Consider the following 144,179-nt stretch of genomic DNA (forward strand, 5'->3'; position numbering starts at 1 on the left):
GACCCTGGTGCTGTGAGGCAGCAGTGCTAACCACTGAACCACTGTGCCACCCAAAGGGATTCTATGATTCTAGGCCATTGCCTCCCCATCCTCTGTTTGATGCTGAAAACTAGCGGACACTGATCTGCACAAAACCTCATGAAAGATGCAAGTCAAAATGTTCCTCACCTTTCTTGAAATGCTCTCTGTCGGTCTCCCCTCTCCTCATTTCAGACCACTTTCCATTGGTACTCACAGTTCTACATGAGCTCTCAGGCTGTTTATGTTAAAACTTATTTTGTTGATTACGCACCCCTTTCTCCATCAGCCAACGGTGACTCCTCACTCTTGAGGCTTAAGAACAATATCCCAGTGAACATTCCATTGCGTTGCGATGCTAAAACCAAGGTCCACCTGTCAGCTCACTTGGGTGCAAAAGACCCTAATGGGCCATAGAGTCAGACAGTCATAGAGATGTACAACATAGAAGCAAACCTTTCGGTCCTACCCGTCCATGCCGACCAGATATCCAAAGCCAATCTAGTCCCACCTGCCAGCACCTGGCCCATATCCCTCCAAACCCTTCCAATTCATACACCCATCCAAATGCCTCTTAAATGTTGCAATTGTACCAGCCTCCACCACTTCTTCTGGCAGCTCATTCCATACACGTACCACCCTCTGCATGAAAAAGTTGCCCCTTGGGTCTCTTTTATATCTTTCCCCTCTCACCTTAAAACTATGCCCTCTAGTTCTGGACTCCCCGACCCTCGGGAAAAGACTTTGTCTACTTACCCTATCCATGCCCCTCATAATTTTGTAAACCTCTATAAGGTCACCCTTCAGCTTCCGACGCTCCAGGGAAAATAGCCCCAGCCTGTTCAGCCTCTCCCAACAGCTCAAATCCTCCAACCCTGGCAACATTCTTGTAGATCTTTTCTGAACCCTTTCAAGTTTCACAACATCTTTCCAATAGGAAGGAGACCAGAATTGCACACAATATTTCAAGAGTTCTCGGGTACACCTGATCAGGTCCTGGGGATTTATCCATCGTTAACCGTTTCAAGGCATCAAGCACTTCCTCCTCTGTAATATGGACATTTTTCAAGATGTCACCATCTATTTCCCTGCAGTCTGTATCTTCCATATCCTTTTCCAAAATAAATACTGATGCAAAATATTCATTTAGTGTCTCCCCCATTTTCTGTGGCTCCACACAAAGGCCGCCTTTCTGATCTTTGAGGGGCCCTATTCTCTCCCTAGTTACCCTTTTGCCCTTAATGTATTTGTAACAACTCTTTGGATTCTCCCTAATTCTATCTGCCAAAGGTATCACATGTCTCCTTTCTGCCCTCCTGATTTCCCTCTTAAGTATACTCCTACTTCCTTTATACTTTTCTAAGGATTCACTCAATCTATCCTGTCTATACCTTACATATACTTCCTTCTTTTTCTTAACCAAACCCTCAATTTCTTTAGTCATCCAGCATTCCCTATGCCTACCAGCCTTCCCTTTCACCCTGACAGGAATATACTTTCACTGGATTCTTGTTATCTCATTTCTGAAGGCTTCCCATTTTCCAGCCGTCCCTTTATCTGCGAACATCTACCCTTAATCAGCTTTCAAAAGTTCTTGCTTAATACTGTCAAAATTGGCCTTTGTCTAATTTAAAACTTCAGCTTTTAGATCTGGTTTATCCTTTTCCATCATTATTTTAAATCTAATAGAATTATGGTCGCTGGCCCCAAAGTGCTCCCCCACTGACACCTCAGTCACCTGCCTTATTTCCCAAGAGAAGGTCAGGTTTTGCACCTCTCTCCTAGGTATGTTCACATACTGAATCAGAAAATTGTCTTCGACACACTTAACAAATTTCTCTCCATCTAAACCTTTAACACTATGGCAGTCCCAGTCGATATTTGGAAAGTTAAAATCCCCTACCATAACCACCCTATTATTCTTACAGATAGCTGAGATCTCCTTACAAAGTTTGTTTCTCAATTTCCCTCTGACTATTAGGCGGTCTATAATACAATCCCAATAAGGTGATCATCCCTTTCTTACTTCTCAGTTCCACCCAAATAACTTCCCTGGATGTATTTCCAGGAATATCCTCCCTCAGCACAGCTGTAATGCTATCCCTTATCAAAAATGCCACTCCCCCTCCTCTCTTGCCTCCCTTTCTATCCTTCCTGCAGCATTTGTATCCTGGAACATTAAGCTGCCAATCCTGCCCATCCCTGAGCCATGTTTCTGTAATTGCTATGATATCCCAGCCCCATGTTCCTAACCATGCCCTGAGTTTATCTGCTTTCCCTGTTAGGCTCCTTGCATTGAAATAAATGCAGTTTAATTTATTAGTCCTACCTTGCCCCTGCCTGCCCTGACTGTTTGACTCGCTTCTGTTCTCAACTGTACCAGTCTCAGATAGATCTCTTTCCTCACTATCTCCCTGGGTCCCACCTTACTAGTTTAAATCCTCCCAAGCAGTTCTAGCAAATCTCCCTGCCAGTATATTAGTCCCCTTCCAATTTAAGTGCAATCCGTCCTTCTTGTACAGGTCAGTTCTACCCCAAAAGAGATTCCAATGATCCAAAAATGTGAATCCTTCTCCCATACACCAGCTCCTCAGCCATGCATTTATCAAACCCTGAAACCTTGGCAACATCCTTGTAAATCTTTTCTGAACCCTTTAAGGAAGAGCAAGCACGTTCTTACAGATTTTCAATCTGCATCAGACTGTTTGGTCATCTTAACGTGGTTGTTAATGTCAGCATTCTGTGTACAAATTGGTTACTGAAGTTACTACATTCCAATAGTAGATGCACTTCAACGGTACTCATTGGCTATAAACTGTGCTCAAGAAATCCTAAAGAGAAAAAAGGTGCTATATAAACCCTGAGGAAGGGTCACTCAACCCAAAATGTTAACCTTGATTTCTCTCTGCTAATGCTGCCAGACCTGCTGAGATTTTCAGGCAACTTCTGTTTTCGTTTCTGATTTACAGCATTTCGGTTTTTACGGTATAAACATGCATTTCCTTGTCAATACAGGCCTCAGTGACCAGTATCCAACTGGAAGGCACAGGTCTCTCCTCTGCCATTTCTCACAGCAGTGCCGCTGAGTTCTAGAACATTCCAGAACCGACAAGAACTGAAGCTGGCCACTCATGGTCCTTCATTTTACCTGCTGACCCCCGTGTTTGAGCTGCCTTTGTAGTTCTTTTCCTCTGCCGTTATCTGGGATTTCCCAATTCAACATCCCTGCCACACTTCCCCAGTCAGTTAGGAAGTCTGATCTTCCTACTATGACATCACAGCACCAGGCCGAGTTCAATTCTCACTTCAGGTGACTGTCTGTATGGAGTTTGCACGTTCTCCTCCTGTCTGTGCGGGTTTCTTCCGGGTGCTCCAGTTTACTCCCACAGTCCAAAGATGTGCAGGTTAGGGTGGATTGGCCATGCTAAATTGCCCCATTGTGTTCAGGAATGTGTAGGTAAGGGTGGATTAGTCAGAGAGAAATGTCGAGGAATGGGTAATGGGTTTGGGTGGGATACTCTTCGGAGGGTTGGTGTGAACCTGTTGGGCCAAATGGCCTGTTTCCACACCGTAGGGAGTCTAAGATTCCAAGTGAAGCAGGAAAGTGCAGAGTTTGTGTTTGAAGTCGCCAGCAGCCCGAAACAACCCCCCACCCCCCAAAAAAAATCTTTGCTGAGATCTTTAACAGAACAGGCCTTGCCTGTGTGATGTTTCTTTTCAAATCAGTAAGATATTTTGGCTCTGAGAGGTACCTCAGTTACCAGGATAATTTCTATAAGGTCCACAGGGAATGACTAATTAATCTCCTCATGTAGCTCATTGAGTCTGATTATCCCAGTAACAGACAATGGCCTGGCCCACTAGAACTCAACACCTGAGCCCTTTATAATGCAGACCCAGATTGGACTATTGTTGCATAGTGGTAGTGTCCCTACCTCTGGACTAAGAGACCCACATTCAACTCCCACCTGCTCCAGAGGTGTATAATAATGTTGCTGAACAGGTTGATTAGAAAAGTAGGTCAAACGTTTCTTAAAGTTAAAAACCAACCCTAGGTTTTGGGATTTCAGCCCAGGGGCAAGGGGGAGTGTGTGGGATGGAGACCTACATCTTTGGCAGAACAAGGCAGGAGAATATTTGGTACAAACTGAATTTGCCTTTCTCTAATTTCTCTGCTTTACGAACAGCGAAGAGGTTTTCTCTATGTCTCCAGTCCCAGGACATTAAAAGGCGAGGACTTACCAAACAAAAAGCGGACCCAGGAGACACTGTGGTGCAGTGGTAGCGTCCCTGCCCCTGGAACAAGAGGCCTGGGTTCAAGTCCCACCCAATTCCGAACATCTCTGAACAGGTTGCTTAGGGGAAATAATATAGCAGATCCAGGTGACTTGCCATAGAATCCCTACAGCATTCGGCCCATCGAGTCCACACCAAACCTCTCAGGAGCATCACACCCAGACCCAACACCTTCGCTATGCATGTAATCCTGCATTTCCCATGGCTAATCCATCTAAGATAGATATCCCAGGACACAGTGGACAATTTAGCATGGCCAATCCACCTAAGCTTTGGACTGTGGGAGGAAACCAGAGCACCTGGAGGAAACCCACGCAGACACGGGGAGAATGTGCAAACTCCACACAGACTGTCACCCGAGAGTGGAATTGAACCTGGGTCCCTGGCACTGTGAGGCAGCATTGCTAACCAATGAGCCACCACATCTTTCCACTCTCCCTTTCCCTCCCTGCCTTTTGAAGATGTGTTTTGCTCTTAATGGGCTTTGCATGTGAATAGTAATTGGCTGCATGGGTGTTTTAATGGTGGTGGTGGTAGTTAAGAACCAAAACAAAAGTCACGGTGGGCCATTTGGTGTGTGAGATAACATAGAATATAGAACATTACAGCGCAGTACAGATCCTTCAGCCCTCGATGTTGCACCGACCTGTGAAGCCAATCTGAAGCCCATTTAACCTTCACTGTTCCATTACGATCCATATGTTTATCCAATGACTGTTTACATGTCCCTAAAGGTTTCAGACATAAGGAAAAGAAAACCGACCCAGGGATCAGCTTGTCCCAGTTGGGACTAGGTTATGTAACACCATGAGTAGTGACTCCATTTTGATTAGATTAGATTCCCTACTGTGTGGAAACAGGCCCTTCGGCCCAACCAGTCAACACCGACCCTCCGAAGAGTAACCCACCCATTTCCTCCTGACCAATGCACCTAGCACTACGGGCAATTTAGCATGGCCAGTTCACCTGACCCTGCACATCTTTGGACTGTGGGAGGAAACCGGAGCACTTGGAAGAAACCCAGACAGACACGGGGAGAATGTGCAAACTCCTCACAGAGAGCGTTGCCCAAGGCTGGAATCGGTATTTTGGAATTTTGGTGTAAATGATATTTCTTTCCAGTTGGGTTTCCTGAGTTGTTACATTCTCAAAGTTTAAAAAAACAAATCAGACAGAATTCTCAGCCAACAGAAATGATTGCTGACAAAATTCAGATCAGGCAAAATGCTACCACATGCTGTTAGCTTGAACAGGAGAGTTTAATGAATGCTCTTTTACAGAAAATGAAGTGCAAATTTGTGCAAAGGTTACAGCACAGCGGCAATTTACTTTTATCTTTGAGCATTTTGCAAAACACTGTGATGTCGTGTAGAAGATTAGATGAAGATTCGAACCGAATTCTATTTGGATGCGTCACAGCTTGGTACAGTAACTGCCCACCCAGGACCGTAAGGAACTACAGAGAGTGGTGAACACAGTCCAGTCCATCACACAAGCCATTCATTGACTCCATCTACACTTCCCACTGCCTCAGGAAGGCAGTCAATATCATCGAAGACCCTTTCCACCCTGGTTATAGTCTGTCCCACCCTCTTCCATCAGGGAGAAGATACAGAAGCTTAAACACTTGCAGCAACAGATTCAAGAATAGCTTCTTCCCCGCTGTTATTAGACTGCTGAAATGGAACTCTCAAATTTCAAATCTAATGTTGATCTCGGTCTCTGTACATCTTCGCTGCAGCTGTAACATTGTATCCCTCGTTCTGTCCTATTACCCTGATGCACTTTGTATGGTATGATCTGCCCATACTCTGTGCAAAACAAAACTTTTCACTGTACCATGTGAAAGCAATACATTAAATCAAAGAGATCAGAACCTTAGCTGTACAGTCATTACTCAAAAGGAGCCAAAGTAATTGAACACACAGGATTCAAAAGCCAGTTGAGAGTATTTTTAACACTGATGGTGTGCCAGACACTTTAGAACTTTTAAAAGCTGTGTATTAGTCAGCACTTTACAGAAACAGTAACATGACGGTTATTTCTCAACGGGGTGCAAATGATCATCTGAATAAGTGCTAATTCCAGAAAGAAAGAAGATGAGTCAACTGTTTTAATTTGGAAACAAAACCGGAAGTTGCTGGAAAAGCTCAGTAGGTCTGGCAGCATCGCTGGATAGAAATCAAAGTTAATGTTTCGGGTCCGATGACCCTTCCTCAGAACACCAGGCCCCCCCCCAGAACTCAGGTCACCGGACCCGAAACATTAACACTGATTTGTCTTCACAAATGCTGTCAGACACGCTGAGCTCTTCCAGCAACTTCTGATTTTTTAGATTAGACTCTCTACAGTGTGGAAACGGGCCCTTCGGCCCAACAAGTCCACACCAACCCTCCGCAAAGTCACCCATCCAGACCCATTCCCCAACCCAATATTTGCCCCTGACTAATGCACCTAACATTATGGGCAATTTTGTTTTGTATTTACTGCACCCATATTTCTTTTGGTTTTTATTTAATGTTACAACTTGGGTGTGGCTCAGAAAAGGTACAAGCATAGACAGCGCCTGGCAGTGAGGCTGATTGCAGAACATAATGCATGACAATACTGCAAAGTGAGTACCGCAAACAGTGTAAATGATGATTTGGAGATGCCGGTGTTGGACTGGGGTGTACAAAGTTAAAAATCACACAACACCAGGTTATAGTCCAACAGGTTTAATTGGAAGCACTAGCTTTCAGAGCACTGCTCCTTCATCAGGTGGTTATGGAGTACACAATTGTAAGACACAGAATTTATAGCAAAAGTTTACAGTGTGATTTAACTGAAATTATACATTGAAAAATACCTTGATTGTTTGTTAAGTCTCTCATCTGTTAGAATAACCATGATAGTTTCACTCCTTTCATATGTAAATCACCAAACGTTCTTTAAAAAGTTACATTCTTAGGTTAATTTTAACAATTTGGTGTCAGCTCACATAATGTGTTGAAGGTGTTCACCCCCTGTGTGCTGTTGTCTGTGCCATAATGTTTAGACTGATTCTAACCTAGAATAATGAGTTAAGAGTCTTACATGGATTCAAATGATGGCATTGCAAAGCAGTTGGTAACTTGGGAGAGTGTTAAGAGGTTAGTACTGATCAATTGGTCTGTGCTTTTTGATGTGCAAATCATCCTGTCGCTCCACCAGATTGGAATCTGGGTGGAATTTTCTCTGACTGAGACGGTTTATGAAAGTGGGGGGTAAATGAGGAGGGGCTTCTGCTCAGGGAGTGAGGGAGAGTGATAGGTTTACATGTGCAGTTAAACCACCACCAGCTCATTGCATATTTACGTGTGGGTCAAACACCACAGATACTGGAGACAAGTTGGCTCCGTTAGGGAACCTCTGGGCTCCAGTATCCATGCACCATATCGAGCACGCACCCAGACACCACTTCACTCTCAGCAACCCAGGAGCATCACTCAACCTCTGCTCCCCACTCACACCCACCTCCCGGTTCAGACACTAGACAAGCAAGAACACTGCCACACCTTAGCGATGCCTCTCCAGAGGAGGCCATCCTGGAGAGAAAGAGCATTATTTTCCCAAGGGATGGCCATCCCGACTGCTGAAGACAACTGGGACAGTGGTGACTGCAGGGGTTGAAACTTTATTGCTGGAACAGCACAGCAGGTCAGGCAGCATCCAGGGAACAGGAGATTCGACGTTTCGGGCACAGGCCCTTCTTCAGGAATGAGCAGAGAGTGTGCAGGTGACTGCAGGGGTCAGTGCCTGTGGGCAGCTCAACAGAATCCAGCTCCAGGGTCTAAACAGGATGAATGATTATAGAGTCCCTACAGTGTGAAAACAGGCCATTTGGTCCAACAAGTCCACACCGACCCTCCAAAGAGTATCCCACCCAGACCCATTCCCCTATCCTATTACTTTACATTTCCCCCTGACTAATGCACCTAGCCTACACATCCCTGGACACTTTAGCGTGGCCAATCCACCCTAAACTGCTCATCTTTGGACTGTGGGAGGAAACCGGAGTACTCAGAGGACACCCATGCAGTCATGGGGAGAATGTGCAAACTCCACACAGACAGTCTCCCGAGGCTGAAATCCATAAGACCACAAGACATAGGAGTGGAAGTAAGGCCATTCAGCCCATCGAATCCACTCTGTCATTCAATCATGGCTGATGGGCATTTCAACGCCACTTACCCACACTCTCCCCATAGCCTTTAATTCCTTGTGAGATTAAGAATATATCAATCTAACCCGGTGCCCTGGTGCTGTGAGGCAGCATCTGCGATACTCTGCTAGGATCTTTGCTACTGTTCCCTCAGTGCACCCTGCTCCTGTGTGAGTCAGCATTGAAAGGTTGCTACAGAAAAGATCTATCTCCCAGGGGTCAGGTGCCAGGCATTGTCATCAGATGCATCATGTGTAATCACTGCCTGTCGCTTCATGACAGTTATAAATGCAATGCTGCTGACACCACAGTGATTCTGCCACTCACACATCCACCAGCGTTCATACTGAAAAGCTAGATAACTCTTACCAGACTTACAAACAGACATAGGTGATGGCCTATTGGTAATATCGCTAGACTGTTACCCAGAGGCGTGGATAACATACTGAGGACCTGGGTTCATAATCCTACTATGGCAGATGGTGGCATTTGAATTCAATAAATATCTGGAATTAAGCGTCTAATGATGATCATGAATCCATTGTTGATTGTCAGAAAAACCCATTTGGTTCACTAATGCCCTTTAGGGAAGGAAACTGCTGTCCTTACCTAGTCTGACCTACATGTGACTCCAGACCCACAGCAATGTGGTTGACTCTCAACTGCCCTCTGGGCAATTAGGGATGGGCAATAAATACTGCCTAGCCACTGATGCTCTCATCCTGTGAATGAATAAAGAAAATATACATATAGATAAGAGTTGATCTTTCTCTGTAGGTGTAACACTATATTCTGCATTCTGGTCTATTGCCCTGATGTACTTACATAAGGTATGATTTGTCTGGTTAGCACATAAAACAGTACTTTTCACTGTATCTCGGTACAGATACATCAATAAATCAAATCAGACTAAATTAAATCAGGACGGAGAACACGCAGAAGCTCACACACAATCAGCTCACAATGAGGAGAGGGTTCACATCTGATAGCTTTTCATCAAAGACCTGGAAGAAGAGAATAGTCCTACTGTGATCATAGTGGGACGCTGCACAGCATCTGGAGGAGGAAACAGCAGAGGAAGATCCCAAAGGTTGGCCAGGGTCCAGAGGGGGAAACAGCAGAGGAAGATCCCACAGGCTGGCCAAGGTCCAGAAGGGGAAACAGCAGAGGAAGATCCCACAGGCTGGCCAGTGCCCAGAGGGGGAAACAGCAGAGGAAGATCCCACAGGCTGGCCAGTGCCCAGAGGGGGAAACAGTAGAGGAAGATCCCAGAGGCTGGCCAGTGCCCAGAAGGGGAAACAGCAGAGGAAGATCCCAGGGCTGGCCAGTGCCCAGAGGGGGAAACAGTAGAGGAAGATCCCAGAGGCCGAGTGTTGCTCAGTGCAGCCCCTCATGATAGGCAGCAGGGTGGACATCAATCCTGAGACACCTCCTTTCCACCCCTCATTAGTTAGTCCTCAACGTTGCAGGCATTGTGTAGATTGATAACCTGCCCTGAAATGTTTGACCATACTTTCGGAGAGTGTTTAACTTGAGAGAAGGCAGTACAATGTGCAGCTTCCCTTGATATCACTGCGCTCTGAGGGAGGGTGGAGAAGAACATCTCCCAGCCTTTGGTGGCAGTGTACTACCTTAAAAAATGCTGAAAGACAGAATGAAACATTAGGTGCAGAGGGCTGTTGTCTAGTTCCTCCTCGAATAAGTTAAACAATTCTGATCACAATGTTATGGGTAAACTTTCCCAGATCTCCCATCCACCGCCTCCAACCTCATAGTCCCACAACCCCGCACCTCCCGCTTCTACCTCCTGCCCAAAATCCACAAACCTGACTGCCCCGGCCGACCCATTGTCTCCGCCTGCTCCTGCCCCACCGAACTCATCTCCGCATACCTTGACACCGTCCTGGCCCCCTTAGTCCAAGAACTCCCCACCTACGTTCGGGACACCACCCACGCCCTCCACCTGCTCCATGATTTTCGCTTCCCCGGTCCCCAACGACTTATCTTCATCATGGACATCCAGTCCCTGTACACCTCCATCCCCCATCACGAAGGACTCAAAGCCCTCCGCTTCTTCCTTTCCCGCCGTACCGACCAGTACCCTTCCACTGACACCCTCCTTTGACTGACTGAACTGGTCCTCACCCTGAACAACTTCTCTTTCCAATCCTCCCACTTCCTCCAAACGAAAGGAGTAGCCATGGGCACCCGCATGGGCCCCAGCTATGCCTGCCTCTTCGTAGGATATGTGGAACAATCCATCTTCTGCAACTACACTGGCCCCACCCCCCACCTTTTCCTCCGCTACATCGATGACTGTATCGGCGCCGCCTCGTGCTCCCACGAGGAGGTTGAACAGTTCATCCACTTCACCAACACCTTCCACCCCGACCTCAAATTAACCTGGACAGTCTCAGATTCCTCCCTCCCCTTTCTCGACCTTTCTATTTCTATCTCAGGCGACCGAATCAACACGGACATCTACTACAAACCGACCGACTCCCACAGCTACCTGGATTACACCTCCTCCCACCCTGCACCCTGTAAAAACGCCATCCCATTCTCCCAATTCTTTCGACTCCGCCGCATCAGCTCCCAGGAGTACCAGTTCCAAAAACGCACAACCCAGATGGCCTCCTTCTTCAAGGACCGCAATTTCCCCCCCGACGTGGTCGACGATGCCCTCCACCGCATCTCTTCCACTTCCCGATCCTCCGCCCTTGAACCCCGCCCCTCCAACTGCCACCAGGACAGAATCCCACTGGTCCTCACCTACCACCCGACCAATCTCCATGTACAGCGCATCATCCGCCGTCATTTCCGCTACCTCCAAACGGACCCCACCACCAAGGATATATTTCCCTCCCCTCCCCTATCAGCATTCCGTAAAGACCACTCCCTCCGTGACTCCCTCGTCAGATCCACACCCCCCACCAACCCAACCTCCACTCCTGGCACCTTCCCCTGCAACCGCAGGAGGTGCAAGACTTGCGCCCACACCTCCCCCCTCACCTCCCTCCAAGGCCCCAAAGGAAACTTCCATATCCGCCACAGATTCACGTGCACCTCCACACATATCATCTATTGCATCCTCTGCACCCGATGTGGCCTCCTCTATATTGGGGAGACAGGCCGGCTACTTGCGGAACGTTTCAGAGAACACCTCTGGGACACCCAGACCAACCAACCCAACCACCCTGTAGCTCAACATTTCAATTCCCCCTCCCACTCCACCAAGGATATGCAGGTCTTTGGACTCCTCCATCGTCAGACCACAGCAAAACGACGGTTGGAGGAAGAACGCCTCATCTTCCGGCTAGGAACCCTCCAACCACAAGGGATGAACTCGGATTTCACCAGTTTCCTCATTTCCTCTCCCCCCAGCCTGTCTCAGTCAAATCCATCAAATTCAGCACCGCCTTCCTAACCTGCAATCTTCTTCCCGACCTCTCCGCCCCCACCCCAGTCTGACCAATCACCCTCACCTTGACCTCTTTCCACCTATCACATTTCCGACGCCCCTCCCCCAAGTCCCTCCTCCCTATCTTTTATCTTAGCCTGCTGGACAAACTTTCCTCATTCCTGAAGAAGGGCTAATGCCCGAAACGTCGATTCTCCTGTTCCCTGGATGCTGCCTGACCTGCTGCGCTTTTCCAGCAACACACTTCCACCACAGTAACAGTGGTCAAATCAATACAAACACAAGCCAGTACCAATGAGATATCATCCAAACTTTATTCGGAACAAAGTTACAATAATCTTCAATACGAAAATACGCTCTGATCCTACTTGGCCCCTGAAGGTGACAATACTTCCCCAGTCTCCTGTAGATTTACACAGTCACTCTCTCCGTGGCTCTGTCTCTGGGTCTGTGAAGCTGCTTTCCCCAAACCCCAGATCCCCCCCTTCCCTCTCTACACCCCCCTCTATCCCCTCCCTTCTCAGTCTTCCCCCCTCTCTCAGCCCTCCACCCCCCCCCTCTCTCTCTCCACCCTGTCTCTCTTCATCTCTCTCCCTTCCTCTCTCTCTCTCCCCTCTCTCCCTCCCTCCCTCTCTCTCCCCGTCCCTCTCCTCTCTCTCTCTCCCTCCCTCTATTTCTCTCTCCTCTCTCTCTCCGTCCCCTCCCCCCTCTCCCCCCCGCCCCTCTCCCTCCATCTCTCTGCTCCTCTCCAGCCCCCACCTCTCTCTCTCTCCCTCCCTTTCTCTGGATGGTCAGCTGATCTCTGCGTCTTGCCATTGCTGGTCTCCTTGGAATGCCTCAGACGATTCCAAGAGAGAGGTTTGTAAGTGAACCCTGTTTTTGTACCTTTTTGACAGTTTCCTGGAACTTTCTATAGTTCTGGCCAATCAGGGAGATACACTTAATAGTTTGAAACAGAGTCAATTGTTTGGATGGCCTACTCCTGGCAGTGTCTTTGTGTATCAGGACCTTGTGCTTTTCTGCCTGAGCTCTCCTTTGTTTAGTGGATGAGTTGTTGGGGGTGTCTTTCTAGAATAACTGTTGCCTTTTACATTATGCTAATGTTATTCCCACCTGGCTGCTGTGTTTGCACTGTGTCTGGGTTTTGGGATTTCAGGGATTCACTTGGCCAACATACCCAGCATCCCTTGCTGTTTGGCCAAGTTAGCAAGCTATCTGTGTTTTAACAGCCAGGGCGCTGCTACAACCCATATTCTGACTCACAGCATGGGTGTGGGTCTGGATTATCTTTGCTGGGCATCACTACACACTGCCTTCAGCCTCGGCATTGTGCACGTTAAAGTGCAGCGCCCCACCTACATTGGAGACTGTTAAAGAATCATTGAGGTCTGAAGCTGTCTGCAATCAAGGAGTCAGGTGCTTGGGAAGGATGAACAAGACTTGGTCATTTCAACATGGAACCCCTGAAAAGGCCGTTGATGTCTCAAATTCAGAAAGTCATGGGCAGCATGGTGGCTCGGTGGTTAGCACTGCTACCTCACAGCGGCAGGGACCCAGGTTCGATTCCTCCCTCGGGTGACTGTGTGCGGTTTGCACGTTCTGCCCGTGTCTGCGCTAGTTTCCTCCGGGTGCTCTCATCTCACACAACCCAAAGATGTGCAGGTTAGGGTGAATGGGCCATGCTAAATCACTCATAGGGATGTGTAGATTAGGTGGATTAGCCGTGCGAAGTGTCAGGTGGGTGGGATGCTCTTCGGAGGGTCAGTGTAGACTGGTTGGGTTGAATGGTCTGCTTCCATAGAGATTCTATGATCTACAAAGTCCAAAATGCTTGCTCTAGACACTCACCATTGAACCAACCCAGTGACGATGATAACCTAATGATCTGAACACAGGAGACGAGTACAATGAATCTTTATTTGATCCCACTGTTGTGAAATCGAGTAGGGTGTGTGATTCAATAGACAATAGACAACCGGTGCAGGAGTAGGCCATTTGGCCCTTCAAGCCAGCACCACCATTCATTATGATCATGGCTGATCATCCACAATCTGTATCCTGTTCCTGCCTTATCCCCATAACCCTCAATCCCACTATCTTTAAGAGCTCTATCCATCTCTTTCTTGAAAGTATCCAGAGACTTGGCCTCCATTGCCTTCTAGGGCAGGAATTCTGGATTCTGGAAATTCCAGGGAGGCTGACGATAGCAGAAGGAGCAAAGATAAAGTGGCCAATGGGCAGACCCTGAGCACTGGAAGGTGTGCCAGTGAGCAGTCTGCTTCCACCTTTTGACAGCACTTCACACAGAGGACCTTTATCAATGTGGAAGCTCCATAAAGAGAGATTAAACAGTTTAGGCCTATACCCTCTGGGCGTATAGAAGAGGGTAGAAGAACGAGGGCAGATCAAATTTAGGTATTCAAGATGATAATGGGCATGGAGACAATAGACATTTAGCGGATACTTCCTTTTGTGGGACATTCTGGGATGAGAGGTCATCGTCTTAGGATAAGGGGGCAGCAAATTTAAAACAGAGTTGAGGAGGAACTCCTTCTCCCAAAGGGTTGTGAATCTGTGGAATTCGCTCCCCCCAAAGTGTGATGGATGCTGGGACAGTGAGTACATTTAAGGAGGAGTTAGACAGATTTTTAATTGGTAATGGGATGAAGGGATATGAGGAAAAGGTGGGAAATGGGGGTGAGGAGCATATCACAGTCGAGAGTGTGATGCTGGAAAAGCACAGCAGGTCAGGCAGTAACCGAGGAGCAGGATAATCGACGTTTCTGGCAGAAGCCCTTCAACAGGAAGGAGCATATCAGCCACAATCAAACAGCAGAGCAGACTCGAAGGGCTGATTGGCCTCATTCTGCTCCTCTATCTTAATGAATTCATGACTAGTAGGGCCCGTTGGTTTGGAAGATGCTATCGAAGGAGCTTGCTTGCAGATGGTACACACTGCTGCCACTGAATCACAGAATCTCTACAGTGTGGAAACAGGCCATTCGACCCGACAAGTCCACACCAACCCTCCAAAGAGTAACCCACCCAGACCCAGTCCCCTACTCTATTACTCTACATTTACCCCTGACTAATACACCTAACCTTACACATTCCTGAACACTGTGGACAATTTAACATGGCCAATTTACCTGGCCTGACATCTTTGGACTGTGGGAGGAAACCGGAGCACCCGGAGGAAACCCACGCAGACACGGGGAGAACATGCAAACTCCACACAGTCAGTCGCCCAGAATTGAACCTGGGTCCTTGGCACTGTGGGAAAACAGTGCGAGCGACTGAACCACTATGCCACCTGATCCAGGGGTGGTTGGAGTCCAGTTGGTGGTTAGTAGGAAGAGTCGATGACAAGAATGGAGGAGGAGCTGGGAAGGGAGTCGGGGGATGGGAAGGACGATTATTTGAAATTGGGGGACTCAATGTTGAGTGCTCCGGTCTGTAGGCTGTCCAGGCAGAAGATAAGGTGTTGTTCCTCTAGTTTGCAATGTGGTTCATTGCGGCAATGGAAGAGGTCATGTTGGAAAGGGCATGGGAAGGGGAATTAAAATGGGAGGTGACTGGGAGGTCTGGTCGGCCTCTGCAGGCCTGGCTGAGATGCTCGGCAAAACGTTCCCAAAGTTAACGTTTGGTCTTTCCGATCAGAAGTATGCATCGCAAGAACTGGATGCAGTAAACTAGGTTTGAGGAGAGGTAGGTGGACCTCTGTCTCACCCAGAAGGACTGTTTGGGGCCCTGCATGGAGGTGAGGGGCGTGGTGTGCAGGCAGGTTTTGCATCTTTTCCAGTTGCAGGGGAAGGTACCTGGAGATTCAGGAGTGTTGGGGGGTTGTGTGGTGGGAGAGTGGTACAAACCAAGGATTGGCGAAGGGAACAGTCCTTGTGGAAGGCAGAGAAGGATGGGAAGGGGAATATGTTCTTGGTATTGGATGTGGAGACTAGTAGGGTGTTAGGTGAGGACAAGGGGGCGAATGTGCAAACTCCACACAGACAGTCGCCCGAATCCAGGTCCCTGGCGCTGTGAGGCAGCAGTGCTAACCACTGAGCCACTGTGCCATCCACATGATGAAACATGACCACACGATGAAACAAACACGCTGCATAACATCCCTCAGCTGCTGTCTTCACAACCATCTCATTCCTTATGGCTACAGGTACCTTTTAAACCCACCAAATTTGGACGCACCTTTGATGCTCCATCCTTGCAATGCCTCCAATACCTCTATGAACAATTGTCTCTCCAGATTCTCCACTGGACCTTCTCGGCTGGGCAGAGGCACCTCCATCCCTCCCCCAGCTCAAGGCCTCCCTGTCCCAAACGTGTGGTGGTCCTCCACCACTCTCGATCAAACGCAGGATCCACCAGCTCAACAAACTGTTCTTAGGCCTCATATCTGACATTAAAAAATCAAATGTTTGCAAATCTCTGCTCCACTCACCTCCAGTCAGGGAACTCGCTCACTGTTGGAAATCCACGCCCTGGTTCAAGTCTTCCACCCCAAGCTGCTGCTGCCTCCAGGCTCTGGTTTGGTTTTTTTTAAAAATTACCATTACCTCCAGCACATAGCATGCACTTTATTGTTCCCTCAACCCCAGTGTAACGGTGCCGGATGTGGTCAGACAAGCACAGAATAGGCCATGTTGCACCGAAACCGGTATTCGGAGTGCCAAAATCGCCAAATGTCCCCAACTGTGAATCTTAAAATTCAATTGTGTTATTTAGATTCCCTCAGCAAATATCTAGGTTGTGCAAATTCTCCCACTTCCCCACTGTAAATTCAATGAAAAAGCAGCGATTGCGGGAAAAGCTCAGCAGGTCTGGCAGCAACTGTGGAGAGAAATCAGAGCTAACGTTTTGGGTGGAGTGATCCTTCCTCAGAACCCTGAAACTAGCAGCAAGCGAGGGCTGCAGATGCTGGAAATCAGACTCGAAAAGTGTAGCGTTGGCAAAAGCACAGCAGGTCAGGCAGCATCCGAGGAGCAGGAGGATCGATGTTTCGAGCATTTCCTGATGATGGGCTTATGCCCAAATCATCAACTCTCCTGCTCCTCGGACACTGTCTGACCTGCTGGCATTTTTCCAGCGCCACACTTTTCGACTCAGAAGCCTGAAATGTTAACTTTGCTTTCTCTCCACAGATACTGCCAGACCAGCTGAGCTTTTCCAGCAATTTCTGTCTTTGTTTCCAATTTCCAGCATCCTCAGTTCTTTTGGGTTTTTTTAATTTAGTAAATTCAATGTTAAAGAAACTGCAGAGATGGACCAGATTGGGAGTGTTCATCCAAGATGTGCACTAATCCACTCCTGAAATTATTGTGTTCAAAAAAAGATGTGGCGATGGATCTTACACTATTGTGTGACTAAGCTCTGTCCAATGGACCAGTAACTCTCAGCCTGAAACCTTACTTATTGTTGTGGTTCTGTTCGCCGGGCTGGGAATTTGTGTTGCAGATGTTTCGTCCCCTGTCTAGGTGACATCCTCAGCGCTTGGGAGCCGCCAGTGAAAGGGCTTCAAGGAGACTCCCACGCACTGAGGATGTCACCTAGACAGGGGACGAAACGTCTGCAACACAAGTTCCCAGCTCGGCGAACAGAACCACAACAACGAGCACCCGAGCTACAAATCTTCTCACAGACTTTGAACCTTACTTTATTGACGTTTTAGCCTCTGTAATTATAGAGCTGGTATAATGTATTCTTCATTACTTATTAGACAAACAGTGCTTCTTCATTACACCACAAGACAGAGAAACAAATACTGATCGCACAAAAGCAGTGACTGGAAACAATTTATCACATTAAAAGGTTTTTTAAATAGAGCCGAGTGCTTTTCAAATCCAGACTGATTAATTCTGAACCAGTGCTCTGTGATCCGTATTTCTGTTGCAGAAATAGTGGCTTAGAGTTCCTCCCATTACATTTCTGGGTGTAATTAGACCACCAGCAAGAACATTAAAATGTTTATTGACATTCAATTGTTTAATAGTCCCCACTTCAGATTTTGCTATTCCATTAATTTTGCAGCAGGAACTGTACCCAGTGTCAAAAAGAAATACTTGCACTTGTTTTTCATAATCTCAAGGATGGCAAAGCTAATTAAGCTCTTTCTGAAGTGTTAGTCACTCTTCAAAAGATGACAGCTAATTTGCACACAGGGTCCCACAGCTCAGCTCTGAGATAATCACCAATGATGATTTTGTGAAGTTGGTTAGCGATTAAGTGTTACCCAGGGCAAAAATATCTTTGGAATATTGTCACAAGATCTATAATGTCTATCTAAGAGGACAGATAGGTTTTAAAGTTATTGTGAACCACAGCACCTCCAGTAGCGCAATTTCCCCTCATGGTATGACAACTCTGACAGTGCAGCACCCCCTCAGTGTCACCACGGCCTGAGGGTCTACCTGTCCCCGGTGTTGCAAAGGATGGGACTGGCCTTGTTGCTACGGAATGTTCTGAGCAGTTGAACTGTTCTGTATCACCTGTCCTTCGTGGAAAAATCTGCAAAAAGCAAACTCCTTTGACCACCAGTCCGTCAGAAAGCGATCAGCACGCAGCGTCCTCGAGACCCTGTGGGAAAAGGAGAGGGTGGATCCTTGTCGAGTGGTTCCCAGAGCAGACTGTCAAAGTCATTTGGCAGAGATGCCTCATCACCAGAACTTTCTAATGAGCACTAAGACATCGCTCGGCTGGTGGTGAGAAGGGAAATACCTGGGAGATCCTTCACGTGCGCCCGGGCTTTCCGTGTCACTGCACGCTGCTCTCGAAGTGGTTGTGGGGATTGGGGTTTAGGGTAGAGATGGTCACCCATCTCCTTCTGGAATGTGCCTTTGTAAAGGAAGTCTGAAGAAATGTGAGTGGTTCATGTCGAGGTTCATCCTGAGCAGCTCTGTGACGTGGGACTCTGTGCTCTACGGTCTGTTCCCTGGAAGGCAAACTGAGACCAACATCGACTGTGTCTGGAGGAATGTCAACTCAGTGAGAGATGCTTTTTCTGCTGCCTGAGACTTGTTGGTCTTCCAGAACAAGGAGTTGGCCCTGACTGAGTGTTGCAGACTGGCACATTCCAAGGTCCAGGACTACGTGCTGAACGATGCACTATAGCTTGGGGCAGCTACCGCCAAGGCACAAGGGGGAAAGACGACTGTCTGATGGCTTCCCGCTGAAGGGAAATGGAGGTCTGTTCAGTTATTGGACCCTCCCAGTGCTCCAAATAAATGTGAATATTAAGTATTGTATGTATAAGAGAGGTATTTGGTTTGTTGGATAGAGTCAAAATCCAACTTTTGATGGTTAACTTGATGTGCATCTATATAAAGCTGCATTTGCGACAATGTATGTACACAGAGACTTTTTAATGAATAAAGTATATTTTGAGATTTATAAAATCCAGTCCCTCATGGCACAGCACATCCAACAGTACAGCACCCCCTCATGGTGTCTGCTCTGATTTCTGATCTCAAGTCTCTGGAGCAAGTTGAGACAGGGATATGATTGCTTCTCATTGTGCACACAAAAAGGGTTCTGTTTTGTACTTGGCAAGTAAGAAATGATTATTTATCGATACATAATCACAGCTGAACGCAAATAAAGTCAACTTATTGGGACACCCTTGTTTTGCCCAGACACATTTTATTTCAAATGATCAAACTGCTAATAGTCAATAAAATAGTCACAGCCAGAATTGAACAAGTAATAATGTTTACATCAACTGAAATGCACTAAACTTCAAAACTGCTTGCGACTCATCTTATAAATAAATACACAGCTAGTTTAACAGTAAGAAGTAGATCACTCACAGCGATCAATCGTCAAATATTTAACATTGCAATGATTAACCTGAACAATGCAACCATTAAACAGCCGCAAGAAAAAGACTACAGCTTCAGGACAAACAAAACGCACAGTGCAAAATGATCCACTTCATTCAATGAGTATACGATAGAGAGGAAGTGAGGACTGCAGATGCTGACGAATATATCAGAGTTTAAAAGTGTGGCACTGGAAAAGCACAGCAGGTCAGGCAGCATCCAAGGAGCAGGAGAGTCCACGTTTCAGGCATAAGCCCTTCATCAGGAATGCATGATACAGGCACATCCATTAATTCGGAACGGGACCAGTGAAAACAGAAATACAGATGGGAAATCGGGCATTCACTCTGTGAGCTGCAGAGCAGAGAGTGTGCTGCTGGAAAAACACAGCAGGTCAGGCAATATCCGAGGAGCAGGAGAACTGCAGAGGCAGGACTTCACATTTTCAAGACCTTTTCTTCAAGGTTGTGATAGGTAAAAGATAAAATACTGCAGATGTGGAAAACTGAGTTAAAAACAGAAAGTGCCTGAGAAACTGAGCAAACCTGACAGTGTTAATGGAGTTAACATTTAGAGTTCAATCACTGCTCTCCAGGACTCAAAAAGGATAGTCAGAGGGAGGTTTTACGCCGTTGAGAAAGGGGGAGGAGGGGCGAATGGTGTCTTTCTCTTTTGCTTAGGGCACACTCACAATCTGATACACTTCCTCCCCCTCCCCATCTGTCTACAGCGTAAAACCCACCATGTGACAGCTCCTTTATGTTCTGAAGAAAAGCAATACCATTCCAAACATGCACTTAGAATGGGTTGCAGGTTTCGATTCATTAATGTGTAAATCCCAGAACTTCTTTCAAGTTACTTTCCCAAGATAACTTAAGGTTTTATAAAAAAATCTGACTCAACATTGGGATACAGACATACTAGAACCTCACATCTTTAATGTATTGTCACTTTTTTAAAATAAAAGCTTAAGTTATCTTGGGAATGTGGCTTGAAAGAAGTTCTGAGATTTATGTATTAATCAATCCAAACCTGCATCCCCAATATAAGTGATGAAAGATTTAACAGCAATCTAGGTTTGTTCAATACATCGCATCAGTTGTCTGACACTTGGATCTTTTATTAGAAATAGTGTGTCCTATGATACTGCTCGCTAGCTACCTGACAAAGCGCTCCAAAAGTTTGTACGTCCACGTAAGCCTGTTGGACTATAATCTGGTGTTGTATGATTTTTAACACTGGAAAGATGTCATTCTAAGGGAATACTACAAATTATTTCCCTTGGAGTACTGCGTCCTATTCCACGCAAGAGTGAAGCCACATATCAACAGGTACAGAAGAAATAGTCAACATTTCGATCTGATCAGGTTATGAGAAGCGAGCCTTTCATTTCCAAAAATTGTTTGCTTGATTTTTACTCCCTTACTCCTGCAGGTAACAAGATCCTGGCAAAAGACAACTCCACAAGTGTTGATTGTCCTCACCACCACACACCATCTTTAACGTGTGAATCTGAACAGGCTACTTAGCTGTCAATGATATCTCTGGGCCCAGCTGCATCTCAATCCAAGATCAGTGTACGTGCACTTAATCCCAGGTCAGTAACTAATGAACAACAGCTTGAAATTACAGCATTTTACAGAACATTCTTGAGTTTAACATCAGTGGTCACATTTCTGCTGAAAGAAGAGAGAAATCATGGATAGGCATATTAATAATCTTGAGCTATTATCAGACATAATTATATCAGGTCCTCAGACTGTCCACCCATTATAAGAACTGTGCATTAATTTCAGTGAAAAGGAACATAGGGCAATATTTTAATAACTGGTGAACCACAGATTTACACACATCCAAATTGCAAGTTAAATATCCACCCCACTCTGAGCAAAGCTGAATTCACAGAATCCCTGCAATGTGGAAACAAACCATTTGTCCCATCGAGTCCACATCAACCCTCCGAAGAGCATCCCACCCACTCCCTGTAATCTCTCATTCCCCATGGCTAATCCACCCAACCTGCACAATTTCCCATGGCTAATCCAGCCTAACCTGCATATCTTTGGACTGTGGAAGGAAACCAGAGCAAACCCACACTGAGCAGACACAGTGAGAATGTGCAAACTCCCCACAGACAGTCACCTGAGGCTGGAACTGAACCTGAATCCCTGGTGCTGTGAGGCAGCGGTGCTAACCACTGAGCCACCATGCCACCCCTCTGGCTCCTCTATTTTGCCTTTAACAAACATTTAATAAGCATCTTTTTCTGTTCAGCATAGAAATGTTTGGAAATGTATTTTACTTATTGCCATCACCTTTCTGATGATGTGCTCTGCCTTGACTCAGCCTTCTCCATGTCTAGGCAAAAGTGAGGATTAGACTGGTGCTAAAAAAGCACAGCAGGTCAGACAACATCTGAGGAGCAGGAAAATCCATGTTTTGGGCAAAAGCCTTTCATCAGCCCTTCATGATGTAGGGCTTCGCCATGTCTATCTGTTCCTGCTTTTTAATTGCCAATATCTTCCTTCAATTTTCAAGCAGTCCAGCACAAAAACCTACTCCTTTTTTTTTCTTTACATGTTCCTTGCGTAACATCTTTGTCAGTACTTTTGCTCTTAAAATATGCCCTATCCAGTCTCTCTGCATTTTCATAGCAACATGCAGCATGGAAACAGACCTTTCAATCCAACTCTCTATGCTAACCACAATTCCCAAACTAAGCTAGTTGCCTGCATTTGGCCCACATCTCTCTAAACCTTTCAAATTCATGTACCTATCCAAATGTCTTTCAAATGTTATAACTGTACCTGCATCTACCACTTCCTCTGACAGTGCATTCCATACATGAACCACCCTCTGCCTGGAAACGTTGCCTCTTGGATCCTTTTAAAATCTTTATCCTTTCACCTTAAAAATATGCACCCCGAGTCTTGAACTCATCCACCTCAGATCAAAAGCCTCTGCTATTCATCTTATCTATGCCCCTCATGATTTCATCAATGTGGACAAGGTCACCCCTAACCTCCTAAGCCCCAGTGAACAATATCCCAGCCTATCTCTAAAGCTCAGATGCTCCAGTCCCAGCAACATCTGGTAAATCTTTTCTGAACCCTCTCCAATTTAACAATATCCTTCCTCTGGCAGGGCAACCAGAACTGGACATAGTACTCCAAGCGTGGCCTCACTAAAGTCATGTACAACCGCAATATGACATCCCAACTCATAGCCAGTAGTAATAGCAATGAAGACAAGCATGCTGAACACCTTCTTAACTACCCTGTCTACCTGTGATGCAACTTTGAAGGAACTGTGTATCTGAACTCCTTGGTCTCTCTGTTTGACAACACTCCCCAAGGCCCTACCATTAACTGTGTAAGTTCTGCCTCAGTTTGTTTTACCAAAATGCAAGACCTCGTATTTATTCAAATTAAACTCCATCTGTCACTCCTCAACCCATTGGACCAATTAATCAAGATCCCAGCACAGATCCCTATGGATCGCCACTGGTCACAGATTTCCAGTCAGAAAAACCTCCTTTCTCTCATTATTCTTACATCATTTATGTCTGTCTTCTATGACCAAGCCAGTTCTGTATCCATGTTACCAGCTCACTGTGGTGTTACGAAGTTTTAGAGTCATAGAGATATACAGCATGGAAACAGACCCTTCGATCCAACCGGTCCATGCCGACCAGATGTCCCAACCCAATCTAGTCCCACCTGCCAGTACCCAGCCCATACCCCTCCAAACCCTTCTTATTGATATACCCATCCAAATGCTTCTTAAATGTTGCAATTGTACCAGCCTCCATCACTTCCTCTGGCAGCTCATTCCACACACGTACCACCCTCTGTGTAAAAAAGTTGCCCCTTAGGTCTCGTTTATATCTTTCCCTCTCACCCTAAACCTATGCCTTCTAGTTCTGGATTCCCCAACCCCAGGGAAAAGACTTTGTCTATTTACCCTATCCATGCCCCTCATAATTTTGTAAACCTCTATAATGTCACCCCTCAGCCTCTGATGCTTCAGGGAAAACAGCCCCAGCCTGTTCAGCCTCTTCCTATAGCTCAAATCCTCCAACTCTGGCAACATCCTTGTAAATCTTTTCTGAACCCTTTCAAGTTTCACAACATCTTTCTGATAGGAAGGAGACCAGAGTTGCACACAATATTGCAACAGTGGCCTAACTAATGTCCTGTACAGCCACAACATGCCCTCCCAACTCCTGTATTCAATACTCTGACCTTGAAGGCATGTTCTGTGTTTTTAAGAGAGTGTGAGTGCTTACAAAAGCAGTCTCAGAGCATACTGGAACATTGAAAATATGTAACACTTGGCTGTGAAGTGGATCCCTGAGTTGGTTGCTGTTTTGACAACAATTCAAATGTAACCAATCAGTTTAAATTATGGGCCCCAGGATACTAAAACCTAATCAAGTTTGAACTTTGTTTAGATTAGATTTCCTACAGTATGGAAACAGGCCCTTCATCCCAACAAATCTACACCGACCCTCTGAAGAGTAACCCACCCAGACCCTCTGACTAATGCACTAACACTATGAGCAATTTAGCCTGGCAAATTCACTTGTCCTGCACATTTTGGATTGTGGGAGGAAATGGGAGCACCCAGAGGAAACCCATGCAGATACGGGGAGAATGTGCAAACTCCCCACAAACAGTCGCACGAGGTTTGCCAACATTGAACCAATGAGACGATCCGCTGTTGGGGATACAAGAAAGGCAGGCATTTTGAAAATCAGACAGAGCAACTATCAAAGGTACCTTTTCATATGAAACTTATTCGCACTAAGACAAACCAGGGAGATCTTCAGCCGGAAGTAGACACCCCCCGAAGACAACAGCCGCTGTGTCGTTTTGAAATTAAGTTGATGTAATTTTAATAAGTGTTTTATTGGAATAGTATATTTTTATAGAGTTGGAGGCAGATAATAAGCAGTTAAGAGAAAGGGGGGGGCTTAGAGTTGTGAATAGTTGTTGTTTAATGTCAACTTTTAATGTTAAAGAATGCACTAATATTTTTTTTAAATGGTGTAATTTGGGAGTTCTCTGTCACTCATACTCTAACAGATTACAAGACGAGGTGAGCTTTTCTGGTGCTTATTTAATTAACGGAGGGGTTCATTGCCGTCACGTAACAGTGGATCTCATGTGACTTCACCTTCTGTATGAGCCTTCCATGAGGGACCTTATCAAAGGCCTTGCTAAAGTCCAGGTAGACATCCACTGCCCTGCCCTTATCAAGCATCTTTGCCACTTCCTCAAAAAGCTCAATCAAGTTTGTGAGTCAAGACCTGCCCTGCAGAAAGCCATGGTGCCTATCGCTAATAAATCCATATTTTTTCAAATGCAAACAAATCCTGTCCCTCAGAATCTTCACCAATAATTTCCCTGAAGGTGGGCTCACCAGCCTTTTAAATCCCAGATTATCCTTGCTGCTCTTTTTAAACAAAGGAACATCATTGCCTATCCTCCAGTCCTCAGGGACCTTGCCTGTGACTGAAGAGTTTACAAAGATTTCGTACAAGGGCCCAGGAATCTCCTCCCTCGTCTCCCGCAGAATTCTGGGATAGATCCCATCAGGCCCAAGGATTTGTTGTAGAGTCATAGAGATGTGTAACATGGAAACAGACCCTTCACTCCGTGCCGATCAGATGTCCCAACTTAATCTAGTCCCATTTGCCAGCACTTGGCCCATATCCCTCTAAACCCTTCCTATTCATATACCCATCCATATGCCTTTTCAATCTTGTAATTGTACCAGCCTCCACCACTTCCTCTGGCAACTCATTCCATACACGCAACACCCAAGGGCTCCTCCTTTTTCATATTATCATGCCCTCGAATCTCAATTTACCCCTATCTAGAGTCACTGTCCATCATGTCCTTCTCCTTTGTGAATACTAAGGAGCTCACCCACATCCTATGGTTCCTTGCATACATTTCTGTTTTTGTCCTTTAGTGGACTTAGTCTTTCCCTGGCCAATCTCTTACTCCTTATGTACATATAAAAGGCCTTGGGATTTTCATTAATCCTGTTTGTCAAGGTCATTTCATGGTGCCTTTTATCTCTCCTAACTCCTTGTTTGAATTCTTTCCTGCTTTGTTTGCATTCCTCCAGGGCTCTGTCCATCTTCAGTTTTCTCAACCTTACACATACCTCTTCTTCCTTCCTAACTAAAGCTCACAATTTCTTTGTCATCAAAGGTTCCTGAGTCTTGCCATCCTCATCCTTCACTTTTACAGGAACACGCTGGTCATGAATTCTAATCGATTGGCCTTTAAAAGGTTTCCAAATGCCAGACAAAAAAAATCCAAAGAACTGTGGGTGTTGGAAAGCAGAAACAAAACCGGAAATTGCTGGAAAAAACACAGTAGGTCTGGCAACATCTGTGGAGAGAAAGCACAGTTAATGTTTCAGGTCCAGTGACCCTTCCTCAGAATATGTGGATTTACCCTCAAACAGCTGTCCCTGGTCTACATTCCCCAGTTCCTGACTACTATTGTCATTGTGCGCATTTCCCCAATTCAGTATTTTTATCCAAGCTCTAGTCATCTTTATCTACAGCATGGCTCAGTGGTGAGCACTGCTGCCTCACAGTGCCAGGGACCTGGGTTCAATTCCCGCCTCAGGCGACTGACTGTGTGGAGTTTGCACATTCTCCCTCGTGTCTGCATGGGTTTCCTTTGGGTGCTCTGGCTTCCTCCCACAGTCCAAAGATGGGTCAGTTAGGTAGATTGGCAATTCTAAAAACAAAACGCCCCATACTGTGCAGGTCAGGTGGGTCAGCCATGGTTAAAAACCCTATCTAGGATTACAGGGATTGGGTGAATGATCTTTGCACCAGATATCCTAATCTAGTCCCATTTGGTGCAGACTGAATGGCCTCTTTCTGTGCTGTAGGGATTCTATGATTCCAAGTAATTTAAAGCCTACAGAATTATGGTCACTGTTCCTGAAATGCTCGCCCACTAAAGCTTGGATCACCTGTCTGGGTTCATTCCCCAATGCCAGATCTACCATGGTCCCTTCCTGTGTTGAACTATTTACATATTCCTTCGAGAAGCCCTCATGGACGCACCTAACAAATTCTGTTCCCCACACCCTCATTCAAGCCCCAGCCACTAAGGGAGTCCCAGTCAATACTGAGGACATTAAAATCATCTACTACAATAATCCTGATGTTTTGCCATAATCTGTCCTTATATCGGTTCCTCTATCTCCCTGTGGCTGTTGGGAAGACTGTAGTACAACCCCATCAGAATGACTGTACTCTTCCTATTCCTGAGCTCTATCCTGGCCCTTCAAGGCATCCTCCCTCAGCGCAGCTGTGATACTCTCCCTAATCAGTACCACAACACTCCCAATTCTTTTACATCCCTCTTGACCTCGCCTGAAACAGCTAATCGAAGGCATGTTGATGGGTCAAATTATAAGGTTCTCCATTCCATATCTAACATCTATCCTGCATCCCTCAGATTTCTACCTGACTTCAGGATGCTTCGTGACTTCTATTCTGAGAGTCTCAAATCTTTGGAAGAATATCAAACTCACACAGAATCGAAGTTAAGAGTCATACAGCACGGAAACTGACCCTTTGGCCCAACTAAGTTTCCCAAACTAAATGAGTCCTATTTGCCTGCCTTTGGCTCATATCCCTCAAAACCTTTCCTATCCATGTACCTATCCAAATACCTTTTAAATGTTCCAACTACCACTTTGCTGGGGCAGTTCATTCCACGCGCACACCACCCTCTGTATGAAGAAGTTACCCCTCAGGTCCCTTTTGATTATTTCTCCTCTCATCTTAAAGCTATTCCCCCTAGATTTGAACTCCCCCTGCTCTAGAGAGAAAAACAAAACACCTGCTATTCACCATATCCATGCCCCTCATGACCTTATATGCCTCTATAAGGTCAGCCCTCAGCCTCCGACGCTCCAGGGGGAGAAAACGTCCTAGATTATCCACAATAAGACTGTTAATAAAATCAAAACAAAATACTGGCGGACATTGTAGATCTGAAATAGGAACCAGAAGTGCTGAGACAGCATCTATGGAAAGAGAAACAACCATAAAACATAAGACAAAGGAGCAGAAATTAGGCCATTCAGCCCATTGAGTCTGCTCCGCCATTCAATCAAGGCAGATAAGTTTCACAACCCCACTCTCCCACCTTCTCCCGTACCCCTTGACAATCAAGAACCTAATAAGACCATAGGAAAACCAGATGAAAAGTTTGAAATGTTAACAGAGTCCCTCTCTCCAGTTGCTGAGGGCTTGCAGTGTCTTTATTACAGTGGGAACAATGTGGTTCCATTGTGTTAAGTGGGTGTCACCTATTCAGAGAGCATTCACACTGAGCTCTTACACTCTATCTCTATGCTTTCACAGGTACCAGCCCTTCTGGTGGTGGTCAACTTGACATGAGAGGTGGAACTGCTCTTTGCCACTGTGCCACACAAACGCTCTTGGAAGGTCTTTGTGAAGAACAGGAGAACGAGAGGGTTGACACAGCTGTGAGCATAGCTCAGACAGATACTAACGTGATAGATGTAAAGAAAGAGCAAGGTGGGGGTCACGGAGGTTAGGTTGAGCACCTGCATCACGTGAAAAGGCAACCAACAAACCAGAAAGACACCAATCACCATGAGAACAGTCTTGGTCGCTCTCTTTGCCTGCACGGATTGCTTCCTGCCAACTCTTCGGAGTGATTTAAAGACGTGGAAGAGAGTCATTGAGTAGAAAGTGCTTATAATAATCAGAGGAATGATAAATCCCAGTATGGACTGGTAGAGTGTATACCAGTACATGTCCTTTGCTCCAGAGGGCAGGTCCAGGGCACATATTTCCGAGCCTCCTGTCTGGATCGTCCTGGAATATAGCATGACTGGGATTGTCAGTAACAAGCTGCCAAGCCAAACAAGGACATTTACAAGCACTGTCCGACAGATGGTTCGTTTCTCGGTGGTGGGATGCACAATTGCAATATATCTGTTGAAGAACAAAAGAATTCATTTGTTACGGTTAGAATACAGTGCTGATTTACTACATTATTTGGATCATGACCAGAGAGATATCATGAGCGTTTCACTATTTCTGAGCCCTCTGTCCCTCCCCTGTTCATTTGTAACCCTCCCGCTCACCTCTTCCGGTGCCCTGAATTGGGAAGCACGGACAAAGTGGAATCAAACTGTTTTGTCGGGATCTTCTACAATTTCTTGACTTTTGTAATTAAAGTCTTGATGTACAAAACATTCAGGTTTCAGAATGACTGCAAGCCAACCTTCTATCCACTGACTCCATCTACACTTCCCACTGCCTTGGGAAAGCAGCCAACATCATCAAAGTTGAAAATGTGTTGCTGGAAAAGCGCAGCAGGTCAGGCAGCATCCAAGGAGCAGGAGAATCGATGTTTCGGGCATGACCCTTCTTTAGGAATCATCTCAGCCCCGGCTGACCCATTGTCTCAGCCTGCTCCTGCCCCACTGAACTCATCTCAGCCCCAGCCAACTCATTATCTCAGCCTGCTCTTGCCCCACCGAACTCATCTCAACGTTCTCCAACATCATCAAAGACCCCTCCCACCCCGGTTATAATCTCTCCCACCCTTTTCCGTCAGGCAGAAGATACAGACACACACACCAACAAATTCAAGAGCAGCTTCTTCCCTACTGTTATTGGACTGCTGAATGGACCTCTCAAAATCTAATGGTGATCTCACTCTTCGTGCACCTTCTCTGCAAGTATAACATTGTATCCCTTGCTCTGATCTATTACTCTAATGCACTTTGTATGGTATGATCTGCCTGTACTACGCGCAAAACAAAACTTTTCACTGTATCAAGGTACATGTGACAATAATAAATCAAACCAAATCAAATCAAACCATGGCTGTGTCAGGAAACTGTACACAAACTGGTCATTCATATTATGAAACTGGCTCTGTTTCGTGGGAAAAAAACCCGAAAGAACTGAGGATGCTGTAAATCAGGGACAAGAACAGAAGTTGCTGGAAAAGCTCAGCAGGTCAGACAGTGCCTGGGGAGCAAAAGAGTCGACGTTTCGAGTTGCAGGGTGACCCAAAAGAGGTTTATAAAATCATGAGGGTTTAGTTACAGCGAATGATACAGTACTTTGCCTTGGGTGGGGGAGTTCAAAACCAGGGGCCACATTTTTAAGGCGAGAGGAGAAGGATTTAAAAAGAGCATGAGCTTCACCTTTTTTCCACAGAGAGTGGTTCATGTGTGGAATAAACTGTCAGAGAAAGTGGGGGATGCAAGTACAGTTACAACATTTAAAAGACATTTGATGGACACATGAATAGGAAAGATTTGGAGATGCCAGTGTCGGACTGGGGTGGACATAGTTAAAAATCACACAACACCAGGTTATAGTCCAACAGGTTTAATTGGAAGCTCTAGCTCGAACGCTTGTACTTCCAAATAAACCTGTTGGACCATAACCTGGTGTTGTGTGATTTTTAACTATGAATAAGATATGGGCCAGGAGAAGGCAGTGGGACTAATTCAGTTTGGGAACATGGTCAGTGTGGACTAGTTGGACTGAAGGGTCTGTTTCCATGCTGTAGGACTCGATGAAAACATTCATCAACTAGACACCACAGTATTTAAACAAGACGAAAGTCACAAGTTAGCAACAAGTCTGTTTTTTAAACAACTCGCACAATTTCCGCAGAATCACTGAAATGGTACACTCCAGAAGAAGTTAAAAATCACACAATACCAGGTTTTTAATTCTGATTTTTAACTTTGTCCATCCCAGTCCAACACCGGCTTCTCCACATCATTGCTAACATCGAATCCAGAAGGAGGCCATTCGGCCCTTTGTGTTTGCATTGGTTTTTTTCAAAAGTGAATCATTACCTTGTGCCAAACACCTGCTTTGTCCCTATCTCCTTGGGCATCATTCCACCAAAATAAACACCCAATTCTCTATTAAATGCTTCAATCAAACTTGCATCCATCACATTTCTAGGCAATGCATTGCGGACCCCAACTTCTCGCTTTGTCAAAAAGGCTTTTCTCACATCACAGTGATTCCTTTTGCAAATCCTTTTAAATTTAAACTCTCCCATTCTTTTTTCATCTCCAAATGGAAATAGTTTGTCCCTATCCACTCTATCCCATTCACTGAAGTGGAGGTGCTGGTGTGTTGGACTGTGGTGGACAAAGTTAAAAATCACACGACACCAGGTTATAGTCCAACAGGTTCATTTGGAAGCACTAGCTTTTGGAGCGCTGCTCTTTCGTCAGGTAACTGGTCAAGTAGGGTCATAGCACACAGAATTTATCACAAAAGATCACAGTGTCATACACTGATGCGATATATTGAATAAACTTAGATTGCTGTTAAGCCTTTCACCTTTTAGAATGGGTTGCAGGTTTTGATTCATTAATATGTAAATCCCAGAACTTCTTTCAAGTCTCATTCCCGAGATAACTTAAGGTTTTATCAAAAAAAAGGTGACATCTCAGCTCAGACAATGTGTTAAAGGTGTAAGGTTACAGTCTGCCTGTATTCCAATCTTGAGTCAGACTAGTTCTATTTCCAAAGTAGGAATGTATAAAATGTCACATGGATTATAAAAAAAAATTGACTGCCTGCATATTGTGTGCTTTTTGAACAAAATAAAATATATTTCCAAATGGAAATTCATCCCATAGACTTACATATGTGTGTGTGAATGTGAGGAAGAGAGAGGGAGTGTGTGTGTGTGTGTGGGACAGAGAGGGAGAGTGTGTGTGTGTGTGTGGGAGAGAGGGAGAGTGTGTGTGTGTGTGTGGGAGAGAGGGAGAGAGAGTGTGTGTGTGTGGGAGAGAGAGAGAGAGAGTGTGTGTGTGTGAGAGAGAGAGAGAGAGAGTGTGTGTGTGTGTGAGAGAGAGAGAGAGAGTGTGTGTGTGTGAGAGAGAGAGAGAGAGAGAGTGTGTGTGTGTGTGTGGGGGAGAGAGGGAGAGTGTATGTGTGAGGGAGAGAGTGTGTGTGTGTGGGAGAGAGGGAGAGTGTGTGTGTGTGGGAGAGAGGGAGAGAGTGTGTGTGTGTGGGAGAGAGGGAGAGTGTGTGTGTGTGGGAGAGAGAGGGAGAGGGTGTGTGTGTGTGAGAGAGAGAGGGAGAGTGTGTGTATGTGTGGGAGAGAGTGTGTGTGTGTGTGTGTGTGTGGGAGAGACAGGGAGAGTGTGTGTGCATGTGTGGGAGAGACAGGGAGAGTGTGTGGGAGAGATAGGGAGAGTGTGTGTGTGTGTGGGAGATAGGGAGAGAGTGTGTGTGTGGGAGAGAGGGAGTGTGGGTGTGTGTGTGGGAGAGAGGGAGAGAGTGTGTGTGTGGGAGAGAGGGAGAGAGTGTGTGTGTGTGTGTGGGAAAGAGGGAGAGAGTGTGTGTGTGTGTGTGGGAGAGAGAGGGAGAGTGTGTGTGCGTGTGTGTGTGTGTCTCTGTGTGTGTGTGGGGTCGATAGAGTATATGCCTGTGAGAGGTTGTGAGTATTTTGTTCAAACAGCACACAATCTGTAGGCAGTCAATAATTTCTATTATTTCCAGAGCCCAGTACAATATGAACAGCAAAGGTGATAAGGCAGTGAAGTGGCAGCACCTGCCTTGATTCTGATCAAACACATTGTTTTATACAACTAGCACTTTTTCATCTGCACTTTGGAGCAGGATTTTGAAAATAAATCAAATTGCACAAACAAGCTGCTTGGTTTTGGCTTCTTGAAAGGTAGCAGCTAATCCTTCTCTCACTGGCTGCTGTTCTTACAGCCAACAATATGAGGCTGTGTCTCTGTGAGACACATTGGAGACAGGGAAAGGATGGAACATATCGGAAAGGAAATGGAGAGAAGCAGAGCACGTGTTACTCTCCATCGATAATTGTTCCGCGCTGCTCCGGTATAAACAAAAGCAGCATGCTGGTTCCCCAACTCCAGATAGCACCTTGCCGATTGTCTCCATGGGAAAAGCATCAGCCGTACTTGAGTGAAATAAAGGCTGCTACCTCAGTCAGTATTCGAGATATTTTCTAATCAACCCATGCAGCAAGGCTGTTACACACCTTTGGAACAGGTGGGACTTGAACTTGGTAAGATTTTAGAATCCATTGAGAGAGATGATGTTGTGAAATACTTGGTAAAATGGAACTGAGTCAGCAAGCTTCATCAAGGGGAGGTCATGCCTGTCAAATCCGTTAGACTTCTTTGAGGACGTAACAAACAAGTTAGAAAAAGGAGAGCCAGTGGACGTGATCTATTTGGATTTTCAAAAGGCCTTTGACAAGGTGCTGCACTGGAGGCTGCTCAATAAGACAATAGCCCACAGTGTTAGGGGCAAGATATGGAGAGAGGATCGGCTGACTGGCAGAAGACAGAGAGTGAGGATGAAGGGGCTCTGTTTCAGGATGGTCGCGGTGACTAGTGAAGTTTCGCAGGGATCCATGTTGGAACCATAACTGCTCATCTTATACATTAACCACCAGGACAAAAGCAACTGAGGGCATTGTTGCTAGGTTTTCGAAAGACATGAAGATAGATGAAGGGACAAGTAGTGTTGAGAAAGTAGGGAGGCTGCAGAAGGACTTGGACAGGTGAGAACAGGGGCAGAAAAGATGGAAGACATTGTGGGAAAGTGTCAAAGTATGCACATTGGTAGGAAAGATGTGATAATGTTGACAAAGTTATTGGGGAAATACTAATGAATCTCCTCATGAAGCTCATTGAGTAACAAGCAATGGCTAACCATACTGGAGCTCATCACCTGAGCCTTTTATAAAGCAGACCCAGTGCTTTAGCAAATGTGTAATGGCTGCAGGGGTGCAGGCTTGTCCACCTGTTTCATGAATCTAACCTCATCAAATTATCTCACTGGAGAGTCTGGGGTTATCTGCTCCTGAGTAAAATATCAAAGAAAAATCAGAAACTATCACTGAAGAGAAAAGCAGACCCAGAGATCAGTCAGTGGACTACTTTCTAAACGGCAAAAGGCTTTGGAAATCTGAAACACAAAGACACTTGGCAGCGCTAGTCCAGGATTCTCTTAAGGCTTACATGCAGTTCGGAAGGCCAATCCAATGTGAGCATTCATTTCAAGAGGGCTACAGTACAACAGTAGTGGTGTACAGCAATGGCTGTATAAGGCTCTGGTCAGACCACACTTGGAATATTGTGAGCAGTTTTGAGTCCTGTACCCAGGGAACGATGTACTGGACATGGGGGGGGGTGTGGAGGGGGGGGTTGTTCCAGAGAAGATTTACAAAAATGATCCTGGGGATGAAGGGCTTGTTGTATGAAGCCTTTGGGTCTGTACTCGATGGAGTTTACAAGGATGGGGAGGAAGATCAGCTCACAGAACTCTGAGAGACCTGGGTAGAGTGGAGGGCTGTGGAGGCCAAGTCATTGAGTGTGTTTAAGACCGAGATAGATTCCTAATTAGTGAAGGGAATGAAGGGTTATGGGGAGAAGGCAGGAGATTGGAGCTCAGAAATATATCAGCCACGATCGAATGGCAGAGCAGGTTGATGGGCCAAATGGCCTTAATCTGCTGCTATATCTTATGTGTTTATGGAAATAACCTGAATCGAAGCCACAGATTACACTCCACGGGATTGTGATAAAGGATAAAGGATCTCGCCTCCGCCTTCTCGCCCTGTCTTTTAACTTGGTGACAGTCTGGTATTAAACCAGGACAAAGTGAGGACCGCAGATGCTGGAGATCAGAGTCGCGAGTGTGGTGCTGGGAAAGCACAGCAGGTCAGGCAGCATCCGAGGAGCTGGAAAATCGATGTTTTGGGCAAGAGCCCTTCATCAGGCCTTACAGCGCCAGGGGCCCAGGTTCGATTCCAGCCTCGGGTGACTGTCTTTGTGGAGTTTGCACGGTCTCCCCGTGTCTGCGTGGGTTTCCTCCGGGTGCTCTGGTTTCCTCTCAGTCCAAAGGTGTACAGGTCAGGTGAATTGGCCATGCTAAATTCCTAACGAAGGGCTCCTGCCCGTAACAATCGATTTTCTTGCTTCTCGGATGCTGCCTGACCTGCTGTGCTTTTCCAGCACCACTCTAATCTTGATTCTGATCTCCAGCACCTGCAGTCCTCACTTTCGCCATGCTAAATTGCCCATAGTGTTCAGTGCATTCGTCAGAGGGAAATGGGTCTGGGTGGGTTACTCTTCGGAGGGTCGGTGTGGACTTGTTAGGCTGAAGGGCCTGTTTCCACACTGTAGGGATTCTAATCTAATTAAGCCAGTCTGACCACCTCCTTGCCATTCCACGTCATCCTGAAATGAGTTTCCAACCTTATTTTCAGGTCATTAGTAAGCTGCCTGTTTCAATCTGCGTTAAATCGTTCTGACTTAGCTGTTGACTGCTTACCTGCTGCTGAAACCCTCAACCATTCTTTCATTAACTCATTGTATTCCATACAGATCTCTCACATTCTGTCCTCCTGAAGGCATCCAAAACTCTGTTGTCTGTGTTTTAACTTGCACCAAGCCTGGTTTCCCTATTACCCCCTTGTGCTCCCAAGTTACGTTGGCTCCCTGTCCAGCCACTGTCAAAATTCTCACTCCTTTATCCAAGTCCCTGCATGGCCTCCTTATTTCTAAAATCTCTTCCAGCACCATAACCCACTAAGTTATCTGCATTTGTGTATAATCCGGTCTTATTGCTCCACTCCCTGGTGGTCATAGATTCCATGGCGTAGGCCTCAGCCTCTGAAATTCTCTCTTGACATCTCTAACTCACTTTAATCTTCATCTGATTGTGAAAAGCTCCTTCTGGGCCTTGGGCTGACTTCGTGTTCCATAGAGATCCTGCGAAGCACCTTGGGATGTTTCTCTACGTTAAAGCTTTCACATAAGCATCAAGTTAGAGTCATAGGGTCATAGAGATGTACAGCATGGAAACAGACCCTTCGGTCCAACCCGTCCATGCCGACCAGATATCCCAACCCAATCTAGACCCAACTGCCAGCACCCGGCCCAAATCCCTCCAAACTCTATTCATGTACCCATCCAAATGCCTCTTAAATGTTGCAATTGTACCAGCCTCCACCACTTCCTCTGGCACCACATTCCACACACGTACCACCCTCTGTGTGAAAAAGTTTCCCCTTAGGTCTCTTTTATATCTTTCCCCTCTCACCCTAAACCTATGCCCTCTAGTTCTGGACTCCCCCACCCCAGGGAAAAGACTTTGCCTATTTACCCTATCCATGCCCCTCATAATTTTGTAAACCTCTATAGGGTCACCCCTCAGCCTCCAACGCTCCAGGGAAAACAGCCCCAGCCTGTTCAGCCTCTCCTTATAGCTTAAATCCTCCAACACTGGCAACATCCTTGTAAATCTTTTCTGAACCCTTTCAAGTCTCACAACATCCTTCCGATAGGAAGGAGACCAGAATTGCACGCAATATTCCAACAATGGCCTAACCAATGTCCTGTACAGCCGCAACATGACCTCCCAACTCCTGTACTCAATACTCTGACCAATAAAGGAAAGCATATCAAACATCTCCTTCACTATCCTATCTACCTGCGACTTCATTTTCAAGGAGCTATGAACCTGCACTCAGGTTCAGCAACACTCCCTAGGACCTTACCATTAGGTGTATAAGTCCTGCTAAGATTTGCTTTCCCAAAATGCAGCACCTTGCATTTATCTGAATTAAACTCCACCTGCCACTTCTCAGCCCATTGGCCCATCTGGTCCAGATCCTGTTGTAATCTGAGTTAACCCTCTTCACTGTCCACTACACCTCCAATTTTGGTGTCATCTGCAAACTTACTAACTGTACCTCTTATGCTCGCACCTGAATCATTTATGTAAATGACAAAAAGTAGAGGGCCCAGCACCGATCCTTTTGGCACTCTACTGGTCACAGGCCTCCAGTCTGAGAAACAACCCTCCACCACCACCCTGTCTTCTACCTTTGAGCCAGATCTGTATCCAAATGGCTAGTTCTCCCTATATTCCATGAGATCTAACCTTGCTAATCAATCTCCCATGGGGAACCTTGTCGAATGCCTTACTGAAGTCCATATAGATCACATCTTCCGCTCTGCCCTCATCAATCCTCTTTGTTACTTCCTCAAAATATTCAATCAAGTTTGTGAGACATGATTTCCCACGCACAAAGCCATGTTGACTATCCCTAATCAGTCCTTGTCTTTCCAAATACATGTACATCCTGTCCCTCAGGATTCCCTCCAACAACTTGCCCACCACCGACGTCAGGCTCACTAGTTTATAGTTCCCTGGCTTGTCTTTACCACCCTTCTTAAACAGTGGCACCACGTTAGCCAACGTCCTGTCTTCTGGCACCTCACCTGTGACAATCGATGATACAACTATCTCAGCAAGAGGCCCAGCAATCACTTCGCTAGCTTCCCACAGAGATCTCGGGTACACCTGATCAGGTCCTGGGGATTTATCCACCTCTACCCGTTTCAAGACATCCAGCACTTCCTCCTCTGTAATATGGACATTTCGCAAGGTGTCACCATCTATTTCCCTATTTCTATATCTTCCATATCCTTTTCCACAGTAAATACTGATGCAAAATACTCCCCATCTCCCCATTTTCTGCGGCTCCACACAAAGGCCGTCTTGCTGATCTTTGAGGGGCCGTATTCTCTCCCTAGTTACCCTTTTGTCCTTAATATATTTGTAAAAACCCTTTGGATTCTCCTTAATTCTATTTGCCAACGCTATCTCATGTCCCCGTTTTGCCCTCCTGATTTCCCTCTTAAGTATACTCCTACTTTCTTTATACTCTCCTAAGGATTCACTCGATCTATCCTGTCTGTACCTGACATATGCTTCTTTCTTTTTCTTAATCAAACCCTCAATATCCTTAAGGAGAAAGTGAGGTCTACAGATGCTGGAGATCAGAGCTGAAAATGTGTTGTTGGAAAAGCGCAGCAGGTCAGGCAGCATCCAGGGAACAGGAGAATCGACGTTTCTGAAGAAGGGCTTATGCCCGAAACGTCGATTCTCCTGTTCCCTGGATGCTGCCTGATCTGTTGCGCTTTTCCAGCAACACATTTTCACCTCAATATCCTTAGTCATCCAGCATTCCCTATACCTACCAGCCTTTCCTTTCACTCTGACAGGAATATACTTTCTCTGGATTCTCGTTATCTCATTTCTGAAGGCTTCCCATTTTCCAACCGTCCCTTTACCTGCGAACATCTGCCCCCAATCAGCTTTCGAAAGTTCTTGCCTAATACCATCAAAATTGGCCTTTCTCCAATTTAGAACTTCAACTTTTAGATCTGGTCTATCCTTTTCCTTCATTGTTTTAAATCTAACAGAATTATGGTCGCTGGCCCCAAAGTGCTCCCCCACTGACCCCTCCGTCACCTGCCCTGCCTTATTTCCCAAAAGTAGGTCAGGTTTTGCACCTTTTCTAGTAGGTACATCCACATACTGAATCAGAAAATTGTCATCGACACACTTAACAAAATTCCTCTCCATCTAAACCCATCACACTATGGCAGTCCCAGTCTATGTTTGGAAAGTTAAAATCCCCTACCATAACCACTCTATTATTCTTACAGATAGCTGAGATCTCCTTACAGGTTTGTTTCTCAATTTCCCTCTGACTATTAGGGTGTCTATAATACAATCCCAATAAGGTTATCATCCCTTTCTTATTTCTCAGTTCCACCCAAATAACTTCCCTGGATGTATTTCCAGGAATATCGTCCCTCAGCACAGCTGTAATGCTATCCCTTATCTAAAATGCCACTCCCCCTCCTCTCTTGCCTCCCTTTCTATCCATCCTGTAGCATTTGTATCCTGGAACATTAAGTTGCCAGTCCTGCCCATCCCTGAGCCATGTTTCCATAATTGCTATGATATCCCCCAGTCCCATGTTCCTAACCATGCCCTGAGTTCATCTGCCTTCCCTGTTAGGTCCCATTAGTCCTACCTTGTCCCTGCCTGCCCTGACTGTTTGACTCACTTCTGTTCTCAGCTGTACCCATCTCAGATTGATCTCTTTCCTCACTATCTCCCTGGGTCCCACCCCCGATCTTGCTAGTTTAAATCCTCCCGAGCAGCTTTAGCAAATCTCCCTGCCAGTATATTAGTCCCGTTCCAATTTAGGTGCAATCCTTCCTTCTTGTACAGGTCACTTCTAGTCCTAAAGAAATTCCAATGATCCAAAAATGTGAATCCTTCTGTCATACACCAGCTCCTCAGCCATGCATTCATCTGCTCTATCCTCCAATTCCTGCCCTCACTAGCTCGTAGCACTGGGAGTAATCCAGATATTATTACTCTAGAGGACCTCCTTTTTAAATTCCTGCCTAACTCTCTGTAATCTCCCTTCAGAATCTCAACCTTTTCCCTTCCTATGTCGTTGGTTCCAATGTGGACAATGACCTCTTACTGACCTCTCTCCCCCCGTAAGAACATTCTGCACCCTCTCGGAGACATCCTTGATCCTGGCACCAGGGAAACAACACACCATTCTGCTTTTTCGCTGCTGGCCACAGAAAAGTCTGTCTGTACCTCGGACTACAGAATCCCCTAACACAATTGATCTCTTGGAACCCGACGTGCCCCTCGTTGCATTAGAGCCAGTCTCAATACCAGAAACTTGGCCATTTGTGCTACGTTCCCCTGAGAATCCATCACCCCTTACATTTTCCAAAACAGCATACCTGTTTGAAATGGGTATATCCACAAAAGACTCCTGCTCTAGCTGCCTACCTCTCTTACCCTTCCTGGAGTTAACCCATCTATGTGACTGTATCTGAGACTTTCCCCCCTTCCTATAACTGCCATCCATCACATACTGTTACTATTGCAAATTTCTCATTGCTTCTAACTGTCTCTCCAACCGATCCATTCAATCTGATAAGATTCGCAGCCAGCAGCATTTATAGCAGATATAATCTGCCGTAACCCTTAAACTCTCTTTAAACTCCCACATCTGACAAGAAGTTCATATCACTCTATTAAAGGCCATTTTTGCTCCTTCACAATCTACAGACCCAAAAAGTAGCACTGTCTTATTCCTCAACAAAACACTGCCCCAGGTTAGATTGATAGTTATGGCTTATATTTTAAGTTTAATCAAGAGACCTATCTCCAAAAACATATAATCAAGAAAGAACCCACTCTACTCACTACTGCAGATTCTCTGTAGGCCACACTTAAAACAACGATTAACTTATCTGATTCTGTGCTGTGAACTTTGCCCAACAGTTCCTCTAAGATCAGTTGTGAATGTCACTGTTTTTAAATTTTCCCAGATGCACTCCAATGTCCAGCGATACATGAATTCAAACAGTGAAGGCAGTAACTGTGCAGGTTCTCTATCTTTCTGTCTCTCTCTCTCCTGCAATGACTTCATCATGTGCTTCCTTTGTTTGTTCTTCTCCCTTTTAAAACTGTTGTTATTTTGACATTTTTTTCCCCAAAGTTCCAAAACAATGCAACAGCATACAAAACAGTAATTGCTGCTCCTGGAATTCGAGGAAATCACCTCCAACACCAGAAATACCTCAAAAAAGGAGCAGCTGTTACAGCCAGAAAGTCTTCCCGTCCTCCATCTTGGATTACCCAGAATCCTCTATTTGCTCAACTTTGAAGAGACAGGTGAGGTAGCTTCTGAAAATTATTGAACACACATGGATCCAATGAAGGGAAAGAAAGAGGTTTGCAATGGAGAGAGGAGTTGATGCTATAAAGATGTTGGTCCCTGGGGTTAAGATATAGAAACACTTTCACCCTCTCTACTATAACCTGACTAGATGCCACCCTGACCCAGTCCATAAGATATAGGAGTAGCCATTAGGCCATTCAGCCCATCAATCTGCTCCACCATTCAACCATGGCTGATCAGTTTCTCAATCCCATTCTCCTGTTTTCTCCCCTTAATCCTTGATCCCCTTGATACTCAAGAACCTATCTACCTCTGTCTTAAATATTCTAAATGACCCGGCCTCCACAGCTTTCTGTGGAGAGATTCACCACTCTCTGGCTGAAGAAATTTCTCCTTCTATCCATTCTAAAAGGTCATCCCTTAAGGCTGTGTCCTCAAGTCCTAGTCTCTCCAACCAATGGAAATATCTTCCCAACATCTTATCAGGCTATTCAGTATTCTGTAAGTTTCAATGAGATCGCCCTCATCTTTCTAAACTCCATCGAGTATAGACCCAGAGTCCTCAAACGTTCCTCATATGTTAAGCTTTTCATTCCTGGGACCATTCTCATGAACCTCCTCTGAACATACTCCAAGGCCAGTACATCCTTCCTGAGATATGGGGCCCAAAACTGCGCACAATACTCTGAATGTGGCCTGACCAGAGCCTCAGAAGTACATCCCTGCTTTTATATTCAAGTCCTCTCAAAATAATGCCATCATTGCATTTGCCTTCCTAACTATTGACTCAACCACGAGACAATCCTGGACTGGGATTCCCTTGACTCTTTGCACTTCAGACTTCTGAAGTTTCTCCCTCTTTAGAAAATAGTCCGTGCCTCTATCCTTCCTATCAAAGTGTGTGACCTCACACTTTCCCACTTTGTACTCCATCTGCCACTTCTTTGCCCGTTCTCCTAACGTGTCAAATCCTTCTGCAGCCTCCCCACCTCCTCAATGCTACCTGTCTCTCTACCTATCTTTGTATCGTCTGCAATCTTAGCCAGAATGCCCCCACACAACTGAGGTACTATTGCCCTTCAGTAGCAGGTGTGTCAAATAAGGTGTGGTAAACCAGACTCCATGCTTAGACAATTTCAGGTCAAGACTCGCATGTTTGCAGACAACATTGTCCCACAATCAAAAACAGGATACTTATCCATTCTTTCCACTCCCTAGCCCTGGACCATCTAGAATGTCTGTCTGGCTGAACACACAGAAACCAGACAAACTGCAAATCCAGGTTTAGAGCCTTTGCATCCCACTCAGCGAGCTGATTGATAGCAGCTAACTCATCCAAGAATGTCTGGCTGTGACTTTCACAGACTGTACGCCTCATCACAGTACCTCTGAGACAGACACATTTCCTGCAGCACACTTCATTATGAGCTCTGTAAACTGTGTTATGTGTCGGCAAATATCACTGAGGCACCTATGCTCCACTCCTCTCAGCAGTAAAAATGTTCCTTCAATTATCCGCAACAGAGTGACCTCATACGTTCAGTTAGTCTGCCCCCGCCTCTGCAAATTTATGTGTGACCTGGAAAACTTCAAAGGCAAGTACAAATAACACCAGCTGTGCGGTGAATGAAGCAAGGTGAACCAACGATGAGTCTGTCATAATCTTCCCTTCCTTCCATGCGGCTCATTACAATCTGACAATCAGTTGCTCTCTCCATCCTCGCTAGCTTTCCATGAATAAATCTGTCACAAATATACCCAGTCAACCAGGAGTTCACACAATACCTGCGTGTTTATTATATAGAGACAGCTACCTCCAGTAAGGTGCAATATGGAGCAATCTCCGTAATTAGTGCATTAAACAAATCAAGGGCTTGGTTAAGCACTTTTAGCAAGAGGTTTGAATTCCTGTGGCGCCAAAGAAACTGAAACATACCAACATTTTCTCTTCTTCATTTTTTGTCCATTATACTCAATCGACTAAGTGTACTGATTGACACTGGCCTTTCGTTCTATACATTCTATAAGCTTACCCGCAGAATCATTCATGTATGAATCTAAACAGTATAGACTGTTCTAGTATACCGTGCATTTCATTAGCGCAAATTGGCTATAATGCAATTGATGAATTGCAGACAGTGTTTGGATAACGCAAACTTTCTACTGAGCGGGTAGAGTGATTTCCTATCAGCGATCTTCAACAGCGTGATTTTCTACAGCGGTTTTCCGAAGTGCGACTTTCTATAGCGCGGGTTTGCAGAGGAAGGTATAAGTCATGTTGTAGCAAAATGAGCTTTGTGAGTCGAATCACATTCCAGAGGAGAGCTGAAGATCATAGCCCTTGACATTAAAGCAACGTTTCAGTAAGTGGGGACAGCAAGGATTGTCCCCAGCAGTGCTGTGACGCGGGGCTCTGTGCTCTATGGATTGTTCCCCGGGACACACACCGAGACAAACGTCAACTGCGCCTGGAGGACCATTCATTGTTCTGCCCGAAACCTGTTGGTCTTCCAAAGCAAGGAGTTGACCTTGACTGAGTGTTGCAGACTGGCACATGCCAAGGTCCAGGGCTATGTACTGAGGGACGCACTAAAGCCTGGTGCAGCTCCTACCAAGGTGCAGTGGGGAAAGACCACCTTCTGAGGGATTCACGCTGAAGAGAAATAGGGGTCGGTTCAGTAATCAAACCCTCCCAGTGCCTCAAACACATGGAAATATAGACTTGTATCTGTAAGAGGAGCCTTTAGTTTGTTGAGGTAGAGTCAAACTCCAATGTTTGTTTGTGCATTTGATACGCTACTGTACAGACGGAACTGCGTTTGTAATTATGTAAATATACAAAGATAGTTTTTATGATTCGGGTATATTTTTGAATGGTAAAAAGTGAATAAAATTAGCTTAACTGTCACAAGTACTCATCATGACTACAGTACATGTTGATAAGACATCACGTACGATGCCATCATGGGTACAAGGTACCTGGGCACAGATTCTTCAGGTCAATTTCTGAGGGAAAAAAAACGGAAAAATACAAAAATAAAAAGTCCAGCATGGCAGATGGTAGGAGTAAAGTAGACAGGAGAGAAACGCCAGACTAATAGTCCCACAACTACAGTCCACATGGACACCCAGCCCCCAGTCCACACCAACACCCAGCCCCCAGTCCAGACTGACACCCAGCCCCCAGTCCACACCGACACCCAGCCCCCAGTCCACACTGACACCCAGCACCCAGTCCACACCAACACCCAGCCCCCAGTCCAGACTGACACCCAGCCCCCAGTCCACACCGACACCCAGCCCCCAGTCCACACCAACACCCAGCCCCCAGTCCAGACTGACACCCAGCCCCCAGTCCACACCGACACCCAGCCCCCAGTCCACACCAACACCCAGCCCCCAGTCCATACCAACATCCAGCCCCCAGTCCACACTGACACCCAGCCCCCAGTCCATACCAACACCCAGCACCCAGTCCACACCGACACCCAGTACCCAGTCCACACTGACACCCAGCCCCCAGTCCACACTGACACCCAGCCCCAGTCCACACCGACACCCAGCCCCCAGTTCACACCGACACCCAGCCCCAGTCCACACCGACACCCAGCCCCCAGTTCACACCGACACCCAGCCCCCAGTCCACACCAACACCCAGCCCCAATCCACACCGACACCCAGCCCTCAGTCCACACCAACACCCAGCCCCCAGTCCACATCGACACCCAACCCCCAGTCTATGCCAACAGCAAGCCCCAGTCCACACCGACACCCAGCCCCCGGTCCATACCAACACCCAGCCCCCAGTCCACACCGACACCCAGCCCCCAGTCCACACCGACACCCAGCCCCAGTCCATACCAACACCCAGCCCCCAGTCCATACCAACACCCAGCCCCAGTCCACACCAACACCCAGCCCCAGTCCACACCAACACCCAGCCCCAGTCCACACCGACACCCATGACCCAGTCCACACTGACACCCAGCCCCCAGTCCACACTGACACCCAGCCCCAGTCCACACCAACACCCAGCCCCCAGTCCATACCAACACCCAGCCCCAGTCCACACCAACACCCAGCCCCCAGTCCATACCAACACCCAGTCCCAGTCCACACCAACACCCAGCCCCAGTCCACACCTACACCCAGCCCCAGTCCACACCAACACCCAGCCCCCAGTCCACACCAACGCCCAGCCCCAGTCCACACCTACACCCAGCCCCAGTCCACACCAACACCCAGCCCCCAGTCCACACCAACGCCCAGCCCCAGTCCACACCAACACCCAGCCCCCAGTCCATACCAACACCCAGCCCCAGTCCACACCAACACCCAGCCCCCAGTCCACACCAACACCCAGCCCCGGTCCACACCTACACCCAGCCCCAGTCCACACCGACACCCAGCACCCAGTCCACACCTACACCCAGCCCACAGTCCATACCGACACCCAGCCCCAGTCCACACGGACACCCAGCACCCAGTCCACGCCGACACCCAGCCCCCAGTCCACACCGACACCCAGCACCCAGTCCACGCCGACACCCAGCACCCAGTCCACGCCGACACCCAGCCCCCAGTCCACACCGACACCCAGCCCCCAGTCCACACCAACACCCAGCCCTAGTCCACACCGACACCCAGCCCCAATCCACACCAACACCCAGCCCCAGTCCACACCGACACCCAGCACCCAGTCCACGCCGACACCCAGCCCCCAGTCCACACCGACACCCAGCCCCCAGTCCACACCGACACCCAGCCCCAATCCACACCGACACCCAGCCCCCAGTCCACACCATCACCCAGCCCCAGTCCACACCGATACCCAGCCCCCAGTCCATACCAACACCCAGCCCCCAGTCCACACCGACACCCAACCCCCAGTCTATGCCAACAGCCAGCCCCAGTCCACACCGACACCCAGCCCCCAGTTCACACCGACACCCAGCACCCCGTCCACACCTACACCCAGCCCCCAGTCCACACCGACACCCAGCCCCCAGTCCACACCAACACCCAGCCCCAGTCCACACCGATACCCAGCCCCCAGTCCATACCAACACCCAGCCCCCAGTCCACACCGACACCCAACCCCCAGTCTATGCCAACAGCCAGCCCCAGTCCACACCGACACCCAGCCCCCAGTTCACACCGACACCCAGCACCCCGTCCACACCTACACCCAACCCCCAGTCTACACCGACACCCAGCACCCCGTCCACACCTACACCCAGCCCCCAGTCCACACCGACACCCAGCCCCCAGTCCACACCAACACCCAGCCCTAGTCCACACCGACACCCAGCCCCAATCCACACCGATACCCAGCCCCCAGTCCATACCAACACCCAGCCCCCAGTCCACACCGACACCCAGCCCCCAGTCCACACCAACACCCAGCCCCAGTCCATACCAACACCCAGCCCCCAGTCCACACCGACACCCAGCCCCAGTCCACACCGACACCTAGCCCCCAGTCCATACCAACACCCAGCCCCCAGTCCATACCAACACCCAGCCCCCAGTCCACACCGACACCCAGCCCCAGTCCACACCAACACCCAGCCCCAGTCCACACAAACACCCAGCCTCCAGTCCACACCAACACCCAGCCCCAGTCCACACCAACACCCAGCCTCCAGTCCACACCAACACCCAGCCCCAGTCCACACCAACACCCAGCCTCCAGTCCACACCAACACCCAGCCCCAGTCCACACCAACACCCAGCCTCCAGTCCAAACTGACACCCAGCCTCCGGTCCACATCAAGAGCCAGCCTCCAGTCCAAACCCGGCCTTCACTCCAGACCACTCTCCAGGCTGGAGTTGGCTCTGGAATCACTTCAAGGCTGGAAGTCAATGCTGAGGCCATTCCAGGCTGAAAGACCCACACATACAGCAGAATGGCCACAACACTGTGCTGAGTGACCATCACACTGTGCTGAGTGACCATCACACTGTGCCGAGAGACAAAAGCTAATTAGTATCTTGGCAAGTTTAAGAGATTGGCCCAAACTTTCCATTGGTCAGATAGTCATTCCTGCAGCATGGATGGGATTTGCACATTGGACTCTATGGAATCTCTCCACATTCATCTCCAAGGAATTCACTCACAACTTTGAAGACCCCCTTGTGCCTTTGATTCTTAAACGTATCCACTCAAACTGGGGAACCTCACTGCAGTTCGGCAAATGTTTACCTTGTGGGACGTTAGACAATTCAAAAACTGGTCGAACTCCTGGCTACCTATTAAACTGAGTGCCCTAACTTATCACGTAGTGACAACCTCTCACAGCTCCTTACACCTCCCAGACCCTGACCTGAAACTACTCCATCTCCCCACGGGATCCAAAATCCTGAGAGGGCTCCCCCACCCTGCACGTGGGAAATGCGCGCTCTGGTATCCTCAGAAAAGTTAAGATTTTTAAAAGTGCACAAGATTATCCATTTTACCTGTATTCCTGACTCAGGTTGACAGAAAGCATAGAACACCCAACTACACCCATCCTTACACAAAAACAGAAATTGCTGGAGAAACTCAGCCGGTCTTGCAGCACCTGTGGAGAGAAAGCACAGTCAATATTTCAAGTCCAGTGACCCTTCCTCAGAGCTGAGACTATGCCCTTTGGTCCATGCTTTCCATGCTGGAATATATCTGTGCTGAGTGTTATGGAATTTTCCCTTAAAATTTCTCTTCCCACATGGAAAGATCAGCCAAGGAAGCACAGGCCAGCACTATCACATGGTATAAGGTTTAATTTGAGAATGATTTCTTGTGCCATGCCAGGGGTGATCTCAATTTGGAAACGTATTCGCTGGTAGCCTATTTGCCGACATCTGCAATCAGATTTCCCAAGTCTTCTGCAGCCGCACTGACTTGAAAGGGGTCACTCAGAACAGAGCTGTTGTCAGAAATTATCAAGACTTCAACAGTCTCTAAGTCACCTCTTCCAAAGATTGCCATCTTGCTTAGCAACCGAAAATGGTCATAATTTCCCACCAGGAAGCAGCAATAAAGGTGACAGGCTCAGTCCTTTTGACTTCCCTCTCCTGTGCAGCGCAGCTCAGCCTCTGTTGCATTTATAATTGGGAGCATTGCTGCACACATTTGTGTCTGCAAGGACACAGTCCAACTACGGTTGTGTACAATGGGTCCCAGTCAACAGTTGGGGGATATGTGACGGTACTATGGCTTTCAGAGGTCTATTTTTTTGAAGAAAAGTTGAGGGAGAGAGATAATGAGCAGTCTACTCAGAGCCACTAGAGTAAACAGTCTATGGGGCCTTGGGTTTTGTTAAAAGTTGGAACAATAGAAGCAACCTGAATGGGTGTGGTGAAGCTTCCACAGAACTAGGATTTTTAGTTTGAGTTTATCAGCAGCAGCTGTTGGGTACTGAAGCTCCATGTGGAAACTCTTATTTCTCTATCAATTGCAGCTAAAAGCTGGGGCCCCTCTTCCTGCTACCAGAATTGCATGTGAGTCAATCTGTTGTACTGAATATGCCCTTTTCCCAAGGCTTTGTTTATGAGATGTTACTATTTGGAATAGTTGTTATTTAGTAGTTTAGGTAATCTATTATTCTGTCAAGTTTTCCAAAAGGGTTAAGCTTTTGCAATTTCTTCTTTATTTTATAAACGAAAACAGAAGTTGCTGGGAAAGCTCAGCAGGTCTGGCAGCATCTGTGGAGAGAAATCAGAGTTTACGTTTCAGGTCCGGTGACCCTTAATTAGACCGGCTGAGCTTTTCCAGCAACCTCTGTTTTTGTTTCTGATTTGCAGCATCTGCAGTTATTTCGGTACTTTGTTGTATTTTAACCGCAGTCTATGAATAAAGTGCGTTTTGCTTCAAATCTGGCAGTTTGACTAATCGAACTGCCTCTGGCACGCAATACCTGACACTTGACTTGAAAAGAGGAGGTTAGGGTCTGGGCTATCTTCTTAATGTATTTTGAGGGAGTTTGGTCTGATCCATAACAGGGGTCATAGAGTCATGGAGGTCTACAGCACTGAAACAGGTCCTTGGGCTGACTGAGTCTGTTCTAGTTAAAAACAAACACCTAATTATTCCTGTTCCATTTTCTAGCACCTTGCCCACTGCCCTAGCATCTTAATTGAACAGCTAAGAACTTTGTATGCATTATGTATCAAGCAGATGCCCAGACGATCATCGCTGCCCATCTCTTACTGTGAGGGAGGGACTGAGGGATCGGGGCAAGGGAGGGACTGAGGGATAAGGGTGAGGGGGGACTGAGGCATTGAGGCAAGGGAGGGACTGAGGGATCAGGGTGAGGGAGGACTGAGGGATAAGGGTGAGGGGGGACTGAGGGATCGGGGTGAGGGAGGACTGAGGGACCGGGGTGAGGGAGGGACTGAGGGAGGATTGAGGGAGGGACTGAGGGATTACGGCGAGGGTGGGACTGAGAGATGGGGCTGAGGGAGAAGACTGAGGGATCGGGGTGAGGGGGGGACTGAGGGATCGGGGTGAGGGGGGGACTGAGGGATCGGGGTGAGGGGGGGACTGAGGGATCGGGGTGTGGGAGGGGACTGAGGGATCGGGGTGAGGGAGGGACTGAGGGATCGGGGTGAGGGAGGGACTGAGGGATCGGGGTGAGGGAGGGACTGAGGGATCGGGGTGAGGGAGGGACTGAGGGATCGGGGCGAGGGAGGGACTGAGGGATCGGGGTGAGGGAGGGGACTGAGGGATCGGGGCGAGGGAGGGACTGAGGGATCGGGGTGAGGGAGGGACTGAGGGATCGGGGTGAGGGAGGGACTGAGGGATCAGGGTGAGGGAGCGGGCTGAGGGATCGGGGTGAGGGAGGGACTGAGGGATCGGGGTGAGGGAGGGACTGAGGGATCAGGGTGAGGGAGCGGGCTGAGGGATCGGGGTGAGGGAGGGACTGAGGGATCGGGGTGAGGGAGGGACTGAGGGATCAGGGTGAGGGAGGGACTGAGGGATCAGGGTGAGGGAGCGGGCTGAGGGATCGGGGTGAGGGAGGGACTGAGGGATCAGGGTGAGGGAGAGACTGAGGGATCAGGGTGAGGGAGGGGGCTGAGGGATCGGGGTGAGGGAGGGACTGAGGGATCGGGGTGAGGGAGGGACTGAGGGATCAGGGTGAGGGAGAGACTGAGGGATCAGGGTGAGGGAGGGGGCTGAGGGATCGGGGTGAGGGAGGGGACTGAGGGATCAGGGTGAGGGAGGGACTGAGGGTTCGGGGTGAGGGAGGGACTGAGGGATCAGGGTGAGGGAGGGGGCTGAGGGTTAGGGGTGAGGGTCTGGAATAAGGCAGTCAGCTGCGTTCTACTTAAATGATGAAACACAGGTACAACATTTCAAAACTGATGTCTAAAAACTGTAGTTGTTCGAAAATCTGATAATTTTTAGAATGCACCAGGCAACAAAACCATTTTTAAACAATTTGAAATTAAAATGAACTCACCTGGACAATGAGCCATCCACCAGACAGCACCAGACTCATTGCCTTCTCTATGCTGACCGACTGGTGTACTTCAAGGGGCTGTTTGACCCGCACCTCACCCACTCGACTAAGGTTGACCCATACCGCCCTGGGAGAAAGTGAGGACTGCAGATGCTGGAGACCAGAGTTAAGAGTGTGCTGCTAGAATTGCTGTCTGACCTGCTGTGTTTTTCTAGCACCACGATACCGCTCTGGGCCAAAGCACTCAGCCCCAGGCCTGGTAAACTTCAAAATCCTGCACAGTCTCAATCTCAAAGCTACTTATTTCAACTTTAATCTGCAGCTACAAACACATTTAACACCATATTACACAGGAGCAGAAATTAGGCCATTCAGCCCATCGAGTCTCTCTACCAATCAATCATGGCTGATACATTTCTCAACCCCATTCTTCTGCTTTCTCCCTGTAACCCTTGATCCCCTTGATACTCATGAATCTATCTATCTCAGTCTTAAATATACTCAATGACCTGGCCTCCACAGCCTTCTGTGGCAGACATTCCCCATTCTCTGGCTGAAGAAGTTTCTGCTTATCTCCTTTCTAAAAGGTCTTCCCTTTACTCTAAGGCTGTGCCCTTGGGTCCTAGTCTCTCCTATCAATGGAAACATCTTCTCAATATCTACTCTGTCCAGGCCATTCAGTATTCTGTAAGCTTCAATTAGATCGCCCCTCATCCTTCTAAACTTCCATTGAGTATAAACCCAGAGTCCTCAAGCATTCCTCAAATGTTAAGCTTTTCATTCCTGGGACCATTCTCATGAACCTCCTCTGAATATGCTCCAGGGCCAGTACACCCTTCCTGAGATATGGGGCCCAAAACTGCTCACAATACTCCAAATGTGGCCTGACCAGAGCCTGATAGAGCCTCAGAAGTACATCCCTACTTTTATATTCAAGTCCTCTCGAAATGAATACCATAATTGCATTTGCCTTCCTAACTACTGACTCACCCTGCAAGTTTCCTTGAGACAATCCTGGGCGAGAACTCCCAAGTTTCTTTGCACTTCAGACTTCTGGATTTTCTCCCCATTTAGAAAACAGTCCATACTCCTATTCTGGATTAGTGGTGCTGGAAGAGCACAGCAGTTCAGGCAGCATCCAAGGAGCTTCGAAATCGACGTTTCGGGCAAAATAAAGGCAGTGAGCCTGGAGCGTGGAGAGATAAGCTAGAGGAGGGTGGGGGTGGGGAGAAAGTAGCATAGAGTACAATGGTGAGTGGGGGAGGGGATGAAGGTGATAGGTCAGGGAGGAGAGAGTGGAGTGGATAGGTGGAAAAGGAGATAGGCAGGTAGGACAAGTCCGGACAAGTCATGGGGACAGTGCTGAGCTGGAAGTTTAGAACTAGGGTGAGGTGGGGGAAGGAGAAATGAGGAAACTGTTGAAGTCCACATTGATGCCCTGGGGTTGAAGTGTTCCGAGGCAGAAGATGAGGCGCTCTTCCTCCAGGCGTCTGGTGGTGAGGGAGCGGCGGTGAAGGAGGCCCAGGACCTCCATGTCCTCGGCAGAGTGGGAGGGGGAGTTGAAATGTTTGGCCACGGGGCGGTGTGGTTGATTGGTGCGGGTGTCCCGGAGATGTTCCCTAAAGCGCTCTGCTAGGAGGCGCCCAGTCTCCCCAATGTAGAGGAGACCGCATCAGGAGCAATGGATACAATAAATGATATTAGTGGATGTGCAAGTAAAACTTTGATGGATATGGAAGGCTCCTTTAGGGCCTTGGATAGAGGTGAGGGAGGAGGTGTGGGTGCAGGTTTTACAGTTCCTGCGGTGGCAGGGGAAAGTGCCAGGATGGGAGGGTGGGTTGTAGGGGGGCGTGGACCTGACCAGGTAGTCACGGAGGGAACGGTCTTTGCGGAAGGCGGAGAGGGGTGGGGAGGGAAATATATCCCTGGTGGTAGGGTCTGTTTGGAGGTGGCGGAAATGTCGGCGGATGATTTGGTTTATACGAAGGTTGGTAGGGTGAAAGGTGAGCACCAGGTTCTGTCCTTGTTACGGTTGGAGGGGTGGGGTCTGAGGGCGGAGGTGCGGGATGTAGACGAGATGCGTTGGAGGGCAACTTTAACCATGTGGGAAGGGAAATTGCGGTCTCTAAAGAAGGAGGCCATCTGGTGTGTTGTGTGGTGGAACTGGTCCTCCTGGGAGCAGATCCGGCGGAGGCGGAGGAATTGGGAATACGGGATGGAATTTTTGCAAGAGGTAGGGTGGGAAGAGGTGTAATCCAGCTGTGCTCTTCCAGCACCACTAATCCAGAATCTGGTTTCCAGCATCTGCAGTCATTGTTTTTACCCCATACCTCTATTCCTCCTAGGAGGAGAAAGTGAGGTCTGCAGATGCTGGAGATCAAAGTTGAAACTTTATTGCTGGAACAGCACAGCAGGTCAGGCAGCATCCAGGGCACAGGCCCGAAACGTCGAATCTCCTGTTCCCTGGATGCTGCCTGACCTGCTGTGCTGTTCCAGCAATAAAGTTTCAACTCTATTCCTCCTACCAAAGTGAATGAACTCACATTTTCCCACGCTGTACTCCAATGAAGCTGCAACGTGGCAGCAACATCTAATTTCAGCACGATTCTGAGATCCCTCTTAGATCCCCCCCCAAAATCTTCATAAATCTATTTGGATATTATGTCGAAAAATGAGCCTTCATGAGGAGGCGGCATCATTGATAGGAAATTCGAATGCCTTTCTGTCCATTGTTAATGCAATATGGCCACACAGAAATTATATAATGCTTTATATTTTATATATTTTAAATAAAAACTAGGAAGATTGTGAAAACAGGATTGAAACTGAAGAATGTCATGCACATTAATAAAACAGATGGAGATTACTGACCAGGCAGCACAAATCAAAGCTGCAATGGGAATACAATTTACCCATCTCACGGGAGCTGGGCAGTCTTGTACAGGTTAGCTGGAAATCCTTTGTTAATTATAACAGATATTGTTGGAAATACACGTCATGTCTGACAGCATCAGTGGGAATAAAAAGATTTAGCATTACCAGCCGATGACCTTTATCAGAAAACTGAGGAATAGATCAGCAGGTTTCCAAGTGGTTGCACACAATATCGAACAGTACAGCGCAGGAACAGGCTCTTTGGCCCACAATGTTGTGCCAAACATGACGCTAAGTTAAACTAATCCCTTCTGCCTGCCCTTGGTCCATATCCGAGCTGAAAATGTGTTGCTGGAAAAGCGCAGCAGGTCAGGCAGCATCCAGGGAACAGGAGAATCGACGTTTCGGGCATAAGCCCTTCTTCAGGAAGGGCTTCCTGAAGAAGGGCTTATGCCCGAAACGTTGATTCTCCTGTTCCCTGGATGCGGCCTGACCTGCTGCGCTTTTCCAGCAACACATTTTCAGCTCTGATCCCCAGCATCTGCAGACCTCACTTTCTCCTCCTTGGTCCATATCCCCCATTCTTTGCATATTCATGTGCTTATCTATAAGCCCCTTAAACACCCCATTAGTATCTGCCTCCACCACCCCTGGTAGCATGTTCCAGGCACCTATCACTCTCCGTGTAAAACATTTGCTTCTCTCATGTCCTTTGACCTTTCACCCTGCCGAACATTAAATGTACCCCCTCCCCCATGGATAACTGGGTAGGAGAGACTGATCCAAAGGAGAGATTTGCATTAGGATGGAGAGAGAAAGAGGGGGGGGATGATGCAGAAGTGGATGCAAAGTGAACGTGCAATTTAGCAAAAGGCAGGGCTCGCGAAAGTCTGAATGGGGATGATCCAATCGTTCCCAACAGTTTGTACCTGAAGAAACAGGGGCAATGGTTATGAGCTGAAATTGCTCTGTTCAATTGAAAGCTATAAACCAGTGAATCGAGACAGAAGATGTTGTTCCTTCAGTTTCTGTTGAGTGCAACATGTTAGGAGCAGGATGGTCAGAGTGAGATTATGTTCCCTGTAATGTCAGAGTGAGATTATGTTCCCTGTAATGCCAGAGTGAGATTATGTTCCCTGTAATGTCAGAGTGAGATTATGTTCCCTGTAATGTTAGAGTGAGATTATGTTCCCTGTAATGTCAGAGTGAGATTATGTTCCCTGTAATGTTAGAGTGAGATTATGTTCCCTGTAATGTCAGAGTGAGATTATGTTCCCTGTAATGTTAGAGTGAGATTATGTTCCCTGTAATGTCAGAGTGAGATTATGTTCCTTGTAATGTCAGAGTGAGATTATGTTCCCTGTAATGCCAGAGTGAGATTATGTTCCCTGTAATGTCAGAGTGAGATTATGTTCCCTGTAATGTCAGAGTGAGATTATGTTCCTTGTAATGTCAGAGTGAAATTATATTCCCTGTAATGCCAGAGTGAGATTATGTTCCCTGTAATGTCACAGTGAGATTATGTTCCCTGTAATGTCAGAGTGAGATTATGTTCCCTGTAATGTCAGAGTGAGATTATGTTCCCTGTAATGCCAGAGTGAGATTATGTTCCCTGTAATGTCAGAGTGAGATTATGTTCCCTGTAATGTCAGAGTGAGATTATGTTCCTTGTAATGTCAGAGTGAGATTATGTTCCCTGTAATGTTAGAGTGAGATTATGTTCCCTGTAATGTCAGAGTGAGATTATGTTCCCTGTAATGTTAGAGTGAGATTATGTTCCTTGTAATGTCAGAGTGAGATTATGTTCCCTGTAATGCCAGAGTGAGATTATGTTCCCTGTAATGTTAGAGTGAGATTATGTTCCCTGTAATGTCAGAGTGAGATTATGTTCCTTGTAATGTCAGAGTGAGATTATGTTCCCTGTAATGCCAGAGTGAGATTATGTTCCCTGTAATGTCAGAGTGAGATTATGTTCCCTGTAATGTTAGAGTGAGATTATGTTCCCTGTAATGTCAGAGTGAGATTATGTTCCTTGTAATGTCAGAGTGAGATTATGTTCCCTGTAATGCCAGAGTGAGATTATGTTCCCTGTAATGTCAGAGTGAGATTATGTTCCCTGTAATGTCAGAGTGAGATTATGTTCCTTGTAATGTCAGAGTGAAATTATATTCCCTGTAATGCCAGAGTGAGATTATGTTCCCTGTAATGTCACAGTGAGATTATGTTCCCTGTAATGTCAGAGTGAGATTATGTTTCCTGTAATGTCAGAGTGAGATTATGTTCCCTGTAATGCCAGAGTGAGATTATGTTCCCTGTAATGTCAGAGTGAGATTATGTTCCTTGTAATGTCAGAGTGAGATTATGTTCCCTGTAATGCCAGAGTGAGATTATGTTCCCTGTAATGTCAGAGTGAGATTATGTTCCCTGTAATGTTAGAGTGAGATTATGTTCCTTGTAATGTCAGAGTGAGATTATGTTCCCTGTAATGCCAGAGTGAGATTATGTTCCCTGTAATGTTAGAGTGAGATTATGTTCCCTGTAATGTCAGAGTGAGATTATGTTCCTTGTAATGTCAGAGTGAGATTATGTTCCCTGTAATGTCAGAGTGAGATTATGTTCCCTGTAATGTTAGAGTGAGATTATGTTCCTTGTAATGCCAGAGTGAGATTATGTTCCCTGTAATGCCAGAGTGAGATTATGTTCCCTGTAATGTTAGAGTGAGATTATGTTCCCTGTAATGTCAGAGTGAGATTATGTTCCTTGTAATGTCAGAGTGAGATTATGTTCCCTGTAATGCCAGAGTGAGATTATGTTCCCTGTAATGTCAGAGTGAGATTATGTTCCTTGTAATGCCAGAGTGAGATTATGTTCCCTGTAATGTCAGAGTGAGATTATGTTCCCTGTAATGTCAGAGTGAGATAATGTTCCTTGTAATGTCAGAGTGAGATTATGTTCCCTGTAATGTTAGAGTGAGATTATGTTCCCTGTAATGTCAGAGTGAGATTATGTTCCCTGTAATGTCAGAGTGAGATTATGTTCCTTGTAATGTCAGAGTGAGATTATGTTCCTTGTAATGCCAGAGTGAGATTATGTTCCCTGTAATGTCAGAGTGAGATTATGTTCCCTGTAATGCCAGAGTGAGATTATATTCCTTGTAATGCCAGAGTGAGATTATGTTCCCTGTAATGTCAGAGTGAAATTATATTCCCTGTAATGCCAGAGTGAGATTATGTTCCCTGTAATGTCAGAGTGAGATTATGTTCCCTGTAATGTCAGAGTGAGATTATGTTCCCTGTAATGCCAGAGTGAGATTATGTTCCCTGCAATGTCAGAGTGAGATTATGTTCCCTGTAATGTCAGAGTGAGATTATGTTCCCTGTAATGTCAGAGTGAGATTATGTTCCCTGTAATGCCAGAGTGAGATTACGTTCCCTGTAATGTCAGAGTGAGATTACGTTCCCTGTAATGTCAGAGTGAGATTATGTTCCTTGTAATGTCAGAGTGAGATTATGTTCCCTGTAATGTCAGAGTGAGATTATGTTCCCTGTAATGTCAGAGTGAGATTATGTTCCCTGTAATGCCAGAGTGAGATTATGTTCCTTGTAATGTCAGAGTGAGATTATGTTCCCTGTAATGCCAGAGTGAGATTATGTTCCCTGTAATGTCAGAGTGAGATTATGTTCCGTGTAATGTCAGAGTGAGATTATGTTCCCTGTAATGTCAGAGTGAGATTATGTTCCCTGTAATGCCAGAGTGAGATTATGTTCCTTGTAATGTCAGAGTGAGATTATGTTCCTTGTAATGCCAGAGTGAGATTATGTTCCCTGTAATGTCAGAGTGAGATTATGTTCCCTGTAATGTCAGAGTGAGATTATGTTCCCTGTAATGCCAGAGTGAGATTATATTCCCTGTAATGTCAGAGTGAGATTATGTTCCCTGTAATGTCAAGTGAAATTATATTCCCTGTAATGCCAGAGTGAGATTATGTTCCCTGTAATGTCACAGTGAGATTATGTTCCCTGTAATGTCAGAGTGAGATTATGTTCCTTGTAATGTCAGAATGAGATTATGTTCCCTGTAATGTCAGAGTGAGATTATGTTCCCTGTAATGTCAGAGTGAGATTATGTTCCTTGTAATGTCAGAGTGAGATTATGTTCCTTGTAATGCCAGAGTGAGATTATGTTCCCTGTAATGCCAGAGTGAGATTATGTTCCCTGTAATGTCAGAGTGAGATTATGTTCCCTGTAATGTCAGAGTGAGATTATGTTCCCTGTATGCCAGAGTGAGATTATGTTCCCTGTAATGTCAGAGTGAGATTATGTTCCTTGTAATGTCAGAGTGAGATTATGTTCCCTGTAATGTCAGAGTGAGATTATGTTCCCTGTAATGTCAGAGTGAAATTATATTCCCTGTAATGCCAGAGTGAGATTATGTTCCCTGTAATGTCAGAGTGAGATTATGTTCCCTGTAATGTCAGAGTGAGATTATGTTCCTTGTAATGTCAGAGTGAGATTATGTTCCCTGTAATGTCAGAATGAGATTATGTTCCTTGTAATGCCAGAGTGAGATTATGTTCCCTGTAATGTCACAGTGAGATTATGTTCCCTGTAATGTCAGAGTGAGATTATGTTCCTTGTAATGTCAGAGTGAGATTATGTTCCCTGTAATGTCAGAGTGAGATTATGTTCCTTGTAATGTCAGAGTGAAATTATATTCCCTGTAATGCCAGAGTGAGATTATGTTCCCTGTAATGTCACAGTGAGATTATGTTCCCTGTAATGTCAGAGTGAGATTATGTTCCTTGTAATGTCAGAGTGAGGTTATGTTCCCTGTAATGTCAGAGTGAGATTATGTTCCTTGTAATGTCAGAGTGAGATTATGTTCCTTGTAATGTCAGAGTGAAATTATATTCCCTGTAATGCCAGAGTGAGATTATGTTCCCTGTAATGTCAGAGTGAGATTATGTTCCTTGTAATGTCAGAGTGAGATTATGTTCCCTGTAATGTCAGAGTGAGATTATGTTCCTTGTAATGTCAGAGTGAGATTATGTTCCCTGTAATGTCAGAGTGAGATTATGTTCCCTGTAATGTCAGAGTGAGATTATGTTCCCTGTAATGCCAGAGTGAGATTATGTTCCTTGTAATGTCAGAGTGAGATTATGTTCCCTGTAATGTCAGAGTGAGATTATGTTCCCTGTAATGCCAGAGTGAGATTATGTTCCCTGTAATGTCAGAGTGAGATTATGTTCCTTGTAATGTCAGAGTGAGATTATGTTCCCTGTAATGTCAGAGTGAGATTATGTTCCCTGTAATGCCAGAGTGAGATTATGTTCCTTGTAATGTCAGAGTGAGATTATGTTCCTTGTAATGCCAGAGTGAGATTATGTTCCCTGTAATGTCAGAGTGAGATTATGTTCCCTGTAATGCCAGAGTGAGATTATATTCCCTGTAATGTCAGAGTGAGATTATGTTCCCTGTAATGTCAAGTGAAATTATATTCCCTGTAATGCCAGAGTGAGATTATGTTCCCTGTAATGTCACAGTGAGATTATGTTCCCTGTAATGTCAGAGTGAGATTATGTTCCTTGTAATGTCAGAATGAGATTATGTTCCCTGTAATGTCAGAGTGAGATTATGTTCCTTGTAATGTCAGAGTGAGATTATGTTCCCTGTAATGTCAGAGTGAGATTATGTTCCCTGTAATGTTAGAGTGAGATTATGTTCCCTGTAATGTCAGAGTGAGATTATGTTCCTTGTAATGTCAGAGTGAGATTATGTTCCTTGTAATGCCAGAGTGAGATTATGTTCCCTGTAATGCCAGAGTGAGATTATGTTCCTTGTAATGTCAGAGTGAGATTATGTTCCCTGTAATGTCAGAGTGAGATTATGTTCCCTGTAATGCCAGAGTGAGATTATGTTCCCTGTAATGTCAGAGTGAGATTATGTTCCTTGTAATGTCAGAGTGAGATTATGTTCCCTGTAATGTCAGAGTGAGATTATGTTCCCTGTAATGTCAGAGTGAAATTATATTCCCTGTAATGCCAGAGTGAGATTATGTTCCCTGTAATGTCAGAGTGAGATTATGTTCCCTGTAATGTCAGAGTGAGATTATGTTCCTTGTAATGTCAGAGTGAGATTATGTTCCTTGTAATGCCAGAGTGAGATTATGTTCCCTGTAATGCCAGAGTGAGATTATGTTCCTTGTAATGTCAGAGTGAGATTATGTTCCCTGTAATGTCAGAGTGAGATTATGTTCCCTGTAATGCCAGAGTGAGATTATGTTCCCTGTAATGTCAGAGTGAGATTATGTTCCTTGTAATGTCACAGTGAGATTATGTTCCCTGTAATGTCAGAGTGAGATTATGTTCCTTGTAATGTCAGAGTGAGATTATGTTCCCTGTAATGTCAGAGTGAGATTATGTTCCTTGTAATGCCAGAGTGAGATTATGTTCCCTGTAATGTCACAGTGAGATTATGTTCCCTGTAATGTCAGAGTGAGATTATGTTCCTTGTAATGTCAGAGTGAGATTATGTTCCCTGTAATGTCAGAGTGAGATTATGTTCCTTGTAATGTCAGAGTGAAATTATATTCCCTGTAATGCCAGAGTGAGATTATGTTCCCTGTAATGTCACAGTGAGATTATGTTCCCTGTAATGTCAGAGTGAGATTATGTTCCTTGTAATGTCAGAGTGAGATTATGTTCCCTGTAATGTCAGAGTGAGATTATGTTCCTTGTAATGTCAGAGTGAGATTATGTTCCCTGTAATGTCAGAGTGAGATTATGTTCCCTGTAATGCCAGAGTGAGATTATGTTCCCTGTAATGTCAGAGTGAGATTATGTTCCCTGTAATGTCAGAGTGAAATTATGTTCCCTGTAATGCCAGCTGCTACCATTTGACATTTAGGATGGGTTCCTGTCACTATTCCCTTTCGTTGATTGGGTATATGGGTCTAGTTGGTTCATAGTGGTGGAGGAAAACCACGAGCCAGTTTAACGAGGAGATGCTCCTGATGTTCTGATGAGGGGTCACTGGACCTGAAACGTTAACTCTGATGTGTCTCCACAGGTGCTATCAGACCTACTGAGCTTTTCCAGCAATTTTTGTTTGTGTTCTTCTCTTCAACATAATGTAGTTTATTTCCTAACAGCAATCAGATAATCATAACGACAGTAAGTCAGATATAAGAAGAGTGTGAGACCTGTAGGTATAGGTCTTCATTCCGAACTATCCTAAGATTTTTAAGCCACGCCCCACCAAAGCCCTCAGATTGGGTGGAAGTTAATGCAGTCTCCAACAGCTACCTTTTCAGAAACATTACTTTCTACAACATTGTCCCCATCCCAAAGCTTCCCCCCACAGTTTTCCATAGTTAAGAATTATATGTTAAAACTATGCTTACATTACAGAATTATGCATACACTGCCCCATCTGACTCTAATACTCTGATAATTGAACTGTTTTGCAGAGCTTCCCAGTCCTTTATAATTACAGATTACACAATGATTCATGGGATCGTCAATCTTTCTTGAGATCTCTGGCCACCACAGACTGAGCATTGGCTGTTATTATGGAGCAGGCCAAGCCCCCTCAAAAGATGGTAGACCAGATCCTAACTTTCTCTCATTTTTAAAGGCAAGGGTGGGGTGGAGGCAGATACAATAGGGATATTTAAGAGACTTTTAGATAAGCATATGAATATGCAAGGAATGGAGGATATGGACCAAGGGCAGGCAGAAGGGATTAGTTTCATATGGCATCATATTCATCACTAAACCGTGGAATTAGATTAGATTACTTACAGTGTGGAAACAGGCCCTTTGGCTCAACAAGTCCACACCGACCCGCCGAAGTGCATCCTGCCCAGACCCATTCCCCTACATCTACCTTCACCTAACACTACGGGCAAATTAGCATGGCCAATTCACCTAACCTGCACATTTTTGGATTGTGGGAGGAAACCAGAGCACCCGGAGGAAACCAACGCAGACACAGGGAGAACGTGCCAACTCCACGCAGAGAGTCGCCTGAGGCAGGAGTTGAACCCGGGTGTTGGCGCTGTGAGGCAGCAGTGCTAACCACTGATCTTTACAATCTGTCCCAATATATCACAATCTTGAAAAACACCATCAAATTTTCCAATGCTCCAAGAAGTCAAATCCCACTCCTCTAATTTTCTCAATGGAACCTCTCATCACTAGAAATGTTCTTGTAAATCTCCACCATACCTTCTCAAGGAGATTCACATCCCTCCTCAAGTTTGGTGATTAAAACTGGATTAATACGCTAACTGTAATATAACCAGAGTTTAATTCTCCAGATATCTAATCAATAACCCCATGTTCATTTTCACTGCAAATTAATGCACAGTTTTTATAATGGGTGGACAGTCCTGGCTCACTAGTATTTTGTCAAAGGCTTTCTTAAAATTCAGACACACAACCTCAACACTCGACTTAATTCATCCTCTCTGCTACTTCATCAGATCACTTCAGTTAGTCAGACATGATCTGCTTTTGTAAAGATCAGTGGTTAGCACTGCTGCCTCAAAGCATCAGGGACCTGGATCCAATTCCAGCCTCAGGCAACTGTCTGTGTGGAGTTTGCACATTCTCCCTGCGTCTGCGTGGGTTTCCTCCGGGTGCTCCGGTTTCCTCCCACAATCCGAAGATGTGCAGGTCAGGTGAACTGGCCATGGTGAACTGCCCATTACTCAGGGGTACCAATGGGGAATGGGTCTGGGTGGGTTACTCTTTGGAGGGTCATTATGGATTTGTTGGGCCGAAGGGCCTGTTTCCATACTGTAGGTAATCTAGTCTAATCTAATCTAATCTACGCTGGCTCTCCATAATTAACTCAAATTTTCCCCTGTTTATTCTTTCTATAATATCACTCACCGTTGATGTTAAGCTGACCCGCCTGTCATTACTAAGAATGTCCTTACAAGCTTTCTTGAATAAGAGTACCATATTTGCCACACCCCGTTCCTCCAACACCTTATGTCTGGAGAAGATTGGAGCATAACAGCAAAGCCTTCCAGTATCTCCGCCTTCAATTAAATTATCAACTGTCGATACCAACCATCTAGACCAGGTGAGTTATCAGCTCTGGGCTTAGGTACCAACCATTCCAGAAGATCCTGTCAATTGGATTCTTTTCTATCCATTATCTTTACTACTTATGCTTTTATTGCTATATTACATTCTCTGACTCAGTAAATATTGACACAAAACGTTGATTGAATATGTTACAGATCAGATCAAACCCTCTCAAAATATTTTCAAAAGATCATCTTGACCCTAACTTTTTCTTATTTTAAAGGTAAGTATCAGGTATTGTGTTCTAGATGCAATTTGATTGGTCAGATTATCAGATTTAAAGCAAATTTTACTTATTTCATATGCTATAGTTTAATAGAACAAAAGAAAGAAGAAATTAGAATAACTTAATTCTACTGGAAAGCTTAACAGAATAATTGATTAGTTAACGCTAAACAGTAACTGTTCCTATATAGGCAGAAGTGATATGACCCTAGGTTATAGTCCAACAGGTTTATTTGTACTCACATGCTTTTAGAGCACTGCTTCTTCATCAACACTGACACCTCCAAATCTTGTTTCAATAATTATAACATCCCATAAACACACCCTTGGCAAAGGCAAGTTCAGTAAAATAAATTGTCTCACAGGCAAACCTCCAGTCCAGTAGGAAAGAACATCAAGAGAAAGCTCTGAGGCAGAGGGAGAGATGTTACTGCAGCTTCCAAACCCAGCTTCAAGACCTCAGCAACTGCTACTGAAAAGGGTAAAAGTCCAGGTTCTGTGCGAGCTTGACCCCACCCATTCAGGCTGCTTCTATTGTTCCAATCTTAAGCTCCCACAACCTGTTTCCTTTCTGGGCTTTGAAGCAGACACCTCATCGCCCCTGATCTCAACCTTTCTTCATAAAAATAAAGGATACAAATACACTTCTTAAAGCCATAGTACCGTCACAAATATTCTATTTCACCCCTTATCTTTTGTTGCCTCGAAGAAGTAAGATTTATTGACCAAAAGTTTTTTTTTCCTCAACGTGAATTTCTGCTCAAAAAGAAATTGTCCCCTTTACCTGGTGTGTTTGCGACTGCTTGCATGCATGTGTTTTGTTGGGTTATTCAGAGGAGTAAACATTTACATTTTCATATTACAAATCATGCTTCCCAGTTTTGAAATAATAATAGGATTCATCCACAATAAATTAATAAACTTCTGTATACTGGGTAGCATGGTGGCTCAGTGGTTAGCACTGCTGGCTCACAGCAACAGGGACCTGGGTTCGATTCCAGCCTCGGGAGACTGTCTGTGTGGAGTTTGCACATTCTCCCCGAGTCTGCATGGGTTTCCTCCAAAGGTTAGGGTGAATTGGCCATGCTAAATTGCCCATAGTGTTCAGGGATGTGGAGGTTAGGTGCATTAGTTAGGGATAAATGTAGAGTAATAGGGTAGGGGAATGGATTTGGGTGTGTTACTCTTCGGCGGGTCGGTGTGGACTTGTTGGGCTGAAGGGCCTGTTTCCACACTGTAGGGATTCTATTAAAGAAACTCAATTGATCTATTTTTTTTGCCAGATAAAACAATTCAATTTGTGTTATGAACTAGGGAGTCGTGGGTCAAGAGAGAGAAAGTGCACTCCTATCATCTCAGTTATTACACAGTCTGTACATTCTAGTCATTATTATTTCTCTATTTGAATGAGCTTTTTACCCTGGAGAATTTCAATTCATGGCATACTCTGAAAAAGTTGGAGGTAGGTGTCAAAGTCATCTTATAAAAGCTTTAATATTTAGGTGTGCGAGATAATAGCACTCCCATCAGCTTGAATCTAATGTTCAAAACACTGACAGAGGCAGCTTGCATTGGGTGAAGATTGATGAGTGATCCTGGTTAACAAAAAGTCTGCTTGGGTCAAATATTAAACACAGCAGTGGAGGACTGCATCCTTTTTCATTAATCTCCTACTACTTGCACTGAATTAAATTGCTGGAACGATAAAATCTGCTTGGCAACTCAAGAGGTTCGAGGCTGACAGATTAGGATGCGCCTTTTTTTTATAGATTCCCTACAGTATGGAAACAGGCCCTTCGACCCAACAAGTCCATACTGACCCTCCGAAGAGTAACCCACCCAGACCCATTCCCCTGTATTTACCTCTGACTAATGCACCTAGGTTTCACATCCCTGAATATTATGGGTAATTTAGCAAGGCCCATCCACCCTAACCTGCACATCTTTGGACTGTGGGAGGAAACCGGAGCACCCGGAGGAAACCCACACAGACACAGGGAGAATGTACAAACTCCATGCAGTCACCCGAGGCTGGAATCGAACCTGCGTCCCTGGTACCGTGAGGCAGCAGTGCTAACCATTGAGACACCGAGCAGTGGCAGTGCCAGCAGCAAGTCCCCGGAGTGGCGAGTCCTGGATCATTGCGATAAGCCAGCTCCCGGGCAGATACCGGCCCAGGGCAGGCCATCCCGGGACTTACCCAGGAGCAGCTGAATGCTGGAACGGAGCGGTCTGGGGCTTGGAGGGGAGCGGGGACAGCTGTTAGACTGAGGTCTGGCACTGGTGGTCAGACCACGTGCAGAGACCCAGCACTCAGCTGTTACACCGTCATGTCTATTTGAAATTTCTCTATCTTACTGTAACATCGGCCCTTTAAAGATGTCCTATTTTTAACTTATTTTTCAGCTCTGTAACTACTTTTAGTATAGGCTTTACACTGCGCTCCAACAATGGAGCACACATGACAATATAAGGATATTGTGTTGATACTGTATTGCATATTGTCATGTGGCAAGATGAGTTGACCATCCAGAGAACAAAGGTTGTGCTTTGTACTAGTCGAAACGGCTGGTCCCACTGTATCAGTCAAAGGAATTACTGAAGGTTTCAGTGAATGAAAAGGGAATTGTCAAGATAAAATCATCCTATTATGACAAAATGAGTTGTTCCGAAAGAGTGCAGATATAATGGCGATTATGCAAAGTCTGACCTCAGTGCTACTCAGCTCAGTATTTCTCACTCAGTCCCTTTCATAGACTCATACAGGTGTACAGAGCTGAAAAGGTGTTGCTGGAACAGCGCAGCAGGTCAGGCAGCATCATGATTCTCCTGTTCCCTGGATGCTGCCTGACCTGCTGCGCTTTTCTAGCAATACATTTTCAGCTCTGATCTCCAGCATCTGCAGACCTCACTTTCTCCTCATACAGGTGTACAGCATGGAATCAGATCCTTCAGTCCAACCCGTCCATGCCGACCAGATATCCTAATCTAACCTAGTCCCATTTTCTAGCACTTGGCCCATATCCCTCTAAACCCTTCCTATTCATATATCCAACCAGAGGCCTTTTAAATGATGTCAATGTACCAGCCTCCACCACATCCTCTGGCAATTCATTCCCTACACGCACCACCCTCTGCGTGAAAACGTTACCCCTCAGGTCCCTTTTAAATCTTTCCCCTCTCACCTTAAACCTATGTCCTCTAGTTCTGGACTCCCCCACTCCAGGGAAAAGACCTTGTCTATTTACCCTATCCATGCCCCTCATGATTTTATAAACCTCTATAAGGTCACCGGTCAGCCTCCGATGCTCCAGGGAAAACAGCCCCAGCCTGTACAGCCTCTCCCGATAGCTCAAACCCTCCAACCCTGGCAACATCCTTGTAAATCTTTTCTGAACCCTTTCAAGTTTCCCAACATCCTTCCTTTCAGGCAGATCATTCTGTTCTTTATTTCCCACTTTCACCTTTCTTAACATCGCTTGCTGGATTCCCACCTAGTGAAAAGAATCCTTTCTCACCTTTGTCAAACAGCTCCTGTTCCTTCAGCTGACTGACACTGTATGACACACACCTCTGGATATTTCGACAGATATTACTGAACAAATGATTCGGGCTCAGATCCAACTAGCAAAGAATTTAATATTACTTAATTTAGTTGAAATGTGGTGCAGGTCCTAAACATAATTTTGTGAAAAATGCAACTACAACATCAGCACTCAAACGGCTTCTCGATATTATCAGAGTTCTGCAATGTTTCTCACCTTTCTGAACATGCTTGAACTGTTGACACTATATATAGCCCAAAGAGATGGTGCATTAAAAAAAGATAATTAGTGCAGGTTTTGCAAATTCCTCTCCTTTCCCCTTGTCACCTCTGTCATAGCAGCGAACAATATTTTCAAGGTATGAGGAGAGAGACTTTAAAAGGGGCAAATTTTACCACTGAGCGTGGAATGATCTTCCTGAGGAAATGGTGGATGTGGGCATAATTATAACACTTAGATGGCACTTGGATAAGTTACATGACTAGGAAAGGTTTGGAGGGATACTGGCCAGAAGCAGGCAGGTGGGACTCGGTCAGTTTAGGATTATGCACTGGTTGGACCGAAGAGTCCACTTTTGTGCTGTGTGGCTCATTGAGTGATTCGAGTGCCTGAAATATCTTGGTTCATCGTTGTTGGAACACATGAGCTAAACTGGAGTGGTCAAAGGCAATAGGGATGGAGATATATTGGAAAGTTTGAAAAATATTTCACTGTTCAGGGCGTGGTTGTGCACAGGAGAGTTCTTTGGCTACCAGCAAGGATGAGGTAGCCTCTGAGGGTACTTTCTTTGGTATGTACAGGAGTCTGCGCAAAACTTAGCAGAGGTCTGGATAGACTGGACAGGAAGGACCAATTACAGAGATTAATAACCTGGGGATCACACTGTTAAAACTAATTGAGGGAAAGGTTTGAGGGAAACTGAGGAGGGTCACTAATCACTCAGAGTGTGGTGGAGCCATGGAACTCATTGCCTTAAAGATGGGAAGTACTGAAAATCTAATATGCACTTGAAATACACTTGAAGTGTTCTAAGCTAATAGGCTACAAAAGCCAGAAAATGGGAATAGGCTGAGTGACTCTTTCTCAGATACAATGGGCGGTCTGCCCTCCTTTCACTGCTATAAAAGGAGAAAGTGTTACATTTCTAGATTCAGAAGGGCTATTGGAGATTTAAAACACTTTGGCAATTCTGGTAACACCTTCAATGTTTGAATGGCCTATCAGTTCAGTTGATATATTTATTGCATCTGTGTCCCTTTCCTTACATTATCCCTGAAAAATATTGGCTTGTCCCAAGGATTCCCTGCAAATTAAAAGGGCACCAAAATTGGAGGGTGTAGTGGTCAGTGAAGAGGGTTACCTCGGATGACAACAGGATCTGGACCAGATGGGCCATTGGGCTGAGAAGTGGCAGATCGAGTTTAACTCAGATAAATGCGAGGTGCTGCATTTTGGGAAAGCAAATTTTAGCAGGACTTATACACTTAATGGTAAGATCCTAGGGAGTGTTGCTGAACAAAGAGACCTTGGAGTGCAGGTTCATAGCTCCTTGAAAGTGGAGTCACAGGTAGATACGATAGTGAAGAAGGCATTTGGTATGCTTTCCTTTATTGGTCAGAGTACAAGGGTTGGGAGATCATGTGGCGGCTGTACAGGACATTGATTAGGCCACTGTTGGAATTTTGCGTGCAATTCTGGTCTCCTTCCTATCGGAAGGATGTTGTGAAATTTGAAAGGGTTCAGAAAAGATTTACAAGGATGTTGCCAGGGTTGGAAGATTTGAGCTATAGGGAGAGGCTGAACAGGCTGGGGCTGTTTTCCTTGGAGCGTCGGAGGCTGAGGGGTGACCTTATAGAGGTTTATGAGGGGCATAGATAGGATAAATAGGCAAAGTCTTTTCCCTGGGGTGGGGGAGTCCAGAACTAGAGGGCATAGGTTTATGGTGAGAGGGGAAAGATATAAAAGAGACCCGAAGGGCAACTTTTTCATGCAGAGGGTGGTATGTGTATGGAATGAGGGTGGTGGTGGAGGCTGGTACAAATTGCAACATTTAAAAGCCATGTGGACGGGAATATGAATAGGAAGGGTTTGGAGGGATATGGGCCGGGTGCTGGCAGGTGGGACTAGATTGGGTTGGGATATCTGGTCGCCATGGACGGGTTGGACCGAAGGGTCTGTTTCCATGCTGTACATTTCCTTTGTAAATTATTGAAATATCAGCTCTCAAAATACAATAGTGTAGAGAAATCGCTGTAAAAACGGTGTTATTCGTATACAGTGACAGTCATTACTCAGTAGCAAGTCAAAAAAACGGAAAATGATGATGAGGCAAAGACAATATTCTCGCTGTCCTCCCACCCTCCATAAGGTCTTGTGGAAATAAACTACTTGGGAATCTCATAAACAAAATAGCAGTGGAAGTGGATAATTCAGTCCCTGCAGCCTGTTCCAATTAGTAGGATCACAGTTGTTTCTCTTTGTGTTTGAAAACACTCCTGTCCATTCTCCATAAGCCACAATTCTACTGCCAACCAAGAATCTCTCCACTTCTCACCTAAAACCGTTCAATGATCCCAGCTCCAGCACATCAAAAGCAGTGATTTCCAAAGTTGCTCAACCCTCCCGGAGGAAGTATTTCTCACCCCTCTCTTGACTGATCATTATAAAAAGTGGCCCCAGGACTCCCCCACAAGAACAAGCATCCTTTCCTTATCCACCCAATCATGGCCACTGAGGATCTTATTTGCTTCACTCAAGTCATACGGTCATCCAGCACAGAAACTGAACCTTCGGTCTAACCAGTCCATGCTGAACGAAATCCCAAACTAAGCCAGCCCCACCTACCTGCTCCTGGCCCATATCCCTCCAAACCTTTCCTGTTCACATTCACATTTTCCCACGTTATACTCCAACTTCTCAATTTGTCCCCACTCACCCAAACTATCTGCAGGGGAACCTCAATAATCCCAACAAGGTGGGCTGCAACTATTTCGTTCGGACAATTGATTATTTCATTAATCGATTCGATGCCTTTCCTCTGGCACTCAGAGTTTTCTGTTAAGTCTGCTCCCCGTTCAGGAGACTAGGCAGCAGCACACCACGTGAGCCCTCGCTCGCCCCCAACACCGCTCTCCTCCTGCCCCCAAACCCCATCCATCACGCCCACCGCCCACCCCCCAAACCCCAGCCATCACCACCCACCGCCCACCTCCCAAACCCCATCCATCACCGCCCACCGCCCACCCCCCAAACCACATCCATCACCGCCTCCCGCTCATCCCGCAAACCCCAACCATCACCGCCCCTGCCCACACCCCAAACCACATCCATCACTGCCCCCCCACCCACCCCTCAAACCCCAACCAACACCGCCCACCACCCAAACCCCATCCATCACCACCCACCCCCCAAACCCCAACTAACACTGTCCACCGCCCACCACCCAAACCCCATCCATCACTGCCCACCACCCACCCCCAAACCCCAACCAACACCGCCCACCGCCCACACCCCAAACCACATTCATCACCGCCCCCGCCCATCCCCAAACCACATCCATCACCGCCCCCGCTCATACCTAACCCCAACCAACACCGCCGACTGCCCAAACACCATCCATCACCGCCCACTGCCCACCCCCCAATCCCCAACTAACACCGCCCACTGCCCACCACCCACCCCCAAACCCCAACCAACACCGCCCATCGCCCTCCCCCAAACCCCAACCACCACCGCCCACCGCCCACCCCCCAAACCACATCCATCACCGCCCCCTGCTCATCCCGCAAAACCCAACCATCACCCAACCACATCCATCACTGCCCCCCCACCCACCCCCAAACCCCAACCAACACCGTCCGCGCCCACTCCCCAAACCCCAACCAACACCGTCCCTGCCCAACCCCAAACCACAACCAACACCGCCCCCCGCCCACCCCCGAAACCACATCCAACACCGCGCCCCCCCAACCCCAAATCACAACCAACACCACCCCCGCCCACCCCCAAACCCCATCCATCACTGCCCCCTCCCGCCACCAAACCCCATTCATCACTGCCTGCTCCCGCCCCCAAACCCCACCCAACACCACCCCCTTCCAGCCTCCAAACCCCATCCACCACCACCCCCTCCTGCCTCCAAACCCCATCCAACACCAAACCCCACCCACCCCAAACCCCATCCAACACCACACCCCGCTCCCCCTCCAAACCACATCCAACACCGCCCCCCCGCCCCAAACTCCATCCAACACCGTCCCCCTCCCGCCCTCAAACCCTATTCATCACCGCCTCCTCCCGCTCTCAAACCCTATTCCTCACCGTCCACCACTCCCGCCCCGAAACCCCAGCCAACACCACTCCCTCCCACTCCCAAACCCCATCCAACACCATCCCCCTCCCGCCCCAAACCCCATCCAACACCACCACACTCCCGCCCCCAAACCCATCCAACACCACCCCACTCCCGCCTCCAAACCCCATCCAACACCACCCCCTCCCGCCTCCAAACCCCATCAAACACCACCCCCTCCCGCCTCCAAATCCCATCCAACACCACACCCTCCCACCCCCAAACCCCATCCATCACTGCCCCCGCCCCCAAACGCCATCCATCACCGACCCCCGCCCCAAACCCCATCCAACACAAACCTCTCCCGCCCCCAAAACCCATCCAACACTACCCCCCTCCCGCCCTGAAATCCCGTTCATCACCACCCCCCTCCAACCCCCAAACCCCATCCAACACCAACCCCTCCAACCCCCAAACCCCATCCAAAATCACCCCCTCCCGCCCCAAACACCATCCAACACCGCCCCCCGCCCCCAAACCCCATTCAACACCACCCCCCTCCCGGCTTCAAACCCCATCCAATACAGCCCCCCTCCTACCCCAAACCCCATCCAACACCACACCCCCGGCCTCCAAACCCTATCCAACACCGCCCCCACTCCCGCCCCCAAACTCCATCCAACACCGCCCCCTCCAGCACCAAACCCCATCCAACACTGCCCCCATCCTGCCCCCAATCCCCATCGAACAATGACCTCTTCCGCCTCCCAAACCCCATCCACCACCGCCCCCTCCCACCCCAAACCCCATCCAACACTGCCGCCATCCGGCCCCCAATCCCCATCCAACATTGCCCCCCTCCCACCCCAAAACCCATCCAACACCGCCCCTCCTGCCCCCAAACCTCATCCATCACTGCCCCCATTGTGCCCCAAACCCCATCCAACACCATTCCCTCCAGCCCCCAAACCTCATCCAACACCACCCCACTCCCGCCCCCAAACCCCATCCAACACCACCCCCTCCCGCCTCCAAACCCCATCAAACACCACCCCCTCCCCCCCAAACCCCATCCAACACCACACCCTCCCAGCCCCAAACCCCATCCATCACTGCCCCCCGCCCCCAAACGTCATCCATCACCGACCCCTGCCCCCAAAACCCACCCAACACAAACCCCTCCCGCCCCCAAAACCCATCCAACACTACCCCCCTCCCGCCCCGAAATCCCATTCAACACCGCACTCCCTCCCGCCCCCAAAACCCATCGAACACCACACCCCTCCCGCCCCCAAACCCATCCAACACCACACCCCTCCCGCTCCCAAACCCCATCCAACACCACCCACCTCCGACCCCCAAACCCCATCCAACACCAACCCCTCCTGCCCCCAAACCCCATCCAAAATCACCCCCCTCCGGCCCCAAACACCATCCAACACCGCCCCCCGCCCCCAAACCCCATTCAACACCACCCCCCTCCCGACTCCAAACCCCATCCAATACAGCCCCCCTCCTACCCCAAACCCCATCCAACACCACACTCCCGGCCTCCAAACCCTATCCAACACCACCCCCACTCCCGCCCCCAAACTCCATCCAACACCGCCCCCCTCCTGCCCCCAATCTCCATCGAACAATGACCTCTTCCGCTTCCCAAACCCCATCCACCACCACCCCCTCCCGCCCCAAACCCCATCAAACACTGCCGCCATCCGGCCCCCAATCCCCATCCAACATTGCCCCCCTCCCACCCCAAAACCCATCCAACACCACCCCTCCTGCCCCCAACTCCCATCCATCACTGCCCCCCTTCCGCCCCAAACCCCATCCAACACCATCCCCTTCGGCCCCCAAACGTCATCCAACACCACCCCACTCCCGCCCCCAAACCCCATCCAACACCACACCCCTCCTGCCTCCAAACCCCATCCAACACCGTTTCCCCCTCCCGCCACCAAACCCCATCCAACACCAGCCCCTCCTGCCCCGAAACCCCATCCAACACCACCCACCTCCCGCACCCAAAACCCATCCAACACCACACCCTTCTGCCCCCAAACCCCATCCAACACCGCACCTCCCTCCCGCCCCCAAACCCTATCCAACACCACACCCTTCTGCCCCCAAACCCCATCCAACACTGCCCCCCTCCGGCCCCCAATCCCTATCCAACACTGACCCCCTCCTGCCCTCAAACCCCATCCAACACCACCCCCCTCCCGCCACCAAATCCCATCCAACACCACCCCCTCCCGCCCCAAACACCATCCAACACCGCCCCCCGCCCCCAAACCCCATTCAACACCACCCCCCTCCCGTCCCCAAACCCCATCCAATACAGACCCCCTCCTACTCCAAACCCCATCCAACACCACATCCCCGGCCTCCAATCCCTATCCAACACCGCCCCCACTCCCGCCCCCAAACCCCATCTAACACTGCCCCCTCCAGCCCCAAACCCCATCCAACACTGCCCCTCTCCTGCCCCCAATCACCATCGAACACTGCCGCCATCTGGCCCCCAATCCCCATCCAACATTGCCCCCCTCCCACACCAAAACCCATCCAATACCGCCCCCTCCTGCCCCCAAACCCCATCCAACACCACCTCCCTCCCGCACCCAAACCCCTTCCAACACTACCCCTTCTGCCCCCAAACACCATCCAACACCACACCCCCCCGCCCCCAAACCACATCCAACACTGCCCCCCCGGCCCCCAAACTCCATCCAACACCACCCCCCTCCTGCCCCCAAACCCCATCTAACACCGCACCCCTCTCGCCCCAAAACACCATCCAACACCGCCCCCCTCCGGCCCCCAAACCCCTTCCAACACTGACCCCCCGCCCCCAAACCCCATCCAACACCACCCCCTCCAGCCCCCAAACCCCATCCATCACTGCACCACTCCTGCCCCTAAAACCCATCCAGTACTGCCCCCTCCCGCCCCCAACCCCATCCAACATCACCCCGTCCCACCCCCAAACCTCATCCAATACTACCGCCCTGCCGCCCCAAACCCCATCCAACACCACCCCCTTCCTGCCCCCAAACCCCATCCAACACTGCCCCTGCCCCCAAACCCCAGCCAACACTGGTCCCCTCCCGCCCAAAACCACACCAACACTGCCCTCCCGCTCCCCCTAACCCCATCCAACACCGCCCCCTCCTGCCCCAAACATCATCCAACACCACCTCCCTCCTGCCCACAAACCCCATCCAACACCACCCCCTCCTGCCCCCAAACCCCATCCAACACCACCCCCTTCCTGCCCCCAAACCCCATCCAACACCACCCCTCCCGCCCCAAACCCCATCCAACACCGCCACCCTCCCACTCCAAACCACACCCAACACTGCCCACCGCTCCCCCCCAAACCCCGTCCAACACCACCCCCTCCTGCCCCCAAACCCCATCCAACACCACCCCCTCCTGCCCCCAAATTCCATCCAACACCACTTCCCTCCCGCCTCCAAACCCCATCCAACACCACCCTCTCCTGCCCCTAAGACCCATCCAACACTGCCCCCCTCCGACCCCCAAGCCCCATCCAACACCATCACCCAATCACCCCAAACCCCATCCAACACCACCCCCTCCCACCGCCAAACCCCATCAAACACCACCCCACTCCTGCTCCCAAACTCCATCCAACAACACCCCCATCCCAAACCCCATCCAACACTACACCCCTCCCGCCCCAAAACCCATCCAACACCACCCCCCTCCAGCCTCAACCCCCATCCAACACCACCCCTCTACCACCCCAAACCCCATCCAACACCACCTCCCTCCTGCACCCAAACCCCTTCCAACACTACCCCTTCTGCCCCCAAACCCCATCCAACACCACCCCCTCCTGCCCCCAAACTCTATCCAAAACCACCCCTCCTGCCCCCAAACCCCATCCAACACCACTTCCCTCCCGTCTCCAAACCCCATCCAACACCACCCCCTCCTGCCCCTAAGACCCATCCAACACTACCATCCTCCGGCCCCCAAACCCCACCCAACACCACCACCCTCCCGCCCCCAAACCCCCATCCAACACCACCCCCCTCCCACCCCAAACCCCATCCAACACCAGCCCCCTCCCACCCCAAACCCCATCCAACACCACCCCCCGCTCCCAAACCCCATCCAACACCACCCCCTCCTGCCCCCAAACCCCGTCCAACACCAGCCCCCCCGAAACCCATTCTAACACCTCCCCCGGCCCCATCGAACTCCTGACCAACTCTGCCCCCCCCGCCCGCCCCCCCATCCACCCCTAACAGCGCTCCTCTACACTGCTCCCCATCTCCCCCATAACCTGCGCAACCCTCATCCATCCCACCCCCACCCCGATCTAGCCCCGCCCCCTCTCCGGGGCAGACGGACTGGACACCAACAAGACTGGTGTTGCTGCTACTGCCTTTTGTGGGGTGAGTCTCCAAAAAGCGCGTGCGCGTACACACACACACACCTCTGCCCTGTACAGAGCAATGTTGGAGAGATTATCTGGGGAAGATGGGGTTTTTGTGCACGACAGTGTAGATCTCCAGGGAAAGTGTTAGAAGAGAGAGAGAGAGAGGGTGGGAGGTCGGTCATTTAGAGACGGTGCCTGTGCTCCCATCAGTCCAGGACTGTTCTCAGCAGCACTTTTAATCACTATAAACAAAAGACACGATCAGTGTTGGACACACGTCTTTGACGTAATGTTTCTGTCGGGACTTCGAGATCTCCTTCGGATAATCCGATTTTCGGATAATTGGTATTCGGATAATTGAGGTTCCTCTGTATATCCACCTGCACCTTCTTATGCCTTCTACACTATATACCTCTCCACTACATCATGAAATTTAATTTTCCACAATAACCTTTGATGTTATGCTGTCAAGTGCCTTATAGAAACCCAAGTATAGTACATCGTTTGGTTCTTCTTTGTCTACAGCACATATTACTCCTTCACTGACTTCTAATAAATTGGTGAAATATAGTTTCCCTTTGATAATTCTTTCCTAAGTTTACTAAGTGTGCAACTTTGATGATTGATTCTAACACTATCCCCAAGACAGATAATTTCCTGTTTCCTACGTCTCTTCCTTATTGAATAGAGGGGTGCATTTGCTACTTTCCAGTTCAATGGAGCTATGCCTGAATCTAAGGAATTTGGGCAAATCAACACCAACGTATCTATTTATCACATTAGCAGCCTCGTTAAGACCCTTGGATGAAATCCATCTGGACCTGGGTACTTGTCAGCTCACAACTCCATCAATTTAATCCATATCTTCTCCTCATACTTTTGCTAAATTCCTCTTTTCTTCCACCTTCTCATTTACTAGAATGCTTTTTTGCATTCTGTATAGTGAAGACAAGCAAAATATTTGTTTAATGTATCCACTATTTGCTTATTATCTACTATCAACTGCCCATTGTCCAGAGAACTTGTTATTTTCCTTGCTATCCATTTTTACGTTTCTACCTAGCACCCTCACATACTTCAATTCTTGCCTCTTCATTACTCTTTTAGCCATTCTCTGCTGTTTTATGACTACTCACCAGCATTTAAAAGGCATCTGGATGGGTAGATGAATAGGAAGGGTTTACAGGAATATGCGCCAAGTGCTGGCAAATGGGACTAGATTAATTTAGGATATCTGGTCAGCATGGACAAGTTGGACGAAGGGTCTGTTTCTGTGCCGTACATCTCCATGACTCTATCTAACCTGCCACTCAACTTTTGCACAATTATTTCCTTTTTCCTTAAGTTTAATGCCTCCCCTAACTTCTTTAGTCAATCACAGATTCTGGTTCCTTCCTTTAGAATTTTTATTTATGCTACGAATATGCTTATTCTGAAATATCCCTCAAATTTCAGCCACCGCATCTCCAGTGATCTACTCCCTGGTGAAGAAAGCCAGTTCACTTCAGTTAGCTCAGCTTCCATGCCCTTACTTAGGCTTAAGATACTGATCTTAACCCCAACCTTTTCCCATTCAAACTGGATGTAAAATTCAAGTCATTAGAGTTGCTGCTTCCTAAGAAAGCAGGCTTAACTCTGAAGCTGTGAATTGATCTAGTCACATCCCACAATATCAAGTTTGATATAACCAGTCCTCTGGTCAGTTCGACAACCGACTGTTAGAAGACAGCATCAGAAAAGCATTCCAGAATTCCTTACTCAGACATCTCCCTGCCAATCTGATTTCTTCAGTTTATACATAGTTTAAAATCAGCCATATTTTTTGATATTTCCTGATCATATCTTTCCCTTTCATTCCTTCACTTGATTGATCCCAGAGTTGAGAGGTTTGTCGTATGAAGAGAGGTTGAACAGTTTAGGCCTATACCCTCTGGAACTTGGACGAACGAAGGGAGATCAAACTGAGGTATTCAAGATGATAAAAGATATGGATATAACAGACGTGGAGCAGATGCTTCCCCTCACTATCCAATCACAGTCCTTTCTGCTTCCCCCACTCCCTCTGAATGGCTTTTAACACATCATTCTGGTCAATTTGCACTTCCAACCCAAAGTCCTGACAGGATGAGAGAACCTCACACCTGCTAGACTATAGCAGAGGCTGACACTCCTCCCTACCTGCCTCACTGACAGTCACAGGGTCATAGAGTCCTACAGCACGGAAACAGACCCTTCGGCCCATCCAGTCCATGCTGATCATGTTCCCAAACTAAACTAGTTCCACCTGCCTTCACCTGGCCCATATCTCTCCAAACCTTTCCTAGTCATGTGCTTATCCAAATGTCTTTTAAATGTTGCAATTGTACCCACATCCCCCACCTTCTCAGGAAGTTTGTTCCACATACGAACCGCTCACTGTGTAAAAATGCTGCCCCATATCCCTCTAAACCCATCTATTCTTATACTCATCCAAATGGCTTTTAAATGTTATAATTCTCCCCACACCCCCACCCCAGGGAAAAGTCCTTGTCTATTTACCCTATCCTTGCCCCTCATGATTTTATAAGCCTCTATAAGGTCTTCCCTCAGCCTCCGATGCTCCAGGGAAAACAGTCCCAGCCTATTCAGCCTCTCCCTATAGCTCAAACCCTCCAACCCTGGCAACATCCTCGTAAATCTTTCTGCCACTCCTCAGCCCATTGGCCCATCTGATCAAGGTCCCATTGTACTCTAAGGTAACTCCCTCGCTGTCCTCTGCACCTCCAATTTTGGTGTCATCAGCAAACTTATGAACCAGATCTCCTAAGTTTACATCCAAATCATTTATATAAATGTTGAAAAGCAGTGGACCCAGCACCAGATCTTGCAACACTCCACTGGTCACAGGCCTCCAGTCTGAAAAATAACCCTCCACCACCACCCTCTGTCTTCTACCTTTAAGCCAGATCTGTATCCAAATGGCTAGTTCTCCCTGTATTCCATGAGATCTAACCTTGCTAATCAGTCTCCCATGGGGAACCTTGTCAAATGCCTTACTGAAGTCCATATAGATCACATCCACTGCTCAACCCTCATCAATCTTCATTACTTCTTCAAAAAACTCAATCAAGTTCGTGAGACATGATTTCCCACATACAAAGCCTTGTTGATGATCCCTAATCAGTCCTTGCCTTTTCAAATGCACGTAAATCCTGTCTCTCAGGATTCTCTCCAACAGCTTGCCCACCACTGACATCAGGTTCACCGTCTATAGCTCCCTGGCTTGTCCTTACCACATTTCTTAAATAATTGCACCACGTTAGCCAACCTCCAGTCTTCCAGCACCTCACCCATTGCTATCGATGATCCAATTATCTCAGCAAGGGGCCCATCAATCACTTCCATAGCTTCCCAGAATTCTAGGGTGCACCTGTTCATGTCCTGTGGGATTTATTCACCTTTATGTGTTTTAAGACATCCAGCACCTCCTCCTCTGTAATATGGACACTTTTCAAGATGTTGCTATTTATTATCCTGCATTCTATATCTTCCATGTCTGTTTCCACAGTAAATACTGATACAAAATGGTTGTTTAGGCTCCACCCTATCTGCTGTAGTTCCACAAATAAGCGGCCTTGCTGATCTTTAAGGTGCCCCATTCCTTCCCTAATTCTTTTTTTGTCCTTAATGTATTTGTAGCATCCCTTTGCACTCTTCTTAACCCTATTTGCTGAAGCTATTTCATGTCCCCTTTTTGCCCTCCTGATTTCCCACTTAAGTATACTCCTACTGCCTTTATACTCTAAGGATTCACTCGATCTATCCTGTCTATACCGGACATATGCTTCCTTCTTTTTCTTGACCAAAATCTCAATTTCTTTAATCATCCAGCATTCCCTATACCTACCAGCCTTTTCTTTCACCCTGACAGGAATATACTGTCTCTGCACTTTCGTTATCTCATTTTCCAATCGTCCTTTTACCAGCAAATATCTGCATCCATCAAGTTTTGAAAGTTTTAGATTAGATTAGATTACATTACAGTGTGGAAACAGGCCCTTCGGCCCAATAAGTCCACACCGACCCGCCAAAGCGCAACCCACCCATGCCCCTACATTTACCCCTTACCTAACACTACGGGCAATTTAGCATGGCCAATTCACCTGACCTGCACATCTTTGGACTGTGGGAGGAAACCGGAGCACCCGGAGGAAACCCACGCAGACACGGGGAGAACGTGCAAACTCCACACAGTCAGTCGCCTGAGTCGGGAATTGAACCCGGGTCTCTGGCGCTGTGAGGCAACAGTGCTAACCACTGTGCCACCGTGCCGCCCAAAGTTCTTGCCTAATACCATCAAAATTGGCCTTCCACTGATTTAGAACTTTGACTTGTGGGCAATTGTTGAAGCTTTTCACTGTATTTTACCGTGTTGTTCACAGCCCATTTATCTCTCCACCCTGCAAGCTTCCTGCCTCTATTCCTGACGAAGGGCCTATGCCCGAAACATCGATTTTCCTGCTCTTCGGATGCTGCCTGACCTGCTGTGCTTTTCCAGCACCACTCTGATCTAAACTCTGGTTCCAGCATCTGCAGTCCTCACTTTTGCCCACTGTTAAATGCAGGTGATAATAAATAAATCCTTCATTTACTCATTCAGTGATACTGACTGCCTGTTTCGGGGCCCACCCTTCACCTGCTTCTCTCAGCAGTACTGTGTTTCTGATCGTGTTTTCTACATTACAGACCCGGTGCTGAAAATATTCGCACAATTTCTCTGCGGAGAGAAATCAAGAGTTTACGTTTCAGGTCCAGTGACCCTTCCTCAGAACAGGACCTGAAACGTTCAACTCTGACTTCTCTCCACCGATGCTGCCAAACCTACTGAGCTTTTCCAGCAATTTATTTTTTCGTTTCTGATTTCTAGCATTCACAGTTCTTTCAGTTTTCACACCATTTGTTCCTGGTGGAAGAAAAATCACTGATTACACAGATTCACAGCAGAGAGCGAATAAGCAATCTCTTTTATTCTCTGCTCCTCTGATTTCTGTTTTGTTTTTATCAACCTCATCCCAAAAGCATGTTCCATGCAGATGTAGATGGCATTTAGTTAATTACTCAGAATAATACCTCTTCAAAACAGAAACAACAATGAATATCAATCTTCTCAGACTGTGGGGGGCCAGGGTATTGGTAAATGATCAGTTCCAGTCTGTGCAGTTAATGTCATTTTTTTTTGATTTGGAATAGTTGGAATCATAGAGTCATAGAGATGTTCAGCACAGCAACAGACCCTTCGGTCCAACTTGTCCATGCCGACCAGATATCCCAACCCAATCTAGTCCCATTTGCCAGCATCCAGACCTTATCCTCCTAACCCTTTCCTATCGTAATTCCCATCCAGATGCCTTTTAAATGTTGTAATTGTACCAGCCTCCACCACTTCCTCTGGCAGCTCATTCCATACATGCACCACTTTCTGTGTGAAAAAATAGCCCCTTAGGTCCCTTTTAAATCTTTTTTGTCCGACCTTAAATCTCTAGTTTTGGACTCCCCCACCCCAGGGAAAAAAAGACGATGGCCGTTCACCTATCCATTCACCCCCATAATTTTATAAACCTCTGTAAGGTCACTCCTCAGCATTCAACGCTCCAGGGAAAACAGCCCCTGTCTATTCAGCCTCTCCCTGTAGCTCAAATCTTCCAACCCCGGCAACACCCTTATAAATCTTTTCTGAACCCATTCAAGTTTCACAACATAGAGTCACACAGCATGGAAACAGATTAGATTAGATTCTCTACAGTGTAGAAACAGGCCCTTCAGCCCAACAAGTCCACACCGACCCTCCGAAGAGTAACCCACCCAGTTCCATTTTTCTCTGACACTATGGGCAATTTAGTATGACCAATTCACCTGACCTGCACATCTTTGGACTGTGGGAGGAAACCGGAGCACCCGGAGGAAACCCACACAGACACAGGGAGAATGTGCAAACTCCACACAGACAGTTGTCCGAGGCTGGAATCGAACCTGGTACGCTGGTGCTGTGAGGCAGCAGTGCTAACCACTGAGCCACCACACTGCCTCCTCGGTCCAACCAGTCCATGCCGACTATAATCTCAAACTAACCTAGTCCCACCTGCCAGCTCCTGGTCCACACCCCTCTAAACCTTTCTTATTCATGTACTTATCCAAATGTCTTTTAAACATTGTAATTGTACCCAGTTCCACTACTTCCTCGGGACGTTCATTCCACATCCTCTGTGTGAAGAATTGCCCCTTGTCTTTTTTTAAAATCTCTCTCCTCTCACCTTAGAAATGTGTCCCCTCGTCTCGGAATCCCCCATCCTAGAGAAAAAACACCTCCCATTCCTCTCACTCCAGTATTAACTAAAGTAGGACGTGGCCCCTTCCCAATCCCCTCCAAGATAAAAACAAAACTTTCTCTCTAAACACTTTCTCTCCAAAAACTTTAGCAAACACTCAATGGTCTTGAAAGCTTTGTTTTTATCTTGGGGGGAGGTTGGGGGGGGGGGGGGGTGGATGGATGTGTGTGTGTGTTGGAGAAGGGGAGGATGAATTCTCATTGAAATGTCTCCTCCTTTACCCACCCCACCACCCACCTCCCCACCCTCTTTCCAATGCACTTACCTGTCCACACACAGCACGGTGACAATGCCCACTGTGGTGAATTGGTTGGTGACATCTAGCACAGTTATGGCCTTGCACATGAACTGGCCGAACACCCAGTGCCGGTCCCTGACCAGTTGGTGGATGGTGAAAGGCATCCCCAGGAGGAACAGCAGGTCTGCAATGGCCAAGCTCAGCACGTAGATGTCTGAGACCCCTTTGGCTTTGCAAGCCAGCAGAGTGTAGATGACCAGGCAGTTCGCCCCGACCCCGACAATGCACAGGACCCCGTAGACCGAGGGTAAAATGTGCATCACGGTGTTCTTGTCTAGCAGCTCGACATCCCCAGCTTCCGAGATATTCGCTGTGCCAAATCCTGCCGATGCGTTGATGCCCCAGCTCCCAGTCAGACTCTCCATATCCAGGGGAGGGGGAACTCCTGTTTGCAAACTGAACAGAGCTTCCCTGGAAAACTGTTCCCAGAGGGAATTCGATTTTGCAGGGATCGGCACTTAGTCAGCTACCTGCTTCCATCCTTGAGACCACTGCAGCTTTAATTCACATTAATTCCCTCCCTGTTGCACAGGCATGCTGCAGTGAAATCCCACTCCTGGCTGAGTGCATCCTTATATATCCATCAGGGCTGCTGCTCCAGCCGTGCACCGGGGAGAGGGGGGGGGGGGGGGGGGAGCTTAGTTTGTGAAGTAAATGTTGAGCGATGATTCCCCTGAGGGAGGATTCTGAGTAACTGCTCTGCACAGTCCCTTCAAAACCTCAACTCTGGAAGTCAGACAGGAAAGGGAGGTGTTCAGGCTTGAACTGAAAGGGGGGGGGGGGGGGGAAGCAAAACATACTAATGACACACAGACATGCCAGAAAACATGCCAGGGACATATAGTACTCATATTGATTGACATATGTGCATGGTAGCAGACCCTTCAGTCCAACCCATCCATGCTGACCAGATATCCTAAATTAATTTAGTCCCATTTGTCAGCACTTGGTCTGTATCCCTCCAACCCCTTCCTATTCATATACCCATCCAGATGCCTTTTAAATGTTGTCATTGTACCTACCTCCTCCACTTCCTCTGGCAGTTCATTCCAAACACGTACCACCCTCTGCGTGAAAATGTTACCCCTTAGGTGCCTTTTATATCTTTCCCCTCTCACTTAAACCTACGCCGTCTAGTTCTGGACTCCCCCACCAAAGGGAAAAGACCTTGTCCATTTACCCTATCCGTGCCCCTCATGATTTTATAAACCTCTATAAGGTCACCCCTCTGCCTCCGACGCTCCAGGGAAAACAGCCCCAGCCTATTCAGCCTCTCCCTGTAGCTCAAACCCTCCAACCCTGGCAACATCCTTGTAAATCTTTTCAGAACCTTTTCAAGTTTCACAGCATCTTTCCAATAGGAGGGACACCAGTACTGAACACAAAGTGGGGCCTTTTGAGGAACAGCTGATATTTACCAGGGGGTACCTCAGTGATCTGGGCAAAACTCCTCCCTATCCTGTTTTAATGGGGGCAAGGAGGGTCTCCCTACTTTCCTGCTTTGTTCATTCCCAATAATATATTTGAACCTGTTTTCACTGTTGGCATAATGCAGAAAACGAGTCCCCTGCAACAAAAAGATGTGCATTTATACAGTGCCCATCACATCCCGGGACCATCCCAAAGTGCCTCAGCACTGATTAAGCACCTTTGAAGTTTAGTCACTGTTGTAATGTCAGAAATGGAATTCCCAATTCTGCGGGTGTTTTGATGATAAACTGTCTTGATGGTAAATTGTCTGATTAGCACAGAAATCCTGAATTTGTGGTCTAGCCAGCTCAACTCCACAGGGCCCAGGAATGGAATCACAATCTCTGCTATGCTATTACCATTTCTGGAACCCCCACTCACCACTCGCCATCTCCAACCCTTCCCACATCCTTTGTGAGTCCAGATTGGGTATTGTAGTCACGGTGGGGTGGAATTGTTTATGTAAGTTGAAGAAAATCTCTTTTTTTTTGCATTTATTCCTAAATCCTATCAAAAACTCAGTTTTAAGTATTTTACAACCAGTGCTTAGTCTGACAATTACACACAACTTGGTTGTTCATATATGCAACCAGTTGTGTTACCTTGAACCTGGCCTTATGCAATATCCAGACAGAAACAATATCCAAACAACTTGAACATCAAGTTCTGCCTCACCCATATAAATACAGAATCATAATCCTGTGCATAGATGAGAATATGTTGAATTAACAGTATTCTACTGGAGCATGATCTCTGGTTTCACTTCCAAATTCGAAAATTGCAAAAAAAGCCATCCAATAAGTATGATGTGGAGGGGCCAGTAAACCTGGTGTTGTGTGATTTTTAACTTCCAATAAATAAGCATTAACCAGCCCACCTGTAATAATGTGCTCATTCTATTCACCAAATGGACTCTGTTAACTGAACATATACACATCCAAACACTCTTTTATATGCCCAGCATAATGGAAGAGCAAAATATTGCAGTTGCTACAAATCTGAAACATAAACAGAAACGTTCAGAACTCCTCATCAGGTCAGGGAGTATCTGTGGAGGGGGAAATAGAGCTATGATCTGCATCCACTTCCATCAGTCAGAAAATACAAAAGCTTAAACCCACACACCAACAGATTCAAGAACAGCTTCTTTCCTGCCATTATTAGGCTGCTAAACAGACCTCTCTAATTTCAAGTCTGATGTTAATCTTGCCCCTGTTGTGCAGCCATAACCCTGTGGGTCTCACTCTGTCTAAGCACCCTGTGATCTGTATGTCCTTGTTTGCTATGATCTGCCTGTATTACTCACAAAACAAGCCTTTTCGCTGTATGTAGTTACACATGACGACAATAAATCAAATCAAATCGGTTCCAGTGGACACAGGTCAGCAGGCACATTGAGCATTTGCAGAATTTCCCATTTCTCTTGCCGTTTGCCTGTTTGCAGTCAGACTCCTAGTCAGTTTCTCATTCCCCATCAGCAAGAAACCCTGAAGGCTGCTGCCTGAAATGTGGCTGGACTCAATGTTAAACATGAATTTCCAAAAATAATTAAGGTCAGGAGGAAGCATAACTTGCTGATCAAAATAAAACGTCAAAATAATAAATTGACAAAGGATTTAAAAAATTTAAAAAATTAAAAAACATTAATAAGGTCCAAGTTGCAGATCTAACTAATGAAACCTGTTTCTCCCTTTCAGTTCCTGATAGCTGGATAGATGGCGACAACGTCTCAATTCCTGGTCATCAGGGAACAGGGAGGTGATGAGGATCAAGCACAGGAGTTGATTTGAACTAACAGCAATCTTGCACACTCTGAACTGGCCGGATTGGGCTTCTTCCCAAATGGGGGCTAGAAGCAGATTACCTAAGTTTTTCTCCCGTCCTGGTCCACTGAAAGGTCAGGTTTATGGAGACAGGAGGGAAGGGGGAGTTTGTGTGTTACACACATTCAACTCCCTCAATTTCTCTCTTGCACAAACTCTGTGTAACATGCACACAGCTCCAGGGATCATCTGTGAGACCCTTGCTTTCCCTACTTATATATTAATGATCTAGGTCTTGGTGCGCAAATGACAATTGCAAAGTTTGCAGATGATGATTAAAATTGGGCGTGAAGTTGCAAGGAGGACAATGTAGAACTGCAAAAGGACATTGACAATTGGTGGAATGTGTGGATAGGTGGCAAATTAAGTTCATATGGATAAATATGAGGTGATACATTTTGGTACAAAGGTGACATTAAAACGTAAAGGGGATGACTCTGAAGAGTTTGCGGGAACAATGTGATCCATGTGCGTATGTGCAGAAACCATTAAAGGTATCAGGACAAGTAGACAGACCTGTCAATAAAGCATATAGTATTCTGGCTTTCATTAATGGAAACATAGATTACAAGAGCAGGATGTACAAAGTTAAAAATCACACAACACCAGGTTATAGTCAAACAGGTTTATTTGGAAGGACACTAGCGTTCGGAGCGACGCTCCTTCACCAGGTGATAGTGGAGGGCTCGATCGTAACACAGAATTTATAGCAAAAATTTGTAGTGTGATGTAACTGAAATTATACATTGAAATTTCAGTTACATCACACTGCAAATTTTTGCTATAAATTCTGTGTTACGATCGAGCCCTCCACTATCACCTGATGAAGGAGCGTCGCTCCAAAAGCTAGTGTGCTTCCAATTAAACCTGTTGGACTATAACCTGGTGTTGTGTGATTTTAAACTTTGTACACCCCAGTCCAACACCGGCATCTCCAAATCATGAGCAGGATGATTATGCTGAACTTGTATAACACACTAGTTAGACCTCAGCTGGAATGTTGTGCACAGTTCTGGGCATCACACTGTAAGAAGGATGTGAACCCATTGGAGAGAGTATACAAAATGTTTATGATGATGTTTCCAGGGATGAGAAACTTCAGTTTTGAGGATGGTTGATAAAGTCAGTACTGCCTTACAGGGAGAGCAGAAAGCTAAGGGAAGGTTTCTCGAAATTTTCAAAATCACGAGGAGTCTGGACAGAAACTGCTCCCACTTGTAAAATGGTCGAAAACCTGGGGGCACAGGTTTAAGGTGTTTTTGAAAAGAAACAAATGCAACATGAGAAAAAAAAACAGCTTGTGACGCAGTGAGTAATTAGGATCTGGAATGCGCTGTCTGAAAGTATAGTGGAGGCAGGTTCAATTGAAGCACTCCAGAGGACATTGGAAGATTATTGAAATAAAAACGATCTGTGGGCTTACAGAGAAAGGATAGGAGATTGACAATAAGTCCAATTTTCAGGGAGCTAATGCAAACATAATGGGTGACAAGGTCTCCTTCTACACCAGAACAACGCTCTGATTCTGTGATATGTGTGAGAGACAGCCTGACTTTGTCTCTCACACACACTTTCTCACACAGCCTTACTTGCTGTCTCTCACACACACTTTCTCACACAGCCTGACTTTGTCTCTCACACACACTTTCTCACACAGCCTTACTTGCTGTCTCTCACACACACTTTCTCACACAGCCTGACTTTGTCTCTCACACACACTCCCACAGACTCTCACTATCTCTCTCACTCTTTGCAGATTTAATGATGAAGCCCACACACTTCAAGTTTCTTTTCCCAACTCTGCCGCCTCATCGTTCCTAATATCCCAATGGAACTGCAATGCTCATTTACGAAACATTTAATATCCTTTCTATGTGAGTACGCTTCAAAGCTGCACCATAATCCTAAACATAATCTAATCATGATCCTATGGGATTCCAATATCTTTTCATTTCTTTTGTATTGTGAACAACAAGGATTCATGACACTAAGTACTTGTAGAACATTTTTTTAAGAATCTGTAGATTTGTGAAATATAATTTCTCTGCTCAGTTCCTTTCTCCATTCTCACTGCACATCTTGTTTTTATCACTACAGTGATAGGAAGCAGGCCATTCAGCCCATCGAGTCCACATCGATCTTCCAAAGAGCATGGCCCTGAGACCCACCTTATCCCTGGAGCCCTGCATTTCCCATGTCTAATCCACCTACACTGCTCATTCTGGGCAATTTAGCATGGTCAATCCACCTAACCTGCACATTTCGCGATGCACCTTTTCAATCTCCAACCTGCTATAGTTTTTCACAGCTGGCACCCATAGCTTTACTCATTCATCGTCCTGTCTGGGATGTTTGGATACTCATGTCACCATGGAGAAGGCCAAGATGGCTGACTGGATGGATAGGTGATGCTTTCTCTCAGCCTCCAACCCTGGCAACACCCTTGTCTTCTAGTTAACAAGGTATAATCAATTGTAAGTTAGTAACTAGTTAGAGGTTGTGACAGAGAGTTTGAGGAGATTCACTCCTTCAAGACTCTTAGCTTTTGTGGTTATGTGTCAGATGACATCATCCTGATGGGTGATGCTGATGTCACTCCTCAGTATTAACCCTTTCCGATCCTGTACACCATCTCCTCCCAAGATACTTTTCTCATTCTTATTATTGATGTTGCACGTTTGTGCATTTAATTACATGCACCACTCACTTGTCTCCCCCTTTACAAATTAATCTGGAGGTTTCATTATTCTCTTCAGATGTGGAGATAGGTAGTTTGTTGGGGAGAATACTGTTGACTTCAATTCTTTTCCTGACTGTTGTAGACTTAGATTTAGATTACTTACAGTGTTAAAACAGACCCTTCGGCCCAACAAGTCCACACCGACCCTCCGAAGAGCAACCCACCCATACCCACCTTCCTACATTTAACCCTTCACCTAACACTATGGGCAATTTACACTACAGACTGTGAGGTCACTTTGAACCCTTTGCATTATCACATTCATCACTTGATCAATGGTGGACATTTGACTCATCACGAGATGATGTACCTGTTGTTTATTCATATGACCCCTTTAGCAGCCTGAACTGTATCTGATCTCTGCAGGCCTGTGGCTTCTTGGATGACTGGATATTATCTGCTCAGATCTTCGGCCCTTACCTGTTTCCCCTGTTCTAGGTGTGACAACTCTCTCACCTGATAGTGTCTATTGTGTGTAAGGTGTTAGTTAGAGGATCATTTTTTATTAAATACATCCTGAAATTCTTCTGGACATAACTGCGGTGTCAATCTCTTTTGTAGGATGGTAAGCTCAGTCCTCAGCCTCCTGCTCATCAGCACTTCTGATGCTGCTGAAGCATATCAGAGTTGAGTGGAGTTAATCTTTAATTTATCAGTGTTATATCAAAGTCAATATTTATATTCAAGAGCAACTTAACTAGGCTGTCCTCATGCTTGGCTTGCCATTTGACGATAGGTATCACAGTGAGCTTGTGACATGCTCAGTTCCAGAAATAGCTGAATCACTAATTAGCAAACTGTGGCCCATTGTCCAGAAATGTCCACACCAGGAACCCCTGCATTGCAAACATCCCATGGTAACTACATTGGTAACTATTTTTGAGAAGATTTGTAGCTCAGTTTGATGACAAGTGTGTAAGTTAGCTCACCGAGCTGCAAGGTTTGTTTTCAGATGTTTCGTCACCATACTGGGTAACATCATCACTGGGAGTCTCCAGTGAAGTGCTGATGGTATGTCCCGCCTCTCTATTTATAGGGCTTGGTTTCTTAAAGTGGGTGATGTCACTTCCAGTTCTTTTTTCAAGGTGAGGTAGATGGGATCTAAGTCGATGTGTCTATTGATGGAGTTCTGGTTAGAATACCATGCCTTTAAGAATTCTCATGTGTGTCTTTGTTTCACCTGACCTCAGATGTGTGTGTTGTCCCAGTCAAAGTGTCTGCATGTATCAAAACTAGTGATAGTGGGTCATGTCTTTTGTTGGCCAGTTGGTATCCTGGGGGCAAGTTTCCTACCTGTTTGCCCGATGTAGTGTTTTTGTACAGTTCTTGCATGGTATCTTGTAAATGATGTTGGTAACTACATCCATAATCAGGGTGTAGTTGGCCTATTCCAACTTCTTGGCCTATTCCATTGGCAAGAACAATCAATGATAAAGGGGTGAACCACACCATCAATACAATTGAACATATGCCCACACGTTTCCATTTGCTGTTGGTAAATATAATGGATATCAATAGTTCTCATTGCTCTGGTCATGGATGGTATAGATGCAGCAATCAACAATGAGATCCAAACATACAAATATTTGAGTTAAGAGCAGATGTAGACCACCTTCTCACCATTTAATAGCATCATAGCCAATCCATTTGCATGTTAAATTCCACATTGACCTCTCTCAGATAACTTTGCCATTCACTAATCTACCTACTTCCTTCTCAAAATTACTCAAAGATCCAGTCTCCACTGCCTTTCTGTTGGAGAGAATTCTAAAGTGGCACAACCATCTGAGAGAGAAAAGCATTCTCCACATCTCTGACTGAAAAGGGTGACCCATATGCTGTTATTAATTCATGTGTTTCCCATGTTCTATTAACAAAATTGCTCCTCAGTGGACTGAGGTGCTAATGGATAGTCATGGCGTGCTCAAGAGCTACCTGAAAGACTCCGAGAACTTAAGACCTAAACTTTCGATTGATGTTGTGAAACTGAATCTTTGCCTCCTGGCTAATTAAGTTCCAGGGCAGGCTAAGAAACTTGCACCCAACTTTTCAGCTGTGTATATTTAAGATGGATAGGTTCTTGATCAGTCAGAGAATCAAGGTTACTGGGAAAATGCAGGAGAGTGGACGTGAGGGATTTTAGATCAGCCATGATCCTACTGAATGGTGGAGCAGGCTCGAGGGGCTGAATGGCCTTTTCCTGTTCCTGTTCCATATGGTCTTATAACAAATTATATTTATAACTTTTGCCAGCTCTGATGGAAGTTCACAAACATAAAATATTAACTCTATTTCACTCCCCACAGAGCCTACGGTGTATTACCAGCTTTTCATGTTTTGATACTTAAAATAAGTTCATTTTAACTGATGACACAGTTTGCCTATTAAGGAAAAAAGTCAGTGTTACCAGTCGTCACAATTCATAATTGAATGATGGAAGAAAGATTAACCTGATAATTGAAGAGGAAGACCTGCAGATTATTTCCAGGGCAGATGCAGAGGTCGGTTTAGCTGGGGCAGCTGGTTTGCAATTCAAACTGATGTCAACACAAGGATACAATTCCTACACCATCTGAGATTACCATGGAACATTGTCCTTCTCAGCCTTCCCCATCACTTCAGTCACGATGCCCCTAAGATTACCACCAGTCATCTCTCTGTCTAATGTGAGAACAGCCTTATGGTCTGGTAAAACTATGGCAACTTCACCCTCATTCTCAGCGTTAAAATGCCTGAGTTAAAACCTTGCATTGCCCTCTGATTCAGCAATCAGCAATCTTTAGCGGTCTAACAGCTAGCCCTGGAACATGATAAACTGTCAGTAATTCAGATGTTGCACTCTGAATCAAATTAACAGATGGTTCAAATAAACCACACTAAAGAGCTTTAAGTGTTCCACATGTTCATCAAAAGCTCAATGGATTATTTCAGTCAGATGAACTTTGAATGCCTCTTTAATAAATTTACATACCATAATTCACTGGATACATGTCCAGTAGAAAGCTCTCTGCTCTGCTCACATGTTGATTTTACCAGATCCAATATTTTATTTCTTAACCAACGGTAATGTAATTATATTTTATATTTAATTCAAATTTTATATTTTATGCCTTATATTCAAATATTTAATGCAAACTCCTACCTATTTCTTTATTTTTTCTGATATTCTATGAAGTAATACTTAACTTTTTAAGCATTCTCTTACCAGGTAGTACCTCAGTTTCTTTTTTCTGTGCCTAGATACCAGGGTGCCTAAGGTAGCACTGTGTGAGGTGACATTATACAATTCTCACTGTACTCCTATACTTCTGCACTTGAGTACACATAACAATGAAAATCTAAAATCCAAAAATAATCTAAAATCTATATCATAATAACTGAGACCATCCCATTCCCCTTCTTAATTATTTGTTGTACTTACCTACTAACTTCTTTAGACATTCATTAGAACACTTGATATCTCTGTACCTCAGAATTCTGCAGTCATTCTCCACTGAAGTAATACACTGTTTTATTCATTCTTTCTGTCAAAATGAACCATGTTTCCACACTATGCTCATTCTGCAATGAATTGGAGATGCCGGTGGTGGACTGGGGTGTACAAAGTTAAAAATCACACGACACCAGGTTATAGTCCAACAGGTTTAATTGGAAGCACACTAGCTTTCGGAGCGACGCTCCTTCATCAGGTAGTGACTACCACCTGATGAAGGAGCATCGCTCCGAAAGCTAGTGTGCTTCCAATTAACTTGTTGGACTATAACCTGGTGTTGTGTGATTTTTAACCTCATTCTGCGAGATTGTTTACCCACTCACTTAAACCTGTCTTTAACCATCTGCAGCTGAAAAATGTGTTGCTGGAAAAGCGCAGCAGGTCAGGCAGCATCCAAGGGCTTATGCCTGAAATGTCGATTCTCCTGCTCCTTGGATACTGCCTGACCTGCTGCGCTTTTCCAGCAACACATTTTTCAGCTCTGATCTCCAGCATCTGCAGTCCTCACTTTCTCCTAGTTGATTTTAACCATCTGCAAACCCTTTATGTCTTCCTCACAAAATATTCTCTAACCTATCTTTGTGTCATTTACAACTTTAGCAAGCACGGCTTTGCTCCCTTCATCGATGTAAATTGTAAAAGGTTGAGACCCTTGAAGACTTCCGTTCACTGGTTAGCTTCAAGTTGCATGAATATGCCTCTTTTGGATAATTTAGCCGACCTCTCATCAACTGAATTGGGTAAGGTTAACTCAAATTTGAATAGCGCCATTTGGCCTGGCTACAGTAACCACACCCAAGTAATAGTTTGTTGGTTTCCTGTCTTGGACAATGATGACCATTCTTGTCAATTCTGCAAGTTGCTTCTCAACACACTTTCCTAAAGGATGGCGAATCGTCCTGGATACATTGTCGCATGCAGGTTTGTCAACTTTTTTCAGTGCAACACTGCACTTGATATTCAACTTTCCTACCTTTTTACATCAATTAGTCTATTCCTTCTCAAAGGAGCTTGTTAACATCTTCCATTTAAACACCATCTGAATAAGGTGGAGGTCAAGGTATGTCTTCCTACTGAAGAGTGAGAATTTGTCTGTAATGGTACACTTTTAACTTTATTTTTTATTTTTCTAATTTATACGAAAGGTTTTGTACCTAGGTATCTTTGCATCTAAGATGGTGCCAGAAATGTTGGGAGCTGGTACTCAGGAGGTTCCTGAGACAGGAAGGGTCAGGCCAACGGATTTGAAATGGGGAAGTGAGTCCATATGGGACCTCACCAACTCTTATAGAAAGCTTTCTATCTGGGTGCATCGCAGCTTGGTACAGTAACTGCTCTGCCCATGACTGTAAGAAACAACAGAGAGTGGTGAACACAGCCCAGTCCATCACACATTCCCAACCTTCCATCCACTGACTCTATCTACACTTCCCACTGCCTTGGGAAGGCAGTCAACATCATGAAAGACCCCTTCCACCAAAGTTGTAATTTTTTTAAAAAGAATCCCTACAAGGCCCTTCAGCCCAACAAGTCCACACCAACCCTCTGAAGAGTAACCCACCAAGACACATTCCCTTACCCTACTACTTCATATTTACCCCTGACTAATGCACTTAACCTGCACACCCCTGGGCACAATGGGCAACTTAGCATGGCCAATTCACCCTAACCTGCACATATTTAGATTGTGGGAGGAAACCAGAGCACCTGGAGGAAACCTGCGCAGACAGAGGGAGAATGTGCAAACTCCACCCAGACAGTCGCCTGGGACTGGAATCGAACCCAGGGCCCTGGCACTGAGGCAGCAGTGCTAACCACTGAGCCACCGTGCCACTCCCTCTTTTCCAACCTCTTCCACCAGGTAAAAGATACAGAAGCTTAAACACACATACAAACTGTTTCAAGAACACCTTCTTCCCCGCTGTTATTAGACTTCTGAATAGACCCCTCAAATTTCAAATCTAATATTGATCTCGCTCTCTGTGCACCCTTTTGCAATCATAACATCTCATTCCTTGCTCTGTTCTATCACTGTAAGATCTTTGTATGGTACGATCTGCCTGTACTGCATGGTACCTAGGTACATGTGACAATAATAAATCAAATCAAAACATTTCATGGCAGACTGAGTGGTAAGGATCCGGACAGGGAGTGAGATTAGCTGAGTTGCTTTTGCAGAGACTCAGCACAGGCCAAACAGAGCCAGGGCTGTAACAATTCTTTGAGTCATTCAGTCTGGAATGGTCACATGAATGTGAGATTTGAGATTTACTTGATGGAACAGCTCCCATATAAGAGTTGGTGGAATGAATATGGCACAGAGCAGATGGTAAAGGGCTTAAAAAAACAAATCTGGTAATCAACGTGACGCAGAAGTAGTTACCCAGAGCGCGGCAGCATGGAGTGAAACTATTGTATACCTGTTGATGGCTGAGCATTTTCTAAGGATTGATTCTGTGCAGTTTTCAACGTGGGAATCTAATGTTAGAGAAATATACTAATTGCAAATCAAAGGCAATTGCAATAGCGTTTCAGGGTATTGTGAATTTTGTCGTGAACATGTCAGTAGATTTGAATAGAAGCAGGTTTTAAGGAAATATGGGCAATTGGAACTGTAGAAGTTAACAGAGTCATGTGATGGAAGAAATCTTACCCCATAACAGTCAGGAGAAAGTGAGGACTACAGATGCTGGAGAAGGGCTTATGCCTGAAACGTCGATTCTCCTGTTCCTTTGATGCTGCCTGATCTGTTGCGCTTTTCCAGCAACACATTTTTAAGCCCATAACAGTCAGGTCAATTTTGTTCAAATCACTTCATTCATTGGAAATGCAGCAAAGCTGACAGACACATAGCTAAGACTGAAGTAATAACAAGTGGGAAGGATAATTCCAGTCCTCTGTTTATAAAGTACACACAATCTCAAACATGCTTGCAGAAGGAAATCCCAACCAAGGCGATTTTTCACACCCTAAAGTCAGACACAACCCAATTTGTCACCAGTTCCGCTTTTGAACAGGTTTTTGAACAGGTTTTGCCAATGGAAGTTTAGTCAGGGGCAAAAATCACCCTTAACAACTGAAGCATGAGGGCTGAGGTCGGCAGGTACAATAGAGGCAGGTTTGACTGAGCTTAAAAAAATAAAGTTTACAGCCATCTGCAGATGACACCAAGATTGGTGGCATACTTGACAGTGAAGAAGTTTACTAAGATTGCAAAGAGATCTTGACCGATTGGATCAATGGATTGAGGATTGCCAGGTGGAGTTTAATTTGAATAAAGGCAAGGTAAAATCTTGGTAAAATAAACAAAGACAGGACTTACACAGTTAAATTAGGGCCTTGTGTGGTGTTGTAGACCTAGGGGTGCAGGCATATAATACTTTGAAGTTTGCATCACATATGGCCAGGGTGGTTAAGAAGGCATTTAGCACACATGCCTTCATGTGAGTGTAGGAGTTGGAAAGTCATGTTGCGCTTGTAAATGGTGAGGCCTCTTCTGGAATATTGTGCCCAGTTTGGGTCGGAAGATAACCTTTTTATACAGAGAGTGGTTTGTGTGTGGAACGAACTTCCAGAGTAAGAGGTGGATGTGGGTACAGTTACGATGCTTAAAAGGCATTTGGATAAGTACAGATGTAGGAAAGGTTTGGAGGGACATGGGCCAGGAGAATTTGGATGGTGCTTTCCTGTTGTCTTTGATTTGATAGTTTTGCCACCTTGCCATCCTCCCATGATGCTCACTGGTATCATATTGTTCTCCCGTGAGAGTCAGGTTTGAAGAATGCAGCAGACCAGAGTGGAATTGGAGATCCAGTGATCCCTGGACAGCTCCCTGTAAATCTGTCCATAAGACTATAAGACACAGGAGCAGAAATTAGGCCATTCAGCCCAACGAATCTGCTCCGCCATTCAATCATAGCTGGTGAGTTTCTCAACCCCCTTCTGTCCTGGTGGTAGAACGTTCTAAGCTCTGATGGCCTGCTCCAGGACATTCTGTGAGACAACATGACCCTCATTGGCAGGGTCACTCATGGTCAAGTAGGAAAGAGCAGCCATGTGTCAGAGGTAGAGTAGACAGCACACGCCATCTTTTAGCCAACTGCCTATTCATCTTTTTGGGTGATTGATTGCAGGATAGAACCATCATGGCTCCTGCCTTGGTAGTGGATGTTCATCAACATGATGCCCTCTGGACAGTCTCATGCCAACTGGATGCTAACAGATCCCCAGCCCTTGCTGTTGGAGTACACCTCCCCATTAGTACATCGCCCAAGGCTTCGTCCATCACTGGAAGCAACCAGTCTACTTCCTCACTCCCCTCTTATTGGAGGGCAGACAGGAAAGCCCTTGCTGCACACACTCTCCCTGAGGCAGAAAAGCAATTGGTTGACAAAGCCATCTGAAAGCATGCACTTCTGTGGAGGCAGAGAGTGACACGGAGCCTCACAACCACTGACAGTGCCCTCTTTGCCATAGCTTTAAACTGAGGGGTGATAGATATAGGACAGATGTCAGAGGTAGGTTCTTTACTCAGAGAGTAGTAAGGATAAGTATGTAAGTTAGCTCACTGAGCTGGAAAGTTTGTTTTCAGATGCTTCGTCAATGTACTAGGTAGCATCATCACCGATGAAGCGCTGGTGGTGTGCCCCACCTCTCTATTTATTGGTCTTGGTTTCTTACGATGGGTGACGGCATTTCCGTTCTTTTTCAAGGGAAGGTAGATGGAATCTAAGTTGATGTGTTTATTGATGGAGTTCTGCCATGCCTCGAAGAATTCTCGTGTGAAAAATGTGGAATGCACTGCCTGCAACAGTAGGAGACTCATCAACCTTAAAGGCATTTAAATGGGCATTGGATAAACATATGGATGATAATGGAATAGTGTAGCTTAGATGGGCTCTTGGTTTCACAGGTCGGTGCAACATTGATGGCTGAAGGGCCTGTACTGTGCTCTAATGTTCTACCTTTTAAGTTTTTTCACTCTGCTCTTAGCTGCAAGTCAGCAGATAGAGTAGTTTGAAGATGATCTCCTTGGGAAACCATAGCCACCTCTGGCTGTAGAAATGCTTGCTGCAGACTGTGAGAATACCTCCTCTTCCCTTCACGTACACCTTCCCCTCTGCTCCATGTCCCGTCCTGTAACCCTGGCCCTCAGGTGTGAATCCTGGTGACAGGCCTTCAACCTCCTTCCTCACTCAAATCCAGCACCACCGCCTTCCGATTCCAACCATTCCTCCAAAGCTCCTTCAAAAAGCCCGAATACAGTTACACTACTCAGTGGGAAACCCCCCGCAGACGCGGGGACAACGAGCAAACTCCACACAGACAGTCACCCGAGGCTCGAATCTAACCCAGGTCCCTGGCACTGTGAGGTAGCAGTGTTAACCACTGAGCCCCTTTGTAATTGAAACCTCAAGCCTGGGAAAACGTCTCTGACTAACCACCCTATCCATGCCTCTCATAATTGTGTAGACTTCTGTCAGGTCTCCTCTCAGCCACTGTATTTTCAGTAAAAACAATCCTACCGAGACTAGTGCCTCACAGTGCAAGGGACCTGGGTTCAATTCCAGCTCTGGGTGACTGTGTGGAGTTTGCACGTTCTCCCCATGTCTGCGTGGGTTTTCACCTGGGTGCTCTGGTTTCCTCCCCCTGTCCAAAGCTGTGCTGATTAGGTGGATTGGCCCGTGCTAAGTTGTGTTCAGGAGTGTGCAGGCTTGGTAGCTTAGCCATGGGAACTGCAGGACAGTAGGAGAGGGGAAAGGGTCTGGGTGGAATATCCTTCAGAGGGATGGTGTGTGCTTGATGGGCTGAATGGCCTGCTTCCACATTGTATGATTCTATCAACAATCTCTCTGACTGCTTGTTCGTTTTATTTTTTCTCCCCCTCTCTCTCTCTCTGGGCTCCGTCACCACCCATCTGCCCACTCTATTTCCACACCTCCACCGACTCGCCCAACACATCCACACCCCATCATCAGCTCAAATACCACATTTAGTCAGAGACAAAAAAACCTGCAGATCCAAGGTAGACAGGCAGGAGGCTGGAAGAACACAGCAAGCCAGGCAGCATCAGGAGGTGAAGAAGTCAATGCCTGTGGGAGTGGCAGAGTCAGAATCATTGGCGAACTTTAAGTGGCAATTGGATAGGTACATGGATGGGTGCTTAAGCTAGGACAAATGTTTGGCACAACATCGTGGGCCGAAGGGCCTGTTCTGTGCTGAACTGTTCTATGTTCTATGTTCTATGTTTCGGGTGTAACCCATCTTCAGGACTGGTGGGGTGGTATAACATTTTCCGAGCTGCCCCTAGTTCTGAAGAAGGGTCACTGGACTCAAAACATAACTCTGTTTCGCTATTTACAGATGCTACCAGACCTGTTGAGTACGCCCAAGAATTTCTGTTTTAGTCAGTGTGACATCCGGCTATTGTGTTTCCTCACTGTGAGTCTCTCTTTCTCAAAAATTATTGTTGTATTTCCTGGGTCAATAACAATGGCCCCTGACACACTATCCCCTGCTGTAGATGTGTTTGATATACAATCAGATATTGTACAGTGCACATGAACATAGGTAGATGCAGTATAGCTCTGGTCAAACATATGTTCCTGAAGTAGTCTGTGTTAGGTATAATTTGTAGCGATATAAAAACCCTTGTTTGGCTGCATTTGTGTGCAGGTTTGGTTCGCCACACTACAGAAAGGAGGTGGAGATTTGGAGAGAGTGCAGAGTGCACCAGGATGTTGCCTGGTCTCGAGGCCATTGGCTCTGAGCAAAGGTTAAAAGGACTAGGGTTGTTGTCACTGGAAAGATGGCAGCCGAGGGGAGACCTGATAGAGGTCTACACCATTATGAGAGGCATAGATAGAGTGGAAAGTCAGAGGCTTTGTCCCAGGGTTGATGTTTCAATTACAAGGGGACACAGGTACAAGGTGAGGGGGGAAAGTTTAAGGGAGATGTGTGAGGGAAGTTTTTCACACAGAGAGTGGGAGGAGTCTGGAACGCAGTGCCAGAAGAGGTGCTGGAAGCGGGCACGTTGGAGACATTTCAGAGGCATCGGGATGGTTACGTGAATAGGGAGGGAATAGAGGGATCTGGATCGAATAAGGGCAGAGGTTGTTTTAATAGTTTAGTTAGGGCATGATGATCGGCCCAGGCTTGGAGGGCCGAAGGGCCTCTTCCTTCTCTTTGTTCTGTTGTTAGGTATTCATTGTGAATTGATGTCGTACCCTGAAATCTTCTGTCAGTTGATCGCCGCTGCCCTCCACTGAATTACCATATAGGGCTTTCAACAGCTCTCCTCTTCCATTTGTTTAAAGCATTTTCATCATCCTTCAGTTTTGAAGAAATGTCCTCGATCTGAAATGTTCAATCTGTTTCTCTCTCCCCAGGTGGTGCCTGTTCAGTATGCAGATTTTATTTCAGATTTCCAACATTTGCAGTCCTTCCCTCTTGCTCCAGCATTGCTACTGTTTGTGTGAAGTCTCTGCTCTTTCAGGAAGGTTGGCACCAACCCTCCAGTTCCTTGCTATTTCAATGAGCCATCCTGCTCCCATGCTAACGTCTCTGTCCTGAACCTGCTACGGTGTTCCAGTGAAGCTCAACATAAGTTGGAGAAACAATGTTTTCTTTGCCTTCTTCACACACTCTGCAGCCTTCTGTGCTCAATATTGAGTTCAATAACTTCAGAGCACACACACTGTCCTCAATTGGGATTGTTCTCCCCTATCGTCTGTATTTTTACCAGCAGAGCTGACCCACAGTTCTCCTAGTCAGCCCGACCATTGACCCTTATTTTGCAACTCAATGACTTCCTTTACCACCATTGGAACTCCCTCTGTCATAGAGTCATAGAGATGTACAGCACAGAAACAGACCCTTCGGTTCAACCCGTCCATGCCGACCAGATATCCCAACCCAATCTAGTCCCACCTGCCAGCACCCGGCCCATATCCCTCCAAACCCTTCCTATTCGTATACCCATCCAGATGCCTTTTAAATGTTGCAATTGTCCCAGCCTCCACCACTTCCTCTGGCAGCTCAATGACAAAAAACACATAATTTTCAATCCACCTTCAGTTCTGAAGAAGATCATTTGGATTCGAAACATTAACTCTGTTTCACTCTCCAAGGCGCTACCAGACCTGCCAGAGCATTCTGCTCTTAATTTGCTGATGTTTTGTTGACTATTGATTGGTTTGAAGTCGTGTCAGCGGGAGCTTTGATATGTCTCCAGCTGTATTCCTATGAAAAGTCTGAAAGAAATCCCACAGTGCTGTTTGGCCGTAGAAAGAAAACCGTGGTTTTGTTCCTGCTGCTGTTAGTCACAGAGTTGAGTGAATCACTTGAATTAAAAAGCAACAACAGATACATGTGTGATGAACCTTTTGTGCTGGAACTCGCTTTGAGAGAGTTTGTGATGTAGCTTCTTGCAAAACTACAGTGGCGTTAAGAGAAAAAAGATTATTTTCAGTAGCGACAGCAAAGGAACATTATCATATCAATGAAGGTTTTTTTTTATCAGGGCAGACTCCATCCCAGGAAGTGTCAGGAGTATTCTTCAGTGCAAACTATGAGCTAACACTAAATGCTTTGACAAGGGAATTTTGAAGACATTTTCTGTCAAAATTAAGCTTCAATTATTCTCGGTGCTGTGGCCTTCTCATCTTTGCCTTTCCTACAGTCATAGAGTCATACAGCAGGGAGACAGATGCTTTGGTCCAACCAGTTCACACTGAATATAATCCCAAACTAAACTCGCCCCATCTACCTGCATGTGGCCCATGTCCCTCCAAACCTTCCCTATCCATGTACTTATTCAAATGTTTTTAAATGTTGTAAATGTACCCACATCCATCACTTCCTCAGGAAATTCATTCCACACACGAAACACCCTCAATTGCCCCTCATGTCTTTTTTAAATCTTTCTCCGCTCACCTTAAAAATATGTCCCCTGGTCTTGAAATCCCCCACCCTTAGGGAAAAGACACCTGCCGGTCACCTTATCTATACCTCTCATGATTTCATAAGGTCACCCCTCTACCTCCTACACTCCAGGGAGAACAGTCCCAGGAGAAAGTCAGGACTGCGGACGTTGGAGAGTCAGAGTTGAAAGACATGGTGCTGGAAAAGCACAGCAGGTCAGGCAGCATCCGAGGAGCAGGAGAGTCAACGCCTCGGGCACAAGCCCTTCATCAGGAATGTGGAAGGACTTATGCCCGAAACGTCGACTCTCCTGCTCCTCAGATGCTACCTGGCCTGCTGTGCTTTTCCAGCACCACGATTTTCGATGGTGAGAAGTCCCAGCCCATCCATCCCTTCCTTATAACTCAAACCTTCCATTCCCGGCAACACTCTCCTTTGATCCCTCTCCATCTCAGTAATATCCTTGAGGCATGAAGCATAGTCAGGAAGGCCTGAGCAATTCTGCTATTTTATTTATACCATAAGTGTGACATTTTTAAGGACCCATTTTCGACAACGTGTTTTGTGAGCTGAAATGGGTTTGGCAGGAACAAGTTCACCAAATCTCAGCAAATGACAACAGTTTATTTTTATTGAAAATATAAACATGGTCATTTCATTTTTGCAATCTATTAAATATGGATGACCACTGCATCTAATGTAAGGAGTATATGCGAATGCTAGCTGAGCAGGTCAAAGTTAATAACAAAAGTCATTACAATATATTGCAAAATTCAATTGAAACACAAGAGGTGTGACTGAAAGCAGATTAAGCTGTGATTCACCAAGTCACTCACTTCCCCTTTTAATATTACTCTGAATATGAATTAGTGCGATCCAGTTCTTTAAGCTGTGAATGCTGGAAATCAGATACAAAAACAGAAAAACTCAGCAGGTCTGGCAGTACCTGTGGAGGGAGAAGCAGAGTTAACATTTCGGGTGACGATACGTTGTGAGGACTGGCCACAGGATCTGAAATGCCTTCGCACTAGATGCTGCCAGACCTGCTGAGTTTTTCCAGTAATTTCTGCTGTTGTCACTGAAAAAATTCTCCCATTGCCCCCACCAGAGTTTTTGCTACTGATCATAAACTTGTGTTTTTGTTTTGGTTACTAACGGTTTCTAGGAGAAAGTGAGGATTGCAGATGCTGGAGATCAGAGCTGAAAAATGTGTTGCGGGAAAAGCGCAGGAAGGGCTCATGCCCGAAACGTCGATTCTCCTGCTCCTTGGATGCTGCCTGACCTGCTGCGCTTTTCCAGCAGCACATTTTCAGCTACTCACGGTTTCCCCCTACCCATTTCATCCAAACACCTTTATTAAGTCACCCCTAAGATTTCTCTGGAATGAGGACAACAATTGCAGCTTCTCTAGACTCTCCACAAAGTTGATTTCTGATTCTAATTTAACACTTTTCCCCTGCCCCCTTTTCAAAGTCTTGACATCCTGCTGAGGATGTGCTGGCCAGAACTGTACACAATGTTCCAGCTGAAACTTAATACCATCACAACATTTTTAAAAAATTCCTTCACAGGACATGGGCATCACTGACCGCACCAGAAATTATTACTCTTTCCTAACTACCCTTCAGAAGGTGGGGGTGTCATTCGAACCACTGCCCTCCACGTGGTTAGTTTTCTCACTCAATGGACGAAAGTTTAAACATCTGATACCAAGCTGGAGGGAGAACCCAAATGTTTCCCAAGTTTAATTGTGAGGCATTTTTAACCCAATATTTGCACCTGACTTCCTACCTTCCTGACAGATTACATCAAATGAATCCGATGACACCCTGCAGCAGTCTATTTCAGCTGAACTGTTCATAGGGACGCTACGAGATCTTTCGACCGAGCCAAAACCTGCAGATAGTGCAGCAGAGTAACTCCATGCCTCAGTGAAGCCTCAGCGAAGTTGATGTGACTGTGAAAGCCCAGAGTCACATTCTGTTCCCTTCGGCCCATGGTGTAAGGCAAAAGGAGGAGGTGGCTGACCAGTAACGAAATTAAAGATAGACATAATGCAGAAGAAATTGAAAGCAGTAGCATCACTACCAACAGCTGCCTTCCAAATTAAAATGGGCGCAGGGATTATAGTCTGGAATTGTTGAACTCAGTGTTAGTGTGAGGAGGTTTATGAAGTGGCCAATGAGACGACGATGTGCTGTTTCTTAAGCTTATGCCGAACTTCATTAGAACAGTAAAGAAGCTCCTGAAGTAGTAACGAGGCTCCGAAAGCTTGTGGTTTCAAATAAACCTGTTGGACTAATACCTGGTATCATCTGTTTTTTTTGACTTGGAAACAGTAAAGAAGGACAAGAAGAAACGATTACAATGACACCTGTTAGGCCCAGATGAGTCACAGAGACCCTACAGTGTGGAGAGGCCATTTGGCCCACTGACTCTTCACAGACCAACCCATCCCCACATTTACCATGGTCAATCCACCCTAACCTGCACATCTTTGGATTGTGGGAGGAAACCCACACAGACACGGGGAGAACATGCAATACTCCACACGGACAGTAACCCGAGGCTGGAGTCAAACCTGGGTCCCTGGTGCTGTGAGGCAGCAGTGCTAACCACTGAGCCACCATTCACCCTGGCAAGGGTCTCCAATTTGTCACAGTCCCAAATCATTATGCTGCTGTGTTTGAGAGTTAACTTTAAGAGTTAACAAAGAATGGGCTATTTGTTCCTAACTGTGAGAAGAATTAGTAACACGACAGAGATGCATACAGATCAGAAATAAGAGGTAAGTAAAAAAAAGATAACCATTTAAAAAGCAGATATACTGGTCAGTCTCTGAACTGCATGCAAATGTTGCAGCCTTTACAATGGACATTATTGGTATCATTGATATTGTTAGTTGAACAGTCTGTTTCAAGTTTTTTGGTTTTATAAGTTGGTTGAGATTCTGTTGTTCACATTCAGGCACTTAGGGTGAGACAGAGCTCTTTTGGTGCTCTGTTTCCCTTTGTCTGGCTTGCTCGTTGGCTGACTTCCCAAAGTGAGACATTACCTTCACCTACAATGCCAGAATGACCAGGAGCCAGTTTTCGAACTTGTGACCTTCACAGAGTGCTAGTGTTCAAACACGGGAAAGCACATACAGCCCACTGACCCACATAAGAACCTCAGACCCACTGGTATCCCCCAGCTCCCTATTATCTTTATCGTCACAATAGATCACAGCCCAATCTGTTTGGAATAGCTTCTTCTCAGTTTGCAGCATTGAGGTTTGAAGTTTCCTTTGCAGCTTTAGGTATGCCATTCCGTGGCCTCTCTCTCTGTCTCTCCACACAGCCACATAATTTACATCCACAGCCATTTTTGCCTATATCAATCCTCTTTTAATATATGCATTATGGAATTGCGAGTTAAAATATCTTTAATAACTGTTTGGGTATATGAATAGAAAGGATTTAGAGGAATATGGGCCAAATGCTGGCAAATGGGACTAGATTAAACTTTGGATATCTGGTTGGAATGGACAAATTGGACCAAAGAGTCTGTTTCCGTTCTGTACATCTCTGTGGCACTATGATTTCAGGGTTGTGACCCATGGGCATGATACAGGCCACCAGGGGGCTCAAGGTCACATTTGAACAGAGATGTGCCACAAAATGGTCACCCAGTCTGTGTCCCCAAAGTAGCGATATGAAACAGTCTGAAAGAGTGTCATAAGCACTACCCACTCTGATGATGGCATATTTAGACTATATGGACTAATATACAGTGAAAGCATATATTTAGTCCTCAACAAAGTCTCTGTAACTATATCATTGTGACCTGTAGCTAGTTGCACAACTACAAGAGAAAATGAGGTCTGCAGATGCTGGAGTCAGAGATGGAAATGTGTTGCTGGAGAAGCGCAGCAGGTCAGGCAGCATCTAGGGAACAGGAGAATCGACGTTTCGGGCATTAGCCATTCTTCCTGAAGAAGGGCTAATGCCCGAAACGTCGATTCTCCTGTTCCCTAGATGCTGCCTGACCTGCTGCGCTTCTCCAGCAACACATTTCCAGCACAACTACAAGAGTTAGACTTTGAAATGGTTTTCTTCTGACAATCAGATAAAAGCAGGGCCAGCTGTTGAAAAGGATGGTAGCAGCAGCAAATGCAGAGAAAGCTAAGGAAACTCAGCATCTGTGGAGAGAGAAACAGAGTTAACTTTTCAAAGTTGGTATGACTCTTCTTCAGAACCTCAGCAAAGGGTCACAGCAACCTTCATCACTTGTAGTAATTCATACAGTATAGTGTGTTAGCCTCCAACAGAGACCACATTGTGACCAATGGTTACAGACACCAAATAGAAAGAAATACAAGCAAGTCACTGCTTCCTGCAGCAGGATTGGTCAGGGCCTTGAGCGATGAGTGGAAAGGAGGGAAAATGAAAGGTCTTAAATGCCCTACTTTGGTGTTGGAAGGTGCCTTGGAAATTGAGAGGTGTTTGGAAGTGGTTGAGGAGCATTTTCATCACTATGTTGAGTAGCTATTTCTGATGTTGCCTGTCTTTTTAGAGCTTTTGGCCCCAAATCTTCTGTAAAAACACTCATCTTCTCGGAACGTTAGCATGAGACCGTAAGACTTAGGTGCAGAACTAGGCCAGTTTAGATTAGATTCCCTACAATGTGGAAACAGGCCCTTCAGCCCAACCAGTCCACACTGACCCTCCGAAGAGTATTCCACCCAGACCCATTCCCCTCTGACTAATGCACTTAACACTATGGGCAATTCACCTGACCAGCACATCTTGGACTATGGGAGGACACACACACACACACACACACACACACACACACACACACACACACACACACACACACACACACACACACACACACACACACACACACACACACACACACACACACACACACACACAATCGAACCTGGGACATTGGTGCTATGAGGCTAACCACTGAGCCACCATGCTGAATCATAGAGATGCACAGCACAGAAACAGACCTTTCAGTCCAACTTGTCCATGCCGACCAGATATCCTAAATTAATCTACTCCCATTTGCCAGCATTTGATCCATATGCCTCTAAACCCTTCCTATTCATATACCCATCCAGATGCCTTTTAAATGCTGTAACTGTACCAACCTCTACTACTTCCTCTGGCAGCTCATTCCATACTTGCACCACCCTCTGTGTGAAAAAGTTGCCCCTTAGGTCCCTTTTAAATCTTTCCTCTCTCACCTTAAACCTATGCCCTCTAGTTCTGCACTCTCCTACCTCAGGGAAAAGACCTTGTCTATTCACCTTATCCATGTCCCTCATGATTTTATAAACCTCTAAAACGTCATCCCTCAGCCTCTGATACTCCGGGGAAAACAGCCCCAGCATATTCAAACTCTCCCTGCAGCTCAAACCCTTCAACCCTGGTAACATCCTTGTAAGTGTTGTAATTGAACATTGGAGTGTGCACATTCTCCCCATGTCTGCGTGGATTTTCTCTGGGTGCTCAGGTTTCCTCCCACAATCCAAAGATGTGCAGGTGAGGTGAATTGGCCATACTAACTTGCCCACAGTGTTCAAGGTTATGTATGTAAGGTGCATTAGTCAGGGGTAAATATAGGATAATAAAGTAGGGGAATAGGTCTGGGTGGGTTACTCTTCAGAGGGTCGGTGTGGACTTGTTGGGCCGAAGGTCCTGTTTCCACACTATAGGGAGCCTAAATTCTAAATTCAAATCTTTGATGAACCCTTTTGGAGTTAATCATGTCTTCCCCATCATTCGATGGGGGAATTCGATACAATTAACTAATAAAACATCCTGGAAAATCCATCAACAACACACTTCTGCTGCTGTCTGATCTACTCAATGCTTGCCAATATTGCATGTTTCTCAACCGCATTCTCCTGCCTTCTCCCCATAATCCTTGATCCCCCTTACTAATCAAGAACCTGTCTATCTCGGTGACTTGGCCTCCACAGCCCTCTGTGGCAATGAGTTTCACAGATTTCCTATCCTCCGGCTGAAGAAATTCTTCCTTTTCTCAGTTCTAGAGGGCTGTCCCCTCCCTCTGAGGATGTGCCCTTGGGTCCTAGTCTCTCTTGCTGGTGGAAACATCTTCTCCATGTCCACTCTATCCAGCCTCTCAGCATTCTGTCAGTTTCATTTAGGAGTCCCTCATCCTTCAGACTTACCAACTGAATGACTGTTTGATATTTGGAAACATTCAGCAGTTTCCTGATCGGTAATTGTTTCCTACAAAACTATATCCAGTTAAATACAAAAAACTGCAAATTCTCATGAGGTGCTGTTGAATACATAGGCGACATTGCTGACAGTGAATGAAATCTGCGTGCAATTGTTTGGAACCCAGTCCATCAGGCGTATGAAACACTTGAGCTGTGAAAAGGAATAACAAATTTATTTTCCTCTATACAACATCTCTCTGGGTTTATGCAAACATCATTGAATTGCATTTTCTGTCACCTTTAACACCACAGTTTTTTAAGGTGGAAACACAATGGCACAGATTCTGAGCCACAGCAGGAATTTCAGAAGAGATAGCTAACAGTTTTGTTGAAACTGTGGGTGCTTTTCAAGATAAAGATAGAAAGGGAAAGGTTTAATGTGAACCTTTTTTAAAAATTAGACATCAGGGAGCTGACGGCTTAGCAGTAATGGCTGTGAAAACACTGTCACTTTAACAAGCTTATTTTGTTCTTTTTTTTAACAGAGGTAACAAAGGCAGAGATGCTGAGAGCCAAGTTTAACTATGGCAGGGGAGTGACCAGTTCTCCCAGTACAGTTTTTTTTATAGCTTGTTTAGCTGCAGTAGTCACAACATGCTGCAGTCCAGAAAGGTTCCAAGCTTCAGCAGATGATTCCTGGCTGACTTTTCTCTCTGCAATCTCTCCTGCCTGTAAGAAACTGTGTTTGAATTTACCTTTTTGTCAAGGGGTGTGTTTATGTGATGTTACTGGATTGTAACAGTAAATTAGTTAAGTTGCTGTATCGGATCGGTTAAATTTTCCAATCATTAAGTTATTCTAAATTCCGTTTCCTTTTGGTAATGCTTCAACTGTAAATTCTGTTTTGCTTAAAGCTGAGTGGTTTGACCAGCTGCATCACACCTGGAACACCCACTTCACATCTGCCTTTAAAATAAGGAAAAGTTAAAATATTTTGTGGGGGTCTGGCCTGGTCCATAACATGATGGAGCTGGTCATGCACTGAAGATCAGATAAGAAGGCCAAAGATTGGAGGAATGGCTTTATACTTGGAGAAATTTGCCAACCGTAGCTCAGCCCTACCCTGGCAAGTTATCTGGTCATTCCTATTTGTAGGGCATTGCTGTGTGTGCATGTGTTTCTTAACAACTTGACAGCAGTCCAGGAGTCCTTACTTTGCCACAGGTGCTTTGCGAGAATCCTGAGGTTACGAAAGGTGTCATACAAATGCAAGATCTTTCTTTTCTGGAAAAAAGTGGAAGGATTTGAAGATGAGAAGGAACGTTATAAATGCAACGTATTCATCGATAGGGAGCCAGTGGGGATCTGTAGAGTTTGGCAAGAAGGACTTTGTGTGCGACATCAAACAAGGAACTGATGCTTTTCCTATAAGCTGGAGAGAGAAGACTGTGACTAGGACAAAGTCGGTATTGGGAAAATCAAGAGGTCATAGCTAAATATTGGTTTGGACTGAATTGGTTGTGAGGAGCGGCAGAAGCAGGCAATATTGTAGAGATGGAAGTAAGCATGAGAGACCGATTGGATAGGAGGTTTGAACCTCACATGATCATTTTAGCCAGGGAAGGAATGGAATCCATTAGAAAGGAGAAGTCTATTGGTGGAGCCTACAGCAAAGGATCAATCCTCCCAGCACTGATTTTGAGGTAACATTTGCTCATTCCTAACAACCTTTCTCAAACATTGCATTCACGGTGGCTCAGTGGTCAGCACTGCTGCCGCACCGTGCCTAAAACCTGGGTTCAATTCTAGCCTCGGGTGACTGTCTGTGTGGAGTTTGCATGTTCTCCCTGTGTCTGTGCAGGTTCCCTCCAGATACTCTGGTTTCCTCCCACACTGCAAGGATGTGCACATTCAGGGGATTGTGACATTCAACTGCCTGCAGTGTTCAGGCTAGGTGGGTTACCACAGGGAATGTAGAGTTACACGGATAAGGTTGGGTCTGGATAGAATACTCTCTGGAGGGCCAAATGGGAATGCTTCCACACTGTTGGGATTTTACATGGAATAAAGAGAAATGTCATTGTCTATATAAGGAAGAAAGCTTACAAAATGCTGGTGGTCATTCATTCGGAATTCTTTTTGTTTGATTTTGCTGTCCTTATCCATAGGAGAGGCTTAAGGGGTCAATTTTCAGGTCACCCTCCTCATGAGAATAAGGTAATAGTGCCACATGATGACCCCTGACCCCCATTTTAACATCCACCAGGTTGAAGATGGACAAGTTAAGGCCTATGTTCTTGTGTCAGATGTTCAGCCTCTGTAAATGGCTGTATGTAAGATCACTTTTGCTGTTTTTTGAGACGCTGGACCCATCCTGACTTGGGTTATAGTCCATCATTCCTTCAGTGCGCTGTTCAAGCTCCAAATCCCAATATAAAGAATGAAGGACAATACAGCACAAGAACAGGCCCTTCGGCCCTCCAAGCCTGTGTCGATACGTTTTGTCTCCTGTCTCTCCATCGGTTTTCACTCAAGAATATCAGGACCCTTCCAAGCTCCAAGACTCCGCTTCTTCCAATCGAGAAACTGGCCGAACCATCTGGTATTAGGAGATAGTGAGGACTGCAGATCTTGAGAGTCAGAGTGGATAAAGTGTGGCGCTGGAAAAAGCACAGCAGGTCAGGCAGCATCCGAGGAGCAGGAGAGTCAATGTTATTGTAGAGAAACGGAACTCATGAACCTGTCCCGATGCACTCAATCACCAGATACAGTCCACCATCTTTTACAGATATAGAGTCATACAGCAGGAAAACAGACCCTTCTGTCTAACCAGTCCACGCCAACCATAATTCAAAATTAAACTAGTCCCACCTTCCTGCGCTTGGTCCATATCCAAGATTTCTTACTCATGTACCTATCCAAATGTCTTTTAAATTATTGTAGCTGTATCCATATCCACCATTTACTCTGGAGGTTCATTCCACATGTGAGCCACTCTCTGTGCTTGAGAATTGCTGCTCATGTCTTTTTCAAATCTTCCTCCTCTTGCCTTAAAAATATACCTCCCCCCCACCCCTGGTCTTCAAATTCCCCATCCTCGGGAAAACACACAGCCATTCAGTTTATTTATACCCCTCAGGATTTTATAAATCTCGGTAAGATTCAACCTCTTACGCTAAAGTGAACAAGGTCCCAAACTATCCAGCCTCTCCTTATAACCCAAATCCTCCATTTCCAACAACATCCTGGGCAGCAGAGTGGCTCAGTGGTTAGCACTGCTGCCTCACAGCACCAGGGACCTGGGTTCAATTCCCGCCTCGGGTAACTGTCGGCGTGGGGTTTGCACATTCTCCCCATGTCTGCGTGGGTTTCCTCCCACAGTCCAAAGATGTGCAGTTTAGGTGAATTGGCCATGCTAAATTGCCCGTAGTGTGTTAGGTGCATTAGTCAGATGGGAATGGGTCTGGGTGGATTTCTCTTCGGAGGGTCGGTGTGGACTTGTTGGGCCAAAGGGCCTGTTTCCACACTGTAGGGAATCTAATCTAATCTAAATCCTCTCCAGCTTAATAATATAATGTAAAATTCTCTGACCTTGGTGCTGTGGTGATATGGTGCATGGCCAACTAACGTCTGCCAGCGATTATCTACCTCAATGTATCTTTGAGAGACATCAAGGATGCATTACGATGTCTGATATTCAGTAAATCAATCACGGGAGCAAAAATGATGTTGAGTGCATGTATAGGGATAATTGGCTGTACTTTTCCCATGTACAAGATCTTCGTTAGCCTCAGTTAGAATATTGGAACTAGATTTGGTTTACTCACCTGCTATTGATGCTTTGGAAAGACTGTGAAGCTGGGCAGAGTGCTCAACATCACTTCCCAGCTTCAAACATCTCAGCTACCAAAAAAAATACAAAGACCCGTCCTCTGTACAATCGAGATGCACAGACTCAAGGGTCAATTCATCAAAGGTAATGAAACAATGTAGTATTTAGTTGTGTGCACGCAGCTGACCTGTTCCAATTAAATCAGTCATAGAGGACTGGGGTCACATTTTGAGTTAAGTGAGATTGCTTCAAGGTTAGGATCTCGTTTCAATTTGGAGGGAAGCTGTGTTCGAGGCTGGTAAGATGAAGGCCAAGGTGGAGATTCATGGAACGTGGGCATCGCTGGTGAGGCCACTATTTCCTGTGCATCCCTACCTGCCCTGGAGAAAGTGGTATTGAGCTGCCTTCATAAACCACAGCAGACCGTGTAGGTGCACACACTGCACTGTTAGGAAGAGAGCTCCAGGAGTTTGGCCCAGTGACAGTGAACAAACAGTGATACATTTCCACATCAGGATAGGCTGTGACTTGGAGGTGAACGTGTAAGTGATGGTGTTCCCAAGTATCAACGACCTACCTTCTGTTAAATGGTCAGGATTGTGGGTTTGGAAGATGTTTTATGCTGTTAAACAATGTATCCTCCTGATATACTTTTGATTACCGACAGGGATAACAGTGGAATCGTCCACATTATTTCCTCTTTGCCTCTTGCAGACACTTACAAAGTTCCAAAATAGAGAAGGGACCATACGCACTGTGCTACATAAGACATCACAGATTTGAGGGCATTGTGGATGGATCTCAATGTCTTTCACCATCTGTTGTTATTTGTTCCCTTTGGCCTGGCTCATTCCCACTCTCTACCCTCCAGAAACCCAAGCTCAATCAAACCTCTGCCACCCCTGTCCCTTTCATCATCACCCCCCTCCCCTCCCCCGCACCCTCCCCTCCCCCCGCCCCATGTGTGCTGGATTGCAAGTGGATCATGCCGTCATTTCAAATTCTCATCCCGATGTTTCACATTTATCAATAGCTTGTCCTTTCCTCTTCTCAGGAACATCCTCCATCCCTCCCTCCTTCCCCCTCCATCCCTCCCTCCCCCCTCCATCCCTCTCTCCTCCATCCCTCCCTCCTCCATCCCTCCCTCCTTCCTCCATCCCTCCCTCCCCTCCATCCCTCTCTCCTCCATCCCTCCCTTCTTCCCCCTCCATCCCTCTCTCCCTCCTCCATCCCTCCCTCTCTCCTCCATCCCTCCGTCCCCTCCATCCCTCTCTCCTCCATCCCTCCCTCCTTCCCCCTCCATCCCTCTCTCCCTCCTCCATCCCTCCCTCTCTCCTCCAACCCTCCCTCCCCTCCATCCCTCCTTCTCCCCTCCATCCCTCCCTCCCTCCTTCCCCCTCCATCCCTCCCTCCACCCTCCATTCCTCCCTCCCTCCTTCCTCCTCCATCCCTCCCTCCCTCCTTTCCCCTCCATCCCTCTCTCCCTCCTCCTCCATCCCTCCCTCCCCCTCCATCCCTCCCTCCCTCCTTCCCCCTCCATCCCTCCCTCCTTCCCCCTCCATCCCTCCCTCCACCCTCCATTCCTCCCTCCCTCCTTCCCCCTCCATCCCTCCCTCCCTCCTTCCCCCTCCCTCCCTCCCTCCTTCCCCCTCCATCCCTCCCTCCCTCCTTTCCCCTCCATCCCTCCCTCCTTCCCCCTCCATCCCTCCCTCCTCCAGCCCTCCCTCCCTCCCTCCTCCAGCCCTCCCTCTCTCCCTCCTCCAGCCCTATCTCCCTCCTCCAAGCCTGCAACCCTCCAAGATATCAATTAGCTCTTGTCTGTCCCCAGTTTTAATCACTTCAGCCATAGATGGTGGCCTTGGAATTGTGCCTTAGAATTCCCTTGTTGTAGCTCCTCACCTCTGTACCTTGCTGTCCTCCTTTAGGATTCCCCTCAAAGACCACCTCCTGGATAGTACAGGCCTCAACTTTGAATGTTCTTTGATAATGTGTCTGTGTACCACATTTAGGTGTTATTGGTATGCTGGAACAATGCAAGTTCTGCTGTACTATTGCACATCCATTATGTGTGCATTGATCCCTTAACAACTGAACTTCTTTACACTGACCTATGGCTCTCGCAGTGTTGTAGCAATTGGATTTGTTCAGTAACAGTTCAACGTGTAATGGTCCTTCCTGCCTCTTCAATGTGTGCACATTGAATTATTCAGATTATTCAATAGCTGCCCAAGTTACCAGCTAAAAGAACAGATTTGTGAGACATTTAACTCATTCTATGTGACTTCCTAACAGCTTGACATATACATATTGAATTTTCTTTGTTCAGTGGTGTCTCTGCATAGAGGATGGTTAGGACCCACTGGCATAGTGCGCCATAAATCAAACCTTACTATTCCTGTTGTACCAAACATTTAAGCTTTTCTTAAAGTGTGCACTGTAGCTCAATTTACCTGACTTTCAGCCCAAGGTTGATCAAAAATGCAGCATCTGTACAAAACAAGAATTCGTATTTATTGTAAGTAATTACACTGCAGACAAACATAGCCCTGCAAAGTGCTCCTTACTAACATGGTGGACTGTACCTGGTGATTGAGTGTGTTGGGATAGGTTCAAGTGTTCCCCTTCCCTACAATACAGCCAGCTTCTAGACTGGACAAAGCTGACCCTTGGAGAGTGGAAGGGTCCTGATGTTCTTGAGTGAGAAGTGATGGAGAGGCAGCAGACAAAATGTATCAACACAGGCTTGGAGGGCCGAAGGGCCTGTTCCTGCGCTGTATTGTTCTCTGTACTCCGAGTGCTCCGGTTTCCTCCCACAGTCCAATGATGTGCAGTTTAGGTTAATTGGCCATGCTAAATTGCCTGTAGTGTTAGGTGCATTAGTCAGGGGTAAATGTAGGGGAATGGGTCTGGGTGGGTTGCTCTTCAGAGGGTCGGTGTGGACTTGTTGGGCTGAAGGGCCTGTTTCCACACTGTAGAGAATCTAATGAATCTAAAAAAATGCTTGTTGCTGATAACCACTGCCAGGGGCTTGACACTCTCCACTCATTCCACATAGGGGTCAACATTACTTCATTCCCACTAGGAGGGGGACCTGAAAATCCACACAGATAGAGGCTGGAATTAAACTGAGATCCCTGGTGCTGTGAAGCAGTAATATTAACCACTGAGGCATCGTGCTGTTTTGATGGTGCACAACTCTGTGACTGTAAAACTCCCTCACCCTGGGGAAAAGCCCTCCAGTATTCACCCTATCCGTGTCTGTCATGATTTAAAAATCTCTGTACGTAACGGGCAGTGAGACCTTTTGCTGGAAAAGCCAGGAACAGCTCCCCATCATTTTGCAGCCTGTTTGAGAGGCGCTTGTTGTTAAAAGTTTTTTATTCATTTTGTGACATTATAAATCACTCAATTTTCCGGTTATCTTTCCCTGGCTTCCCAACAGTAACCTGGCTCCTACCAGTTCCAGCCTTCTGCTAACACAGCTGAGGATCCAGTCACTCACAACTTCATCACAGTCTCTGCTGGCAGCCCGAGATAAGGAATGGAAATATCATGTGGTCAACACAAACCCTTGTCGGTCCACACGAATGTTTTGGCATTCTAAACCATCATAATCATCGTAACCCATAGGCATTCTTGGAAACATCATTTAGAATTATTTTGTGATCTGCTCTCAGTGTTGTAGGGAGGACATGTGGGTTTCTTTGATTTTATTTGGCACTAAACATGGTGTCACAATCGTCAACTAATCTCCGTGGAGTTGGCTACGTTGCTCTGTGTAAGTCATTGTGACTTGGATATTATTTCACAGGCTGATTTAGGTTTTGCCTTGTCACTGGCAGCTACACGTGAGGAGTGAGGCGTACAACTTGCCAGCCGAGAAATTCAAAAGGCACAACAACGCTTCTCCTACCTCAGGCTGCTAAGGCCATTCGGCCCATCGAGTCCGCTCCGTCATTCAATAATGGCTGATGGGCATTTCAACAACACTTACCTGCACTCTCCCGTCAGGCAGAAGATACAGAAACCTGAACACACGCACCAACAGGTTCAGGAACAGCATGTTACCTGCCACTATTACACAGCCGAATGGACCTCTCTAACTTCAAATAACAGTGAGTTTGCTTCTGTAAAGGGAAAATGTACAAACTCCACACTTCAGCAGTCAGGGACATTCGGCCTCGGATCTTCGGGTGACCATCCTCCTGTGCATTTGTAACCCTGTACGCATTACTCTGTCGAAGCGCAGGGAGATATTGATTCCACTTGCCTGGCAATCCAAGATTCACCACATCAACCAAACGTATTTGTTTCATCAACTGCACAGAATAGGTTCCTATCGGAGCACAGCCTGTGAGAGTTCTGAGTCTCTTTCCCAGATTTTTCTATCTTTTTCCTAATTTGTTTTCCTTTTCTCCTCTTGTGCTATGTGTGCATCGCTGGCTGAGATGTATTGCCCATCCCCAGTTGCCCTGGAGATGCTGGTGGTGAGCTGGCTTCTTGATCATTTAGCGTAGATAGACCCACAATGCAGTTGGCAGGTAGTCCTTCTAGATAGTATCATAGAACTCCTACAGTGTGGGGGCAGGCCAATGCAGCCCATTGAGGACATGTTGACCATCAGAAGAGCATCCCACACCCCTCCCCCAACTCCACAACCCTGCATTTCCCATGGCTAGCCCACCTCACCCACACATCCCTGGACACTATGGGCAACTCAGCATGGCCAATCCACCCTAACCTGCATATCTTTAGATTTTGGGAGGGAACCCACACAGACACAGGGAAAATGTACAAACTCCACACTTCAGGAATCAGGGATATTCAGCCTCGGATCTTTGGGTGACCATCCTTCAAGGTAGACTTTGGGATACGCAACAACGCAGAGTGGCCGAGCAGAGACTGATAGCCAAGTTCGGTCCCCATGGGGATGGCCTCAACTGGGACCTTGGGTTCATGTCACACCACAGGTGACGCTGGCAGTCAATCCGAGACATCAACTTTATTGATAAAACCTTAAGATATCTCGAGAATGTGACTTAAAGAAGTTCTAGGATTTTCATATTAATGAACCGAAACCTGCAACCTATTCTAAGAGATGAAAGACTGAACAATCCAGGTTTGTTCAATATATCATTTCAGTTGCATGACACTAAACTCTTGCTCTGCATTCTGTGTCTTAAGATCCTGCTCCACATCCACCTGATGAAGGAGCCGTGCTCTGAAAGCTAGTGCTTCCAAAAAGACCAGTTGGACTATAACCTGATGTGTGATTTTTAACAAACTCCATATAGACAGTCACCTGAGGGTGGAATCAAATGCGGGTCCCTGGCGTTGTGAGGCAGCAGTACTAACCACTGAGCCATTGTGCCGCCCAGATAGCTAAAGCTTTGAAAGATACTTTCTAAGTATCTTTGGTGAATTTCTACAATGCATCTTGTAGATAGTACACACTGTTGCTACTCTCAATCAGTGGTGGCTTCACCCAACAGTAATTCCAAGGAATCCCCAGACATCTTGAGGCTGTTCCTGGTCATTCATAGAATCATACAGGCCATTTGGCCCAACAAGTCCAGACCGACCCTCCGAAGAGTAACCCTGTCAGACCCATTCCCCTACATATTCCCCTGACTAATGCACCTAACCTACACATCACTGAACACTATGGGGCAATTTAGCATGGCCAATTCACCCTAACCTACACAATCTTTGAATTGTGGGAGGAGACCAGAGCACCCAGAGGGAACCCACGCAGACACGGGGAGAATGTGCAAACTCCACACAGTCAGCCGCCCGAGGCTGGAATCAAGCCTGGGTCCCTGGCGCTGTGAGGCAGCAGTGCTAACCCCTGAGACACCCATACATTTTACCTCCTGGCTCCTTTAAATTCCACTCTCTCAATTGGTATTCTGCCGTCCCTAACCACTGGTGAAATGAATTATCAGAATCTTCTGTTTGTTTGTCCCCATGTCATTTCTGTAACATTTAAATCTCATTCTCCGCAGTGCTGCTGTGTAATTTCGTGTACAAATATGCCAAAACAAATGGAAGAGAAAGTAATCCCATAAGTGACTCTATCTGTCGCAGGTAAATAAAGGTTGACAAATCTGATACAGCATTAGAATATTTATGACTTGACGGGATGCAAATCACATACAGATTTACTCAGTGGGTTACACAGTCATTCTCCAGACAGACATGTCACGCAAGTCTTTGTCTGTTTCCTATTAGATGATATGCCGAAAGGGAAAAGCAGAGCAGAGCTTTTCTCAGTTTAAACAACTGATTTAAACAAGTTGTCATACGGGGAATTATCTTGTAGCTGCCAGTTAGCTAGTCATAAGGTTAGAGCATTTTATTCCTTTAGCACAAAGCAGGATTCACCGTTGTGGAGTTGGTCTCTGAGTTGTGCTCTGACCTTCATAAAAGCTGAGGAAAATAGAAGCAGGAGTAGACATCTAGCCTGACGTCAAAGAGTGTGGCGCTGGAGAAGACATCCGGCCAGGCAGCATCTGAGGGGCAGGAGAGTCAATGTTTCAGGCATAAGCCCTTCATCAGGAATGCTGGGGTGAGGGGTGGGGATGTTGGGAAGGGGGCTGAGAGAGAAATAGAGGGGGTGGGGGTGAGGGGAAGGTAGCTGGGAAGGCAATAGGTAGGTGAAGGTTGGGGTGAATGGTGATAGGTCGGAGCCGAGGGTGGAAAAAATGGGTGGGAAGGAAGATGGACAGGTAGGACAGGTCAAGAGGGTGGTGCCGAGTAGGAGAGTCGGATCCGGGATGAGGTAGGGGAAGGGGAGATGAGGAAACTGGTGAAGTCCACATTGATGCTGTGTGGTTGGAGGGTCCCGAGGCGGAAGATGAGGCGTTCCTCCTCCAGGTGTCAGGTTTGGTGGTGGAGGAGGCCCAGAACTTGCATGTCCTCGATGGAGTGGAAGGGGGAGTTGAAGTGTGTGCCTATTGTGCCAATCAATGCAATCATGGCTGATCTTCCAGCCCAACTCCAATTTCCTGGCTGCTCCCTTGATTCCCTGAGAGATCACCTCAGTCCTGAGTAGATTCAGCAACAAGGCATCCACGCCCCTCTAAGATCAACAGTTCCAAAGATTCTTTTGAATGAAGAAAGCCCCCCCTCAATGCAATCGTAAACAATCAGCCCCATTCTGAGGCTGTGCACTTGAGTTTCCAGATTCCTCAGCGAGGGGAGCAATCTTTTAGTACCTCACCAATCAAGACTCTTCAAAGTCTTCTGTGCTTCAATGAGATCACTCCTCACTCTGCCAAACGGAGACAGTATAGATCTAATTTGTTCTACTTTGCATGCTGGAACACCCCAAGGTGGCATGTTGGTTCAGTAGTTAGCACTGCTGCCTCCGAGCACTGGGGGACTTGGGTTCAATTCCAGCCTCAGGCGACTGTCTGGGTGGAGTCTGCACATTCTCCCCGTGTCTGAGTGGGTTTCCTCCGGGTGCTCTGGTTTTCCTCCCACAGTCCAAAGATGTGCAGGTCAGGGTGGATTGGCCATGCTAAATTGCCCCATCATGTCCAGTGACATGCAGGCTACCTGTGGGAAATGCAGGGTTACAGGGATGCTGTTCAGAGGGTTGGTGTGGAGTCGATGGGTCGAATGGCCTGCTTTCACACTGTAGGAATTGTATGATTCACAAAGCAGCCCTGTCACCTCCCTTATCAGTTTAGTGCACTTCAATAGCAAGTACATTCCCCCTTAGATAGAAAGGTGAAAGCATTGTTTATTTTGTGATATGGAGGTCCCTGTGTTGGACTGGGGTGGACAAAGTTGAAAATCACACAACACCAGGTTATAGTCCAACAGGTTTATTTGGACGCACTAGAGTGTATTACTTTTCTGCTTGCTATAATAATTTGTTGTTTGCTCACATCCATCATATCTTATGGCTTTATTCTCTTCATAAGTCCCTTGGATCCCACCTCTGTCAACTTTAAAAATAACATTCACTCATCCCTAAGCAGATCACAACTGAAAGTTAGCAGCTGATCTAGAATGGTAACAGCTCTGACCACATTTGTCATAGGAATTCCTTATTATTGTCCTCTGACCTGCTTGCAATAAAGGTTAACATGCCCTCCTAATTGCTTGCCATACCAATATATCAACATTTTTTGCTCTCTGTCTGAGTACACACGAGTCTGTTTGAAAATCAACACTTGAAACTTTTACGCCTTTAAGAAAATATCCTGCTTTTCTCTTCAGACATTATACTCCATCTGCCACCTCATTGCTCACTCACTCACTCTGTCTATGTCTCTTTGCAGTGTCTGTCTGCCAGCTCACACTCCCACCTAACTCTGCATTATCAGTGTGGGTGCTGAGGCTTTTTATGACTGTAAGAAATAGGAGCAGGACAGGTCATTCAGACTCTTAAGCCTACGCTGCCATTCAATAGCATCATGGTATGTCTAAGACATCAAGGTTGATTGGAAATAGGTAAGGCCCCAACACTGATCCGTGCAGCCCTCCATTAATCACAGCTTGTCAGTTATTCCTATTTTCTGATTTCTGTCCACTGACCAATCCTCTATCCAGAGAATCTACTACCTCCAACCCCATAATCTCTTATTTTGTATGTTAATCTTTTCAATGGTAGCTTATTAAATGTTTCTTCAGAAATCCAAATAAACTAGATTACTCATTCCCCTATATCTACTGGAGTGATTCGAACAAGGAGGAGAAAGTGAGGTCTGCAGATGCTGAAGATCAGAGATGAAAATGTGTTGCTGGAAAAGCGCAGCAGGTCAGGCAGCATCCAGGGAACAGGAGAATCGACGTTTCGGGCATAAGCCCTTCTTCAGGAAGGGCTTATGCCCGAAACGTCGATTCTCCTGTTCCCTGGATGCTGCCTGACCTGCTGCGCTTTTCCAGCAACACATTTTCTGATTCGAACAAGGGTCAGGTGGATCTTATTGACCATGAGATCCTTGATTGGGGCTGTTAGCCTGGGGCCAATCAGGGAGCCCTGGCTGACAGATAAAAACAGGAGAGTCAGAGAGTCTCCTCATTCTACGGACTGGCTTTGAGCTGATTGGTCAGTGACCATGTACAGTGCTTGTGTAAGTAAAGGGTGACTTGGTGATGTGACACCAGCCTCTGTGCAATTACTTCATCTACCTAGTAGTATTTTGCTTTAAAAAAATCAAATAAATGTCAAGCATAATTGTAAAGTAATTTTGATTTTGATCAAAGTTTGATTTTCTAAGTGCATCGCAAAGATCATGGGACGGCACGGTGGCTCAGTGGTTATGGACCCAGGTTCGATTCCAGCCTCGGGCGACTGTCTGTGTGGAGTTTGCACATTCTCCCCGTGTCTGCGTGGGTTTCCTCTGGGTGCTCCGGTTTCCTCCCACAGTCCAAAGATGTGCAGGTTAGGTGAATTGACCATGCTAAATTTCCCACTAGTGTTAGGGATGTGTAGGTTAGGTGCATTAGTCAGGGGTAAATATAGGACTAATAGGGTAGGCGAATGTGTCTGGGTGGGTTACTCTTCAGAGGGTCAGTGTGGACTTGTTGGGCCGAAGGGCCTGTTTCCACACTGTAGGGATTCTATTCTATTGTATTTCCTGAGCAACTGTTTTCTGTCTCCCATCATGCTTGAATAAATGTGTGACATTACCTGATTTCCAATCTGCTTAAGTTTCTCGAGAGTCTAGGAAATTTTAGAAAGTCATCAGCAGTGATCCAATGATGAGTGGGACCTGTCTCTTTAAGAACCATGGAATCTGGACTAGCAGCTCCCAGGAACTAGTCAGCCTTTAGGTCTCTTATACTGTTCCAATATTTTTTCTGTGCCGATTTTAGTTAGTTGATGTTCCCTTCATTCCAATTAATCTATAGGTTACCCTTTCTTTACGGTTTGCAACTAATGAGTTCTACTCTGAAGACAGAGACATTATAATTTCTTCTGTTTCTGCTTATTAGGAGCCAGCAGTTAGTTACTTTACTCAGCAAGATCTGAGCTAGGTCACTGATCTGTCAGAGCTTTCAATCCCATGTTCACTTTGCTGCTGTTCCAAATTCATTAAAGCCCTTAAAGCCTTCTTGACCTGTGGTCTGCAGAATGGTACGATTGTATGAACTGACAATTTCTCGGGCTGTGATGTAGAATTCAAGTTTTAATAATCTCTATTTTAATCTCCATTGTTAGGAATACGCCTTTCAAAACTTGAGTGTCCAATCCAAAATCGGATTGTGCAGTCTATCTCTCACATATCTCATTTATAGCCACTATTTTCTGGCATTTTCCCTGCACAATTCTCCTTTCAAGATGCAGGCAGGTACAGTTGCAACATTTCAAAGACATTTGGACAGGTACATGAATACAGCTACATTGGCCAAATACAGACAAATGGGATTAGTTGCATCCAGAAAACCTGGTCAGCATAGATGAGTTGGGCTGAAGGATCTGATTCAATGCTGTATGGCTCTACATGATTCTTTGACTCTATATGACTCTATATAAAAGCTCCTATACATTCAGGAAAGGGTCTCTCATGAACTCCACCATTGACAGCCAAGCTTTCATCTGCCTTTACCTGAACTTCAGGAATTCCCTCTCTGTTTCCTTTATCTTCCTTAAGGTGTATCTTAAAACCTGCCTCTCTGAACACACTTTTGGTTTCTTGACCCCGTGTCTCCAATTAACTTTGTCTCAAACTCCTGTGACACACCATAGTTGCTTTACTGAGGTAAAGGTACTCTCTATCATTGCAATTATAGGCAGGACATTTGCATCTTCATGGTGATGGAGAGGATCTGGCATATTCAGTTTTAGTTTTCAAAACTGAGAAGACATTGCTTTTCAGTTAGTCTCTATGATACAGGCTGAAGAACAATTGATTCCTTCATTAACACCAAACCCTTTCATTAATGATATTCCTTAAACTGTGTCCATATGGTGCAGGTAGATTCCAATATAGGCAAATTGCTAAGAAACAACTTGCTGGAACGATTTGCTTTTGAGTTGTCAATCTCACTTCCTTGAAGGCACCACTCATTTCCCTGGTGAATCAGAGACATCGAGCTAAATGATGGGGGAAGTGGGAGCATTTTAAAAAGTTGCAGATGACACAAAACTTGGAAACGTAACAAACCCATGAAGACGACATCAGCTGATGAAACAGGCAGCTACATAACAGATGAAATTTAATGCGGGGAAGAACAAAGTGCTTTGTTGGTAAGGAAGAAGGAGGTGACGCAATACAAACTGAATGGAAGTAATGCTAACAGTGTTACAGATCCAACAATTCTGTCAGGGTCGAAGAACAGTTAGGCAAGGTTGTTTAAAAAATACATACAGAACTCTGAGTTCAAAACCAGAGAAGTTATATATGCCTTTTGTTATAGACCAGGCCAGACCCCCTCCAAACATTTCAAGAAGGGAGCCCAGACCCCAAATTTGCCAGTTGTAATTCATAGAATGGAAACAGGCCCTTTGGCTCAACAAGTCCACATTGACCCTCCGAAGAGTAATCCACCCAGACCTATTCCCATAATTTAACCCCCGACTAATGCACCCAACCTATGCATCCCTGTACACAATTTAGCATGGCCAATTCTCCCAACCTGCACACCTTTGGATTGAGGGAGGAAACTGGAGCACCCGGAGCAAACCCACATTGAGAATGTGCAAACTCCACTCAAACAGTCGCCCGAGCTTGGAATTGTACCTGGCTCCCTGGCGTTGTGAGGCAGCAGTGCTAGCCACTGAGATGTAATCGCCCCAGGTGTAAGCAGTTGTAAAGTGGATATTCCAGGAGAAATGCCGCTGGTCAGATCACTTAGTTTTAAATAAAGAATTTATTTACAAGATTACTGAAACAGACAACAGACACAGAATAAGGAATAAATTAACTTCTCCGTAAACCCAAAAGATCATCCCAACTTAATGCTGCTGCTCCAAATACTTGCAACAATTTCCATAAACATCCCTTGGCAAAAAAAGGTAAAATCAAACACAGAGTTTTACATAGGTTCTTACAGGGTCCAACTCAGGCAGAGATAACCAACCTGTACATGTTTCTTTGGGTCCAGCAGATTTTTCTACACTACTGCTAAAAACCAAACCAAACCAGAGAAAAGCTGAGCTGGGAGAACTGGCCTGTCCCTTGCATTGTACAAACGCTCTTTTTTAAACTTGAAAGACCTCTGCCTGAGGCAGTATCTGTTAACTATTATCAAATTTGCCCTAAAACCCTTCATCGCTGGACTTTTTGGAGGCTGTGTCATTTACAAACACTCTGATAAAAAAGCCAAAACAACATAACCTTGGTAAAGGAGCAGCTTCATCACACTTTATGTAAAATGCTTAGCTTTCTGCTAAACTTTTGCATTGATATTTGAGCAAGACACTTTACAAAGGATGATAAGGCCTCTGAGAGAGAAGTGAAGAGATTTAATAAAATTGTATCACGGATGCTGAGAGTCAGTTTTGTGTAGAGTGGAACAGTTTGCACAGAGATTATGGCAAGATTTAATAAAACACATATAATGGTGAAGGGTTTTGATTGTGTACATAAGGAGAAATTGATTTTACCAGAAAGCTGGTTAATAACTACAGGACAGAATTTAAAATAATTCACGGAAGAAACCAGAAGGATGAAGAGAAATGTTTCCTGAATATGTTGTGTTGGTTTGGAATGTACAATCATAAAGGTTGGGGGAGTTTCCATAGTAACTTTCAAAAGACAATCACACACAGATCCGAAAAGATAAGTGGCAAGAGGTAAGAGGGGCAAGGCTATGGAGAAAGGTGATGATACAATTGAATTGTCCCATAAAGGGAACAGCATTGGCATGAAGGACAAAATGGGTTCTTTCTGAATTGTAAGATTCAATGATTCTATGGACTTATTGGGAGCCGGCCCAGAATAACATTGTTAGATGTAGGTAATACCTGAGACAAAAAATAAAAATTGTTGGAAAAGCTCAGCAAGTCAGGCAGTATCTATGGAGAGAAGTCAGAGTTAGTGCTTCAGGTCGAGTGACCAAGGGTCATTGTAACACAGCGTCCTGCCCCACATGTCTGTCCTTGGCAATGCTGCAGTGTTCCAGTAAATCCCAGCGCAAACTGGAGGAACAACATCCTATTACAGCCTTCTGCACTTAATTTTGAGTTCAACACCTTCAGTTTGTGAACCATCTCCCATTTCTTCCTTTCCCTTTTGCTTTACCTGTGACATTCGCTGTTACCATGTCCTATTCTCCCTTCCCCCATCCCAGTGGGACTGTCCATCTTCCCAGTCTAGCAGCTGGACACACCATTGTCCTGCCATTCTCATATTCCCATCACTTAATCTGAACCATCAACATCTTTTCTCAGTAAGGCGTTCGACAAGGTTCCCCGTGGGAGACTGATCAGCAAGGTTAGATCTCATGGAATACAGGGAGAACTAGCCATTTGGATACAGAACTGGCTCAAAGGTAGAAGACAGAGGGTGGTGGTGGAGGGTTGTTTTTTAGACTTGAGGCCTGTGACCAGTGGAGTGCCACAAGGATCGGTGCTGGGCCCTCTACTTTTTGTCATTTACATAAATGATTTGGATGCGAGCATAAGAGGTACAGTTAGTAAGTTTGCAGATGACACCAAAATTGGAGGTGCAGTGGACAGTGAAGAGGGTTACCTCAGATTACAACAGGATCTTGACCAGATGGGGCCAATGGGCTGAGAAGTGACAAGTGGTGTTTAATTCAGATAAATGCGAGGTGCTGCATTTTGGGAAATCTTAGCAGGACTTATACACTTAATGGTAAGGTCCTAGGGAGTGTTGCTGAACAAAGAGACCTTGGAGTGCAGGTTCATAGCTCCTTGAAAGTGGAGTCACAGGTAAATAGGATAGTGAAGAAGGCATAGATAGATAGATAGATAGATAGATAGATAGACACATAGATCGAGATAGATAGATAGATCGATAGATAGATAGATAGATAGACAGATAGATAGATAGATAGATAGATAGATAGATAGATAGATAGATAGATAGATAGATAGATAGATAGATAGATAGATAGATAGATAGATAGATAGATAGATAGATAGATAGATAGATAGATAAATAGACAGATAGATTGATAGACAGATAGATTGATAGACAGATAGATAGACAGACAGATAGATAGATGGATAGATAGATAAATAGACAGATAGACAGATACCACACAGAGGGTGGTACGTGTATGGAATGAGCTGCCAGAGGATGTGGTGGAGGCCGGTACAATTGAAACATTTAAAAGGCATTTGGATGGGTATATGAATAGGAAGGGTTTGGAGGGATATGGGCTGGGTGCTGGGCAAGTGGGACTAGATTGGGATGGGATACCTGGTCGGCATGGATGGGTCGGACCGAAGGATTTGTTTCCATGCTGTACATCTCTATGACTCTATGACTGTATCCCACTAATGCCCCCCAAAGCCCCCACCCTCAGCCCCCAATAATAGCATAAATGCTGCCCCCTCCCACACTTCATATCAGCTCTGACGAAGAGTCATTTAGACTCAAAGCATTAGCTCAATCTCTCTCCACGGATGCTGCCTGATCCGCTGTGAGCTCCAGCATTTATTGTTTTCAGTACAGATTCCAGTATCTCCAGGAATGTGCCCAGCAGTGGTGCACATACATGGCTCTAACTCTGAATGTCATGGTCCTCCTGATAATACTGATATTTGATTGTGTTGATGTATTATCACAGAAGTCAGCGAGTAGTTAATAGGAAAATGAAGCAGGGCTGGGAGGTAAACAATTTGAACGGAACCAGACACAGTGAGAGTGGAAATTGCCAGATACTCTATTCATTTTGCAATTGTACATGTCGGGTTCATTTCCATAAAAGACATTTATCCAATTAAAATACTTAATAAGAGACTGCTCTGTGACTGAATTATAAATTAAAATCATTTGCATTAGCTGAGTTTGAAATAATTACCTTTTACATTCAGCTAAAAAACACAGAAGCAAAAATAAGCCTCTCAATTCATTGAGTCTGCTTCACGATCAAGGAGATCATAGCAGACATCCACAACTTAATCCTCAACTATGGTCTTCCAATATAACCATTCTATAATTTCACACTTCTAATTTTTGTCACATTTTAAAATAAAGTAAAATTTCCACAAGTTTAAATATGTGTTTTTCCTTCACCCCTGAGGGCAATCATAGTGTCTAGAGGTTAACCAAATACCTCAGTCTAATATAATATTCGGTCTAGATATTTTTCAAAGTGGGAGGTTATCATTGTAGACACAGCTTTAAATCTAGCACTTAGTGTCACTGTTCTTCTCTCAGTAATTTCACAGCATTTCCATTAGCGTGGTTTACCGTCTGTGATCTAGGGGTTTTCAGCAATCTCTCCTCTCCTGTACAATTGACAATGACTCAGACCCACAAACTGGCCCTTACAAATCAGGCTAAGCTATTACACCCTCCAAGATTCTGATCAAAGTTTGAAAAGAAAGAGAGAGAGATGGATAGATAGATAGATAGATAGATAGATAGATAGATAGATAGATAGATAGATAGATAGATAGATAGATAGATAGATAGATAGATAGATAGATAGATAGATAGATAGATAGATTGATAGACAGATAGATAGACAGATTGATAGGTAGATGTATAGATCGATAGACAGATAGATAGACAGATAGATCGATAGATAGACAGACAGACAGATAGATAGATAGACAGATAGATCAATAGACAGATAGATAGATCGATAGATAGATAGACAGATAGACAGACAGATAGATAGATAGATAGACAGATAAATCGATAGATAGATAGATAGATAGATAGATAGATAGATAGATAGATAGATAGACAGACAGATAGATAGATAGATAGATAGATAGATAGATAGATAGATAGATAGATAGATAGATAGACAGACAGATAGATAAATCGATAGATAGATAGATAGATAGATAGATAGATAGATAGATAGATAGATAGATTGATAGACAGATAGATAGACAGATTGATAGGTAGATAGATAGATCGATAGACAGATAGATAGACAGATAGATCAATAGATAGACAGACAGACAGATAGATAGATAGACAGATAGATCAATAGACAGATAGATAGATCGATAGATAGATAGACAGATAGACAGACAGATAGATAGATAGATGGACAGATAAATCGATAGATAGATAGACAGACAGATAGATAGATAGATAAATAGACAGATAGATAGACAGATAGATCGATAGACAGATAGATCGATAGGATTAGTGGTGCTGGAAGAGCACAGTAGTTCAGGCAGCATCCAAGGAGCTTCGAAATCGACGTTTCGGGTAAAAGCCCTTCATCAGCACTGCTTTTATTCCTGATGAAGGGCTTTTGCCCGAAACGTCGATTTCGAAGCTCCTTGGATGCTTCCTGAACTGCTGTGCTCTTCCAGCACCACTAATCCAGAATCTGGTTTCCAGCATCTGCAGTCGTTGTTTTTACCAGATAGATCGATAGATAGACAGACAGATAGATAGATAGATAGATAAATAAATAGATAGATAGATAGATAGATAGATAGATAGATAGATAGATAGATAGATAGATAGATAGATAGATAGACAGACAGACAGATAGATAGATAGATAAATAAATAGATAGATAGATAGATAGATAGATAGATAGATAGATAGATAGATAGATAGATAGATAGATAGATAGATAGATAGATAGATAGATAGATAAATAAATAGATAGATAGATAGATAGATAGATAGATAGATAGATAGATAGATAGATAGATAGATAGATAGATAGATAGATAGATAGATAGATAGATCGATAGATAGACAGACAGATAGATAGATAGATAGATAGATAAATAAATAGATAGATAGATAGATAGATAGATAGATAGATAGATAGATAGATAGATAGATAGATAGATAGATAGATAGATAGATAGATAGACAGACAGACAGAAAGTTAGGTAAATTTCTCAGATAGGTAGATAGACAGACAAACAGATAAAGCTAGATAGCTAGATCGATAGATGGATAGATAGATTGATAGATAGTTAGATAGATAGATAGAGACAGATAGATAGAGGGACAGACAGACACATATATAAATATGTCACTTAAGTTGATACAAGTGGATCAGACTTTAATATTCTGCCTAATTGAAAAGTAATAAAGAATTAAAGTTACACATATTATTGAAAATTGTCATAATCTTTAGGGTCATGCTTGTCCCTAAAGCATGTTATTCCAAGTGTACATTGAAGGTAACAGTGGAGCTGCTGCAAGCTGTGTGCGAAAGCAACCTTTCATTGCTTTTTCAGAGGGAATTCTAAAGGTTTAACAGAGCAACAACAAAGGATCAGTGATATACGTTGAAGCGAATGGTGCAGTTTGGAGAGGCGAATGTGCAGCTGGTACTGTTGCCAGTTCAGTAATGCTTTTGACCATCAAGGTGCTGATGCTCATGAGTTGGGATGGTGCCATTAAATCAACCTTGATAGAAATACAGAATCTTAAAAATTAGGAAAAGGCCACACAGCCCCTCAAATCTGCTCTGCAATTTATCGAGTCAGAGAGTCATACAGCATGGAAATAGACCTTTTGGTCCAACCAGTCCATTTTGAGCACGATCCCAAACTATACTAGTCCCATCTGCCTGCATTTAGCCCATAGTTTTCCTATTCATGTACTTATCCAAATGTCCAGTACCTGCATCCATCACTTCCTTTGGCAGTTCATTCCACACACGAACCACTCTTGGTCTAAAATAATTGCCCCTCGTGTCCTTTTTAAAACTTTTTCCTCTTACCTTAAAAATATACTCCCTAGTTTAGAACTATCCCTACCCTCGGGAAAAGACCTTTGGGATTCATCCTTATCTGTACCCCTCGTGATTTTATACATCTCTACAAGGTCAGCCCTCAGCCTCCTACACTCCAGTGAAAATAAGTACCAACCTATCCAATCTCTCCTCATATCTCAACCCTCCAGTCCAGGTAACATCCTGGTAAATCTTTTCTGAACCCTCTCCAGTTTAACAATACCCTTCCTATAACTGGGTAACCAGAACTGCACACAGTATTCTGCACCAATGTCCTGTCCCAACTCCTAGAGCTGATCATCCAACTCAGTACTTTTGTTGCTGCTTCCTCACTATATCCTTGGATTCCTTTAGCCCTCAGAACAATATCCACATCTTTCTTGAAAGTCTTCAATGTTTTGGCTTCAACAGCTTCCTGCGATAAAAGCATTCCACAGGCTCAGCACTCTCTGGGTGAAGAAATTGTTCCACATCTCTGCCCTAAAAGAGAGTATTCCTTAACCCTAGCTTCGGACCCCTGATTCTGGATTCCCCAGTGATTGGGAACATCCTTCCTGCATCTACCCTGTCTAATTCTGTTTGACTTTTATCGTTTTCTATGAAATCCCCCATCATTCTTCAAAACTCTAGTGAACATAGTCCTAACCAATTCAGTCTCTCTCCGTATGTCAGTCTTGCCATCCCAGGAATTAGCCTGAGAAACCTTCACAGCACTCCCTCCATCACCAGAACATCCTTCTTCAGGTAAACGGCACGTACCATCTACAAGATGCCCTGCAGGAATTCACCAAAGATCCTCAGACTGCACCTTCCAAGCCCTCGACCCCTCCCGTCTAAAAGGACAAGGGCAATAGACGCATGGGAACACCACCGCCTTCAAGCTCCCCTCCAAGCCACTACTCCTCCTGATTTGGAAATATATCGCCATTCCATCAGTGTCTCTGGGTCGATATCCTGGAACTCCCTCCCTAAGGGCATTGAGGGGTCAACCCACAGCAGGTGGGCTGCAGCAGTTCAAGAAGGCAGCTCACCCCCACCATTTCAAGGTGGGGGGCAACTAGGGACGGGCAATAAATGTTGTGCCTAGCCAGCAATGCCCACATCCCACAAAATGAATAAATTAAAAAGAAGATCAAGACCACACACAATACTCCAGATGTGGTCTCACCAAGGCCATCTCTGCTCCTGTACTCAAATCCTCTCATTCTGAAGGCAAACATAGCATTTACCTTCTTCACTTCCCACTGCACCTACGTACTTTCTTTTAGTGACTGGTGTATGGGCACTAGTAAGCTTCATTGCAGTTCCTCCTTTCCCAGTCTATTGTCATTCAGATACGGACCTGCTTTCCTGTTTTTGCTCACAAATTGGATAACCTCACATTCATCTACATTATACGGCATCTGCCATTTATTTTGCCCATTTACTTAACTTGCCCAAATCACAGTGAGGGTTCTCTGTCCATCAGCTCACCCTCCCACCCAGCTTTGTGTCACCTGCAGACCTACAGACATGATACATCGTTTCCTCAATACGATTACAGAGCAATCTCGATTATCTGAGATGGACATGGGCAGGAGGTATTTCGTTCGATTAATCGAATGCTGGAGAACAGGGTTAGCCAAGCATCAGGACCTTGTGATCTTGTTCGGATAATCCAAAATTGGATTAATTGAACGTCAGATAATTGAGGTTCCTCTGTATTACTATGTACACATTGTACATAGCTGGGGTCTGAGCACTGAACTCTGCAGTAACCCATTCATCTCTGCCTGCCACTCAGAAAAGGACTCATGTATTCCTGGTCTCTATTTCCTGTTTGCCAACCAGTTCTCAAACTATTTCAGTGCATGACCTCCAGTCACATGTGCTTTAATTTTCTTGCCAATACCTTAGATGGGAGTTTATTATAAGCCTACTGAAAAATCAAGTGAACCACACCCACTGTCCCACCACCCCCCCAACCCATCCCCGTCCATCCATTGTACCAGGTACATCGTGAAAGCATTCCAGCAGATTTGTCAAGCATGACTCCCCCTTTGTAAAGTGCTCTGCTATTATATTCTTTAGAACCAACGTTTTTTTCCCTGCTGATGTCAAGCTTGCCAGTCTATAACTGGCAGGTTTTTTTCTGCCTCCCTTCTTAAATAGCAGGGTGACATTAGCTCTCCTCCAACATCCAGAATCTGGATCCACAGAGTTTTGGAAGACAGCCACTAGCATTTTTGACAATACAGAAAGAGGCCATTTGGCCCATCGACTCTGCACTCCGAGAAACATCTCTCCCAGACCCAGACCCCGCCCCCACATTTCTCGCGACTAATCCACCTAACTTGCATATTTTTGGACACTATTGGACGATTTAGCACAGCCAATCTACCCTATCATACACATCCATGGACACTATGGGACAATTTAGCATGACCAATCCACCCTAACCCACAAGTCCTTGGTCTCTATGGGGCAATTTAGCTCATTCCATACGCTTACCACCCTCTGTGTGAAAAAAATTGCCCCTTAAGTCTAAACCTATGCCCTCTAGCTCTTGACTCGCCCCACCCCCACCCCCAGGAAAAAGACTTTGTCTATTTATTCCATCCATGCCCCTCATGATTTTATAAACCTCAATGAGGTCACCCCTCAACCTCTGACGCTCCAGGGAAAACCCTCTGTTCCAAGTTCCCAAATTACAATGCTACACTATACCACTCACTACATCTGTCAAATTTCTGATTCTAGATCTTCCCAGACTATATTTTCAATATAAATGAGATACAAAAGATCATTGGCCATGAAAAATCATGACATTCAAGAAGTGTTCTTCAACAAATTAAAATAGTCTTTGACTAGTTTTCCTTTGGAACTGAAAGGGGCTACAAAATGGTGGATTTTGTTTTGTAGCCCTTTTCAGTTCCAAAGTAGAGTCACATTGGACTCGAAACTTAAATTCTGTTTCTCTCACCATGCATGTCACCATACTTGTTAAGTTTCTCTCGAACTTTCTGTCTTTACTTCAGATTCTGCTGTGTTCCACCATGCTCCTGGAATGTTATTGGTGTCATTGGTCGGCATGGACAAGTTGGACCATTCAATATGATCATGGCTGACCATACAATCTCAGTATCCCATTCCCACCCTCTCCCCATACCCCTAGATTCCTTTAGCTGCAAGGGCCACATCCAGTTCCCTCTTGAATCTATCTAACGACGTGGCCCCAACAGCTTCCTGTGGGAGAGAATTCCACAGGTTCACAACTCTCTGGTGTTTGCCCATAGTGTTAGGTGCAATAGTCAGAAGGAAATAGGTCTGGGTGGGTTACTCTTCAGAGGGCCGGTGTGGACTGGTTGGGCCGAAGGGCCTGTTTCCACACTGCAGGGAATCTAATCTAATCTAATCTAAAGTGTGTATTTAACTGCTCTATGATGTCCCCATTATAAATTCTCCCGTTTCTGTCTGTAGGGGATCTTTACTTATCTTTATTAATCTTTTGCACTTCACATACCTATAGCAGCCTTTATTATCAGCTTCCATGTTCCCTGCCAGTTTACTCTCATTTTTATTTTGCTGGCTTAATCAGCCTTTTAGTTTCCCTTCACTGGATTCTAAACTGTTTCTAAACCTCAGGTGGTGGCTCAGTGGTCATCACTGTTGCCTCACAGTTCGATTCCACCCTTATGTGACTGACTGTCTGTCTGTGTGGAGTTTGCACATTCTCCTCGTGTCTGCGTGAGTTTGCTCCGGTTCCCTCCCACAGTCCAAAGATGTGTAGGTCAGGGTGGATCGGCCATAGGAAATGCAGGGTTGCAGGGTGGGGTGCTGGGGACTCGATGAGCCAAATGACCTGCTTCTACATTGTACTGATTCTATTTACTTGGGCCAATTTGCCTCTTTCTTGGATTTAATACTATTCCTAATTTCCCTTATTAACCCTAGTATGACCACGTTTTCCATTTTATTTCATGATAGACTGGGATGAATAATTTTTGCAGGTCGCATTAAAGGTTGATCCCCAACTTATCATAGCCAACTCTTGCCTTTACCATCGTAACTTCCTTTATTTAAATTCAGGACCCTGGTCTCAGAAACAATGATGTTACTCTCCATCTTGATGAAGACATTGCAGCCATTCTACTCTAAGGGCCCACACACCGGCAGATTGCGAATTATTCCTTCCTCATTACACAATACCCAGTCCAGGATGGTCTTTTCTCCAAGGTAAAAACAATGACTGCAGATGCTGGAAACCAGATTCTGGATCAGTGGTGCTGGAAGAGCACAGCAATTCAGGCAGAATCCCACGAGCAGCAAAATCGACGTTTCGGGCAAAAGCCCTTCATCAGGAATATCCAGAATCTGGTCTTTTCTCCAGTTGATTCCTCAATACATTGACTCATAAAACGACCCTGTATACAGTCCAAGGATTGCTCCTCTATGATATTGCTGCTGTCTTGATTAGCCCAATTCGCAGGTAGATTGAAGTCACCTATAATTACAGCCAAATCTTTATTACCTGCATCTCTAATTTTCTTTTTCATGCCTTCTCTAATATCATCATAACAAAGTGATACTGCAGTGCATCAGATAGTACCCAGTGCGGCTACAGTACAGTGGGATGGAGGATTAGACTGAGAAGCAATCAGCAGATTATGAAGAAAGACTGTTTCAACTGGGGTTCTATTCGCTGGAATTCAGAAGATTGGGTGGAGGGGAGGTCTCACAGAAACATCTAAAATCCTGACGGGACTGGACAGGCTAGATGCAGGAAGATGTTCCTGATGTTGGGGAAGTCCAGAACTAGGGGTCACAGTCTAAGAATAATGGGTAAGCCATTCAGAACTGAGATGAGGAAGAATTTCTTCCCTCAGAGAGTTGTGAACCTGTGGAATTCTCTCCCACAGGAAGCTGTCAGGGCCACGTCATTAGATAGATTCAAGAGGGAACTGGATATGACCCCTGATTATATGGTCAGCCATGACCGTATTGGGTGGTGGAGCAGGCTCGAAGGGCCAAAAGGCCTCAGCCTGCTCCAATTTCCAAGTTTGTGTTTTGCCATGGACAGTGTCAAGCTGGTCAAATGACCAGTTAGAGAATATTCCTTAACATTCCTGACTTGTACCTTACAGCAAAGGAGAGAGTGAGGGCGGCAGACGCTGGAGATCAGAGACAAAAAGGGTGGTGCTGGAAAAGCACAGCCGGTCAGGCAGCATCTGAGGGGCAGGAGAGTCGACGTTTTTAACATGAGCTCTATTCCTGATGGAGGGCTTATGCTCGAAACATTGACTCTCCTGCTGCTCAGATGTTGCCTAACCGGCTGTGCTTTTCCAACGCCACACTTTTCAACTCTGAGTTAGGAGAAAAGGCGCGGGGAGTCATGATGTGAGCATCAGACACTACAAATACCACCCCTTGCTCTGCTCCTGCAACCATAGGATTATACAGGCATTCGATTGAATTTCAGTAACACCAGACATTGATGGTGGGGCGAGGGGTTTCAGTTTTGGGGATGTTCCTGCATATAAAGGGAAGGTAATTCATTTTTCTCTCTAATTGGAGATATTAATCCCTGGCACCTGTGTAACATGAATATTATTTGCCATCTAATTATCTTTGTTTGGATGCTGCACAGGACTTGCTGAGGATCTTATAGAAAGATATAAAACAATGAAGGGAATGGATAAGGTAGATACAGGGAGGATGTTTTCACTAGTGGGTGAAACGAGAACTGGGGGCAAAGCCTCCACAATAAGGGGGAGCAGATTTAGGACTGAGTTGAGGAGGAACTTCTTCATCCAGAGGGTTATGAGTCTGTGGAATTCCCTGCCCAGTGAAGGAGTTGAGGCTACCTCACTTAATTTTTTTTAAGGCAAAGGTAGATTAAGGCTCGATGGGCCAGATAGCCTAATCCTGCTCCTCGTTCTCATGTTCTCATAGAGTCATCGAGTCATACAGCGCAGAAACGAGTCCATGCTGACCATAATCCCAAACTAAACTAGTCCCACCTGCCTGCTCCTGGCCCATATCCCTCCAAACCTTTCCTATTCATGTACTTATCCCAATGTCTTTTAAACATCGTCATTGTACCCACATCCACCACTTCCTCAGGAAGTTAATTCCACATGTGAACCACCCTCTGTGTAAAACGTTTGCCCTTCATGTCTTTTTTAAATCTCCTCCCTCTCACCTTAAACATGTTCCCTCTAGTCTTATAATCCCCATCCTCAGGAAAGGATAGCCATCATATGAGTGCTAACTTGGACCAGTTCATTATCTGAAGATTTGTCAATGGAAGCGAAAATGACAATTAGATGCACCATCCTGAGGAGGACAGGCAGCAATAACTAGTTGAAATGCTTGATTTCCGATAACACATCCATCCATTTTTGCACTGAGGTGTTTGCAGGATTGATTTGCAGGTGGGTCAATTTTACCTTGTCTTGCTTTGAGACTGAGGTCCTGACTGGAAGGGTCGATCTGATTTCATTCTTAATTTCCTTTTTTGCACCTGCCCAGCCACTTCAGGGCGCAGTTATTAGATTCGTTAGATAGGTAGATACCCTATAGTGTAGAAACAGGCCCTCCGGCCCAACAAGTCCACTCTGATCCTCCGAAGAGCAACCCACCCAGAACGATTGCCCTACCTTATATTTATCCCTAACTAATTGTACCTAACACTATGCGACCTGCACATCTTTGGATTGTGTGAGGAAACCAGAGCACCCAGAGGAAACCAATGCCGAGAGAATGGGTGGCACGGTGGCTCAATGGTTAGCACTGCTGCCTTACAGCACCAGGGACCCGGATTCAATTCCAGCCTTGGAAGGGCGACTGTCTGTATGGAGTTTGCACATTCTCCCCGTGTCTGCGTGGGTGTCTTCCCACAGTCCAAAGATGTGCAGGTTACGGTGAATTGGCCCACAGTGTTAGGTGCATTAGTCAGAGGGCAACAGAACTGGGTGGGTTACTCTTTGGAGGGTCGGTGTGGACCTGAAGGGCCTGTTTCCACACCGTAGGGAATATATTTCCTCATCTGAGATGTGGTGACCCTTTGGTTAAATGTGCAAACTCCACACAGACAGTCACCTGAAGTGGGAATTGAACCCAGGACCCTGGCGCTGTGAGGCTGCAGTGCTAACCACTGAGCCACCGTGCCACCCCTGTGTTGTTGGATTGGAGTTACATTTAGCTCAGATTGAGCAAAGGCTCAAGTTTCTCTCCTTAAGGGAGAACAGTGAAGCAGTTGTCATTTGGCAATGAACCAGTTTCATTACCAATTACATTTGTCTCATTTCAAATGCTGTTTCAATTTGACAGGAATTCTCAAATTGCTGTGATTGAATTTGATGTCATATTCCTTCGCTTATTAGTTCACACTTCAAAATTGGTAGTCTAATAATATATCCATAACATTACCATATCCTATTAAGAGAGAAGTACATCCAGCAAAGTTAAAACATTTTTGGAAAATCATAGTAATTGCCAAAACCTATCCACATACCTCGGTTTGGTCTCAAATCAATTGAAAAGACAGAAAATAAACTTCAATATAAAGTTCTCCAAATCCCAAAATGTGTTTGATAATCACAACTGTGCCAAACATTACTCCTCATAGATTGCCCTTGAAGTTGGACTTCACAAATTCATAAATAAATCAAAATGAAATTTGGATCTGTCTTTATGTTCAACATCAAGTGTCGGAACACAATCGTAACGCTACCCTGTAACAATATATAAACATATACAAATTATACACTAACATACAAGACTCCAGATGTTTATGCAACACGCATGTTGCGTACCTGTTTGCCTGACTGATAAATGTCATTTACATGCACGCATGCAACTTTAAGGAAGTGATTTATCTTACTGCAGGATCAAAGAGAATGCAACCCATCCATTTCTTCTGAAATTGAAATCGAAAATTGAATTGAAATTCTGAAATTCACCTCATCCACAGTTACATACTGAATATTTTTACCAGCAAAGAAAGTCCAAACGAACAAACTAACATTTTATACATGTTAGAGTTTCGTGTACGCCTTTCACATCTTCAGAATGAGACACCCAACAGCCAATTGTCTCTTTTTAAAGTGAAGTCACTATTTCAAGTTTGGCTATCAGTATGCTACACATGATCCATTGGACTTATGCAGCTCGAACATCAAGGTAGCTGTATTTCACAAGCTGATCTCTGTCAGCCCTTCCAGTCCAGCTAACATCCATCAATTAGTCACAGAGACTTGGCACAGCTATCTAAAGGCTGAGAGTAATGGCATACACCAATAAAATTATAGCCCAGAAGGAGGCCATTTGGCCCATTGTCTGTGTTCCAGCTCTTTGAAAAGCCATCCAACTAATTCTGCTCTTGTCCCAGAGCCCTGTGAAATACACATTTTGACATTCTTAATGCTGGCAGAGACAATAGATTGGAGAATCAGGAATGCACAGCCAACTAGTGTGTGCCATCAGGTGTGAGACCCGGATCATTCTGAGGGCCAGTTTATACCAACGTGGGGCTGAGGAGCTTTGAGATGGCTGGTGCAGTGGTAGCATCTCTACCTTTGAGCCAGGAGACCCGGGTTCTAGTCTCACCTGCTCCAGAGGTGTGTAGCAACATCTCTGAGCAGATTGGTTTGAAAATAGGTCAAATGAAACCAAAAATCGGGGGTGAGGCAGAGGTAACTTCCCTTGGAGGAAGGTGGAAGTATTTGTGGGTTGGTGTGAGGGAGGAAACTATGGTTGTGGGAACTGGAAGAAACAGTCCTGAGCTTTCTGGCTCTCTAAGACTAAACATATGTGGCGAGAAGAGAGTTCAGATCATAAAGTCAACACAATCGGTGAGTATTTGCCTGGGAAATTCTGATCTGTCTGGACAGATGAGGCTTCTATTTGATTGAATTGGAGACCTCAGGTCCTTCAGGGTAAAAGTGATTAGAGTGGGCCTGTAAGTCCAAAACACCTCCACTTTGACTCTTTTACATCCCCTGTGTTGCCATGGCAACAGAGTTGAGTTCTCAGTATTTCATTAAAGGCCAATCTCCACCTGTACTCGTTTCAAGCACATTTCGTTTTATTCCTTTCTCTCACAGAGAGGGGCTACATCCTCTGGTCTCTTATTTCTGATAATCGCTGATCTCCTTTTCTGATTAATACTTAAAATGCTGTCAAATCCGCCGAACAATTTTCCCCTACGGGTGGTCAATGAAATGCGACTTATTAAATCACGTTAGCTTGATAACTCCACTGCATTTTTAGATCAATTTTCGAGAAACAAATCAAAGTGTTGGCATGGCAACTGAAATGTGATGGGATTTGGTTTTGTCCCTCTTGAGTGGGACTTTTGTTTTTGCCCCTTTTCTAATCGGAATGAATTTCGTCTTTCTAACTTGTATATTTTGTTTACAAAGCAGCTCTGTTGAATATTCCAAAGGAGCTGAGTTTTTACACTGCATATATATCCAGACAATATATCCTTCATTAGAGTTAAAACATGTGCAGAATGTCAAAGGAATAACACAAAAGTAGCAGAACAAATATGAAGCATGATTGCAATTGCCTTTAACTAGTGATTAATCATTTTAACCAGCTATTGAACAGCAATCGTTATAGTTATTAAATATGGAGTCCATTTTCTATGTGCAAGGTGATGGGTAAAAGTTGCCCCTTTTATATTTTTCAAAAACTATTAACAAACCCCATTCCCGGAGAAAAAAGATTTGATTTCTTGTCGTCACCTGTACCTAAGTACAGCGAAAATCTTTGTGTTGTGAGCAGTACAGGCAGATCATAGCAAACAAGTACATGCAGCTCATAGGGTGCTTAGACAGAGTGAGGCACACAAGGTTAAACGACCTGTGTGCACAAAGCAAGATCAACATCATTTGAAGTTAGAGAGGTCCATACAGGAGTGTAATAACGGCAGGGAAGGAGCTGTTCCTGAATCTGTTAATACATGTGTTCCTCCAAAGATGTGGCAGGTCAGGTGAATTGGCCATGCTAAAAAAAAATTGCCCCATAGAGTTAGGTGCATTAGTCAGAGGGAAATGGATCTGGGTGGGTTACTCTTCGGAGGGTCGGTGTGGACTGGTTGGGCCGAAGGGCCTGTTTCCACACTGTAGGGAATCTAAAGACCTTCACAAGTTTGAGAAATTTAAAGTAAAAGAGGTTTTTCTAAAAAAAAATTGTCTGGTCATTTTTATTTCTACTTTTCAAAGCGATCCATGCTGGACTTGGTGCTGAATGAACCCAGTTTCCCCATTTCAGGCAGGAGAGTGGTAAGATTCTCTCTCTCCCTCTATTCAGCTACATGATGACCAGCGACAACAAAAACACTTCCCAATCCGTGCTTTCCCCGCTGCGGTGAAATAATTTTCTTTCCAAATACAAGATTTCTAATGTTCTTTCCAACCATGTCAATAAAAATAAGAAGCTTGAGTCAGATGCAGAGAGCTCGATACTGCACAAAGCCTCACATAGAAAGCACGGGGTTGAAACATAAAGTGAAATTAGGATGTCACATGAGGAATTCCCTGCCCAGTGAAGCAGTTGAGGCTATATCGGTGAATGTTTTAAGACCAAGATAGATTTTTGATCGGTAAAGGAATTAAGGGTTACAGTGAGCAGGTGGGTAAGTGGAGCTGAGTCCATGAAAGGATCAGCCATTATCATACTGAATGGGGGAGCAGGCTCCACGGGTCAGACAGCCTACTCCTGCTGCTCATTCTTATGTTCAAAGAGAAGGCACAAGAAAATTATTTACCATTAAAACCAAAACCCCAACATGTTTATAAATAACTCACTTCATAAACACAATGACTACAAGACCAGGCCAGAGGCTAGGAATGCTTCTGCGAGTAATTCATCTCCTGACTCCCAAAAACCTGTCCACCATCTACAAGGCACAAGTCAGGAGTGCGATGGTATACTCCTCACTTGCTCTGGATGGGGGCAGCTCCAACAGCACACAAGAAGCTTGACACTATCTAGGACAAAGCAACCTGCTTGATTGGCTTCACATCCACACAACATCCACTTTCTCCATCACCGATGATCAGTAGCAGCACTATGTACCATCTATGAGACACACTGCAGAAATTCACCAAAGATTCTCAAACAGTACCTTCCAAACCCACGACCAATTCCATCTAGAAGGGCAAAGCAACAGGTATATGGGAACACCACCCCCTTCAAGTTTCCCTCCAAGCCACTCCCCATCCTGACTTGGAAGTATATCACCATTCCTTCACTGTCGCTGGGGCAAAATCCTGGAATTTCCCCTCCTGGGGCATTGTTGGTCAACCCACAGCATGTGGGCTGCAGCGATTCAAGAAGGCAGCTCACCCCCACCTTCTCAAGGGGCAACTAGGGACGGGCAATAAATTCTGGGCCCAGCCAGCAACACTCACATCCCACAAATAAGTAAATTTAAAAAAAAATTATGGTCAGCTGAGGAAAAGGTGAGACCTGTTCAAGGTGAAAATGGAAGTGTTTCAGGAAAATGTGGGGTCGATTCTTCACTGATTCCCTACAGTGTGGAAGCAGGACATTCAATCCACACCAAGTCTTCAAAGGGCACCCCACCCTGACCCACCCCATTTCTAGGTGGCTAACCCACCTAGCCTGTTCATCCCTAGACACTATAGGTGCTATGGCCAACGCACCCTAACCTGCACATCTTCGGACTGTGAGATGAAACCGGAGGAAACCCACGCAGAGACAGGGAGAATGTGCAAACTCCACACAGACAGGCACCTGAGGCTGCAATCAAACCTGAATCCCTGGTCCTGGGAGGCAGCAGTGCTAACTACTGAGCCACCCAAAGATTGCTATGGTGCAGAAGTGTTTATTTGCCCATCGTGTCTGCGACAGCCATCGAGGCATTTTGACTTACGGCTAATCTCCTGCCTTTTCCCACCAATCCTACACAATGTTTCTATACTACTCATCCAACGTCCCCTTCAATGTCCCGACTGAGCCTCCCTCTGCCACATTTCTGAGCGCAGCATTCAGGATTCAAACCACCAGGGGGATGTGAAAAAGCGTGTATACTTTACATTTATTTTCAGAAAACAACGCAGACTTTATGGTGAAAGGGGAGAAGTGGGGTTGAAAAATGTGGTGCTCGAAAAACACAGCAGGCCAGGCAGCATCCGAGGAGCAGGATAATTGACATTTCGGGCATAAGCCCTTCTTTATGCCCGAAACGTCGATTCTCCTGCTCCTCGGATGCTGCCTGGCCTGCTGTGTTTTTCCAGCGCCACATTTTTCAACTCTGGTCTCCAGCATCTGCAGTCCTCACTTTCTCCGAAAGGGGACAAGTGTAAAACATTGAATGGGATGAACATCACGAGAGAGGTGATATCAAAGGCAATAGCGTTGTTGAATCGAAATAAATTTCCAGGCACAAATGAGACACATTCCAGGCTAAGACTGAAGCAAGGGATGACAAAATGGAAGCTCTGAGTGTCATTTATCAACTCCTCTGGATACAGATGTGGTGCTGGAGGACGTCAGCATAACTAATATTTCTCCGTATTTCAATTGTGTCCATCCCCTGCAGTTTCCTTCCCCATCCTATGCATCCTAAACCTTGCCTAATCGCATTATAATTGCCTTTCCCTCAGTTATACCTTTTTCCCTGCGGTTTACACGTATCCCTGCGCATTGCTATTGTAAACGTAACCAAATTGTGGTCACTATTACCAAAGTGCTCACCTACCTCCAAATCCAACACCTGACCTGATTCATTACCCAGTACCAAATCCAATATGATTTGTTGGCCTGTCTACATACTGTGTCAGGAAACCTTCCTGCACACATTGGACAAAAACTGACCCATCTAAACTACTTGAACTATAGTATTTCTAGTCAATATTGGGGAAATTAAAGTCCCCCATATTAACTACCCAATTACTCTTGCTCCTATCGAGAATCATCTTTGCTATCCCATCCTCTACATCCCTGGAACAATTTGGAAGCCTGTAGGGTGTCTTAACAGGGTGACCTCTCCTTTCCTGTTTCTAACCTGAGCCCAAACTACCTCAGTGGGTGAGTCCTCAAACGTTCTCTCAGCTGCTGTAATACTCCCCTCGATTAACAATCCCACACCCCCTCCCTCTTTTACCATCTTCTCTATTCTTACTGAAACATCTAAATCCCAGAACCTGCAATCACCATTCCTGTCCCTGCTCTATCCATGTCTCTGAAATGACCACAACATCGAAATCCCAGGTACCAACCCATGCTGCAAGTTCACCCACTTTATTCCAGATGCTCCTGGCATTGAAGTACACGCATTTCAAACCAACATCCTGATTGCCGGTGTCCTCTCACGACCTTGTAAACCTATCCCTGACCTCACTACCCTCAACTTCCTGTACATTGGAACTACAATTCAGGCTCCCATCCCCCTGCTGCATTAGTTTAAATCCCTCCCTCCAGAGCATTAGCAAATTACTGCCCCAAGATATTGGTACCCCTCTGGTTCAGGGGAAGACCATCCTGTTTGTAGAGGTCCCAACTTCCCCGGAAAGAGCTCCAATTATCCAAGAATCCAAAACTCTCCCTCCTGCACCCTCCCTGCAGTCACATGTTCAGCTCCTCTCTCTCCCTGTTCCTCGCTTCACTAGCACGTGGCACGGGCAACAAACCAGAGATGATAACTCTGTTTGTTCTAGCTCTAAGCTTCCACCCTACTGCCTGAATGTCTGCCTTAAATCCCCATCTCTCTTCCTACCTATGTCATTGGTGCCAAAGTGGACCACGACTTGGAGCTGCTCCCACTCCCCCTCAAGAATCCCAAAAACACAATTAGATACATCACAAACCCTGGCACCTGGGAGGCAACACACCAACCGTGAGTCTCTCCAATTCTCACAGAACCTCCTAGCTGTCCCTTTAACTATGGAGTCCCCAATAACTAATGCTCTGCTCCTTGTACCCCTTCCCCTCTGAGCAATTAGGACAGACTCTGTGTAAGAGACCTGTGGCCCATTTCTTATCCCTGGTAAGTCCCCCCCCCTCAACAGTATCCAAAATGGTATAGTTGTTGTTGAGGGGAGCCACTACAGGAGATCCCTGCACTGCCTGCCAGTTCCCTTTCCTACCCCTGACGGTAACCCATCTACCTTCTTCACATGACTGTGGAGTAACTACCTCCCTGTAACTCCTCTCAATAATCCCCTCCACCTTCCGAATGGTCCGAAGTTCATCCAGCTCCAGCTCCAGTTCCCTAACTCGGTTCTCGAGGAGCTGGAGTTGGATGGACTTCCCACAAATGAAAGAGTTTATTTAAGGGAGGTGTGAAGGTTCAGTTCAGGGGTGTGAGAGTTATAAGTAAGCCAGAAAAGATCTAAAGGGCAGGTTAAGTCACCAGGAGAGGCCATGAGAGGTTGTTGGTGGATCGGATCAAGGAAATTCCTAAGGCCTTCTATAGGTATATATCAGGAATAAAAGAATGACTAGAGTAATCAAAGACAGGAGTGAGAAATTATGTGTGGAATCTGAGGACATAAGGGAAGTGCTTAATGAATACTTTTTGTCAGTATTCAACTGGAAAAGGGCAATGTTAGTGAGAATACGGAGGTACAGGCTACAGGATTATCTGGGATTGTGGCTAACAAAGAGGAAGTTTTAGCAATTTTGGAAGATCCATTCCCTTGGCTGGATGGGAATTATCCTCGGATTCTCTGGGAAGCCAGGGAGGAGATTGCAGAGACATTGGCTTTGATCTTGATGTCATCATTGTCTACAGGAGTAGTGCCAGAAGACTGAAGGATAGCAAATGTTGCTCCCTTTTTTAAGAAGGGGATTCGAGATAATCCTGATAATTATAGACCAGTGAGCCTTACTTCGGTTGTGGGTAAGGTGTTGGAAAAGGTTGTAAGGGATAGGATTAATAATCATCTGGAAAAGAATAATTTAATTAGGGATAGTCAACATGGCTTTGTGAAGGGTAGGTTGTGCCTCACAAACCTTATTGAGTTCTTTGAGAAGGTGACAAAACAGGTGAATGAAGGTAAAGTGATTGATGTGGTGTATCTAGACTTCAGTAAGGTGTTTGATAAGGTTCCCCATGGTAGGCTATTGCATAAAATACGGAGTTTTGGCATTGAAGGTGATTTAGCGGTTCGGATCAGAAATTGGCGAGCTGAAAGAAGACAGAGGGTGGTGGTTGATGGGAAATATTCATCCTGGAGCTTGGTTACCAGTGGTGTGCCGCAAGGATCTGTTTTGGGGCCACTGTTGTTTATCATTTTTATAAATGATCTGGAGGTGGACGTAGAAGGATGGGTTAGTTAGTTTGTGGATGACACTAAGATTGGCAGAGTTGTAGATAGCGCCAAAGGATGTTGTGGGTTACAGACGGATATAGATAAGATGCGGAGTTGGGCTGAGAAGTGACAAATGGAGTTTAATGCGGAAAAGTGTGAGGCAGTTCACTTCGGAAGAAGTAACAGGAATGCAGAGTGCTGGGCTAACGGTAAGATTCTTGGAAGTGTAGATGAACAGAGAGATCTCGGTGTCCAGGTGCATAAATCCCTGAAAGTTGCAACCCAAGTTGATAGGGCTGTTAAGAAGGCATCTGGTGTGTTAGCATTTATTGGTAGTTGATCTTTTGCAATAACTTTTGTGCCTTATGATCCTGCCCCACTAGTTACCTGACAAAGGAGCAGCGCTTCAACAGCTCGTATGTCCAAATAAATCTGTTGGACTATAACCTGGCATTTTTAACTTTGTGCACCCTGGTCCACCACTGGCACCTCCTCATCGTGTTTAACTAACACATTCTGAGGAGCTAACAAGGGAACATCGATGATGGCAACCGAATTAGAGGACGTTGGAAATACCCAGCAGGCCTAGTGCCTGTTGAGGGGAGAGAAGCCAAGGTAACTGGTGAGATTATCCACCCCCTAACACGGTGAGAGGAACAGTGAGCATAGAGAATCAACTTGGCAAGGGTCCAAGAACCAAATTCTCACTGTTGAAATTTTTGCGGTGTGATCCCTCCCTCCTGAGACAGTGAAAAGCCGAGGTAAAGGGATTTACGTTCTCATTAACGACCTTACTCACTGGAATTACAACCCCCTTTCCCAATTAACTGCCGTGAAAGCGAGGTAGTCCTGCTTGTACGGGTAGGAGCAGAGGAACATGTGCCTCAGAGTGACAGCTAGCCAGCTCAGGAACAGTGGATAAACTACTGGGAGTTGGGATGGAGCAGGCTGTCCACTCAGTTTGGTCTAATCCTTGGATACCCGCATGAACTACGTCACCTGTGTTGGAGAATTGTACAAGCAAACTTGTGATGTTTTACTATTATTCCAATATTACTGTAGTGTTCCTTACTTCAACAAAGTACAGTTGGATATATTCTATTGTTAGGACCTTGGGTTATTAATATCCAGAATCAAGGGATGAGGGAAGGTAGGAATAAAAATCTGCAATGAGTCCACTAATTATGAAGTGATGCTGCCTTCAGTTATATGCCATAAGACTATCTGATTAAGAGGCACAATGAGGCCATTCAGCCCATCAGGTTTGCTCCACCATTCGATCCTCCCATTCTCCTGCCTTCTCCCTGTAGCCATTGATCCCCTTAACAATCAAGAACCTGCCTATCTCTGTCTTATATACGCTCAATAACTTGGCCTCCACAGCCCTCTGTGGCAATGAATTCCACAGACTGACCAGTCTTCGGCTGAAGAAATTCATCTCATCTCAGGTCTAACGGGTAGTCCCTTCACTCTGAGGTTGTGCCTTCGGGCCCTAGTCTCTTCTGCTAGTGGAAACATCTTCTCCACGCCTACTACATCCAGTTCTCGCAGCATTCCATAAGTTTCAATAAGATCCCCCTCAATCTTTTAAATTCTATCGAGTACAGACCCAGAGTCCTCAACTGCTCCTCATATGACAAGCCCTTCATCCCTGGAATCATTCTTGTCAACTTCCTGTCGACCCCCTCCAACATCA

At 45.8% G+C, this 144,179-nt stretch overlaps 1 protein-coding gene across 2 annotated transcripts; it reads right to left on the minus strand.

Moving 5' to 3' along the window:
* Positions 1-20,753: 20,753 nt before the first annotated feature.
* Positions 20,754-81,448, minus strand: mchr2b (melanin concentrating hormone receptor 2b). 2 transcript variants are annotated; one of them, XM_087995066.1, is made up of 2 exons: positions 80,895-81,448; positions 20,754-21,420 (listed from the first exon to the last, which is right to left on the minus strand). In XM_087995066.1, the coding sequence occupies exons 1-2, from the start codon at positions 81,290-81,292 to the stop codon at positions 21,381-21,383; spliced, it is 438 nt and encodes a 145-aa protein (XP_087851192.1). In that variant the 5' UTR covers positions 81,293-81,448; the 3' UTR covers positions 20,754-21,380. The 2 variants fall into 2 exon arrangements, with proteins under 2 accessions (XP_087851192.1, XP_043560127.1); XM_043704192.2 differs by lacking the exon at positions 20,754-21,420 and adding an exon at positions 26,446-28,754.
* Positions 81,449-144,179: the final 62,731 nt, after the last annotated feature.

This window comes from Chiloscyllium plagiosum, unplaced genomic scaffold (assembly GCF_037043375.1).
Source record: "Chiloscyllium plagiosum isolate Xiang-an unplaced genomic scaffold, Cpla_swu_hap1 HiC_scaffold_16, whole genome shotgun sequence".
NCBI lineage: Eukaryota > Metazoa > Chordata > Chondrichthyes > Orectolobiformes > Hemiscylliidae > Chiloscyllium > Chiloscyllium plagiosum.

Coding starts and splice junctions, on each gene's coding strand:
- mchr2b (XM_043704192.2), bottom strand. CDS start 81,292: ATGGAGAGTCTGACTGGGAGCTGGGGCATCAACGCATCGGCAGGATTT. Junction 28,755..80,894: donor ACCGTGCTGTGTGTGGACAG/GTAAGTGCATTG, acceptor GTTCTTCAACAG/ATATATTGCAATTGTGCATC.